We start from the raw sequence: 128,539 nt of genomic DNA, 5'->3' as shown, positions 1-128,539 counted from the left end.
GTTTAAAGAAAAAAATACAAGAGTTGATGCAAAATGGTTTGGTTTCAGAAGTTCAAACGTCTCTTGATGGGTACATTGATTTGTGTGTTGAAATAAGATGCATGCATGATTCATTAATGAATTTATTGCCGGTGGAGGAGAAAGAAAAACATGAAATATGGTTTAAAGCAAAAATGTTGTTCACTGATTAATTTGCTGAAAATGTGAAAATTGGGTTAAATCAAAAGAAAACGATGAGCGTAAAAATGAAAATGCTGGTCATTTAATTAATGGTGCTGATATTAATCATGATGGGTGGGATAACGATAATATTAAGCCTAATGATAGTGTTTCCAATGTGAGTAAACATTACAACAAAAGTGTTACCAGCAATCGGTCAAGTACAACTTCCTCTGCACAAATAAAAGCTGCAGCAGAGCGAGCTGCACTGATTGCCAGGATGGCTGTTCTGAAGGAACGTCAAGCACTGGAGGAACAAGAGCAACTGATAAAAAGGAAAAGGGAACAGCTTGAGTTAGAAACTGAGCTAGCTGCATCTACTGCAAAGTTGGCAGTTCTGCAGGCTTCTGATGAACAGTGTTTTTCCCGTGCACTAACTGACGGAATGAACTCTTATTTTGAAAGGGAAAAAAGGAAACTGACATCAGATAAAACTCTTAATGTCATGGCAAAGGATTATTATCCTGCAGCATGTAAAGTAATGCAGCAAAGAAATGCAGTACCAACACAAACCAAACTGCAAGCAATGGACGTGCGATCAAAACAGACTGAAATGAAAGGTTCTATGAGCAAGCAATATTTTGATGAACATGATCAAATGGACTTAGAAAATTCATATGTTTTGCAACATGATGTAACAACTGCTTGTGGAAATCAAACCAGACAAAGGATAAATCATCAAACTGATCAAGTTCAAAATGGAGATGTTGTCACTATTATGTGTAAGCAAAATGAAATAACTGCTGCACTTGTGCATCAACAGCATCTGTTGTCTTTACCACCACGAGACATTCCTGTGTTTGAAGGAGATCCATTTCAATATAAAGCTTTCATTAAAGCGTTTGAACAAGGAGTGGAAAAGAAAGCCAGTAAAGTGGACTGTCTGTATTATTTGGAGCAGTTCACTGCAGGACAGCCTAAGGAACTGGTCCGCAGCTGCCAGCATATGGATATTGAACGTGGCTACATTGTAGCAAAGGGTCTTCTGCAGGAACATTTTGGAAATGAATACAAAATAGGAACTGCTTATATAAACAAAGCTCTGAACTGGCCATCAATAAAATCAGAGGATGTTAAAGCTCTACAAGCTTATGCTTTGTTTCTACGAGGATGTTGCAATGTGATGGAAGAACTTCAATATATGCAGGAGTTGGATATGCCAAGTAATATGAAAATGGTCATTTCTAAGCTGCCATACAAACTCAGAGAGAGATGGAGGGCTGTTGCTCATGATATTTGGGAGTCATACGACCACAGAGCTCATTTTATTGATCTGGTTGTATTTCTGGAGAAACATGTGAGGATCTTGTCTGATCCAATTTTTGGTGACATTGAAGTGTATGCACCTCAACATACAGCTGGCCAGAGGTCTTCCAGCAGCTTCAAGCTACAGTCAAGAATCAGAAGTAAAGGGAGTAGTTTTGCTACCACAGCAACATCAGTGGATTACTCTGAAGATGGATCAAAGACACAAAAGCCATACTGTCATTGTTGTTCAGGTGCTCACCTTATCGATAAATGCCAACAGTTTAAAAACAAGAAACACAGAGAGAAAATCTGTCTTTTGAAGGACAAAGGGATTTGTTTTGGATGCTTGTGTACTGGTCATATCAGCAGAGATTGTAATAAACGTTTAATCTGTGAAATTTGTGATCAACGACACCCAACTGTGTTGCATATTCCAAAGGCAAATTCTGAGCCTGAACCAATAAAAGAGCCAACGGGAGTTAAACCATTAACTCTTCCTCAGACATGTGGACATACAGGGGCCGGAAAGAGTCGCTGTATTCTGTCCATTATTCCAGTACAAGTAAAATCTACCAAAGGAGTGGATGTCATACAGACATATGCTTTTTTAGATCCTGGTAGTACGGCTACATTTTGTTCAGAACATCTTATGCAAAGATTAAACATCACAGGGAAAAGGACTAAATTTCTCTTAAAAACAATGGGGCAGGAAAAGGTTGTTACTGCTTATTCATTGTCTGGCATTGAGGTATCAGGGTTGAATGGAAACAACTTTCATCCTCTGCCAGAAGTTCTTACGCAGAAGCAAATGCCAGTTACTTCAGATAATATTGTTACTGCTGCAGAAATAGAAAGATGGCCTTATTTGTCAAAGGTTCAAATCCCCACCATAAAAGCCAATGTTGACTTGTTGATAGGAACCAACGCTCCCAAGATGCTAGAGCCTTGGGAAGTGGTCAACAGCTGTGGAGATGGCCCATATGCTACAAGGACAGTGTTGGGCTGGGTGATTAATGGTCTATTGAATGAAGATGGAAATAACAGCAGTACTGAAGTGAAGCCATGTTCTGCTCTAGTAAACAAGATTTCTGTATCTAACTTGGAGTTCCTGCTCAACAAACAGTATGACCATGACTTCAATGAGAAAACCTTAGAGAAAACTGAAATGTCAAGAGAAGACATTCGTTTTATGGAAATCATGGAATCCTCTTTAACTTTACAGGATAAGAGATATTGTCTGAAACTGCCCTTTAAGAACACAGATGCTATGCTACCAAATAGCTATTCTGTAGCCAAGCAGAGGATACTTGGATTAAGAAGGAGGTTTGTAAATGACCCTCGATTTCATAAGGAATATTCAAGTTGCCTCCAGGATGTTATTGAAAAGGGTTATGCCGAACAAGTACTAGATCACCAGTTGAAAGGTACGGTGGGGAAAGTATGGTATATTCCTCACCATGGTGTTTTTCACCCAAAAAAAGATTCATTACGAGTGGTGTTTGATTGTGGAGCCACTTATCAAGGAACCTCATTAAATAAAGAACTACTGCAAGGTCCAAACCTTACCAGTTCCTTGCTTGGAGTACTCCTTCGCTTCAGACAGGAGCCTGTAGCATTCATGGGTGACATTCAGGCCATGTTCCATCAGGTGAAGGTTGCAGAACAAGATAGAGACTTTCTGCGCTTTCTTTGGTGGCCAGAAGGAGACATCAGCAGAGAACTGAAAGTATACAGAATGACTGTGCACTTGTTCGGAGCCGTTTCATCTCCAAGCTGTGCTAGTTATGCGCTAAAGAAAACTGCAGATGACAACAAAGAGGATTTTTCTGATCTAGCTGTTCTTGCTGTCAAGCGAAACTTTTATGTTGATGACTGCCTGATGAGTTTGGGGTCAGAGGAAGAGGCCATAAAAATGGTGAATGAATTAAATGCTCTCTGTAAAAGAGGTGGATTTCAGTTGGAAAAATGGATCAGTAACAGTCGAGCCGTGTTGCAGTATATCCCAGAAGAACACTGGGCAAAGGATTTAAAAGAGCTCAACTTGGATCAACATGACCTCCCAGCTGAAAGAGTTTTGGGTCTATTGTGGTGTGTTGAGTCAGACTCCTTCAAATTTAAGATGAAGATGAAACATCAGTCTCCAACCAGACGTGGGATGCTGTCCATCACCAGTTCAATATATGATCCTTTGGGTTTTCTGTCACCGGCCATCCTACCTGCTAAGATGATGCAGCAAGAGCTCTGTAGGAGGAGCTGTGGATGGGATGATGTCATACCACTGGATATTTTGAAATGGTGGGAACAGTGGTTGGAGGAGGTCAAGTTACTTGCTTCATTCAAAGTAGCAAGATGTATGAAAGCAAAGGATTTTGGAGACCTCACATACTGCCAATTACATCATTTTGCTGATGCCAGTAAAGATGGCTATGGGACTGTGACATATATCCGGTTGAAAGACAACAAAGATCATATTAACGTAGCTTTCTTATTAGGGAAGGCCAGAGTGGCGCCTTTAAAAACTGTGACGATCCCAAGATTGGAACTTACAGCTGCAGTTTTGGCTGCCAGAGTGGACGTAATGCTAAAAGCAGAGCTTCAAATGCAGCTGGATGAATCTGTGTTTTGGACGGACAGTACATCAGTTTTGAAATACATCAACAATGAGGATAAACGTTTCCAAACCTTTGTGGCAAATCGGATCTCAATAATAAGAGAGATTTCAAGCCCTTCCCAATGGAGGCATGTTGGTTCCAACGATAACCCAGCCGATGCTGCATCAAGGGGAATGAAAGTGACCTGTTTTCTGACTAATTGTTGTTGAATTGAGGGCCCCAGCTTTCTTTGGAAGCCTGAAGGATTCTGGCCAAAGAATCCTGTTGGTGATAAGATGGACTCCAATGATCCAGAGCTCAAAAGGGATGCTCTTGTGAACTGTGCTGTCGCTTGTTCAATTAAACCCACTGATTTTCTCATTAACTACTTTTCCGAATGGAGGAAACTCACGATTTCTGTTGCCTGGTTTCTCAGACTGAAAACCCATTTACTGCTACTAAAAGGAAAACCTGCCTTACCACCTGGGCTGTTTGAACCCTCAGATATGTACATGAAGCGTCGTTGGAGACAAGTTCAATACATCTCGGATTTATTTTGGAAACGCTGGATTAAGGAGTATTTGCCTTTATTGCAAGAAAAACAGAAGTGGAATCAACAGAAACAAAATTTGAAATCTGGAGATGTCGTTGTCATCATGGATTCATCTGCCCCACGTGGCTCCTGGCCTCTTGCTAAAGTAATATCGGTTTTCTCTGATAAAAAGGGCATGGTGCGATCTGTAAAACTGCAGACAAAGAACAATATTATTGAAAGACCTATTACCAAACTTTGTTTGATACAGGGGGTGTAAATCAATGGATATGTATTCATTTGCTCCTGTTGTGGTTGTATAATTGTTGTGTCTGCCTGCCATAACAATTAGGGGCCGGTGTGTAGGAGCAGATTATGAATTTCTGTATTCCAAATGTTCGGGTCACATGATCCGTCAGCTGTCTATTTAGGTAGTACCTGGTGTTAATGAGGGCAGGTGTGTTCCACCCGAAAGGGGGAAACAGTTTTGACCGCAACACAATAAACGACGTGATGCAATGATACCGCGAGGGAATTAAATGCTGTGTGGATCACTGAGAAAATGTATGCAACATGTTAGAGGAATGACTTGTACAAAGGAAATAAGTCTATGATTGCTAAGTCAAGATAATAAATGGATTACCTGCAAAAGAAAAAGTGATTGGCGTGTCAACTTTACCCCGGTGTACCACCTCAGGGGCTTCAAGCTTTGGCTTAGCCTCTATAGCTATAAATAATGTACATTTTTCCACAAACATGATGAGCAACTCCTACTGCTTCTTTCTGCTGTTTATCTGCAGTGGGAAAACAACAGCTTGGTTTACCACTGCATACAGCTGGACTACATTGTCATAGAAGTGCCTTATATTTAAGTTATTGAAATTTTGTCTGACAATAATTTTAATCTCTCAAATGATTTATGACTGAATTAATTAAAGCTACTTTTGTCTAGTTTCTGTTCAGGTTTTGAATCCATTATTTAATTTTTTCCTCATACTTCTATCAGTCTAATTGTTCTGTATTGTATCTTTACAAATGTGTGTCTTTCCTTAAAATGAACAGAGTCCTGTTTAGCTCAGTGTGTCCAGATCCTGGATGTGAAATGATCTTTTGCTCTCTCTCTGTTTTAATGGATATTTTATTTCTGTTTTCCCTAATGTAAGAATTATCTCACATTTGTCATTTAAATTCCCTTAAATTGATAGTCTTGTATTTCTGCCTGTGAACAACTGACAGATCAATTGTTCAAGGACAACTGATCAGTTGTTTATTCCATACTTTGCTCCTCCCATTATTTACACAGGAAAATTTTTTATTAATCTATTACTGTTTAATTGTGATTAATATTAGCATCCCATAATGAGTTGTGTTTATTAAACTTACACACCAAAATATTTTCCAATTAAGTCGATTCCAAGTCTATCTTTTGATTCATATAAAAGCATTTTGCATGGATTATAGTAATTAATAATTCAGATGATTTCCTCCCTATGCGACAGACTGGCGACCTGTCCAGGGTGACCCCGCCTCTCGCCCGGAACGTAGCTGGAGATAGACACCAGCAACCCTCCCGACCCCATTAGGGACCAGGGTGAACAGAAAATGGATGGATGGATGGATTTCCTCCCTACTTCAACAACTTTCCTAAAAGCCTAAACTGAATTTGTCTTTTTAAAATTGTTACACATCCTCCTACTCCATGTCTGTGACTTTTAGAGCTGACTCAGGGCTGATTGTCTAATTCAACCTCAACAGCAACAATTAACACCTTGGAACATCGAATTACACACATTAAACAGAAAACATAGTTTATTTTACTTTTATAATAATTCCTATGGAACATCACTTCAACTGGTTTTCTCATGTCCCAGTTGTAAAGTGAACTTGAAGAAGGCTTTTCTTCCTGAACAATCAGAAGAACTTCTCATCAACCAACTAGAAACTCTAACCTCAGAGCAGGCTGGAGAAGATTAGACTCATAAACAGTCTGGGTTTAATTAAATCAAAAGACAGCATTCAACACGAGGCTACACTTTTAGAGGACAAGACTCTGTTGACCACGCTGGTCCACTGACTCTTCACATCCTAATTCCAAATGGAAAAACACAAACAGCAAGTTGTCACATTTGGAACAGAGGATAGAAAGTTTGTAGTTCTAAAAGCAGAGCACAGGTATGTCTTACAGGACATGACAATAAGAGCAAATATTTAGGAGTCAAGTTAATGGTTTGTGATGCTACAACCTGAGCATCTTCACTCACTTTAAGCAGAAATCTATTTTATTTTTGTGCATGGGAAACAGTAACTAAAGACTGAAATTCAACTGACTGAATTTCACACAGAAAACTACAGTGCAGCTTTATTAAAGAACAAGACATAAGGAAAAATGCTTCTCCTTGTTTATTTCAGCATTATCAAGTTTTTTTAATCAGTGTACAAAACCATTATTAGAAAATATTCTTACATACATATGTTGAGACATATTTAAAATTGTTCTCTGGTTAAAAAAAAAGTACTTCATAATCTGTTTAGATTATGATGGAAGAAATTGTTCACAAATCAAAATTTTTATGAAGGACTAAACTGTAAAATGGGTTAAAGTGAGCTTTGCTCTGTGCAAAGTACAATACCAGTACAAAAATATATATTACTGTTAAAAACTGATCCCTTTATGTGAAGCAGAAACATCTTTATTGGCATTAATCATGTAGTTAGTCTGAACACTCCTGAGCTATATAGGTGCATTTAATTCCACTATCAAACAGTAAAACATATGCTGCAGAAAAATGACCAAGTATATACATCATACACTCCCTCAAAAAATTGTGTATGTATCTGAAAGAAAAGCTAAGGTTCCCAGAGGAAATCATAACATTTTTCTTAATTTGCTGTTAAAAGAAATCTTCTTTCCTTTCAGGTTATGATTTAACAAAACAAACTGAAGCAGTAAATGTGCAAAGAATTGTACTGTGTTGATTATAAGAAGCTGCATGTGATGCTCTGTCTGTTAAAAGTGAGATAGATTTGCCCACTAAAGGACTACTTCCTCCAACCTGACCTATGCTAGTTTACCAAACTGCATTCGGTAAAATACTAACACATCCAGTAAAAACCATCTTTAACTTGTTTTTTCCATAAGGGCATATTTATTTCATATCTAAGTAGACTGAATGAGTTTAACCCAACTTCAGAAGACTGTCAACCAATATTTGGCAGCAAAATAAACAGGTCAACCTCAGTTCCATAGAAAGACCAGTTTTATGCTCCCAAACCAACTTAATCCTTTTTAAATGCTTTGGGTGCGTTTGGGTTTACATGCTTTGACCAGAGAATAACTGTCCAACCAGTTAATTCCTAGTTGATTGTTACTTATTTACCAGCTCATCCTCTTCTTTGTAAGTTTCAATTTCTTGACCTCTCTGAGGACGCAGTCAGCCCTCTGGAGCTTCTCCAGAGCTTTAGCAAGCAGATCCTCTGGCATTACCTCAGCGTAACTTCTCTCCTGAGCCTGACTGAGGAGCTCACTCGTATTTTTCATCTCCAGAGCCACTTCGGTCTCAAGCTTTGTTACAGAACTTTGAAAGGGTAATATGCTCCCTTCATTTTCAGCTTTGCAGCTGGTTTTCAGCTGACCGGAGCCCAGGGAGTCGGACAATAGATCTCCGATTGATGCAGACTTGGCCTTGATTGATGATTTGAGAGGTTTCTGGAAAGGCTCTGAGCGCCGACAGGTAGTGTCATCTGGTTTAACCTGAAGACTGGCTGAAGGCCTTAAGTTAACAGAGATTTCTCTTTCATCTTCAGTGCCTTCCAACACATCCAGGCCAGCATGGCTTCCATGGAGAGCAGCTGTGGAAGCTGCCAGCGTATCTTCACTTACCGAGCCTTCACTCTCATCATCAGAGTGCTGACCACTGTCTACAGATTTCTCCTCTGCCTTCTTTTTCTTTTCTCCTGGCAGGTGGTGGAGAAGTGGACTCAGGTTGAGGGATTCAGTGAGTGGGTCATCTGTGCAGACAACTACTGAGGGGACTCTCTGCAGTGAAGCCTCCTCTTCTTGAAGAGAACGTGCTGAGGTATCAGAAGCAGTGGAGTGTGATCCCTTAGGCTGAGTGACAGTTGACAGGTCTTCTGCCAAAACTTTGGGTTTGTTAGAGGTCATTTTGGGTTCACCATTTTGGACAGTTTCCTCAGACTGGTCTAGCTCATCATTGATCATTGCTGTTTCGTCCTCACTTTGATCAGTAGCTGTATCTTGTGTCTGGTGTTTGGGCTCCATAATCATTTGCGAAGGCTTCATGTCCTTGGACGGTGGTGTTGGGGGGTGGTGGTTTGGTGATGTTGGTAACACTTCTACAGGGTTGTTCAATGACCCACCAGAGCTGGGCTTATTGGGAGGTGTTGGTGGTGGGTTTGTGCTTTTCTTATTATCTGTATTTTCATCTTGTAAAATTATCTCCCCAGCTGTAACACTGGGTTTAGATTCTTTTGATGGAGGCATTGGCGGTTTCACAACCTTGAAAAACATGAAATAGGCTTTATAGACCATTATATTCATTAAATTTACTTTGAGACAATTGTATGTAGTAGTATTATATGTATACATAGTATATAGTATTTCTGCATGAAAAGATGAACAAACCTTTTCTTCTTCATCTTGTTTATTAGACTCATTCTCAGGTACAACACTGGATTTAGCCTCTTTGATGGGAGGCATGGGAGGTTTGATGGCTTTCTTCTCCTCATTTGTCCACAACACTGATTGTTTCTCTGCAACAGCTGTTTCAGGACTTCCAGTACTGTCTGTTTGAGCAGTATTTGTCCCGTTAGGCATCACAGCATCCTCAAGATTAAGATCCAAACGCAGGAGACCATCGGAGGACACCTCTGCCACCTAGAGCAAAACACAATACAGGCTTTAAGAACACTGCAGATTCTAAACTATGTGCTATAAATATTTCCTATAAAGAGTGAAATATCAGGAGAAAATATCACATGGACAGGCAAATGAATACCTCAATGGATTCAGGAGCAGAGATAAATTTTTTTTATGGATTTAGTGTCCTTGTGAATTCAAAACATATAGTGGGCTGCACAGTGGCGCAGTTGGTAGTACTGTTGCCATACAGCAAGGAGGTCCTGGGTTCAATTACTGGCCTATTCTTTCTGCATGGAGTTTGCATGTTCTCCCTGTGCATGCATGGGTTCTCTCCAGGTACTCTGGCTTCCTCCCAGTCCAAAAACATGACTGTATAAATTCTCCTTAGGTGTGAGTGTGTGCATCCATGGTTGTTTGTCCTGTCTGCCTCTGTGTTGCCCTGCAATAGACTGGCAACCTGTCCAGGGTGTCCCTGCCTCTCACCAATTGACAGCTAAAGATAGGTACCAGCACTCCTCCCCATCCTATTGGGATTAGGGTGTAAGAAAATGCATGGGTGGATGGCATTTATGTCTTTGGTATATTCTCAGTATGTTAAATATCTATGTGCAGAATCAGGACCAAATCTTTTGGCAGAGACAGAATAATACACCTATGTGGTCCAAACAATCTTTTATTTATGTCTTATGATTCTAGAAAATACTGGAGAACAAGAACTTTTTTTTGCACTTTGATGAAAGAGTTAATCTTTACAATGCGAGTCCAAGATTCATACCTCTTTCATGTGGATCCTGGTTGGTGGGCGCCGGTTGCGGTTTCCTTGAGGTCTTGTTCGGGTAATATGCTCTAAATTACTGCTTTCATCAACTTTCACCTATGATAAACATACCAAATTCAAAATTTTTGAGGACAAATAGAAGGTAAATAAAAAGATATGTGAATAAGAGCAACAGAGAAGTGGAATAGTGAAGCAACAAGTTTATGGTGGATGAATTTAAGCAGCAGGGGTCAACGGAGCGGAAGAATATCGGGTAGTTAGGGTGGAGTGGATGGAGACAAAAGATTTGTGGCCGAAGAACTGGTGCAAGAACATTTTACTATAACAAAGCAAAAAACAAACAAACAAAAATCAACTAATAATGAAGTAATAACAATGTTAGCTTTTCTTTAGTAGTAGTAATGCTATATTATTTGATCAGTAATTTTAACATTATCTTCCTTTTTTATTTATCATATCAACAACACTAAAAGTATCTAAGTACCATAATGGACTCTTCTATTTCTCTTTTTTCTTTTCTCTATTATTGTTGTACACCCATTGGAAATGGGTGTACAACATGTGATTTTATATATCACAATATATAAAATCACATGTTGTAAAAAAGAACATTTTTCTATGTAGTTATGATTAGGAGAGTGTAGTCTTCTTTCTGTTTCTAACCAACAGAAAGAAGGCAGAAGTGGAGATGCTTTGGTGACAAAATGAACAGGATTAGAAATGATGTGAGCGACCGCTCAGTTGGAGCAGCTTGATAGGCAAGTTAGAGATGACTGGGCAACAGATGAAGAAGATAGTTTTTATGGAGTAGTTGAGAAGGATATGCATCCATCACCTGTGATTGTGGATAAGTGGAGATGGTGACAGATTGTTAAGAGGTGAAGCTAAAAGATAAAGATGGAAGTAAATAAGCATCCCTCACAAGAGATTTCTGTTTACCTCATCAAAGACTTTGTTTTTAGCTCGGCTGATGCAATCACTGAGTGCTTTGATCCAGGCCTCCTTCTCCTCTACAGTCTGAGTCTGGAACTTCACATCATGGATCTGCCAGTGGCATAAAGCAGGCACCTCTTTACATTTAATTCCAAAGCTATTCCACTGTTTCTTAGAAGGGGAATTGGAACTGCATAGCAGCATGGTGCAAGGAACACACTGCTGCAGCTGGGACGCTTCCAGGAGGGTTTCTACTGCCACCATTCAGCCCCACAGCACAGAAGGGTTACCCTGGAGAAAGGTACAGGCAGCCAAGTAGCTCTTCACATCCTGATCATTCAGAAGAAACAACAGCAACCTTGGTTGCATTCACTCACTTTCAGTATTCTAGCAAGAACACAAATGAGACAACCAGCTGTATTAAGTTTGATATTTGCCAATTTTGCGTCTTCATCTGGCGAGCAGGTAACCTAGCAGTCATTAGGAACTACATACTGGCATCATTAATTTGTGAAAAATGCATTTTCAGCAGCCTCTATCCACAACAACTGTTTTTTATTGATCATAAGCTAATTCAGGTTGATACAATTTACATTTATTTGAGGTAACAGACAATATGGAGCTGCCCATTGGGTCAGACTAGCAGCAACACACACTCTGATTGTGTCAATCAGATATTCAGCTAAGTTTGGATTGTGGGGTCCAGCCATGGGATGAAATATGGACTGAACTACACAGAAAACAAACAAGACTGATAAAAACAAACCAACTCTGGATCCTAGAATGGTCAGTATATAAACCCCTTTTCATGAAGGAGGAATCACATGAAGGATGATGTCATATGTGATGTCTTTCTCTTTGCCTGCAGCTCTCCACCGGCTGCACTGGGAGGACACACCCAGAATATCTTGATCTTGCTGGCTGAGTAAAAACACTGCAGTTTCAAAGGAAAAACACTGGCTGTGTAAAACCAGATGAATCTTGGCAGAAAATATTTTCTGAGAAAAGACAGGTTGTCTCTAATCCCAAAAGACTTTTCCTTCCACTGCCTGAAGAAAATGCCATGTGAAGAGTTCATGAGAAGCTACTGATCTCAATGTGCTCCTATTTGTCACAAGGGTTCACTGTAAGACGTTGTGTCTGGGCAGAGAATATTAGTTTAGGATAAAATGGGTTATTGTTTCATTGTGTTTTGCTATGTTTTGATATTGAAGCTGTATCTCCAGGTGTAGCTCAGGCTGCCGGTGTTTCTAGCTTTAGCTCAGCGATTGGCTTGGCAACAGATAATTCAGTAATGTCAGATTGTTCCATTTTATCTGTGCTTTCCCTTCCTCTCTTCTCAACCTGCATTAACAAACAGTTAATAGATCAATTAAATGTTGATTTGTTAAACGTTTTCTCAAACTTCTTAAAACGTCAGTGAGGAGGAAAATACTCTCCAAACCATATGTAGTGCAATATACAATAAAGAAGAGAACAATCTGACAACAGGGATGAACAATGGTTATCGTAAAGACAAAAGGAAATTAATTAATTAATTCAAAATGAAACATTCATAGGTTTGAACATCTTTCTAGATTTATTTTGCCTATTTCCAATAGGGTGAAAATAAAATTTGGTGAATTTTCAAAATAATAAAATTTGGTGAATTTTCAAAATAATATAATTAAATGACTTTTAAACACAGAGACACAGAGTTAGAGGTGACCTAGATGTTGTTGATTAGATGAGAATAAATGTATTTTCTTTAAAGACTAAACTCTACCTTGGGGCAAAAGAACTGACTTAGACTTGGAAGAAATGACGCGTCATATTGTATACAGCCAGTAATAATTGAACATTTGAATATGTTGAATGATTCAGATGTTCAATAATTTATTGTAACACTATATCTTTAAGTTATAAATCATTTATAACTTAAATGATTTATAGAACTGCGACAGACTGGCGACCTGTCCAGGCTGTACCCCGCCTCTCACCTGGAACTTTAGCTGGGGATAGGCACCAGCAACCCTCCCGACCCCATTAGGGACAAAGCGTGTATAGAAAATGGATGGATGGATGGATGATTTATAGAAAATATTCTCTGTTTATATCTTTTTTAAGACATTAATACTTTACATCTTTAATTTAATTAAATAAAATGTTGAACAATGTCATAATTTATAAACTGTTGCAGTTATTACAATTGTCTCATCCATTTTAAATCTCAATACGTCATTGTTGTTTCTGTCTGGTAGTTGACTGTTATTGTTCCAACAGTCAACAATCAGCTGACTGATGATGCTTCAGTTCGTCACCATTCTAGATACAGTAAATACCGTGAACCAATGCAGATCGTTATCAACTATTGGTGAAGAGGCCTACACAACATTGAAGCAACACTGAAGCAGTTGCAGAAATTTGACAACAATTCTATGTGTTCTTAATATGTCTGGTCTGAGGACAAGTTGCTTGATAGAATCAGTTTCTTTAAAAGTAAATATGGAGGCACCACCAAGATCTCCTCACCTACATTTTTGGAACAGAATTCAAACTGGATGCTTTAAATATGCCACACCCAATGAAAATGGCCTACACAACTTGCTACACACTGCAAGAACTTATTACCATGGTAACTGGTGCTCTGAATAAGTAAATGAATCGTTCTTTCTTCCATTGACATCCTTTTAAAGTGTGTCTTAGCTCACCTTGTTTCCAGACTTTGGAGACCGTATCAGAACCAGTCTCTGCTTCTTCTTGAAGGGACTCTTCAATTCATGACATGTTTCATAGTTTTCCAAGTCCAGCCGCTCCAGGCAATTCTGCAGATCCTGGAACACACAGTAAAGTTCTGTATGGCCCAATCTGGAGCAGGGTCACTCAAAGCATAATAAAATCTTCGGGGTCATGTGACAACATTGAAGCAGGCCACTGCTGTATTGTACCTCATTTTCATACACCACAACCTCGGTCTTCTCCACATGGAGGTAGCGGTCCTTGTAGCTCGTCAGCAGGCGGCCATGGGCCTTCTTCACCCAACCAGCCTTACTCAGGAACTTAGGCTTATTTTGCTGGGCAGTGTCCTCCTTTGTACCCTGCAATGATACAGAGGAAGGAAGTCACACTTACACGTCAGATGACTAGCAGAGTGCAAATGCAGCTAAACATAGAGGCAGATCACACTCTATTCCACACTGTGACTAAAGAGCTGAATATTTCACGATTAAATCAACCTCTTACAACTGCATTTTTAGTTTGCTCCAGATCTTAAGCAAGAACCTCTTGGATTTCCTGGACCCATCCTGAAGGATCTGCATGTTGGAAAATGGAAACTATTATTTAAAACCATTGTTGATACACCTGGGACATTGAGTTACAGTTAAACTCAGATTAATGCCAAAAATGTATTAGCAAAACTGTTTAAGACTGTTTATGTCAATTATGACTGCAGATGCAAACAACAAAGTTATGGAGTAAATGACTTCAGATCTGGACATGTGACGTGATTTATATGAACATATATAATATATGAACACTGTAATGAACAGTGTCTTTTTGAAATGATAAATAGATAAATGCACAGTGCATTTATGTTTTAAATCATTCACCTTCCAGTGAATTCATCGTAAATTCACTGGAATTTCACTGGAATCTGCAGTTCGCACTGAAGCTGTTGCGAACTTTTAATGGAGCCACGGTAAAAATTCACAGCAATTCCAGTAAAATTCCACTGCAATTCCAGTGGAATTTCACTGTCGATTCCACTGAACTTCTACTATTCTACTCCAGTAAAAGTTCACTGCAGATTCCGGTGAAATTCCAGTGAACTTTTACTGGAATTGCAGTGAAATTCCAGTGAACTTTTACTGGAATTGCAGTGAAATTCCAGTGACTTTTCACTGGAATTGCAGTGAAATTTTCCTTTGGCTCTAGTAAAAGTTCACTGTAATTCCAGTGGAATTTTACTGGAATTATGGTGATTTTTTACTGGAATTGCAGTGAAGTCACCAAAAGTGTTTCACTGTACAGATTGTTTGTAGTATGTTTTGTTGCCATCTGATGTGTGAAATACACTTCAGTAGAGTTTGAAAACAACTCCACTGTAGCTTTAGCTTTATATCTCCATCTATGTTTACACCACTATCTAAGTCTTCCGGTCAAATGAGCTATGGTGTAGATTAGATATTACAGTGAGTTATGAGATGGGCTTGAAATTTTGAAAGGTTCTGGGAACCATATTTAAACAGTTTAGGACTCACCCTGATCCTGGGACTTTCATGCTGAAGCACAAAGGAGAAACAGAACAGACAGAATGTAGACTGGTGAACTGAGCCTCTGAGCTGGCTGACCAACAGCGACCCTCAATGCTGGAAGTATGAGGAAGCAAAGAGCTCTCTGACCAGAGCATTGGGTCATATAACAGGTAGATAAAGATTTTCTGCATTTCTAATTCAATTTAATTTAGTGCAGTTATTTTATATCTGTAATTCCTATTCTAGTCACACACTCCTTCTCTTTGATGACTACACCACCAGTAGGTGCAGATGTCTGCGAATCTTCAGACTTTGCTTCTCCTTTAGGAGCTTCCAAAGGGTATATATCTTTTTGGCATTAGGTGATAGGTCGTCTTATAATTTTCCACTTTTACTGTAAGTGTGAGTGTTCCTCAGCGTGGTGAACAGCAGTGAAGCCGCTGCAGAGAGAGACACCAAGCAGGGAGGAGAGGCATCCCAAAATCAGAGCTGGAGGATCCAGAAGAGCCTCCGGTCAGTAAGGAAGGACACTGCATCAGTCCTGGGCATGCTGACAATGCATCGTACTGAGTCAACATAGCAAACACAGTGGTGCAGAACAGCAACCATTAGTCAAACTCTGATTGATTACCAAAACTCTTCAGAGTGATATCACACATCACATTTCTGGTCGAACACAGGAAGTCCATTCTGCGCTCAAGCATTAACCAACCTCTAGATATACAGCCAGCCACAGATATTTTTCTGTTTTTCCTGTGGTGTTGTGGTGAGCAATAAAATGAGCGCTGAAGCAGTTGTGCAGTGAAACTGTGAAGCAAATCCAACTGGTGTAATCCGTTCTAGGGTTCAGCAGAAGACGTGTTTCTAATGAAGGTTTAGGTCAGCGAACATCTGGAGCGCATTGATCCTCTGCTGACCTGCCCAGCTCACTGCAGCAGACTCTCCTCCAGAATGCCTTGAAGTGTTGAGAAGCCTCACCAGTAATACTGGTAAAATATTAACATCATGTGGAACACAAGCTGCTGGTCATCCAGAAGTTTTGACAATTTCTGCCAGACAAAAGCTTCAGATGCAGTAAAAACTGAAAATAAATAATGTCAACAAAGCGTTTTAAATTTATGGGTATGTAGGTTACATCAAGAACCAGATTTTACAACAATCTACTATTTTAGATACACAAAAACATGGCAAAATGAGATTGCAGTTAATGGCAAATAACCAGAAATAGAGTGTCTATCCATTCATAATTTTCTATAAACTAACCCTACACTTAAAAATGTGTTGGTTTTCAACCCATTTTCTGTTATTATCAAGTTCACACATCTGGTGTTGTTTTATTTCAATAAGTGGACACAGAATGTCTTAAACCATTGACCAATCACTTCTTGGATGTCTGTTTGTAGATGAGGATCTGCAGAATAATACAAAGCTGGTGGATGTATTACACTTGCCACTCGGTGTCCATCATGACATAGATTGGACCTCCAGCAGGAACAGAGGGAGGGTACCACCTGGACCAGCCTATTACAGCTCAACATAGAAATAAACGGCAGAAATCTGACCAATTAACCCAAAATGACAGTAACAGAACCCATGCATGAACAAAAAAAACATGCAAACCCTGAGAGAGTCAGGTAGGATTTAAACACTAGACCTATATGTTACAGCACTGTTCCAGTGACTGCATATTTTAGTAGAAAGACAATAGAAAATGTATAAAGTGGAAATATGCTAAACTTAATCTTTTATATTGACTTCCTGTTTTGTAGAGATGTTACTGTTCATCTTTCAGCTCAACTTCCTGCTTTGTGTCAGTGATGTGTATTGTGTATCAATGTAGCCAAATGTTCAGCAATAAAAACTAAACAATCCAGAGAGAAATAACATGGCTCCCAATCAGAGAAAAGACACTGAGGTCACCAGAAATGATGCTCGACCCACACACAATCTAAAAAATAGAATGCATCATAAAAAATTTCCCTTTCATTCGCAATGAAACTGTGTGCGTGTGTGTGTGTGGGGGCGTGTGTGTGAGATATGGCCTCAGCCTCTTCCTGACCAGTAAAATTGTGTGACGTGGTTAAATATTCAAAGCAAAAGCACTAACCTCATCAGATGGTTGGTGTTGTGGTTTGTCATAGATCAACTAGTCAGGAAGGAAATCTATTTTCGGAACAGTGCAACATCAGTGAAGAAACATTTACGAAGCGCAACGGTGCACTGTGGGCCCTGATCCTCCCTCCAAACATCCCGGTAAAGGCTGCAGTTCTTTAGTCACCTGACTGAGATGTGAAGTGAATGTAATGATGGGATGAATGAGGCTAGATGATGGCCTGGTTGTGTTGGTGACAGATAGAGACCCTTTCAGTCAGCTAATGGGAACCAGCACAAACTGTCTAAATGACAAACAGTAGCATGTCCAGTCAACAGTTGCAAATTAAATAATTACATTTACATTATATTTACTCAGTTACACTTTTGTGAGTAAGTTTTGGGGAAAAATTAACTTTTAGGAGTATTGTTACTATGATGTACTTATCATTTCTACTTAAGTTAAATTATTATGAAGTGTCGCTACTTTTACTTGAGTAAAATTATCCAACTGTGAGTAACTTCACTGAATAAAAAACAAGCTTGTTCTAACCAAAGGTTCACCTGACAGATACACACCTGCAGGTTTTGTTAGTTTTTCTTCTTTCTTTTTTTTTAAAGAAATGGATTTGGAAAAATATTTCTTTTGCATAATTTTATTATTTTGTAATTATTTAAATTAATTATTTGTATTTCTGTCTTTAAAACACCAAATTTCCCACATAATTTTGCTCTATCTGAGGATGTATTTTTTTAAACATTAAATAAATGATGTGTTGATCATTTACTCAGTACTTGAGTTGACTATTTGCCAAATATGTTTTTTTTTACTCTTACATCAGTAATTACTTAAAGTAAAAATATGCTGAAGTAGTGCCACTCTTACTTGAGTATAATCTTTGGGTCTTTTACTCTCCTATGCCAGTCAGAGTAAGTCTGACAACATAGGTAACTTTTTAACCATATTTAGCTGTTTTTCTGATGCCATAACCATTTTGAAGGTACATGGAAGCACCAGGCGGTGGGAGACAGCATGCACGGCCGAGTCTTCGTGAGCACATCAGATATTCTGTAACTCATCCAAGGTGGTTTAGCGGTGGTGAAGGGGTGTGGGAAGGTTGGTGAAGTGACTGTCAAACGACCTTGAGGTTATCAATGCAGGAATCCAACAAAGCAACAACAAGCTCACAGAAACCCTCCACTGAGCTTCTTTTCAGACTCAAACTTCATGACAGACAAACAGGAAAGAGAACAGAGGTGTCAAAGGTCAGCACAATGCTGAGTTCATCAGGAACATGAAAACCAGTGGATGACATCATAACCACTGGCTTCAGTTACTGTAGCAGAAAGAGAACCACCAGAAGCTGACTGGATCAAATTCAATCATATTCCAAAACATTGTCTTAATAATCCCTGAGGTTCTTCAGAGAGGTTCTGGGTTCGGTTCTGTCCTCAGAGCACTAGGTTTTCAGCTGAGACTGCACTGAAAAAAGCACAAAAACACACCAAATACTTTTGGTCTAGAATCTGGTGCAAATATCATAGTGCACGTAAAATAAGAAAAATTTACTTACAAGTAACTTTTCTGCAAAAAGAAAAAAAAAAGAGTTGTAGTTCTGCTAGCAGATTCCACATTTTTACTTAAAATATGTTCCTATGTTATAACTGTATTAATCTGCCAGTGGAACTAGAACAATTTCCTTTTAGAAATTTTAAGGAATTGTTGACTTAAACCAGCAAGAGTTGTTTTTAGTCAACAGCAAGGAACTTTTAGAAGTAACGGTCTTGCTGGAACATTACTTGTAAGTTATTTCAGTCTTATTTCAGATATTTACTCAAAAATTTCAACAAAAATACTTGGATCTCCAGTAGCAGTCAGCCTTCCAACGAATATGAAGAGCGTCTAATTGAAGACTGTTGCAGTATGACAGTCTAGTGACCTTCATGTCATGCAAGCAGCTAGGTTCCCTGCCAACAGAGGCAATATATTCCACAGTAACATCTCCTGGATGACATCATCAGTTGTTGACAGCTCTGGATGGAAGAGTCCTGCTCTGCTTCCATGAAGCCTCCTTTTCAGTTCCTCTGAGATTTGGGATTAGCGTTCAGGAAAGATTTAAGATTGTGAAAGGCTAATAAGCTTCTCCAGTTGAAAAAAAAACATGCTCTGTTGCCATGGTTATGCATCATAAAATTCACCAAGAATAAAAAAAACGGAAAAGCAAAAATCCTTCCAGCTGTACAGGACCCAGAAGGAATAAGTGTCCTAACAACAACTCCTCAGCCAAAACCTATGAACTAAAGTCTTGAAGAAGAACAAATCCAAGTGAACGGTAACAAAGACTAACATGCTGCCCATATGAGCAATGCCATTCAAAATCTAGAAAATGTTTTATAAACTCCTTTCAACATGACATCACACATGCAAGATCCCGCCACCATCACACTGCTGGAGGGCAAAAGTTGATAGCTGACAATGATTAGTTGGTTTTAGCTGTTAAGTTGTCAATATGCATAATATATAAAAGAGAATGAGACTCAGTGCTAATAATTAAAGACAACTAGATAACTAGGTCAGAAAAAACTTTTTCTTTTAAGAAAGCAATTAGCGAGGGAGACAGTGGGCCAGTCCTTTGACTTTGACAACTGTAACATGTAGATGTGATGTGGAATTCGGTGTGTTTTGGTACAGTTAAAAAATAAAAAAAACACACATATCAACTCTGACAGATCATCAGTAGAGCAGATGTTTAAATTAGCTAATCCACTACCGCTGTGTTAATTAGCTAATAGCACCAATCACTTATTAATAATCACAAAATAAACATTAAGTCTAAAAACATATTACTGCAATGGACTGAATGGTCCATTCTTTGTGTGGGAAATGTTTGTGTGTTTTGTGGTGTTTAGTTGCTATAGCAACAAGACGGCGTGTAACGTAGCCAACACAGAAAGCAAGAAAAAAGAAGAATACGAATGATTTTGGATAATTCTTCAACAGTTGAAATGTTGACGAACTTCTGGTGAAGAACCTTTTGATGTGACGCACTGCCTGAATTAATAATAGCTACATCTCCAGGTTTTATTTAGTTAACTGAATTGTTCCACCACAGCAGAGCGGCTATGGATGGCATGTAAAAGCACAGTCTTTTGCCCTCCATTGTTGTGTACACACGCAAAATTTCCAGATTTAAACATTAACATGCAAGTGGTCAGTATTATTCAGTCAAAACGCAAGTATTTATTTTTAATGAGTGACTTAGCAAAATGTGTTATAAAATATTGTGAGGCTCCTTTTGGTTCTAAATCAACTATTACAACATATTGCTTTTACAAACAATAATATAAGCACAAATAAATAAAAACAGAACTTTCCATTGTCAGAGTTTAATAATAAATATTTTTGTTGACTTGGCCAAATATTTATAGATAAGTAAGCACTGGGGCAGAAAGCAACATGTTGGTTTCACCAATGCTCCGTAAAAACACATCTAAGAAACACTTCTTAAAAAGATCTTGTCTCTGTGTGCTTCAACTTTTGGAGGTTGGAAAAGGTATTATGTGCAGGACTAGCATTAACTGTCTCACTGGTGATTTTATTTAAAGGTGTTTTTCATAATGTATTTTCCCCCACTGGATGAGAGCATTGTAATTAAAGGTTTAGATGACACGTTTTTCAGTGTCTGATTATTCGACAGCAATCCAAAACCTATTTCTTTTAGTATTTTGTACTTTCTAACAAATCTTTACCAGGAGATCTGCGTTTTCAGCATTTGAGCTGCTGATCACTGTTCAGAAATTATCAAGGGACATTTGTATCACTAATTAACTAGTGTATTCATACACCAGTTTAACTCTCCATTAACTAAACATTACGGGAACTAAAGCATTCCTCGTCTGCACCATTCAACCCAGGACTAGAATCAGAGACTCTGACACAGATCTTTCATGTTGCTCATCCTCTTGTTTTTCCCAGAAACTGGAAGCAGAGTCTCAGTCAGACCTCTTGCACACACACTTCCATTGTGCGGTAGAGGCTGATCCCAAGAGAGGGTTAATTGTTTTCTGGCCAACACATAGAGTGGCAGTCTGTTGGCTCTTTTCTAACGAGTGAGGCAGACACGTCACACCATGCACTGCAGGTCAGCGCGCTGCAGAGACGAGACAAAGAGCAGCCTGGAAGGGTCGCATCGCCTTTGGTGGGAAAAGATAAAGTAGAGTTGGGGGAAAGAGAATCACCACAGTGATCACTTAGAACTTGCCACATTCCAAAGATCAATTAACTGTTATGGAGACATGCACTGAATGAATAGTCCAACATTCAAACCGTAACAATCTCAAAGTGAGAAGCCAAGATATATTAATAAATGTGTGAGAACTTCTGGGTAAAACACACTTCCAACTCAATGTTCCTCTTCTTCAGAACCAACATACCTGTCACTAGTTCCTTTTCACACAGTTTCAATTCAGGCTCATTGTGAGTAGTCAAATATCAAATCAAGCGAAGGTTTGGACTTTGAATTGCTAATTTTAGTTTCATTCTGTTTGGAATGCGTTGTGGATTTTTGATTATTATCCAGCTGTCAACCCAGTTTGGGCTGAATTTCAGCTGTTAGGTTCTGTTTCTGCACAAACAGGCCCAGATAATCAGCCCTCCACCTCTATGCTTCACACAGTGTTTTTACTGATGTGCATTGTCTGCCTACTCTGGTACCGTCTGTCCAACAGTTATTGTGTTCAGCATGCCATGTGTCTCAGTGCTGCTGTCATGTTCTTTTTAAAGAGACCGGACCAGAAATATGGGTTCAGGCTTTTTCTGATCCTATCTTGAACTTTGTTAAGTTCAAGATACATGTAATGTTAATTATGTAATGTAATTAACTCTCAGGTTCCCTCTGGCTGTGGGAACCTCTCAGAGGGAACCTCAAGGTTTTTTTAAAATCATTTCTTTAACTTTTCTAGAACAGCTGCTCCTGGGAAGATTTGTAGCTGTCTTGAATGTTTCCAACTTGTAAGTAATCTTCCTGATATTAGAATATAAAACTCAAAAATGTTTGGAAATGGCTTTATAGTTTTTCTCAGAATGAAGGGCAGCCTTTCAAAATGTTGTGTCTACTCCTCTGTGCTCAAGCTGTTCAAACGTTTTACCACAGAGACCAAAGCTGTGAAGCAAAAGGGCTTTTTTTTTTTGCATTTTTTATGTATTAAAGGACAAAACCAATTTTACTCTAATATTTTTTTATTTTCTTACCTGCTCAACAATAAGCTAAATAAGCAATATTTAAGAATATATGTCAAGTCTTAAGATTTACAGAATCAGAAAGTTTTAGAAAAAGACAAACATTTATTTTCTTTATTTACCTGTTTTTTCTCAGGGAAATAAACTTGCTTTATTTTTGCCAAGTTTATTAGTTGCTTGAGCCCAAGTAACTGAATGTTTGTGGTTTTATTTAATATATTAAACTGAAAGTAAAAGCTAGGGTTAATAGATGAATAGCTTTTGTTTTTATTTTAGGAACGTCTTAATTACAAGTATTTTGGTTTCAAAATACCGGGCCTTATTTAAAATTTCACCCCAATTAAAAATAAAGGTATGTCTGTCACCTCGCTGTAGAGCACCAAATCTTAGCTATTCTTGAATTGTTCTCAATAGAACTGTCATTCTGAGGACCACAAATAACCCCTTAAGCACACTTTGGACACACCTGCTCTAAATAGAACATCTCCTCTTATAGAGGTCTACTACTGATCATTTGATCAGTTCATCAGAACAAAATGCTGGTGTCACATTAGGGTGGGGCTAGTTTTCCCAGTTTTCTTCCTGGTATTTTTTATTTCTGTTAAATGGCTTTTAAGCTACAAGATAAAATGCTACTGTCACCATTCAGTCCTTGTTAGCACAGCAGTGTGAATTACAGAGATAGTTGCTCAATAAAAAATGTGCCTGGGTTTGAATGTGGGAGCTCCATGCTATTGGAGTTGATTTCTGTCTGTACTTTTCATCTCAGGGTGTGGTTCTGCACATGAAAGTGGATGAAATCAGCCCCCTGCGTATGCTAAATGAATCTAGTACGTCTCTGCGCGACTTCCCGTTTTTAATAAATTGCTTCCTCAAAATGTCATGTTACTGTGTGGCCTGCAGCTCATCAGTTTCTATTCAACAGAACAAACCCATAAGTTATCTGCTCTTCTGCAGATATCGTCCAAAAACACTTTAAATCTCAGTTTTAATAAAACACGGAACATAATTTAAAAACTTGTCCAACTCTTCCGGCTATATGTGCTTATCATCACGGTGTCTGATGAAAGGTAGTCTAGGAAGTATTTGGCACCAACTTTAACCGAGTTTCCCCATCTTGTGCAGGAACAGAACTTCCCCAAAGTTCACCTGATGAAATAAATATTTGGGCTTTGAAAATGGCAGTTTGCATGCCAACTCGCTCGGAGTTTAACTCAAGCCGAAAGTGCTACAGTCCTCTGAGTTAAAAAAGATTGTAGTTTCTGATCCAGGTGTTCAGTTTTCCCATTCTCACACGGCGACACAGTAAAAATGCTCCCTTTTTAAAAGGACAATCCTCCGATCCTGCTGCCTGTCTGGACGTTTACCAGCGAACTGATGCAACAGGTTGACAGGTGGGCAGCTCCCTCTGTGGCACAAAGTGAGTCTGTTTAAATAAAGGAAACAGCCAACTGCAAACAACACTGGGATATATGGTACCTATTAGAATTCACTTCTCTGGGCCCCAACTTTACAGCTATAAGTTGGTCGCGCCCTGATGTGTGTGGGTGTGCGTGCATGTGCGTGTGTATGCGTGCATTTAACTTTTGAGGTGTCTATCATCCCAACACAAATTCGTTCAAATCTCTCCAAAGTACGTCAAAGTCTCAGTCCGGATGATTACACGCAAAAGCAGCGAAAACAATACATGGCAGAGGAGGCGAGTACTCACATCTTCCATGATAAAGCAGCAGGGTCCGTTATGTGGCTGTAGACTAGCCCAAAAATCACACGACGTCGCTCTCAGTGTCCTCTTCAGAAACGCTGTGAAAAGGTTGCCTGCTGGTGAGCAGCTGACACATTTCCAGCAGTAGTCGTAAATGCTGAAAAGAGGGAACTGTGCAGTCTATGACACCAATGGTCGCTTCGTTTTCCTCTTTTGCCTCGGAGAAAAAAAGTTTCAAGAAAGAAGTTTGGTTTCCGGTTCAAGTCCCGTTTTTACGCTCGTGAATCTGTGAGGAGGGGCAACATGGCCAGCAGCCTGTATCTGGTTGCTAGGGCACCCCGTTCCATCGCAGCACGACTTTCTCATCTACATGAACGACGGCTTGATTGTTTTTAATAACAGCCATAACAACAGCACCAACCACCAGGAACTTTCTAGAAAACACTCCTCTCAAAAATAGCCTACTAGAAGTGAGCATTCTAGCTAAAGGTTTTATTTATTTATTTATTTATTTACTTATTTACTTATTTATTTATAGAAGTTTGTATTTTAATAGTATCTATAAGATGAAGATAATATAGAAGATAATAATATAAGATGAGATGCCATTGGCTCTGGTTTAATTAACTTCCTGATAGGAGTGACTGGCATTGACATAAAAAAAAATGATAGTTACTTAACCGATCAGTTATTCCGTTTAAACACATGCAGCTTTTACATATGACAGAAACCAGCATGTGCTAACCAGGTGTTTTTGTCCTTTTCATAAATGGAACAAAATGCAGATTAAAAAAACAAAGCTTGAAAGCAACCAAGTAATGTGAGCTAAAATTATTTGATTACTTCATGGACTGTAAAAATAAGATTAATGAAAAATGCTTTTTGTGTCTTCTGATCTGTTGGTTAAAAAGCGTCCGATTTATTTTATAACTCCTAGGACAAATATGAACAAATCCATCCTAGTTGAATTTAACAGCTTATGGATTTGTCTTAATATACCGTGTTTGGTTTTCAGCTCCAAAAATGGGTTAAAGTGAATAATATGCAAAAGTGTATGTGAGATGAGTAGAATAACCATTAACCTGGAATTACATATTTATTTTTAATTTAACAGATAAATGGGCCACAACTTTTGTCAGTTGATCAGAAACAAAACTGAACTTATTATGTTTGGAATTAAAGAGGAACAATGTACAGTTAATGCACAACTTCAGTTATTACCACTTTAATGTTCCTTAACAATCTGATTAAATGATTAGCTTCAAAAACTACTCTACAATGGCTGTGACTCATCCTGAGAAAAAAAAACATCACTCTCTCCAACATGTTTGTTTTTCACTCTATGAAGATATTCCAGAAATCTTATTTAAGCAACAGTAGCAACTCTTCATAATAATATTACTCAAGTAAAACAAACAAACCAACATAAAAGAAAAAACATGATGCAGAAAACCTAAACCAAAAAAACGTTTTTTCCCCAACATGTTACTCAAGTATGTTACTATCCTAGCCTACAGAGGTCATCTCAAATCAGTCATGGATGGGCACCTGAAGAGACACACCTGGGACAAATTTCTGCTTCTGCTTATAAGCACTTTATAAATCACACTGAGTATATCCAAGATAGCAGCACAGAAACACTCTAAAGGTTTGGAAATGCATATATAGGCCTAAATGTAAGAAAGTTTTTGAAAAGTGCTCTATAAAAAGTCTTATTCATAGTCACGGGAATTGTATTGCAAGATATAATCAAATGTTCTGGACTGAATTTATGTGTTTGTGAGTCAATGCTGAAACAACAGACAAGGCAATTTCCCATTGGATGCAAGGCTATGTTTCATGTAGCAAAGGTGTGATGTAAGGATAATGGGTTAGGGCTAGGGTAGGGCTACCAACACAGAATGTAAAACTTTCTATATTCCAGGTGTTTAGTCAACACAGATAAGCTCTGATTCAATTAGACACCCCAATTTACTTTACATTTGCATTGATGAAAGTATCAAATATTTTAGACCCTGAATATATATGCGGGGTTCCTTACTTTGTAATTTAAGAACAACAAAAAAAACATAGCCTATGGTTAATTTTGTCAAATGATATTTAGCATTTAAAACACAACCAAGCTGGTGGGTTGTCTTTTATTTCCTTCAATGAATATATTAAATCAATATATTAAATCAATAAGTAAGATATTTTTACCACACAATATTACAATTGCCCATTCTGTAACGTTACGTTTACAGTAAGGCGTCACCGAGGACAGCTAATCGGGGTCCTTTGGTTCTGCAACGTCAGGGATAAGCATAACCAGCATCAGCCACCAAAGTTAAAGGAAGCTGGTTACCAGTAAACACCAAAACAACTCAGTTCATTAAACCGGACAGTAATGAGAAACGAACGTGAGCAAAAAAACAACAACAAAAAACCCCCAAACTAAATAACCAATCGAATGTAGTGCTTTAAAATTTGGGGTATTTTATGAAGCTGCTGAGGGCGACAGAGCGTGTGAATGTTGATCATGTCGGACGCAGCTATTGAGGAAGTTTCAGTTTTATCGTCCATTTACTGCAGAGACGGAGAGTTTCAAATTGTTCAACAGTCTGGTACGTTGGTTGTTCTTGCTCTGATAATATGGCAGGCTGGTTTAACATAAATTCAGTTTTGTCTGATTATCCCTATTTACATTCTAGATATCTAAAAATATATTTTGACTACACAAAACTATATTTTGACTAACTAGAATAGAAATTTAAGATTTCTGCATTTGCATTCTGAGTAGTAAGAATAATAACTCAAAATGTCTTCAAATACAAAATTCCTATCAAGATATCTCAATTACTTCACCGGATCTGACGGAAACATACGTAATTACAATTTAAGTCATCAAGGTAATTATGACTAGATAAATGTACACTTTTAGATATCTGAATTAAGAATTCTGTATAAACCCTTTTGTGCTGTCACTGAGCTGCCCTAACAGTTGCCTGCATAATTTTATGTATGCACAATGCAGAAAGGGCAATGTTGGATATGAGGAAATAGTAAACTTCATGAACTTTAAGACTATTTTGGTTTAGCCAAGTAGGAGGGACGGCCTGCCGTATCTCCTATCTAAAAATACATTTAAGATATCTATAAGGTGTCATTCAAGATATCCTTAATAAGAATCATGATTACTAGTCAAAACTACTATCGATATATCTTGTATTTACTTGGACTAAAACCGTAAGTTATGTTATAACGGCCTGCCATACCGTCGATGGTTGCTTCGATCGGGTTGACGTTGCTACTGCAAACTCGGGTGTGCCTTTCACTTCACGCCCGAGAAAGGCCGCACCAGCACTAGCCACGAGTTGAAATGCTAATTTTCAACTTGAGAACGTCGTAGAAGTGGGAAAAATGTGGGTTGGCAAACGGCTATTTCCAAAAGAAGCTGACGATATAATTTTTAAATAATATCTGTTGAAGTACAAGAAATGAAAGGGACATACAGTTCCACGTTTGACAATAAGCCAAACTGCCAACTTCCATTTACCTCCTATGAGTGACTTCCGTTCCAACATTATATTCTTTTAAAAATATAAAAATGTCAACAAAATTTATACTCCATGATTCCGTAACCTTAAATTATTATCTGACTTAAAGATTGCATACTAATAGTACTCTCCCATATGACCATTTATTATAATCTAAAAGTATCTGCTTTTCCTGTTTGTCTACAATAAGTGCAATAAATTGTTGCATATATGTTAATTTTTGAGCTATTTTCAATTGCTCTTTTCATTTTCTCTTCAAAGCTGTTATATTGAAAAGCAAAGCTGATATTCTGTGTATTTTTTGTGTTGTATTTGTTTCCTCTTTTACTCTGTAAAAAGAAGTTTTTAACCTCATTGGGTTTTTATTCTGGTAAAATAAAGGTTAAATAAAAAAAATAGAATCCAAGTCTGACAGCCTTGTCTTTTTGTAGCACAGGATGGGCTGGTGGTCCAGCTCAACTGCACTGGTGGGAGAGGCGGGAAGCTGAATGTGAGCGCAGTGTTCCATCTAGACCCCAGCTATCCTTCCTGTCCTCCTCATATTTCGATCTCCACCACCAGCCTGTCTAAGATTCAGTGTCACAACATCAGGCAGAAGCTGATGACTCGAGCTGCAGAACTTCCCCCAGAACCAATGCTGCTCCAGCTGGTGGAATACTTGCAGGTAAAGGGTCATAAAAGTAAATAATACCTGAATGTTTTTAGCGATAGCATCCAGATGTATTGTGGTCACAACAGGAATGTGTGGAACAGACAGAGGACCAGACAGGAGAACAGGACGGAACAGAGGAAGAGAAAGTCAACCAGCAGGAATGGACAACGGTTCTGCTGCTTGACCACATCAGATCTCAAAACCGATATATCAAACTCCTGGAGCGCTGGAGCCAGCAGCTGCATCTCACCTGTAGACTTTTACTAGGACGCAATCCATTGATTATTCTGCTGGGGGAAAGACTCAAGATCAAGGTACATGGTTTTTTTTTCCTGAATTGACTTTAAATGTAGACTGACACCACACCATATTATATTATTTATTCAACAAATTAAAGATAAACTGAGAAACAGTGGGAGAAAATTAAACTTATGCTTTGAATTTCTGAAGGAATTCTAGATCATTTAAGTAGCCAGGTGCTGATTTTCAGCATTTTGAAGTGTAAGATTCTTTCTAAAAGAGCCAAAGTGTTGCGAGATTGCAGACCTGGAGCCTCATGTATAAAGGGTGCCTCATGCACATTTTTTGTACATTTTTTATACATGCACAAGTCAGCATGTATAAAAATGAACTTTGCATCAAAGTTTGAGTAAATATATGCACACTTTTTTGCTGGCGTGAAAATGTGCGGCAGCGCTAAAAGTTCAAAGTTTTCTGTGGACAGTATCAAACTACAAAGCGTCAAAATTCACCTAAATACACTGAAATCTGACAACAATTCTCACTAAAAAAGGAAAACAAGGTTGGATCAGCAGAGTAACTCCAAACAGGTTTGATTATTTTAAGGTGATCAAGGTGTGTATACAATCACACGTACATAAGTAGCTGCACAAGGGGCAGATCTTTGTGCTGTCTCACAATTATGCAGCACAATATAATTGTGGCACAGCGCTTTGGCTCTGATGGGGAACATTGTCAATGGAAGGATCCAGATGGAGCCATTGATCAGAGATCATATTGAGCTTAACTTAAAGATGGAGCCGTGTAGTATCGGCACCGGTCCAGCTGCAGTCATCCTTCAGTTGAAAAAAAAAAAATGTTTTACTTGTCTCAAAGCGACATCTTTTCCCACATGTCAATATCCACTCTGACTGTAAAATCTTTCTTCAGGAGTTTTGTCACCGTTTAAAGACTGTTAAGGTAGATGTGGACTCTTCAGGGAAGAAATGCAAAGAGAGGATGATGAAGGTTCTTGCTGAGACCCCATATTCCTCCCTCTGTCAACATAGGTATGCATCATAAACCTGCAACAAAGAAATTCAGATATTTTGGGACTCTATGTTGGATGTCTCAGTAGTATTTAGACTTCTCTCATGGACTTCCTTTCTCTCAGTTTCCAGAGATTTGTAGTGAAGGACTACAAGTCATTATCAGAGCTGACTGCTGTCTTTGAGGAGCTGAACCTGGCTGAGCTTTACCAACAGATGCTGCCTACGTTAAGCGGCTAGGAAAAGAACTGTTATATCTGCTCCTTATGTCCATTTATATTGGATTCATAGACCTACATCTAATATTTGCTTTTTATTTGAGCTGTTCCTTTTATATCAATAAGTTTGTATTGCTTTAAACTTTTGTCCTGCTAATCTAGTCTCTGTTACATTCAAAGACATTATCATTAAACGGGAATTAGAACATCACTACTCTTCAAACCTCTATCATTTTGAATGTGTCCTGTCTGATACTGTAGAAGTCAGAATTGGTGTCTGAGTGTTACTGAGAGGCCCAATAGATTTACCTTAACAAGTGGAGTTTTATATAATTATAAAAAAGTTCATTAGAAATAGCTTTGAGCTCATTTCAAATGCAAATGGACATGAAAAGAAAGAACTGGTCCTTGGTGGCAGCGACGTTCCCATCTGGTTCTAAGTGTGGTTCCCTTTAAACCTCCAGGCCTGGTCCTTTGCTGGGGTTAAAGTCTGGGGCCAGAGCCTGCTTCCAGGCCTCATTTCCAGGCTTTTTATTAAGTGTGGCTCTCTTTAAACCTTCCAGCCTTAATTTCTACTAAATCTGAGAACCAGAGAATCAAACCCCAAATATTAGAATATTACACTAAAACAATAAAAAAGGAGCTCTTAAATAGAAATGTCAGGTCACTGAGACATCGGTTGGGGCTCCTTTTGCATTCTTTCTGCATTAATGCAGTGTGACACGGGCAGCAGCCTGGGGTTCTGGTCGGGCAGGTTGCTTTCCCAGCAGCCTTCAGGTCGTCTGGATCGGCGGTTCTGGTGTTTCTCATCTTCCTCTTATTTTTTTCCCTCATGGATCAATCCATGAGGGAAAAAAATCTGGATTCTGTTAGGAAGTCCAGCCACCTGCAGTTGGACTTCCTAACAAGTCACTCCCAGAGGGTCAGACTGGGCCCCCACACCTCCACTGCTCTGAGCCTGAACACCAGATCGCCACAGGGTTGCATGCTCAGCCCACTTCTCTACACCCTCTACACTCATGACTGTGTCTCCAATCACCTCAGCAACAAGATCATAAAGTTTGCAGATGACATGACTGTTGGTCTCATCTCAGACGGGAAGGGGGAGCTGGAGTACAGGGATGAAGCGGCTGTCAGAGTGGTGCAAAGTCAATAACCTGCTCCTCTACATCTCCAAAACAAAGGAGCTGGTGATCGACTTCAGGAAGAACAAAACGGACATCCAGCCTCTCACCATCAGTGGGACCTGTGTGGAGAGGGTCCCAGTGTTCAGGTTTCTGGACATGGAGTTGGAGGACAAGCTAACCTGGAGCACCAACACCAAGGAGCTGCTGAAGAAGGCACAGCAGAGACTGTACTTTCTGAGAGCAAAATATGTCAACGTCTGTGGTCTCCTTCACTCTCTCTTTGGGCGCGGACTTGGCTGTCTTGCCTCTTCAATGTTAGACCCACTTTCCACAGCCCCTGAGACTATGATGTCCACAACCTCTAGGTCGGCAATGCCGGAACCCTCCTCAGGAGTCTCTGCACAATCACCCTGACCATCCACTGCTCTGTGCAGGGGTTTGTTGGCACAACTGTCCATTTGTGGCACAAATTCTGCAGCCATGGGGTCCAGTATAGGTGAACTGCTAGGCTCTGGAAGAGGCTATCTGAAAACCACATCAGAGCCTCCTCCTCACTTCCCGTTTGTTGTGTCTGTTCCACATGTGTTCACCTCTGTTTGTTGTCATATCTCTTCTTTGTTTTTGTACGGGTTACAGTCATGTTCTCATCTGAACACAGAGGGAGGAAATCATAGGGCAACAACATATTTCTGTGCAAAACTCTTGTTCTGCCTTTCCCATTTTCTGCCTTCAGTTCGAATACAGGACTTTCCTCCCCCCGGGGGAGGAATACAGGAGGAAAGTCCTGTATTCCCCTTAGTTCCAACCCAAGTTGGCCCCTTAGTTCCAGTGACAGGAACTCTGAATGCCTCAGCAATACATTTTGGACAATTCCATGCTCCAACATGACTGTGCACCACAGCACAAAGCAAGATCCATAAAGACATGGATGGAGAGTCTGGTGTGGATGAACTTGATTGGCCTGCACAGAGTCCTGACCTCATCCCAATAGAACACCTTTGGAATGAATTACAGTGGAGGCTAAGAGCCAGGCCTCCTCGTCCAACATCAGTATGTGACCTTACAAATGCACTTCTGGAAGAATGGTCAAAAATCCCAATAAACTCCTAAACCTTATTCACAGCCTTCCCCGAAGAGTTGAAGCTGTTCTAGCTGGAAAGGGTGGACCAACGTCATGTTGAACCATATGGATTAGGAATGGGATGCGAGTCAAGGCAGGTGAGCGAATACTTTTGGCAATATATTGTATCTGTCCCTATCTGTCCCATATAGATATTATATCTTAAGGTAGCCATATTATTAAGATCTAATGTGAAAACTGTTATGTGGTGCAGGGTGGCTGTTGGTGAACCATGTGCACTGTATGAAAAGGCTATACTCCTGAACTCAACTGTATGTCTTAAGAAGAGTTCTGTCATATTTCATATATTCCTTTTGTCTTTGTCTTTTTTTTTTGCTTGAATTGTTTTCCTTTTATTACTTTTTTTTTCAAAACTTTCTTGTTAAAGCTGCTTTTATGTTGATGCACTGCTGGTGGAAATATAATTTTCCAGTTGAAACTTCCTTAGGGATTAACTGAGTTCTATCTAATCTAATCTAAATTGTTCTGCCCAAGATTGATTAGGGAAAGTTGAGCCAGTGATGGAGTCATTTTATGTGTCTGGTGTTATTGCAATATGTCAGCAGCAGAGGGAGTAGTAATACTATTTGTCATTGTCTCCAGATTCACCTAATCTTGGTTCAGTTCTGTGAAGGGGAAACAAAAAACAGTTTTTGAACTGTTTATATATATATATATATATATATATATATATATTCTCTTCTGACTGGAGTTGAAGAGAAGTGAGTGGAAAACCACAGAAGTGCAGAAAGCTAACAAGATGGGAGCAGAAAATCTGCAAGAAAAAAGACTAAAGGGCCTCTAAGTGGATGCAGCAAGATATGCCAAAATAGCCCATATGTTTGCCGCCATAAGTCCTACTGCGACATCTGGACTGTCTGGAGCTTAACCCACTCAAATCTGGGGAGACAATGATGTGCTTCTGGAGAACAACCCCAGAGGATAGTGAAGAATGGTCCTTTACCATCCTCAACAATACTTTGAGGATTCTTTACGGGTCCTTAGAACCTGCCACAGGAGCTGCTGCTCATCTTCTGCACAGTCATCATTCAGTCGGTCCGGTGTTTGTCCAGAAGCTCACCAGGACTAAGCTTCCCTCCACCCAGGACTTGTTCAGGTCAAGGGTCAGGAAATGTGCAGCTATTATCTTTGCAGACCCCACACATCCTGGATCCTATAGGACATGCCAGGCAGAACAGACCCAACAAAGCAGGCAGGACAGTATTAATAAAAAGAAAACTCCTAGTTTAATCTGCCAGTGGAATTTTGAAATTAATAACTGCATTGCTGGTCTTTTTTGGGGGACTGTGTGTCACTGTAAGAATAGAAATAAAAACTATTATGCTAGTATTGGGAAAGACCTGTAAATAAAATGAACATTTCCAATATTTGAAAAACTAATGGTTAATGCATCCAACAAAAATAGTCTCACATTTCATCCTGTGATTAGTAAGTTTATTTCTGCAATATGTAAAAAGCTTTTCTCAGTTTCTACAAGTGAGTAAAGAGGTTCCTTTTAATCCAGATACAAATGCAGCTGTGAGGAGGACGTGAGTGCTCCACCTTTAGAGATCATGTTGCTTCTCTGTTGAATAATGTCGCCTACATACAGCGAACCAGAGGGACTGAAATAATACATGGTGCTGTCTCTGAGTGGTACTAGATTTCTGCCACTTGTCAGAACGGGGTTTTTTCTGTTCTAAAGTGATAAAGAACAGCTTTGCGGTTATACTAATGTACAGTAAATGTGCTAGGTAGGTTGAATTGTTGAGTTATGCAAGGCTTTCAGCTCTCTATAATGGTACAATACTTAGGAATGTTGTGTAACAGATTTGTCCCCCCCCCCCCCGCCTTTTAATATGGACCCATAGATACTTTCTCTGTCACTGGTCCATTTGCATCCATGCACTTTAACCTTCCCTTGCAGTATTGCAGTGATTAATTCACCTCTTCAGTAAAGAGAGGTAGTGAGAGTTTTTGTCTCTTTTTTTCAAACTTTTTGAAAAGTGTGCCGTTTTTCAGCGGTTCAAATTTGAAACTGGGAATTCTGTTTTAGCCTTTGCTTGTTTTTGGCCTAATAAAAAGATTCCAGTCCATACCCAATTGATGTTCTAGTTCTGGAAAATAAAATAAACAACAAAGTCTTGTTGCTGCATAAGTTAGTTGTGTGTGAGCAATAAGATGATTTTACATCTGCCTTCCTGCGCTGCTGGTGAAGCTCAGAAGGTGTCGGTCATAATGAACACCACAACCTCCTCTTGTTCTTGTCAGTCAGACCTGACAGAAAGCTGTAAAAATGTCCTGAGCTGCCCTGTTCTCTGGTTTATAATTTAATATTCAATTATAGAAACAAAAAAAAAAAAAATTGTAGATTTTTTTTAAGGGTAAAAAAAACATTTTATGAGCAGCAGTGCAAATTTCAAAGTGATGTTAAAAATATGGGGCCCTGAATGGTGTAACAGCAGGACGGTGTCTGTTTATCTGGGGTTTCAGTCAGTTGTTATTTTTCCCATTCTGTCTGCTTGTTTTCTAATTGCTGTCAATAATAGCACCTAATGCCACACATTTTAATATCTTGATTTCAAACAGACAGGAAAATATATTTGTTTACCAGCATTTTGTTAGTACAATATCTAGACGCAGGACAAGGACGTTGAAATGTTTCTTTTCACCTGAAGTTCTATTGAAACTTTAGGGTAAATTTTTCATGTAATAGCCAAATAAATGTGACTGGACTGCTGACTGGCTGTTGTTTGGCGTCTTAAGACATCATGCTACTGCTTTTCTAGTTCAAACGATTGTGGAAAGGCTTAACAGAAACAAAAGTGATATGAAACTATTAAAAGGCTCCCAAAGAGCAGCACTTTTAATTTTGTCGAACAGCATGTTTTAAGTGTGTGTGTTTGACGTGTGTGAATGCATGCCTGTCAGCAGATAGGCAGTGGTGTGTATTTGATTTAGGATCTTGTGAATAAAAAAAAATAAACTGAGTCCTCCAAACATATGGCTCTTTATTTAACTGCAAACAAATATTATGACAATAAACCAAAAGAAATATCTATTAAAAATGAACAGTTTTTGCTCTCTCATTTTTTAAACAAATCAATGTAAAGAAAAGAATGGTTTCTCAATCTAACCTGTTGAATTTAAATACAAAATACAAACATTTGTGATACAGAGCAAACCTGCTGACCTACCAGAACAATACATGTTCTTGTTCATGAAATGTTCCTATTTAATACAGTAAATGTTTAACTTCTTTGAGAGAGTTTACTCTATTCACAGAATATCCAGTTCAATAACAATTTTGTTCAACAGTTGTTATTTATAGTGTAAGTGGGGTCAATAATGACTGCTATTTTCCCCATATTTATTATCAGTGTTTGACTCATTCACAGTACATGCTTCCAGGCTCCAGACCAGCGCCTGGCTGTGGGTTTTACACTCAGTCAGCTTCCTCCAAAACACAAACAATATGAGAGCAACAGCTCTGCTAACAACAGCCCCAAGATCACATTTCTTTACAAGCAAGCCACAGAAGCTGAGAAGGTTTTAAAGTCTTCGGCCATTTTTCTAGATTTTTTTTCTCACTTTTATTGTTCCACAGTCACACTTTACCGCTGTTCATCATAAAGTAAATAAACTTTTGCATTTCATCAAGCCCTTTGTGCTCAGGCTTAATTAGTGACCGTGGTGAGCCCCTTTAATACTGCATATCCGTCAGAAAACAGAAACGGGACGTTGCACACATCTAGGAAGGGAGGAAAATCTTTGGTCAATATTGGCAGCATAAAACACAGAACTGGAAAGATCAATCAGAGAATAGTAAATATGGTCACACACACAACACTAGAACTTTTAAATAACAGTGTTTACTGAAGTATTTTTCTGATAAATTAAGCGGCATATGTAGGATCTATCTGATGTCAGTATTCAGTAAATCCATAATATTCAGCTTCCTGATTCCGACATCACAGGGAGAACAAAAGGGAAAATGTCTCTGTGGTCTGAACTGGAACATCGGGGTTAAAGAAAACAGAACAAGATCAGTTCCACTTTACAACAGGACGACTTACATTAATGTAGACGATTCTTTACACACACACTGATTGTACTTTAATGAGTAAACACTGACAGGAATGTCGTTTCATTATACACAACACATGAATTTCTAACTGTATATTCTTTTTGCTTGATTTTTCCTTTTTTTCCCCAATCATACAGTATTTTGGTGGATTGTGTTCATATTTAAAAAGTGCTAATTAGTAAGTCTTCACTCTGCCCTCCCCCCATGACCTGCTTGCTGCCATTTGAACCCAGATCTTTATTCGTGTTCAGCCGTGGCCCCTGAGGTAACACAAAGGTTCTTGTGCAGGTTTGGGTTCTGACTGTGTCTGTTTCTGCTCCGTACAGAGGAGAAGGATGTGTCGCATCCTGGGACCTTGCACTTGTGAAGCAGTCGCAGATGGACTGTCTTGTAATGAGCGCGGAATGTTCCTTTGTTGCTGTACACCTTTTGGCAGACGTGGCATGTGATGGGAGACCCCCCCCCTTGATGTCTGCTTTGCCCGCTCCTGCTACAGCCTGTGTTCCTGTGTCTCCCTGCTGCCCCCTCCTCACCCTCTGGCCTCCTCACACCCAGCCCATCATAGCTCTCATCGCTGTCCTCTATGGGGAGGACCTCCTCATCCTCTTCCCCTGCCTCTTCATCACTCTCAGCTTCATCTGAGTCCCAGGAAGACTGAGCGCTGCCGCTGCCACAAGGTAGGAGAGAGGTTGAGGTGCTCAGGTCAAGGATCGTCCCATCATTCCCATTTCCACCTCCGTCTGCTTCTCCTAATCCCTCCAACTCTTGTAGGGGGAATGTCTCAACACTGCTAAGTGCAGCAGGTGCCTTGCTCATAGGAAACACCAGACCCATGCGGTTGTGTCCTCGGAAGATGACTGAGGTCTGGCTGGTTGGGTCTTGGTGCAGCGCGTCTTTGTCCTGCTGGTTTTGTCCAGGCTCCAGGCCTTGAGAGTCTCTGTCTCTGCAGTGTGATGGGGAATAAGGAGAGGCGGCTGGGCTGAGGGAGTCTTTGGTCAGCAGCTTATGGTGTAGATTCAGATTTGCACTGTGTCTGTAGAAGAAGAAATAAACGTCATTATGGTGTTTTTGTATCACCTGGAGAATATTTCCTTACTAAACCATGTGCAGATGAAACAGAACTGTAGTTTACATTAGTTTGGTCTTTTCACTGCCTATCTGCAGCAATGGGTAAGAAGCAGAATACACCCTGGATGTATCACATTTTATAGATGTAGATTAATAACGGTTTCACATATTATATAACATATTTAAATTGACCAACTAGATGGAAAAAACAATTCAATATATGTAATATCAATATGGCATAACGCTTTTCTTTTATTTGCACATATATAGTCATTCAATATACTAGAATATGTATTTTAATGGAGTCTGCACAGTGGTGTAGTTGGTAGCACTGCTGCTTTGGAGGAAGAAGGTCCTGGGTTCAATTTCCAGCCTCGGGTATTTCTGCATGAAGTTTATATGTTCTCCCAGTGCATGGTGGGTTCTCTCCGGGTACTCTGGCTTCCTCCCACAGTCCAAAACATGACTCTCATATTTACTGATCTACCTAAACTTTCTTTAGATGTGCGTGTGTGCACGATTTTTTGTCCTATCAGTCTCTGTGTTGCCCTCTGATGGACAGGTGACTTGTCCAGGTGACCTTGCCTCTCGCCCTTTAACCTCCAGAGATAGGCACCAGCACCCCTGGCAGCTCCATTGGGGATAATCATGTAATATAATGGTTGGTTGGTTGGTTGGATGGATGGATGGATGGATGGATGGATGGATGTGTTCTAATGAGGCCTGTCTGTCAGATTAACCGTACCTTTTAAAACAACAACCTTTTAGCAGATATTAGACATACATTTTCTTAAGCCCAAATAAGTTTTAAAAATGGTTTTTATTGGTCTATTACTCTAATCTTAATGTGGTGTTTTACTAGGCTAAAAGCATCAAATAAATATACATCCATATGTGAGAAATTAATATTTATTATTTTTTCTATTGTTCATTTAATAAATTGAGTGGCTGAAATAAATGAACTTTTCGGTCATTTTTTGGTTTACAGACCTGGGGTTAAGGTTAGAGCCATGACCTCCAAGTACATCCAGTCATGTGCAAGGCAATATATTTAGAGTGTACAGTTTTCTTAGGCCCCTTCAGATTGCACTTTCAATCTACAATCAACTCGTTCTTCATGGTTCATGAGCAGGTTAAAAGTATTAACATAAAACAGTAGGTGGGGTGAAGCTAACTTACCACAGTTACCCCTCTAATGCAGTTTGGAAGATAATCTCAGAGTCTTAATGTCCAGAAGAGGAACTGTCTCTGGTTCTTAGTGAACATGAAGAAAAGAGTTGTGTTTTGTGGAACATTTGGTCAGTCATTTGTTTGAAATATGTGTGTCCCCTTTGGTGTGCCTAAATGCTTTATTGTTCTTGTGCATTGAGTGAGGGCAGTTTGCTAGTGCTATGACATCACTTTCTATTTAAAATTGTAATTTTCAATGATCTGTTGACCTTCTGGATTAACTGATCATTGGTCTCAGTTCAGTTGATGATTAGCTTTATGTATCAGAAACTAGAATTTGCTTCAACTGTTCAGCTTACGCAGATGAGCTAATTTTTAATAAATATGCATATATTGTATAAAATGAACTTCTGTCATTATTATGTAATTTTGAAAATATTTCTGTAGCACTTAACCTTTTCACCTACTGTTAGGAATTGGAAGGAAACTGTAGACCAAAGAGCCAAACAATATAATGTAATGCAATACATTAAAAATAAACAAATCCTATGCCTACCAGCCAGGAATACTGTGTTTTGTGCACAAGAACAGGGAAAAAACTAAATGAGGACCCCGAAACTGTACCCATTTGAATTGAAGGCTAAGAAAAACAGAACTACTTCACCTGTCTCGGCTTCTTCGGGACGGGAAGGCAGCGTTGCAGCCATCCACTGTGCACATGTGCATCTCCTTCAAGTGGATGTTTTGGTAGTGGATCTTGACACTATAAGGGTTTTTAAAGGTCTTACTGCAGATCTCACAGTGGTGTGGAAGGTTAGCATCAGGTTCAAGGTGAGACAGTCCTGAGATCCCATAATCTTCTTCACATTTATCAAGCCCTTCCATTTCATCCAACAGGAGACCACCCCCATTGGTCAGTCTGTGCCCAGATTCATCCCATTTATGCTCTGGGATCTTGTCGGCTATTTGCAATGAATCTGAATTTTCTATGTCAGTTCTATCTTCAGTGCAAGTGGATTCTTTACTAGCTGAGATTTTGTAGCTAGCCACAGGCCTCTTTTCCAATGGGGATGGTGAAATAGTGATGACCCTCGTTTCTTTTTGCTCTGGTCTGTCATGTTCGTCATTCCTTTCAATTGAGTTTCCAGCAAAGGTTTGGTCTAGCAGATGCTTGCGACCATCCCTTTCCTTTTCTTTATCCATGTAATCTTCTCTTGCCTCTTCAGATTTTTCATTGCACATATGCTCTCCTTCATGGTTGCCCTCAAAGTCATCCTTTTCCCTACATTGCAGAGGAACCTCCTCCTCAGAGAGGCTTCCCTTATCCATCTTCTCATCCTGCTCTATCATCTCCTTCTCTATTTTTATTGGCATACTTGACTTCCGTGATTTTTTCTTTGGTATAGGATCTGTCATACAAGGTTCCGGTGCTGTGATGGGTTTGACAGTTACAGAAGATGATAAAATTGGAAGAGAAGGTAGTGTCCCTGGGGTGTTAGCAAGTTCTGCTGGGGTTACCAGGCTTCGGTAGAAAGGCAAGACTGGCTGTACTGTTTTCAAGTTAGGGAAGAGGATGCCAGTTTGGCCCATGCTGGAGAAAGAACTACTGTGGAGCTTAGGAGCAGTGTCCACGTGACTCACCATGTAGCTGGGAGCAGACTTATGGCTTTCTGAGGAAGAGATGGAAATTGTATTGCTATATTCAGCTCTCTTTTCTCCTTGTGAACTTTCATCAGCAGACAAGCTTCCTCGTAAATCTTTGTCTCTGTTGTTCCGGTTCATGGGCATGTGTAGCCGGGGGTTTGGGTTAGCACTGTGCCGATTGCGACTGCGCAGCGAGCTGAAGACCATGTTGCAGCCCTCAATGGTACACTTGTGTTTAATCTTCAGATGAACTGCATTGTAATGAATTTTCAGTGTACCTTTGTCATAAAATGTTTTCTCACAAGCGTTGCAAAACACACGACCTTTCTTCAGAGAGCCTCCACCCCCTGATACCCCTCCAGTCCCACTTCCATTCCTGTCCAGAGAGCGCAGCTTCCCCTCAGGAGACATCTGTGGGACATCAGAGGTCATAGATGGCGTGCATGGCGTGGATGAGCCATCTGAGTAGTTGTCACTGGTGGAGAAGTCTTCTGCTTCAATCTTTGCTGTTGTTGAGAGTGTGTCCATTGTTCTTTCACCGGTTTGGTCCAAATCAGAAGCATATGAGATGGAGCTTGAACCTAGCAGGCTGCTCTCTGAAGGATGTGAGAGATGGAGGGGGTTGTCCCTGCCAATATTGTCTCTTACATCATCTTTTCTCTGAAGCTGCTGCTCAACTGAAGCACCACATGGCTGCTGCTGGTGCTGTTGATGCTGTTGGTGCTGCTGGTGGTGATGTTGCGTTGCCCCTGGTGATGAGCCTAAGAATGGTGCAGGCACAGAGCCTAACAGCTGGAATGGAAGCATGAAGGCCATGCTATTGATGAAGTTCTCAAAGTGGTGCATGCTGTTGCTGCTAATCTTTTCAACCTTAGTTGCGGAGAGACTGACAGTGGAGCGAGGAGTGTTCCGCTCAATGAAGGTGCGGATGTCTGAGTTTGTGCGGGTACTGGGAACCAACACCGCCTGCCCCTCCTTGTCCTGTAAAGCCATAAGCTCCACTATAGACTTGGTTTCACCAAAACGCAGAAACTGCTGCAGAGTAGCAATCTCCTCCTCAAAGGTCATGATGGCCCACCGGTCCAACACTTTACCAGCAACATCCTGCAGACAGAGCAGAAAAACAAGGTACATGAAATGTGTGAGGATGTTATCATGACATAGATTGAATGAGAAAGTAAAAGGGAAGAGAGCAATTTCATCATCAGCATTAAAGCTGTATGTTGAGTTGCTCATACATATTCACAGAGCAGCTTGTATGACACACCTTATAAAATAGATTGGCAGAAAGGCTGATGGAAGGAATCAGAACAAGTGTGAATAGAAGTGAGTGGTGCAGAACCCTGAAAGCACTCATCACACAGCCTTCTTCAGGTCCGTGTTCTTCATTTAATTCTTCACTTTTACCTGCTCTGAATCTGCAAGAAGTGCAAACCACCTCACTGGCACACTGCTCCATGTCTGTGCACATACACACTCCAAAATCCATGCAACACTAAAACTGTGCATACACATTCTACTGCATGGAGTGTCACACACAGTCTCAGTGATCTAGCAGGTCAGGCCAGCATTAATCACATGTGACTCTGAGAGGCTTTGAAAGTGAAGAGCAGCTTCATGCCGTAACCAGGATTAATATTTTATCACACAGCATTCGTTGGGTGTCTGTTGAGGATTCGGACTCTACATTTGCTATTAAATAAGCGAACATAAATGAAATGCAGCCCAGCTTGAATTCTTGATGATGCACAAATTGAAGTGAGATCTTGTGCTGTCACAGAGCCTGCAGGCTGGCTCTCGGTCAGCTTGGCATCAGCTTCACTCAAATTCTGGAGCAAAAGACATAATATTTACAAATCTATCTACTCAGTATGGAGACTTGTCTGAAGTGAGCGTAGCATAGCAATAAATAGGCAGTGCCATATTTCAGGGGTCGAGGGAGTTGTTGCAACCAGTGGCTACATTTCATCTCCAAAGGCTTTCTACCCCTCCCCCCCCCCATTTATCAGGAAGATTTCACTCTCATTTGCTATCTGGCCTCACGCTGCTCATTGATGCTTCTCAGGTGTCAGAAAAACCATATTATCTATCCAGTCCATCTGAAAATTATTTGTACTTTAAGCAGAAAATGTGTTTTCTTAATTTCTCCCTCATTAAATACTCTAGACTGCATGAACTGCATGAGTGTTATTGTTTTTCCTAGGTGAACTTAAACTTTGCTCTACCGGACAACACAGAAGAAGAAATAAAGAAAAACAATAAAGAAGAAATTAGTTGTGATGGTTCTGCTCAAAATATTGCAGTATGCTCTTATAATGATAATTTGGCCATTTAAGAAGTTTTAGCTTTGAAAGGAGATCTGCAGACTAGTTTCTGGAAATGTGGATGACACAATACACAAGCCAGAATTCTTGTGTATTATTTATTTATTAATGTACTATTTATATTTTTTATTAATATTTTTATTGGAGTTAACTGGAGTATATATATATATATATATATATATATATATATATATATATATATATATATATATATATATATATATATATATATATATATATATATATGTGTGTGTGTGTGTGTGTGTGTGTGTGTGTGTGTGTGTGTGTGTATATTATACAGTATATATATTTTTTAAACAGAATTTGAAACAAGTGAAACGGAAGCTTGTTTATCATAGTTATCATTTCAAATTCTGTTTAAAAGGTCCAAAATGATACTGACCAGATCAGCCATACACTGTAATGACATTAAGCAGGAAGATTTGAGCTTTTCATGTTGATGTCAGAAGAAATTTTAGCTGCAGATGCATCCTATGCAAAAACTGATCAAATCTTCACTAAAAGAATACTGTCATTTCCTTTTATGCTATAAAAATATTTATCTTCTCATTTAGAAAAATAGTGGAAATGTTTCTTTATTTGTGTTTTAATAGAATAGAATAGAATAGAATAGAATAGAATAGAATAGAATAGAATAGAATAGAAGATACTTTATTGATCCCCAAGGGGAAATTACATATTTCGTTGACAATGTACTCCATCCAAGGTGTTAAATATTAATAATACAAATATGAACATACAAGAGAAAGTTTATTAAAAGATACATATACCTAAGAGTGATGTAAGCAATTTAATAAATAACAAGCATGCACATGCAAATATGTTAATCTATGAATAAATATTTCTAATATTGAACAAAGAAGTGGTTAAATGAAAAATCTGCAGAGTGTGTCATTTTTAAAAATCTGATTTTTAACAGAAACAAATAGCAGCAAGTTGGTCCAGCTAATCAGCGCAAACCTCACTGGGAACATGACAACTGTCTGTCTGAATTCATCTGGGAATAATCCATTCATATATTCCCAGTGGTGTCACTTTAACTGATTTTTCATCTTAAATGAAAAAGATCAGTGTCTCAGAACCTCTTCAGCTCCACACATCCGTCTCAGTCTGCAGACCCTCCAGAGACAACCTGAGGCTGAGAGCTGCTCCCATCCTTTCTGGTTGCTAACCTGAATACAGCTAACACCTTCAGGACTGCAAAATGTTAACAACCCGTATCTGTTTCAGGTTAAACAGTCTTCAGAATGGAACGTAATAATTATCCTGATAACATTTTCAGCTTTCTAAAAGTTTCTCTTCACCAGCAGCCTGGTCTGGTACAGACATTAAAAAAAATTTAATAAAAAAAAGAAAATGCGCTCCATCAAATACACAGAGTTATATTACAGTTACAATTGTATTACAGTTAGTAGCCAAATATTTAATAAATAAGGATAATTGATTAATTGATTTTTTTAGGGGAAAACTCAGGGTCACCTGTGAGTTGCTGCCATGTCCAGTGCAGTCATTCAGCCCAGTTTTAACCAGTTGAAATTATTTTAATGAAGAAGAAACCAAAAGTAATCCACACCAATTAAAGGCTGTGAAAAAGTAATTTTTAACATGTGAACAGTCGCAGCTAAAATCCATCAGGCCTTGTTAGAACTGAAACATTATTGGACAGACAGATAGAATGAATCAAGGTCCAGATTCCATGAACAGGTTGTCTCACCTGGAGCACGTATCCTCTGATGTAGTCCTGGAGTGTCCAGTCCAATGCGTTGAGGATCTGGATGACCTCCTCCTGTTTGAGGACAGAGAAAAGGCGGTCCAGGAGGATTTTGAGCCGGATCGGGATGGCTTGGGTGCCGTACAGCATCAAGCTGCAGATATCAAACACTACGTTGGAATGCACAATCTCCACCTGGCTACTCTGGAACATATGGTGCACCTTCAGCTTGCTCAACGCTGGAAAAAATGGACCAGATTTTATTAGATTAGACTGGATGAAATGGTTCTGCAATAAATACTGTCATCAAATAAAAGTAAAGAGAAATAGAGAGTACATTTTAAGGTTGGAAATCCGTTCTTACTAAAACATAAACTGTTGAAGCAAAAATAAATTAACTCAATTAAAGGGAGGGACTAAAGGTACACATTAAATTTCTGCTTTTCCACAGAATAACTAAGGATGTTTTTTGCATAATTTCCAGACCCCAGTGAAAGACAAACATTGCTAACAAGACGATGTTAAAGAAATGATAATACAGTTTGTTAACATGAAAACTGCAGTTTTTAAATTTAGTGATTTGCATCACTGTACAAATCAACAAAGCTTCAACATCCACTACAGTCTACTATGTGAATCAAGACAGATAAATGGTCTCAGATATGGGGCTGACCCCTTACAACTCAGGGGCCACTCTGGGGATTTGGAACTGATTTTTCATTTTTGTAGTAATGATTTTTTTTATATTAACAAAAACACACAATTTTGTTATAAAATTGTGATTTATTTTTACAATAATATATATTTGATAATGTATGTAGAAATCATTCTTTATATGGACAAAAAGCAAAAATAAAATAGAAATTGCTCTGGACGAAGCAAAGTGTAGCACAAGGGGCTGGTTTTTTGCCAGGCTACTGTCTATATAGTAAGTAGGAACAATGAATGAGTGAGTGGATCTCCCTACAAGGAGGTCTTAATTTTCTGAAAATAACAACCACTTCTAAACGGACCTTATTTAATTGTGTCCACAAAATGAAAGAATGTTATACCAGCATGAAAAACATTTTTTTCGTTTTTTGATTTATTGTTTATTTGAATGCCTGATCAGGCCGTCTCCTGCTTTAAGTCCTTTTGACTGCATGTGATTCTGAACAGCAACCCAGCAGGTTCAGGAAAAGAAGACAAGGAATGACACGGAACTGTACTTAGACTGCTGGTCATTTTATTTATTTATATTTATATGCACTAAATCAAACTATAACTAACCCCTCATAACAAACCATTCTAACTGATTCCATCATCACATTATGTTTATGACAGTTCAGAAATACTACAGAAGTCCATCTAACATTTAGGTTGATTGAAAGCTGATACTTGGATGCTCTCATCAAGACAAAAGATCTTAGTAGAAAAATTATCCATCCATGTCCACCGTTTCTCTGCACACTGCCCTGCTCTGAGCTCACTGTAAATGCTAAACAACACATCTCTTCCATTCTCATCAACAAGCTTGATAGATTTTACTTTTTCATAATTTTTTTTATATTCAGGCTGTTTGAACCTTAAACAGCCTGAATAATAAATCTTAAACCTCATTATACTTTATGGTTGGTGAGTTCTGTAGAGTAATTTTTTAAAATACAACATTCATATGGTTCTATCCAGCATCTAATGAGATCACTTCACATATAATATTAGCACAGTAGATGTTTGGGTTGTCACATATTACAAGTAAAATCCCATAAATACTTATCATAAGTGCCAAACATGAAGCCCAAAAATGATCAGTTCTGATGTAGTGGAAACTGTGGCTGAACAGTCAAAACAGCAAAGGATTTAAAAAGAAAAATGCATTAACAGAAACAAACCCATGCTTCCACCAACTTTTACTGTCACTTTTGTTTACTTTCCAACTCTTACTCAGAGTCATTAACTTAATTATCAACAGTTCTACATCAGCATTATATTAAATGTTAAATTGTATTCTCAAAGAGTTTGTCCTCTCATTCATGTTGGGTTTATGGTGAATGTTTCTACCTGCTGGTGTGTTAAGGAAGTCATTAAAGCTGATGGCACTTTAAAAAAAATTATAGATTTGAAAACAAAACCAAACTATAAATTAGAAGTGTGTTGAATGTGTTCTGGTGAGAGAATGTGCTCCAGCTCTTACCGTGTGCTACCCAGCCATGTTTGCAGTTTTCACACTGCCTCCTCTTCAGCTTCCCAGGCTTGAAGCTGTCACAGTTACAGTTTACCAACGTGCAGCAGATCGCCTGTAAATTATAACAAGGACAACAACTTAAAAAGGGTGATATACAAAATCAGTATGTTTTTGTCCTTGTCTAAAAACATAATCATTGCTTTTTTTGTTGATTGATTTAAAATGAATCCAGAAGGCATACAAATAAAAATGGAGGAATAAAATATGACAGCAGTCCTTCCCTACTTTTCCTATAAAATATGTGTGTATGCGTGTGTGCAACAGTAGCGGTTCTCACTCTGCAAAGTGATACATAAGTGACTAACAGAATGACTAACAGAAGAACATAAATACTTCAGGTCATTTGTTTTCCTGTCGTGGGTCGCTCATTTCTTAGTTTTCTGAGAACGGAAGAAGACTTGTTTCAGGATCAATGCAGGACCTGCCGTCTCTGCAGCAACAAGCAGACACCAGACCCCTGGACACGCAAACATACATGCACAGCATTCTGACTTTCAACTTTTCTGCCAACCTGTTTTATGGTTAATGCTGAAATTTCAGGACGTTATGTCAGAAAAGCTATGCAGACAGAACTGAAACAAACAGAAATAAAAGTGATGTAACAACAATGAGGCCATTGTGTACCTGGACCAATGCAAGCAACTTTTCCAGATTGAATTCTAATAAAATAATAATAATAATAAAAATAAAACATGCTTTATTTTTTGCATTAGAAAAATATTCCAGACCAGGAACAGAGATAGCATCATCATACTTGTGATCAAAGCTGCTTGTCTTAGTGGTTCATGCTGCAAACCTTGGGATGGCTATACTCCAGCACCTCTCTCCCTCTGCATCTATAATAGATGATCAGTTGAGTTTTAGTATACATGAGCAGAATGCTTAGCTCCTTGCTGGATCTCTCTTGCCAGGCAGAGAAGGAGTAAAGTGTGGGTGATGGGTTGCGAGCCACCCCCTCCTCATTTAGTCAGTCACTTGGTTGTGTGATTGAAGCCGGGCTTGTCTTTGTAATCTGGAAGCACATGATTTCACCTTGCACCAACCTCTCATCATTAGTGCGAATAAAACTGACCAGGGATGAAGTTGGTGGCAGCTGCCTGGCCTTGATACACCACCAGTAACCTTCGGTCGTCAGATGTCCACTGGCGTTGCTGTTTTCACCATCACTTTCTGCGTCGGGCCTGGAAAGCCGAGGTTCCTCAGCCCAACTGCTGAGGTGTAAAAACACCTTTTCTCATCTCACAGAGCCTTAATCCCATCATTACAGAGCGGCCAGACCTAACACAGCCCAATTAGACTAATCCTGTCCCTCTGTGGCTGCACACACACCCTGCTGCTGCTCCCCCCAATGTACATCTTAATCAGGTGCTCTGCACTCCCACACACACACACATACACACCTGCACACACCCACCCACATACACATATACATTATAATTCAGTGTGCTTGCAGTTGTTTTGTCTTAATTAGTGATTCATTTCATGAGTTCCTTTGCAAAGGAAGACAAAGAAGGAGAAAGAGAAGATGAAGACAGGGATGATGTATGGCAGCCAGTGCCCTGCCCCGTCTCTTTCTTTTTGCCATTGTCACAACAAAGCCGTAGCTGTTCGTATGCATCAATGAAGCCAATGACAAGAAGACTAATTGCACAAAATGATGCAGGTCCTTCAGCACTCTCAAAGCCAAAGCTACCATGGTGCAGTGTTCTTTACATCACTGATGTACATCAGAAATTCCCCTCTTTTCGCCCCCGCACTCCCATTCACCTTGATCACTTTAAACATGTCTGATTAACAGTACTACCAATCACTGGCATGTCTACAGGTTGTTTAACAAACGATAATCAGCGATGGCAATAAATTTGTGATGAATGAGGGAAAACTCGCAACAGTGCAGAACTAGAACGGTTCTAGAATATCACTGTTACGCACAAGTAGAGATGATAATTCATAGTCCATGCGATATACCATTGTGTGTACCACCTATTTCTGCCTACAAAGAGTGTGTGTGCGCATGGGGGCGTGGGCGTGTGGGGGTGTGTGTGTGTGTGTGAGCGTGTAGACGCTGAGAGATGTTCAGACTGAAATCCTGTTGTGGAGAAATAAAATGCTATTTTGTCAGTACTTGTTCTGTGTTTCATGCTATGTGGAGTCATAATGTGTAGGACGGCCGGCCGGAGAACATGGTTGATTAAAAACTAGTGTCGAAGGTGGAAAAGGCAGGGATGGCATAAAAAGTCCCGGTGTATTCATGACCCACCCCTAGCTGTATGTGTCTATTAAAGCCACTGTAAGCAGCTTTAGAGAGCAAAGCGAGGTAAACAGAGAGCGCTGGTGAATGGACAGGAACTTGTTGGCCTAATGTGGTGGAACGCTAATCAATTAGCAGCAGCTTCACACCTTTGTCTCTGTGGGGAAATAGAGGTGATGAGGCCAAAGAAAAAATGGCCCCAGAGCAACTGGCAGTTGAGAGGATCAGGAATACTGACACAACCACACACATTTACTGCCAACCTATTGGCAATTAAACATGCAACAGATTTTTAAATTACATTTTAAAAATAGGTTTTGATATTTTGTACAGCTGCAGATTTAGGTACAAAACATGGAACTTAATTTAAAGTTCTAGAAATTTTTACATATTTCTACCATACATAACAAGTTGTTATAATTGCAATATAACTGATAAAACTGATTGTGAAGGAGACGGCAACCCGACAAAATATAAAACCAAACTGTTTTGAGTGATGATATAAAATGTTCATTTCTAAAGCATTTTGAGGCTGTTATGTGTTAGAAAACTCATCCACGTCCTGTTAAAAAGGCTGTATCAAATATCAATAATATAAAATATATCAATTATTTAAATTTAAATAATAATCTGTTTAAATTTTTACATTTTAGTCAGACTTAAAATGTCATTTAAAGCACATACAAATCATCATGTTATGATCTTGTGGAGAAAATTTCTATTTTTTCTGCATAAAAAATAATTCTATGATTTAAAAAAAAATAGAAACAATACTTTCAGAAACATTATAATCATCCTTTAAATGAGAAGTGGAACTTGCCGCCAGAAATTTACTGTACTGAAACGTAAAGTGCAGCTGAAGTCAAGTTGTATTTCGTTCCACTTTTGTCACAGTTAGGACGCCGTAATAAAAACCCTCTGCTTCACTGCAACCGTTTTAATTTATATACATAAAAAGTCATTAAGCCTTTCTGTCTCTGACCTGCATAACAACTACATAAAAAATAGGGGGGGGGGAAAGCCGTCTAATACTGTAATGGTAGGCAAAAAGATAAAAAAGAAAAACAAAGAGAAGAAGACAAAACCAGTGAAAGCATTGGCAGCAGCAAGTAGAGACATGCTTCATTTATGTCTGTTAAGAGTCCATACAGCCTAAAGACAGCGTGAAAAACTCATTATTTCAAACTCATCCTGCAGTCAGTCACAAGCCAGCACACACAAATCAATCTCTACATGATCCACTACCAAAACAGACAAAACACAGCACAGGTTTACCTGAAGATCCATGAGAAAAACGCTGACCTCTGCACAGAAACAAGTTTGAAGGAGACAAAAATGTGAGCGTGAGGATGGAGGAAGAAGCCAAAGTTTGGATGGCTCTCTGGTGTTAGTTGCTTGCCGTTAGGAACGCGGAGGGAGTGTTTGGCTCAGAGAGAGAGTAAATGAGGGGAACATGTTAGTACACTGAGTCTGATAGAGTTTGGCTTCCAGCTATTCTCTGATTAATATCAGATCTCCCCCTCTCCACGCCTGCCTCTTGACAATCTTGTCACATCTGGCTGACAAATCCTTACAAGCCTTTTGGTGGCAGGGTAGAGCATATGCAACGATTGGACACACACACACACACACACACACACACATGTGGAGCTTAGTGTGTGGGTTTTGGGGGTGTTACAAAGTTAGTCTGGGGCCAGCAGGGGCAGATCACAGCTCAAGGAGACGCTCAAGGGGGTAAAAGGCTGGCGCAAATGTGCGCCCAGCCCCCTACTACCCTCCTCAGACGAAACATCACAAAGCTAATGTAGCTGATGAAGTTCACACTGACATCGGCCACTTCGCTCATCCACACCAACAGAACAAGGATCATCTCCATCTGAATGAACAAGGGCCACAAGTTTGAGTCCTTCTATAGTTATCTCTCTTTTATGGCTTGTGTGTGTGTCTGCGTTTGTGTGTGTGAGTACAGCAGAAGAGAAGACTCATTTTCATAAAAGAGTGATATTAAAAATAGTACATTAAAGTTGGAAAGAGTGTGATCACAGCAGGAATAAAAGATGGGAGGCAGCTGTGGCAACATTTCACACACATATAAAGACTGTGCGAACTGGAGCAAAATTAAACTTTCACTCATCAAAGAGGAAAATGCATTTTTTTTCCTTGTGTTTTTATGATTTTGGAGGTCAAAGGAATATCACAGAAATTCTGTAAAATGATAAGTATTCCTTTACTTTAATCTGGCATGTTGAAAATAAAGTAAAGAAAAAATATCATATCTTTCTGACATTTCTAAACAAAATGCTTTAAAAATGAAGCATATCTGGAATTTAAATTATAATAATTTTAAATTTGTAATTGAAGAATTAAAAGTGTTTTGGGAGAAATCAAAGAAAGAATATCTTATTTTCAGTGATCATTCCAACCTTTTCTTCTAAAATCTTTGTTCTGATATGCACTAATCTGTCAGCAAACATACATGTATATAAGCAGTGTCTCACTACAACACAGGTAACTCAGAGATGTTGTATTATGTCTGCATTCAAACATTTTAAACACATTCCAATAAGCTGTGCTCAGAGGCCAGGAGGCAACAGGAGGTCAAGTGGCTCTGCTTCCCCAACTGCAGGCCGACTGAGAGACGATCCGGAGGATAACGACCAGACACAGGTAACAAGTCTGTGTGTTACACTATCTTACAAAAAAAGATTCCTTTTCAGCAGTAAGTCTGTAAACACTGACCTGAACTGGTGCTAACCATAGAACATTGCCATAGTCCTCTACTAAAGAAATACACAACTACAAAATTATGTATTACACATTTAGTGAATGAATGTGAATGAATGTGTAATACAGAGCAGAGAGAGTAGATTAAATTTAGTCAGAGACAAAAAAGAACATTATTGTCCTGCTTCTTTCTGTCATCTTTGGTTATTTGATAGTTTTTTCAGCAAAATGTCGGCGAGCTGAACGCAATCTGCACAGAACTACTCATCTTATTTTTTTTTGTCTCTTTCTGCTATCTAATATTTTACAAGAGTAAGAGCATCTAACACAGAAAGAATTGAACATTTTTAAAGACTTTAAAAATAAAGTCCTCAAAGTGAGCTGCATCAATTAGATACTTCCTTCTTTTTATTCTCTTCTAGTTAGAGAAGTCCCTACTAAGGTGATCCTTTTAAGGAAGCATTTGATATTTGATAAGTTGGCATAAGAATAGGTTTTTAATAAATAATGTTCTTTGTAAAGAACCAAAACTGAGTTCAACACTGGTGTCAAAATAATGTGCAGTAGTACACCACCTCAGGATCGCTGATAGATATAAAATCATCTGATGCAAAATGTCTAGATTTCTCCTGAAACCTGTCCAGACTACACCATTCCAGTTTATAACTCAAGCAAATCCTGATCATGTGTGCAGGCATATTGAGAGGTGCCAAAACTAACAGAAAGTGGAAATGAAAAGCAGTTAGTCTCTTACCTCGGCCATTGTCATTTAGTGGGAGGTTTCCAAGGATACGGAGGAGTTTGCCATTCTCTGAGAGTTCCACAAAACAACTACCTCCAACTCCTCTGTCCGCACAAGTACGAAAGCAAAAAAGCTATCACTTCCAACAGCTTCTCCTTCAGCAATAGACACACTCGCTCCCTTCTTCTCTCATAAGAACATACACACCCTCATGCACGCACACATACACACACTCATACACAGCCATATGCGCTTGCCCAAAAGAAAAAAAAAAGTCACTATGCTTTATTCTGGAAGCACATGTGCCTTCTCTGCGTTTCGCCCCTACTGTTGCAGTGGACTCCCACTAAACTACTCGAGATGTTTAGTGTGTGCATGCGTGTGTGTGTGTTGAAACTGGGCACAGGGGATTGGAATGAGATCCTCCCACTCAGCATTCTCACCTCAGGAGCTGCCTGCTCCCTCCCTAGCCTACACAGAATACACACACAACTGTACACGCACAGAGGTGTGTGTGTCTTTTCACGCACGCAGACTCAGACATGTCTACCCCCTCCGAGTCACAGGGCAGTCCCCTCACAGCTGGCTGGAAGAGGGCATGACACTCATCTTTCACAGAGATTTGATCAAAAGGAATCACAAAGGCTAGAGGCTCTCCTAATGCAGCCAGGGGAGGCCCCCCCATTCCCCCTCCCTTGCCCCCTCTCTCTGAGTAATGCCCTAAATCAACGCTGCCCCTCTCGATGCACACAGCCCAGTGTGTGTGTCTGCGTTCACCTTAACACAGCTCTGTGAAGAGCCTCCGTAACAAGTTATGCCTTGTGCCGTCAGGAATGTGTAGGTGTCTGTGCTGAGCATTTTTAAGCAAGAGGGGGACTTCACACATTACACACACTCCATCTCTTATCTTTAAGAAAATGTGTACATAGCTCGGGAGCGGCCCGGTCTGTTTTTGGAACCGAGAAAATGATGTTGTCATATATTGTCAAGTGTAACCAAAAGATGTCAGCAACTGTTAGCAAATCAAAAAACAGTTTAACAATAAAAACCAACAGACAAAAAAACAACTGATAAAAAAATCTTACTACATCTTTCATATATATAAAAAACTACAGTATCCATGGCAACAATTAGATTTTCTGTTTGGTGAGCTATAGTGAATGATTATGGAACATGTTACAGAGTACATTCATAAATGATGACATTTTAGCTGCATGTTTATGTCACATAAACCAAACTGTAATCATAGTATAATTATCTGAATTAATATATGATTCAATACTGAATCATTATTCCTCCTCAAATAAAAAAGTGAGCAATTAAAAGTGGAAAGTGACTGTGGATGACGGGGTTGTGGTGTGGAGAATGGATCTTAGTTCACCTGAGCAGCAGGAAGCATTGTTGGACAAATACACATGTTGAGTGAAACTGAGAATTTTGAACTGAATCAAACTATTTTATATTACAAACCAGAATGAGTGCAGCTCATCCTGACACCAACAAAAAGCAGTCTTTTGGGTGAATGACAAAGGTATACTGCACTTCTTAGTGTAAACATTGGGGAGAAGGGGTCTGCATGTACTCATTTATGTTATCTATTCAGGACCTTTTTGCTATCTTCTCTAATCTTCTACAGACCGATGGGCCTTATGGAGGCCAGAACCCGATCCTAATGTGGTGGACCCTTTGATAAATTTAAGTGTTCATGGTCAACCATGAACACTAAAGGATTAAGACAGTTTCTTTTTGGTTCACTTTTGTTCTTATTGAATGCTCTGTAGTGACCAGCACAAGAAAATGCACCTCAATGCAGACGTGTAGTCAACTTAAACAAAATCAGGATTTAATTTAACAGGAACACCAACCCAAACTAACCAATGTTTTATCATAAAGAAAATTTGGAAAGTCGGTTTCTGCTTCCTGAACAGAACCCTAACTGATTCCACCATAAATTATCTTGAATATTTGATGTTTTACTTCCTCTAAATTCTGAAGTAAAACTAAAGTAAGATAATATGTAGAGTCTGATTCCTTATTCCTTAATATAATTGTATAATAGTTTTACTTTCTTATTTAAAGAAGGAGTAAAATAAGCTTCCTGAAAAGTTCCCAACGTTAAAGATAATAAGTTCATCTCCTGTAACGTCCTCCCCTCTTATTGATGGGTTTTCAGGTCAGTTTTCTCATCCTTTCTGTCTTTATCTCCCTGAGTAGCAGAGGGAAAGCTCAGATGATTTCAACCATTAGAAGCAACTGCTAATCCACAAATTACGCAGCAAGTTTGTACAAGTATGTCTCATGTGCTATACTTGTGGAGGCAAAAAAAGGGAGTGAGGGCTGGGGGATTCCACCATAGCTGAAAATCTTAGAAAAAAATGTTTGACACAAAAACAGAAAAAATTATTTTAAAGGACTTTTCCTCATTTAGAATAAACACACCCCATTTAAAGGGAGGTATTTGCTTTGAAAAGTCTAATATCTTTCTTTGCCAACTGGGGGAGGCTTAGTGCCTTGCTCAGAGGTACATAAATCAGCTGAAGTGCTGTGAGGTAGAAAAGAGACTTACTTATCCACTTTCTCCACCCACCTTCTACCTCAGAGCAAAATTCTCCAATCAGAAGCCTGCTTTTCCCACCTTAAGGGTAGCTACACCCCTTGAATTCACATTCAAAAATTTGCCAAGTAGCCTTGCTACCAGATAAACATGCAGCTAATGGCCCTTAAAGTCTGACATTAAAACTACATTACTTTCCACAGGAGATCAAAGCTGTTCTTATTTGTGAAAAGCTCTAAATGTTATGAGGTTACATATGAGGATAAGAGATATCCCGTTAAGGCGTGTATCTTAAGTTTGGAAAGCCCTTCACTCCCTGCGGTTGTTCATGCAAGCAGATCTACTTACTGGCCTTGTATTTATTCCATACCTAGGGGATGCATACCAAACACAGCCCCAGACCTGGCCTGGATTAGGTCTGTGCTGCTTGTCAGATTGCTGCTCTCTGGGAGGGAGTACCACAGACGTATTTGTGCCTTGGGGGCTGAGGGTGAAAGCTACAACTAAAACCACAGCAAATCAACTCCATGTGCAGCAGAACAGGTCACGCTGCCTACTTACATATCTATCATTAGCCTTCCTGAAGGGCACCGGAGAAGTGGACGGAGTACTTGTAGAGATGAACAGAAAGCGATACACACACACACACACGCACTCCCCCCCCCCCCCCCCCCACACACACACACACACACACACACACACACAGCTTCATACTTTGTTTTGGGGATGAAGCCTTGTAAGGTCTTCTCTAGGTTAGGCTTCCTGGCCTTTATTTTACAGATCTGTCATAACTGTAAAATATTTTATTTTACTGGTTTACCTTCAAAATGCTATAACAACCACTGAAAAGACAGAATTAAACTGCACTTCTTGAAATTTTCCTACATTTCCAAAGATAGAGGAACGCAGGGGATGTCTGTAAAATGCATTATGGTTTACAAATGATGAGGAGAAATATGCATTTAGTTAGATTTTAGTTTTGTATTTATAATATTAAGAGAAAAAAATTACTAGGCAAGTGCCTAATTCTGGTGTTATTATTTATGGTGTGTGTGTGTGCGTGGGTGTGTGTGTGTGTATTATTTAGTTATTTGAATGTTTTCATGACAACTCAAACATGTCATAAAAATTGAAATGTGAGCCAGCCTTTGCTCTGGTAAAAAATGATGGAGAGATTCAGTTTTATTTAATTTTCTTAGTTAAAATATTAAAGAACACGCAAACAGCCATTAGAATATGCTTCATGGCTTCATGCAAGTAGTACATAGGTTGGATAAAAGAATTAGCCATAATCCTCAATAACACACATGACAGCAGTGTTACTGTCTTATATATATTTATATAGGAGATGGAAATACAGTGCAGACCAAAAGTTTGGACACACCTTCTCATTGAATTCAATTAGAAAGTGTGTCCAAACTTTTGGACTACCAAACACAATTAGAAAATCAGTCATAAGTGAACATATAAAAGGTAGTTGAAGCTGAACTCATCTTATGATAGTTCATATACTGTGGTACAGAAACCAACCAATGCCTCCCATGGTTACAGATAATCTGAACACATGATTTCCTCCTGGCTCTGCTCCTGACAGGTGTTTTGTCCCCTTCAGGCCATGTCTCCAAAGGTTCTCTGACCAGATCGACTTGCTTCATCGCCATGCTCGCTATGCAATCTTACCTGGCCATTTTGAGACTGCTCCCTTGTCTCACTTCATAGAACTCTGGCTGATTGAATAGTGCTTGTTGGTATTGCACCAACAACCACTATTCTGTCTAAACCAGTGGATCCCAGACATGGTGCTCAAGTATCCCCACTCTGCATGTTTTAGATGTTACTCTGTTCCAGAGCACCTGGTTCAAACATTTGCATGACCTCTTCTGCAGCCCCCAAATGATGCAGAAGTTTGTTAGTCACCCAGTCATTTAAGATAGGTGTTTGGAAACAAGGAGACACTTAAAACATGTAGTGTAGGGTTGAGGACCATGTTTGGGAATCACTGATTTAAATGCTGCTTATCATTGGTTTACATCACTGTTCTATCTCTCTTACATATGAAAAGGTAGAAGAGAGATCATTGGCTGTAAGAGTCCAACAGCAGCAGCTCAGTCTGCCTCCTCTCTTTTCACCCAGTCCCTCATTTAAATTTTCACTGACCCTCATGGTCCAAACACTAGGGCCTCTCCCAGAGAGATTTTACTCATAGTTTCCTCTTTTTGATCCCTGATGCGATGTTCTTCATGGTTTACCAATCTTACTGCAAACAAATAGGATGTCTGGTGAACAAGTCAATATTGAGTGAAAATGTACAGGGAAATATTGGATTCTGGTGCTTTAACATATGGACACAAACACCATTTGCACCAAGCTGTTTTCTCCTCATATACTGAAGAAAACGGATTGTGTTCTTTCAAACAAAGTTGAACTTAGATTTCTTTTTGAAGGCCTGTCAAGGTGTACAGAAGAAACTGCACCTCCTAGAGACACAATTTGGATGTTTTTCATCATCCAAATTAGGATGGTTAAAATCAGTCAAATTTGCAGTTTGACCCACATGCATTAAGCTCATGGGAATATGGAGAGAAGGTTTTCTCACCAGCTAAATGATGACTCTGGGAACCAGGTCAGAAATGTAGCAGATCTGAAAAGATGTAGAAGACAGGGAACTTGAAACTTAAAAAGAAGAATCAAACATTAGCCTTGATTCTACAGGGAAAGGCTGACTGTCATGTAGCTCCTGAAATACTCAGAAGGAGATGAGAAGATTGCTTTCAGGTATGACTGCACCCCCGAGCCACGGCCACACGCCCAGGTGGAAACCTGCCACTGAAAGACAGAAGGAGACAGGCACACCAAGTGCACTCACAAGCCAAAAGCATAAATTTATTCATTTTGAAAATTATCTAAATTAAAGTTTTTCCTCATTTGTTTTAGGCCACATAAAAAGAATAGTGGCTTGTGTTTTCTTTTCATATTTCGAAATTTAAAGAATCCAGGGACCATTTTCTTTTCTTTTGGTTTGTCATCTTGGGATTCTAATCAGAAATTCCAATAACCAGAGTATATTGTCTCACTTCATATTTCTTTGAAGTGAAACAAGGCAGAAGGGCTCACCCAGCAGCAGATCCAAAATGGCCAGGTAAGATTGCTTAGCGAGCATGGTGATGAAACAAGTCGATCTGGTCAGAGAACCTTTGGAGACATGGCCTGAAGGGGACAAAGAACCCAGTTTTTCCATCAGGAGGAGAGCCAAGAGAAAATCCTGTGTTATAACCCAGAGTACAAATGTTGGAGGTAAATTTGGTTGACTGGCTGTGCTTATAGGCTGTTTAGGTGTTGGAGTGCCTTTCCTCACTTTAACTGATGCTACATGGAGGGAAAAGGATCAGAGATTACCTCACCATTCTTTGTAAACTATATTTACCAGGTTCGGGCCAACACAGAACATGACTTGAAATTTCCTTGGCATTCCATGCAGTTTTTCAGTGCAGACCCTCTCCCTCTGCTCCTATAAATCACAAAGAGCAGATGTTGTACACCAAGAAGCAACCATTAGGTTTTAACCTCGTAAAAAATGTTGGGTACGGTTTTAGAAAGCCAGAATATAACGAGATTCATCTATTTGATTCTGTAAATAATATGTGATGTATAAGATGCAGATGTATGTTTGTGAGATGGTAACAGAAAACCTTGTTACAAGAAAAAGTGAGTCCACTTCCACCATGCAGCGTGAGGGGAGGTCAGAGGTGTGTGTGTGTGGGTGGTGCAGTGCTTTCAAACAGATTGGTTTTCAACAAATCCCAGCACTAGTGAAAGCAGTGCTAGCCTCTGAGTGCACTTCACATGTTAGCAGACCACACGATGCTCACACTTCATCATAGTAAGCTCTTTGCTTTTCAGATACTGAGTAAAATGAACAGTGTATACATTAAGGAAACACAAATGGCTCTAAAAGTGGCTAAACTAAGCTCTGAAAACTCCTAGTAAATAACATTTTGCTGCCAAATGATATGATCAGCGTATAACAGCATTCCACCCAGTACCCCTGGAATGACTGAACAAATAACTTAACAGGAAATTAGGGAGAAGTTTGAGTTTCAGGCCAGGCTTATTGCTTCTTGGGAGGCTTAAGATGCTGTAGTAGAAGGTGTTCGGCAGGTGTACCATGGTTTGATGGTGTCTGTTCTATGTTTCCAGGATGCTCCTCCTCCCCCCTCAAACACATAAAATTTAAAATAACAAAAAAAATAAAAGGAATTTGTTGATAATACTTAAAATTTTACAAATTCTTTTTAGAGCACTAGTAAATAAATTAGCACACTGCTTAAGCTCTTAGATAAAACAGTGTTAGAACCCAGAGTACAGATGTTGGAGGTAAACGTTGGTAGTAAATGCTGAACCTGATTACCACTCTGCATCAGGAAACAATCTGGTGTGTTTTGACCGCTATTAAGGCTCCACTCGTCATGTCTTATTTGTCAGGAATTTTCAAATAAAGTCAAATTTGACCTACTTTCTTTAAACGTTTAAAACTTTTAAGACACAATCAGTAAGGAAATGTTTCACATTTGGACTTCCAGTTGATCAGATGAGCTTCAGGATCAAATCTTGGTAATTTCGTCATATGTTTAAAAAGTTTGTGTAACTACACGTGAAAGCTAAAAAATGAACAAAGGTATTGTCAGATATAAACCTGATATATTATAAAGCTTCTTTGGAATCAGTTTGTGATAGAATATTGTAATATGCACCGATTCAGTGACAATTGGACTCTGTTTTAGTCCTGTCTACACTGCCCTCACAAAAGTCTTGTGGAGAACAAGGGGCACTCCTGAAGACCTTCTTTGAATATGCAGTAGCATCAACTACCATCTGTTACTGGACTCACTGCAGGTGGTGGGTGCAGACAGACTTTGGTCAAAATAACTTCACTTCTTTACAATGTCTCCCACCCCATCCATGAAGAGGGGAGCTTCTTCAGGGACAGACTGCTGCATCCTAGGTGCACAAAGCAGCATTACTGCAAATCCTTCCTCCAGTGAGTACATTTGCAGCAGTGGCCTGGGCCTGGTCACTGCTGTTGTTGGTCATAAGAGCAGATGGCACAAAATTACAGCCTCTCTTATGCCAGCCTGCCCCAAGCCACTGGATTTTAGCTACAATCCAGTAGCCTGCCACCATCTTTACGTGAATGTGCCTGTTGAAATTTTAATTGGGGATTTATTTATAAGGGATTATAAATAAAATGTATTTTTATTATTATTATTATTATTTTATTTTTATTTTTTTTCACTCCTTGTGGACAACCATCTAGTTAGTGCCCGTTGACAGTCACTTGCTTTGCGTTGTCCATACCATGTGGTGACAGTGGAGAGGATAAATCCCCATTAACAGGAAGAAACTGACAACATGTTTGGCTCATCCTGCATTTGTTTGCAGGATGAGTCTGTTTGAAGAGTCTTGTTCATTTGCTTTTGTTAAAAAATTAAAAACTTTATTAAAATATACAAAAGTACAAATGCCTGCTTTTATATAACAAATGTTTAAAATTAAGGAAGTATAAGGCTTTTTATATAGAGAACATTGAATGCAAAAGGATTTATCATATAAAACATTCCTATTTGCTAAGCTATGTTGATCTATGGGACTGCAGATGATAATAGATTAATTACTTGGGAGCAAAAAGAACCAGCTCTTCTTTGGGAGCCGAGCCGGAATAGCTGGCTCGCTGAAAAGAGACGAAATTCCCATCACTATAATAAGTTCATATTTCAACCATATAGTTTTAAGTGCTATAAAATGCATATTCTACCTAACTATAGCAGTCATCAAGTATCTACTAAAGATCTGCTAAAGCACTGACCATCATGGAAAAAGGATTTGTTGAAAATGGTTGGCTCCTGGAAGAAAAATCGATCAAGTTAAGAAACAAGATAAGTTAATTGACAAATAAAATTGATGCTGAAATTGTGCAATTATGTTTATAAAAAATGTGTTTGGAATATAGGTGCTATAAAGGTGGAACTGCAAAATAAAAAAACTAGGACACTGTGTAAACTTTCTCCAACCAGAAGCATTTCTTACACCTCACCCAATTTATAACAATTAGAGTTTCTATTAGTCGTAATAATGAATTTTATTCTCATAATGCTAGGTAATAATAAAGAATGCTAACCTAAAACCTAACTTACACTCACATAAGCAAAAAACAACATTTGTATTGAACCGGGACTCAAAATAAATGGCTTGGCTGTTAATAGCATTTCTGATCCAAAATGTCATACGAGCTAAATGCTCCATTGCCACCTCTCATGTTTTTGTTCCCTGTTTTCACCCATCGAGGCCTTGCCGCCTGTAGCGACAAAGCGCTTGGCTAATAAGTAAAGCTGCCCCCCTTCCTCGCATACTTTATCCATCCACTTCTCCATCCTCTCCCAGGAGTCTAGTATTGATCAGGCATGTTCACATTAGAGGGAGGGGAGATGCTTTTATGATAATCCACCCACCCTACCAGCCACTCATAATGGCTGCATTAGACGCTCAGCCCATACGCACCCGACACCTGGCCAGCGCTCTCTTCAGTCCTACTTTTTGCATTACAACACTGTTTAATGGGCTTTTTAAGGGGGAAGGGCCAGTGGAGGAGAGGGTGGGGGGGCGTCCAAGAGTTTCCAGTAGACGAGGATCCAGCAAGGAGCCACAGTGGAGGTCTAGCACGATAGTGATAGATGGCACTATGTTCAAGTGGAGGATGGAGGAAGCTGAAAGTGGGGGCCATTATCTGTTACTGTATGCCCACTATGTCTAGCCAGGACACTCAGCTGGATGTCTGATTGCTAACAGACTGGGAAGTGGAGCTTAGCATGAATGTGTTCTTACCAGACCCAGACAAGGAGTCAATAGCTTTCTCTGCTACTAGATATCAGTCAAAACAGTGGAGATTTCTTCTAGCAAATGAATGAGGCCAGGGTCATTTTGAAGATTTATGTATTTTGCAAGCGGGGTATTTTGACTGAAAAGTGAAAAACCTAAACACTACGCTAGGAAATACTCCATCCCTTTTCACCAAACACAGGAGGGAGAAGCAAGGCTCACCAAAAAGAAGGGGGTAAAAAAGAGACAAAAAGCCACCTGGACACCATCAGTCTCACCGAAGGTAAACATCTTCGACATTCCTCTTGGAACGCTGAACTACAAGGGTCAAAGGTTGCAATGACAAACGAGTGACCCAGAGGTCCAGAGAGGCCAAGAGAAAGCCTCTGGAACCTCTCAGCAGGGCAGAGACAAATTCTCTAGTGCAGGAACAATGAATAAAAAGTTAACAGACTACAAGCTCTTGTAGCAGATTTTCAAGATGGAACCTGTGTGTAAGAGACTAGACTCAAACAAGGCCAAAAGGTGTTCAAAAATGAGCAAAACATTCTATTTAATAATGCCAAAATGAGTTAAAACATCAAATGTCAATGCAAAATAAATGACAAATAACAGATTTGGGAAATATGAGATCAACTGAACAGTAACTGAAAGTAAACTGACCTGCAAACAAAAAATAGGGTAATTTGTAACTAATAATGATTTAAATTAAGGAAAAGAAACAACACTAAAACTATGTGGTGGTGGTAGGATCATCCACCACACTGCTTTGTATTGTGATAGCGTTGGATTAAAACTGTCACAGTGACTGATAGGATCTAAAGATGGACTACCAAGATGGCAGCTTAAAATGGATGTAGACTTACAATTTAGCTGGTCAACAGCAGACATTACAGAATTAGTAGTTCAAAATGAAATAGCACGTGTGGCACTATTTATCAATCCCATTAAGTCCCCCATGGGCCTTTAAGTATCATTATTACAAATAGTAACACATCTTGAGTGCTGGTAGTCTGCAGCCTGTTTGTGGCATGAACAGACATGGCATGTGTTTACAACACAGTAGAAACTGACTATTGTTTCTGTCTTTGCGTCAGCAGAGCTTTCAGCAATCGTCTGCTGCATTTTAACAGTAATATTCAAACATTATGTTCTCCCAAATTCAGCACTTGATCTGCAGTAAAAGATTGGAATCCTGCTCCGAGTACTCAGCATGCTGAATGTTGGGTTTGTTTTAAATTGTACGATGTCTTCTTTCCGCAATAATTACAGTTCCTTTTGCTGTTTTTTTAAAAACAAAATTCAAACAAATCTTTATTGGCACTTGTTCAGGTGGTATTTCAATTCAGGACTATAGTGATAAACTTAATGTTTGTGCACAGAATAAAAAAAACCCCACAATTTCCAATTTTTATTTCTAATTTTTGGTTTTCACTTGATTTTGAACCCTCCAGTGCTGCAGGTCTGGTGGGGGGTGGGATTCTGCCAACAGGTTAATAAAGATGCCTTTGCTGCTGTGACACATTATGCTCTCCCTTGGGCTTTTGGGCTCCACAAGAACTTAAAGCAGAGGTGAGAAGCACAGAAAGACAGCAGAGTCTGAGAGGAAGATAAGAAAAGTGGGTCTGTGCGTGTCTTCACGGTGTTTAGTTGTGATTAGTTATAGCAGCATCTCTGTGGTGGCTGTGTATCCATGTGTCACTCAGGGCATAGTGGTGTGTTCCTTTTGCTATCCTCATGACCTCGAACCTAAACACACCAATTAACCACAGCTAGACTCTCTACTTTTCTTGAAACTTTGCTCCAAACAAACTGCGTCTGAACCCCCTGGCAATGTTCATCTTTGATCTGCTGCTTTTCTCTCTGATCTACGAGATCCACCAAATGATTCTAGTTGTGAGTAACAAAATAAATAAATCAGCATGTTAAAAAGAATTTCAGTATTCTTGAATAAAATATACACAAATGTATAGCCTTTTATGATATGACATTGGTGCCTGCAGTATTTTAACTCACTGACTTTGTTTGAAGTTTACATTATTTCACTTTCAGCACATTATGGATGAACTGGACATATATCTAAACATGAGAGATAATTAATGTGTTAAGTATGAGTTAAATGAAATTCTATGATTATAATAATAATAATAATAATAATAATAATAATAATAATAATAATAAGAAGAAGAATAAGAATAAGAATAAGAATAAGAAGATTTTTTTTTTTATTTTTAACAATACATTTATTGTACAATAATTCAACAATATAAACATTACATAAATCAGGTCAAAGATACTAAAACAAAATAAATTATTACATTAACACTTTGTTATATTTTAGTTCTCCCTGATCGGAAATGATGCACAAAATATTATTAAAGCCCCACAATTTTAAAAACCCCGACAAATTCCCGGTGACTCTGTAGAAGCAAAACTCTAACCTCAACCTTGCCCTGATGTTCACCTTCCACAGAGTCACCGCGTCTAATTGAGGTCCACCCTGCATTTTGTCCCGTCGAGTTATATAAATAGCCATCTTGGCCTCGGCTAATAAATAATTTAAAATCCGGGATTTAAAACTAGTGGATCGACTATAATGTACACCATTTATAAAAACAGAATTAGTAAAAACCACGCCAAAGAGGCTAAAAATGCTCGCTAACAAATTTAAAAAACTAGTTAAACGTACACAATCCATAAAAACATGAAAAACACTCTCGGACAAACTGCAAAAAGGACACTCGTTTAAAACCCCAGGACTGATGACCGATAAAAACGAGTTCGTGGCGATGGCGCCGTGCAGGATCCGCCACTGCAGATCACCAGTCCTTTTCTTTATTGGAGGCTTGTATAAAGTCCTCCACTGAGGTTTTTGCCCTCCCAGTTTGTCAGTCCATACGCTGACGGATCTTTTGCAAAGAGTTCTCTTGTTCAGGATCTTTACGTAGTATTTATACAGTATTTTTGGCCCCGTTTTGCAGAGCTCCAGCCCTAATCCTGGGCTGTGCAGCAGGGGGCCACTTTCCTCCCCAAAATTGGGATCCAGGGACACGTCAGGGAACGGGTCATTCTGATCGGGCAGACACTCTTTTGTGGCGTGTAAATGCAGAAGCCGCCTCTCCCCAGCCGTCATTCGCTCCTTCACCCTCTCCAGGAAGCGTTGTGTCAGCCTGGCGGACCGGATCTTCAACAGTGTGCTGACCTCCTGGACGTTGGCAAAGTCCGGTCCAGCCACCTCCACCAGACGCCGCAGGGTCACCGTCCCGGACCTGGACAGCGCTTCAGAAAGGCCCGGCACGGTGCTGTCGCAGACGTCTAATCTCGCTCCACAGATCAACGGTTCTTCTAAAAGCCAATGCAGAGAATTATGCGATTTTGTCCTGTGCGATTTAAAAAAGGCACAAGATTTTAAAACGCTTTGATAAAATTGAGGCAACCCCTTTAACTTTAAAAAACTAAAATCAGTTAAGAACAGAGCAGCATCCAGCCCCAGAAAATTAACACGTCTGAGAATGCAACTGGCCACGTCCTTCCATACAGGGGAACCTGTCAAATACTTTTGGAGGAACTGTAATCTAAAAGTAGCCGTTCTACTGGCCAGGTGGACGAGGCCCTGGCCCCCCTCCTCTCTCGGTAAAAACAAAACAGACTGTGGCACCCAGTGTAGACCGTTCCAAAAGAAGTTGACCATCTCCGATTGGATTTTTACAAGCAACTCTGATGGTGGGTCTAACACAGCAAGTTTGTGCCACAGCTGTGAAGCAACTAGATTGTTTAAAACTAGCACTCTGCCTCGGTAGGACATTTGTGAGTGTAGCCATTTCCATTTTGATAACTTGTTTTTAATTTTTTCTTCAATATTTTCCCAGTTCTTTTTTACAACATGTTTATCGCCTAAAAACACACCGAGATATTTAAAACCATCCTTTTTCCATAAAAGACCCTGAGGGAGAACTGGGAGCCCGTCGGACCACTCGCCGACTGCCAGGGCTTCGCTCTTTCCCCAGTTCACCCTCGCAGCGGACAGAGTTGAAAACTTTTTCGTGATCTCGGTTAAAACAGTGACATCCCGCTGATCTTTAATAAAAACAACGACATCGTCAGCATAGGCAGATAAAACCATATTGTTCCTAAAACCGGGTAAAACCAGACCATGGACAGTCGTATTTTCTGGAGGAGGGGTTCCAGGGAGAGTGCGTAGAGCATCCCCGAGAGCGCGCAGCCCTGTCGAACGCCTCTACACACCCTAAAAGGAGCACACAGGCTGCCGTTGATCTTCAGCACACTCTCAATGTCACTGTACAAAACCTGGATCTTGGCGATAAGACCCTCGCCGAACCCAAACCTCCTCATGGTTTCCCAGAGGAAGCCGTGTTCGACGCGGTCGAATGCCTTTTCTTGATCTAGTGAAATCAAGCCCGTTTGTAAACCCAATGAACCGGAGACCTCCAAAACGTCCCGAATTAGGTAGATGTTATCTACCATGGACCTGCTGGGGACACAATAGGTCTGATCCCGGTGGATGACCTGCTCCATAGCCCTTCCCAGCCTAGTGGCCAGGGCCTTGGAGAGGATTTTGTAGTCGGTGCAGAGGAGGGACACGGGGCGCCAGTTCTTGATGTCCTGCAGGTTCCCCTTTTTGGGCAGCAGGGTGATCACTGCCCTGCGGCAGGACAAGGGGAGTGAACCAGTAAGCAGGCTCTCGTTGTAAACGTCCAGCAAGTCTTGGGCCAGAAGATCCCAGTAGGCCTTGTAGAACTCCACCGTGAGCCCGTCAACGCCTGGGGACTTCTGGCCCTGCATGCTGAGGAGGGCTGTGTGGAGCTCCTGGAGCCCCAGAGGGCGCTCCAGCTCGGTGTTTGTCTCCTCGGAGACCTGAGGCAGTTCGTCACAGAACTCCTTCAGCAGTTCCTCGTTCTCTTTATATTCACTGTGGAACAGAGAACGGTAAAACTCCACAGCCCTCCTCCTGATCTGCCCTGGTTCACTCAGTTGCTGCCCCGTGTCCGACAGCAAAGAGTGGATCTGCTTCCTCTGCCCGTGCTTCCTCTCCAAGCTGAAGAAGAAGCTAGAGGGAGCATCCATCTCCGTGATGTTCTGGATCCGGGACCTGACCAATGTGCCTTGGACTTTATTCTCCAGCAGGTTTGCTAAAACTAGCCTTTTAGATTTGAGAGCTTCAATGTGCTCTCGATTTCCTGTGGATTCACTAAGTCGTTCTAACTCCACAATGTTCATCTCCAGATCTCTAATAGATCCGGTGATGTCACGAGTAACATTAAGAGTGTGCTGCTGACTCAGCAGTTTTATTTGCACTTTACCATGGTCCCACCACTGTCTCAGGCTGGTAAAATCAGACTTTCTCTGTCTAAAACCCATCCAAAAATAACCTAAAATCTCTTTAAAACCCAGATCATAAGTTAAAGCCGAGTTAAAATGCCAGTAAGCGCTTCTAGGTAAAATGTTTCTGATAAAAACACTACCTAAAAGCAAAGAGTGATCGGTAAAAGCCACCGGTAAAATCTGGCATGTTTTAAACACGTTAAAATGGTGTTTAAAACAATAAAAGCGATCAAGTCGAGCTAAAGAGATTCGGTTTTCTTTGATGTGGGACCATGTGTACTGCCTGGAGCCTGCATGCATCCTCCTCCATACGTCCACCAGGCCGTGAGACGAGACCAGCTGCCGCAGAGCATGTTGGGCCGCTGGATGCGGCTCTGCATGATTACGATCTAAAAACTCGTTTTCCGTACAATTAAAATCCCCACCTATAAAAACATAATCTTCCGACCCACAATCACCCAGCCTTTCCCCAATTTTTTCAAAAAAACGCTTTTTCTCTGCATTGGTGATGGGAGCATAAATATTGATAAAAACCAGGCTAAAATGATCAAATTTTGTTTTGACTAAAAGACACCTCCCTTGAACGACGTGCTCAACTTCTGTGGAGTTTGGGGTGAAAGCTCTGGAGAACAGGAAGCCCACCCCTGCACTCTGGGAGGTGCCGTGACTTAAAATGACCTCCCCCCTCCACTCTCTGCCCCAGTCTGTTTCTATTAAGGAATCACTATGAGTTTCTTGTAAAAAAATGACGTCAATTTTCTTTTGGTTTAATGTTTGGTATATTAAAGCACGTTTCTCTGCTTCCCTCGCCCCGTTAAGATTCAAAGATGCAATTTTAAAAGAATCCATATTGGGTAAGAAGCTAAAACCAAAACATAAAAACCTTATAAAAAATAATAAAATACTACTGTACATCATTTTTACTCAAAATTGTTTCCTAGCTTTTGACATTATTTTCTTTAATCTAAAAACTTCTGTATCTGTAAAACCTGATACCTCTTTGTTTCTGATGTGATATCTCGCGGAGAAGTAAAATAATCTCAAGTTTGGAAAATAGCTTTCTATTTTTACTCCCCTCAATCCCTTGGTTTGTTGTAAAAAGGTTCTGTATGATTCTACCGGGTACCTTGGTTCTTTACTGCTACTTTGTGATACGGACACCTCACTGGTGTCAGAGAACCAGTCTTCATTGTCACTGCTATCTGACACCTCCTTCCTGTCTGCAACCAGCTTGCTGGCCTGTTTACTGGCTTGCACAGCAGCCACCACATTCTTTCTTTTGCTGCGCCTTTTTACGGGGGTAGAAGCCTCCAGCTCCATCCCCTCCTCTGTTTCACCTGTCTCTCCCTCCGCTCCTGCTCCAACAATCGACTCCACACTGTTCCTTCTTTCATTCTGTCCACCCACCTCCACCTCTACTCTCTCTCCCTGACCTCCACACACTAAGTGCTCCTCATCACCCTTCACCTCCTCCTGCTCTCCCTGCACACCGTCTCTCTCCCCCTCACCACCATTCACCCCATCACCACACACCACCGTGCTCTCATCCATACCCACACACACACTCATTCCCAAAGCTCTCTCACTCACGACTGTACCTCTCTCCAGCTCTCCTGCAGCGGGCTCCTCCACCACCACCGCGGGTTCTTCCGCCGCCTCCACGGCCTCCTCCGCAGCAGCCGAGGGTCCTCCCGCAACAACCCATGGAGTTCTTCCATAGCGTGACAGCGGGTTCCTCCTGGCAACAGCATGGGTTCCTCCCTCGGTGGGGCCAGGTTTCCCCGCAGCAACCCCTGGTTCTTCCAGCGGCAGCGGGTTTCCCACTGCAGCCTGCCCTACCCTCACTAGGCGGGTTTCCAGTCTGCTCAGCAGCCGCCTGCTGCTTCGCCGAACCCGGCGGGGCCGGTCCGGCCCTGTCTGGGCACATTTTTATAATGTGGCCCTCCTGACCACAACCAAAACATTTCATACTTGACGATGTAGCAAAAAGCACATAATCAAAATCATCTATCCGTACGTGAAAACGTAAGTTGAGCTCCTCATCCTTACGATTAAGAATCATAAACAGTTGTCTCCTGTGGGAGACAACATGTTTCAACAACGGTGATTTGCAACCTGTCGGAACTTTTTTAAGCGGCGACACCACCTTACCGTGCCTCGACAACTCTTTTATCAAAAATTCATCGCTAATGAATGGTGGCACGTTTGACAAAGTTACCTTAGTTGCCGGTAATGTTAGCGGCGAGACTTGCAAAAACAACTCACCCACAGAAACGCCCACCTCCACCAGCTGTTGTGCTTGCTCAACTTTTTCCACAAACAATACCACCGCTCCATTCATCCGTGCTGCCGACCTTATGCTCCCGTGCCCAATCACCTCACCCACAGCCAAACAAACTTCCTCCACGCTGCACGGAGAACCAGCACCCACCTTGATGCCGTTCTTCCGTGTCAGCGTGGAGAAAGACCCACCACCAACCACCATGGCGTCCTAAGACGCCGCCGACCTGACCACACCGAACCCACAAAAACCCCCTTAAAACGTGACAAACTAACACAAAATTACAATTAAACAAGTAACACAAACACCCAGTGAATAAACAGTAAGAAAAAAACAAAGATAGAAAAATACACAATCGTTCGCTCTTTCACTCTTCTTCCGCTCTTCCGCACACACCCTCCTCTCACACGAAGAAGAAGAAGAAGAAGAAGAAGATTTTTTTTTTTTGATTTTTAACAATACATTTATTGTACAATAATTCAACAATAAAAACATTACATAAATCAGGTCAAAGATACTAAAACAAAATAAATTATTACATTAACACTTTGTTATATTTTAGTTCTCCCTGATCGGAAATGATGCACAAAATATTATTAAAGCCCCACAATTTTAAAAACCCCGACAAATTCCCGGTGACTCTGTAGAAGCAAAACTCTAACCTTGCCCTGATGTTCACCTTCCACAGAGTCACCGCGTCTAATTGAGGTCCACCCTGCATTTTGTCCCGTCGAGTTATATAAATAGCCATCTTGGCCTCGGCTAATAAATAATTTAAAATCCGGGATTTAAAACTAGTGGATCGACTATAATGTACACCATTTATAAAAACAGAATTAGTAAAAACCACGCCAAAGAGGCTAAAAATGCTCGCTAACAAATTTAAAAAACTAGTTAAACGTACACAATCCATAAAAACATGAAAAACACTCTCGGACAAACTGCAAAAAGGACACTCGTTTAAAACCCCAGGACTGATGACCGATAAAAACGAGTTTGTGGCGATGGCGCCGTGCAGGATCCGCCACTGCAGATCACCAGTCCTTTTCTTTATTGGAGGCTTGTATAAAGTCCTCCACTGAGGTTTTTGCCCTCCCAGTTTGTCAGTCCATACGCTGACGGATCTTTTGCAAAGAGTTCTCTTGTTCAGGATCTTTACGTAGTATTTATACAGTATTTTTGGCCCCGTTTTGCAGAGCTCCAGCCCTAATCCTGGGCTGTGCAGCAGGGGGCTACTTTCCTCCCCAAAATTGGGATCCAGGGACACGTCAGGGAACAGGTCATTCGGATCTGGCAGGCACTCTTTTGTGGCGTGTAATTGTAGCAGCCGCCTCTCCCCAGCCGTCATTCGCTCCTTCACCTTCTCCAGGAAGCGCTGCGTCAGCCTGGCGGACCGGATCTTCAACAGTGTGCTGACCTCCTGGACGTTGGCAAAGTCCGGTCCAGCCACCTCTATCAGCCGCCGCAGGGTCACCGTCCCGGACCTGGACAGCGCTTCAGAAAGGCCCGGCACGGTGCTGTCGCAGACGTCTAATCTCGCTCCACAGATCAACGGTTCTTCTAAAAGCCAATGCAGAGAATTATGCGATTTTTTCCTGTGCAGTTTAAAAAAGGCACAAGATTTTAAAACGCTTTGATAAAATTGAGGCAACCCCTTTAACTTTAAAAAACTAAAATCAGTTAAAAACAGAGCAGCATCCAGCCCCAGAAAATTAACACGTCTGAGAATGCAACTGGCCACGTCTCTCCATACGGGTGAACCTGTCAAATACTTTTGGAGGAACTGTAATCTAAAAGTAGCCGTTCTACTGGCCAGGTGGACGAGGCCCTGGCCCCCCTCCTCTCTCGGTAAAAACAAAACAGACTGTGGCACCCAGTGTAGACCGTTCCAAAAGAAGTTGACCATCTCCGATTGGATTTTTACAAGCAACTCTGATGGTGGGTCTAACACTGCAAGTTTGTGCCACAGCTGTGAAGCAACTAGATTGTTTAAAACCAGCACTCTACCTCGGTAAGACATTTGCGAGTGTAGCCATTTCCATTTTGATAACTTGTTTTTTATTTTTTCTTCAATATTTTCCCAGTTCTTTTTTACAACATGTTTATCGCCTAAAAACACACCGAGATATTTAAAACCATCCTTTTTCCATAAAAGACCCTGAGGGAGAACTGGGAGCCCGTCGGACCACTCGCCGACTGCCAGGGCTTCGCTCTTTCCCCAGTTCACCCTCGCAGCGGACAGAGTTGAAAACTTTTTCGTGATCTCGGTTAAAACAGTGACATCCCGCTGATCTTTAATAAAAACAACGACATCGTCAGCGTAGGCAGATAAAACCATATTGTTCTTAAAACCGGGTAAAACCAGACCATGAACAGTCGAGCGTATTTTCTGGAGGAGGGGTTCCAGGGAGAGTGCATAGAGCATCCCCGAGAGCGCGCAGCCCTGTCGAACGCCTCTACACACCCTAAAAGGAGCACACAGGCTGCCGTTGATCTTCAGCACACTCTCAATATCACTGTACAAAACCTGGATCTTGGCGATAAGACCCTCGCCGAACCCAAACCTCCTCATGGTTTCCCAGAGGAAGCCGTGTTCGACGCGGTCGAATGCCTTTTCTTGATCTAGTGAAATCAAGCCCGTTTGCAAACCCAATGAACCGGAGACCTCCAAAACGTCCCGAATTAGGTAGATGTTATCTACCATGGACCTGCTGGGGACACAATAGGTCTGATCCCGGTGGATGACCTGCTCCATAGCCCTTCCCAGCCTAGTGGCCAGGGCCTTGGAGAGGATTTTGTAGTCGGTGCAGAGGAGGGACACGGGGCGCCAGTTCTTGATGTCCTGCAGGTTCCCCTTTTTGGGCAGCAGGGTGATCACTGCCCTGCGGCAGGACAAGGGGAGTGAACCAGTAAGCAGGCTCTCGTTGTAGACGTCTAGCAAGTCTTGGGCCAGAAGATCCCAGTAGGCCTTGTAGAACTCCACAGTGAGCCCGTCAACGCCTGGGGACTTCTGGCCCTGCATGCTGAGGAGGGCTGTGCGGAGCTCCTGGAGCCCCAGAGGGCGCTCCAGCTCGGTGTTGGTCTCCTCGGAGACCTGAGGCAGTTCGTCACAGAACTCCTTCAGCAGTTCCTCGTTCTCTTTATATTCACTATGGAACAGAGAACGGTAAAACTCCACAGCCCTCCTCCTGATCTGCCCTGGTTCACTCAGTTGCTGCCCCGTGTCCGACAGCAAAGAATGGATCTGCTTCCTCTGCCCGTGCTTCCTCTCCAAGCTAAAGAAGAAGCTAGAGGGAGCATCCATCTCTGTGATGTTCTGGATCCGGGACCTGACCAATGTGCCTTGGACTTTATTCTCCAGCAGGTTTGCTAAAACTAGCCTTTTAGATTTGAGAGCTTCAATGTGCTCTCGATTTCCTGTGGATTCACTAAGTCGTTCTAACTCCACGATGTTCATCTCCAGATCTCTAATAGATCCGGTGATGTCACGAGTAACATTAAGAGTGTGCTGCTGACTCAGCAGTTTTATTTGCACTTTACCATGGTCCCACCACTGTCTCAGGCTGGTAAAATCAGACTTTCTCTGTCTAAAACCCGTCCAAAAATAACCTAAAATCTCTTTAAAACCCTGATCATAAGTTAAAGCCGAGTTAAAATGCCAGTAAGCGCTTCTAGGTAAAATGTTTCTGATAAAAACACTACCTAAAAGCAAAGAGTGATCAGTAAAAGCCACCGGTAAAATCTGGCATGTTTTAAACACGTTAAAATGGTGTTTAAAACAATAAAAACGATCAAGTCGAGCTAAAGAGATTCGGTTTTCCTTAATGTGGGACCATGTGTACTGCCTGGAGCCTGCATGCATCCTCCTCCATACGTCCACCAGGCCGTGAGACGAGACCAGCTGCCGCAGAGCATGTTGGGCCGCTGGATGCGGCTCTGTATGATTACGATCTAAAAACTCGTTTTCTGTACAATTAAAATCCCCACCTATAAAAACATAATCTTCCGACCCACAATCACCCAGCCTTTCCCCAATTTTTTCAAAAAAACGCTTTTTCTCTGCATTGGTGATGGGAGCATAAATATTGATAAAAACCAGGCTAAAATGATCAAATTTTGTTTTGACTAAAAGACACCTCCCTTGAACGACATGTTCAACTTCTGTGGAGTTTGGGGTGAAAGCTCTGGAGAACAGAAAGCCCACCCCTGCACTCTGGGAGGTGCCGTGACTTAAAATGACCTCCCCCCTCCACTCTCTGCCCCAGTCTGTTTCTATTAAGGAATCACTATGAGTTTCTTGTAAAAAAATGATGTCAATTTTCTTTTGATTTAATGTTTGGTATATTAATGCACGTTTCTCAGCTTCCCTCGCCCCGTTAAGATTCAAAGATGCAATTTTAAAAGAATCCATATTGGGTAAGAAGCTAAAACCAAAACATAAAAACCTTATAAAAAATAATAAAATACTACTGTACATCATTTTCACTCAAAATTGTTTCCTAGCTTTGGACATTATTTTCTTTAATCTAAAAACTTCTGTATCTGTAAAACCTGATACCTCTTTGTTTCTTATATGATATCTTGCAGAAAAGTAAAACAGTCTCAAATTTGGAAAGTAACTTTCTATTTTTACTCCCCTCAATCCCTTGGTTTGTTGCAAAAATGTTCTGTAAGATTCTACTGGGTACCTTGGTTCTTTACTGCTACTTTGGGTTATGGACACCTCACTCGTGTCAGAGAACCAGTCCTCATTGTCGCTGCTGTCCGACACCTCCTTTCTGTCTGCAACCAGCTTGCTGGCCTGTTTACTGGCTTGCACAGCAGCCACCACATTTTTCCTTTTGCTGCGCCTTTTTATAGGGGTAGAAGCCTCCAGCTCCATCCCCTCCTCTGTTTCACCTGTCTCTCCCTCCGCTCCTACTCCAACAACCGACTCTACACTGTTCCTTCTTTCATTCTGTCCACCCACCTCCACCTCTACTCTCTCTCCCTGACCTCCACACACTAAGTGCTCCTCATCACCCTTCACTTCCTCCTGCTCTCCCTGAACACCGTCTTTCCCCCCCTCAACACTTCCACCCTCAACACCATTCACCCCATCACCACACACCACCGTGCTCTCATCCATACCCACACTCACACTCATTCCCAACGCTCCCTCACTCACGACTGTACCTCTCTCCAGCTCTCTTGCAGCGGGCTCTTCCACCACCACCGCGGGTTCTCCCGCCGCCTCCACGGCCTCCTCCGCAGCAGCCGCGGGTTCCTCCACAGCGGAAGCGGGTTTCCCCGCAGCAGCCTCGGATTCCTCCGCAGCGGCAGCGGGTTTCCCCGCAGCGGCAGCGGGCTCCTCCGCTGCCCTACCCTCACTAGGCGGGTTTCCTGTTTTCTCACCAGCCGCCTGCTGCTTCGCCGGACCCGCGGGCCGTCCGCCTTGTCTGGGCACATTTTTATGATGTGGCCCTCTTGACCACAACCAAAACATTTCATGCTTGAAGACGTAGCAAACAAAACATAGTCAAAATCATCAATCCGTACATGAAAACGTAAGTTGAGCTCCTCGTCTTTACGATTAAGAATCATAAACAGTTGCCTCCTGTGGGAGACAACATGTTTCAGCAAAGGTGATTTGCACCCTGTTGGAACCTTTTTTAGCGGCGACACCACCTTACCGTGCCTCGACAACTCTTTAATCAAGAACTCGTCACTTATAAACGGAGGGACGTTTGACAGCGTTACCTTCGTTGCAGGTAAGGTAAGTGGCGAGACTTGTAAAAACAAATCGCCGACAGAAACGCCCACCTCCACTAGCTGTTGAGCCTGCTCAACTTTTTCCACAAAACACACCACCGCTCCATTCATACGTGCTGCTGACCTTATATTCCCGTGCCCGATCACCTCACCCACAGCCAAACAAACTTCCTCCACGCTGCACGGAGAACCAGCACCCACCTTGATGCCGTTCTTCCGCGTCAGCGTGGAGAAAGACCCACCACCAACCACCATGGCGTCCTCAGACGCTGGCCTGACACCACACCGAACCCACAAAAACCCCCTTAAAACGTGACAAACTAACACAAAATTACAATTAAACAAGTAACACAAACACCCAGTGAATAAACAGTAAGAAAAAACCAAAGATAGAAAAATACACAATCGCTCGCTCTTTCACTCTTCTTCCGCTCTTCCGCACACACCCTCCTCTCACACGAAGAAGATTTTTTGATTTTTAACAATACATTTATTGTACAATAATTCAACAATAAAAACATTACATAAATCAGGTCAAAGATACTAAAACAAAATAAATTATTACATTAACACTTTGTTATATTTTAGTTCTCCCTGATCGGAAATGATGCACAAAATATTATTAAAGCCCCACAATTTTAAAAACCCCGACAAATTCCCGGTGACTCTGTAGAAGCAAAACTCTAACCTCAACCTTGCCCTGATGTTCACCTTCCACAGAGTCACCGCGTCTAATTGAGGTCCACCCTGCATTTTGTCCCGTCGAGTTATATAAATAGCCATCTTGGCCTCGGCTAATAAATAATTTAAAATCCGGGATTTAAAACTAGTGGATCGACTATAATGTACACCATTTATAAAAACAGAATTAGTAAAAACCACGCCAAAGAGGCTAAAAATGCTTGCTAACAAATTAAAAAAACTAGTTAAACGTACACAATCCATAAAAACATGAAAAACACTCTCGGACAAACTGCAAAAAGGACACTCGTTTAAAACCCCAGGACTGATGACCGATAAAAACGAGTTCGTGGCGATGGCGCCGTGCAGGATCCGCCACTGCAGATCACCAGTCCTTTTCTTTATTGGAGGCTTGTATAAAGTCCTCCACTGAGGTTTTTGCCCTCCCAGTTTGTCAGTCCATACACTGACGGATCTTTTGCAAAGAGTTCTCTTGTTCAGGATCTTTACGTAGTATTTATACAGTATTTTTGGCCCCGTTTTGCTTAAGTCCATCTCTAATCCTGGGCTTTGCAGCAGGGGGCCACTTTCCTCCCCAAAATTGGGATCTAGGGACACGGCAGGGAACAGGTCATTCGGATCTGGCAGGCACTCTCTTGTGGCGTGTAATTGTAGCAGCCGCCTCTCCCCAGCCGTCATTCGCTCCTTCACCTTCTCCAGGAAGCGCTGCGTCAGCCTGGCGGAACGGATCCCCAACAGCGAGCCGACCTCCTGGACGTTGGCAAAGTCCGGTCCAGCCACCTCCACCAGCCGTCGCAGGGTTACCGTCCCGGATCTGGACAGCGCCTCAGAAAGGCCCGGCACGGTGCTGTCGCAGACGTCTAATCTTGCTCCACAGACCAACGGTTCTTCTAAAAGCCAATGCAGAGAATTATGCGATTTTGTCCTGTGCAGTTTAAAAAAAGCACAGGATCTTAAAACACTTTGATAAAATTGAGGCAACCCCTTTAATTTTAAAAAACTAAAATCAGTTAAAAACAGAGCAGCATCCAGTCCCAGAAAATTAACACGTCTGAGAATGCAACTGGCCACGTCTCTCCATACAGGGGAATCTGTCAAATACTTCTGGATGAACTGTAATCTAAAAGTAGCCGTTCTACTGGCCAGGTGGACGAGGCCCTGACCCCCCTCCTCTCTCGGTAAAAACAAAACAGACTGTGGCACCCAGTGTAGACCGTTCCAAAAGAAGTTAACCATCTCTGTTTGGATTTTTACAAGTAGCCCAGATGGTGGGTCTAACACAGCAAGTTTGTGCCACAGCTGTGAAGCAACTAGATTGTTTAAAACCAGCACTCTACCTCGGTAGGACATTTGTGAATGTAGCCATTTCCATTTTAATAACTTGTTTTTAATTTTTTCTTCAATATTTTCCCAGTTCTTTTTTACAACATGTTTATCGCCTAAAAACACACCGAGATATTTAAAACCATCCTTTTTCCATAAAAGACCCTGAGGGAGAACTGGGAGCCCGTCGGACCACTCGCCGACTGCCAGGGCTTCGCTCTTTCCCCAGTTCACCCTCGCAGCGGACAGAGTTGAAAACTTTTTCGTGATCTCGGTTAAAACAGTGACATCCGCTGATCTTTAATAAAAACAACGACATCGTCAGCGAGGCAGATAAAACCATATTGTTCTAAAACCGGGTAAAATCAGACCATGAACAGTCGGCGTATTTTCTGGAGGAGGGTTCCAGGAGAGTCGTAGAGCATCCCCGAGAGCGCGCAGCCCTGTCGAACGCCTCTACACACCCTAAAAGGAGCACACAGGCTGCCGTTGATCTTCAGCACACTCTCAATGTCACTGTACAAAACCTGGATCTTGGCGATAAGACCCTCGCCGAACCCAAACCTCCTCATGGTTTCCCAGAGGAAGCCGTGTTCGACGCGGTCGAATGCCTTTTCTTGATCTAGTGAAATCAAGCCCGTTTGCAAACCCAATGAACCGGAGACCTCCAAAACGTCCCGAATTAGGTAGATGTTATCTACCATGGACCTGCTGGGGACACAATAGGTCTGATCCTGGTGGATGACCTGCTCCATAGCCCTTCCCAGCCTAGTGGCCAGGGCCTTGGAGAGGATCTTGTAGTCGGTGCAGAGGAGGGACACGGGGCGCCAGTTCTTAATGTCCTGCAGGTTCCCCTTTTTGGGCAGTAGAGTGATCACTGCCCTGCGGCAGGACAAGGGGAGTGAACCAGTAAGCATGCTCTCGTTGTAGACGTCCAGCAAGTCTTGGGCCAGAAGATCCCAGTAGGCCTTGTAGAACTCCACCGTGAGCCCATCAACACCTGGGGACTTCTGGCCCTGCATGCTGAGGAGGGCTGTGTGGAGCTCCTGGAGCCCCAGGGGGCGCTCCAGCTCGGTGTTGGTCTCCTCGGAGACCTGAGGCAGTTCGTCACAGAACTCCTTCAGCAGTTCCTCGTTCTCTTTATATTCACTGTGGAACAGAGAACGGTAAAACTCCACAGCCCTCCTCCTGATCTGCCCTGGTTCACTCAGTTGCTGCCCCGTGTCCGACAGCAAAGAGTGGATCTGCTTCCTCTGCCCGTGCTTCCTCTCCAAGCTAAAGAAGAAGCTAGAGGGAGCATCCATCTCCGTGATGTTCTGGATCCGGGACCTGACCAATGTGCCTTGGACTTTATTCTCCAGCAGGTTTGCTAAAACTAGCCTTTTAGATTTGAGAGCTTCAATGTGCTCTCGATTTCCTGTGGATTCACTAAGTCGTTCTAACTCCACGATGTTCATCTCCAGATCTCTAATAGATCCGGTGATGTCACGAGTGACATTGAGAGTATGCTGCTGACTCAGCAGTTTTATTTGCACTTTACCATGGTCCCACCACTGTCTCAGGCTGGTAAAATCAGACTTTCTCTGTCTAAAACCCGTCCAAAAATAACCTAAAATCTCTTTAAAACCCAGATCATAAGTTAAAGCCGAGTTAAAATGCCAGTAAGCGCTTCTAGGTAAAATGTTTCTTATAAAAACACTACCTAAAAGCAAAGAGTGATCGGTAAAAGCCACCGGTAAAATCTGGCATGTTTTAAACACGTTAAAATGGTGTTTAAAACAATAAAAACGATCAAGTCGAGCTAAAGAGATTCGGTTTTCTTTGATGTGGGACCATGTGTACTGCCTGGAGCCTGCATGCATCCTCCTCCATACGTCCACCAGGCCGTGAGACGAGACCAGCTGCCGCAGAGCATGTTGGGCCGCTGGATGTGGCTCTGCATGATTACGATCTAAAAACTCGTTCTCCGTACAATTAAAATCCCCACCTATAAAAACATAATCTTCCGACCCACAATCACCCAGCCTTTCCCCAATTTTTTCAAAAAAACGCTTTTTCTCCGCATTGGTGATGGGAGCATAAATATTGATAAAAATCAGGCTAAAATGATCAAATTTTGTTTTGACTAAAAGACACCTCCCTTGAACGACGTGCTCAACTTCTGTGGAGTTTGGGGTGAAAGCTCTGGAGAACAGAAAGCCCACCCCTGCACTCTGGGAGGTGCCGTGACTTAAAATGACCTCCCCCCTCCACTCTCTGCCCCAGTCTGTTTCTGTTAAAGAATCACTGTGAGTTTCTTGTAAAAAAATAATGTCAATTTTCTTTTGGTTTAATGTTTGGTATATTAATGCACGTTTCTCAGCTTCCCTCGCCCCGTTAAGATTCAAAGATGCAATTTTAAAAGAATCCATATTGGGTAAGAAGCTAAAACCAAAACATAAAAACCTTATAAAAAATAATAAAATACTACTGTACATCATTTTCACTCAAAATTGTTTCCTAGCTTTGGACATTATTTTCTTTAATCTAAAAACTTCTGTATCTGTAAAACCTGATACCTCTTTGTTTCTTATATGATATCTTGCAGAAAAGTAAAACAGTCTCAAATTTGGAAAGTAACTTTCTATTTTTACTCCCCTCAATCCCTTGGTTTGTTGCAAAAAGGTTCTGTAAGATTCTACTGGGTACCTTGGTTCTTTACTGCTACTTTGTGATACGGACACCTCACTCGTGTCAGAGAACCAGTCCTCATTGTCGCTGCTGTCCGACACCTCCTTTCTGTCTGCAACCAGCTTGCTGGCCTGTTTACTGGCTTGCACAGCAGCCACCACATTTTTCCTTTTGCTGCGCCTTTTTATGGGGGTAGAAACCTCCAGCTCCATCCCCTCCTCTGTTTCACCTGTCTCTCCCTCCGCTCCTGCTCCAACAACCGACTCTACACTGTTCCTCCTTTCATTCTGTCCACCCACCTCCTCCTCTACTCTCTCTCCCTGACCTCCACACACTAAATGCTCCTCATCGCCCTTCACCTCCTCCTGCTCTCCCTGCACACCGTCTTTCTCCCCCTCAACACTTCCACCCTCACCACCATTCACCCCATCATCACACACCACCGTGCTCTCATCCATACCCACACACACACTCATTCCCAACGCTCCCTCACTCACTACTGTACCTCTCTCCAGCTCTCCTGCAGCGGGCTCCTCCACCACCACCGCGGGTTCTTCCGCCGCCTCCACGGCCTCCTCCGCAGCAGCCACGGGTTCCTCCACGGCGGGAGCGGGTTTCCCCGCAGCGGCCGCGGGTTCTTCCGCAGCGGCAGCGGGTTTCTCCGCAGCGGCAGCGGGCTCCTCCGCCGCCCTACTCTCACCAGGCGGGTCTCCTACCTGCTCAGCAGCCGCCTGCTGCTTCGAACCCGGGGCCGCCCGGCCTGTCTGGGCACATTTTTATGATGTGGCCCTCCTGACCACAACCAAAACATTTCATACCTGGACGATGTAGCAAAAAGCACATAGTCAAAATCATCTATCCGTGCATTGAAAACGTAAGTTGAGCTCTTCATCTTTACGATTTAGAATCATAAAGAGTTGCCTCCTATGGGATACAACATGTTTTAGCAAAGGTGATTTGCACCCTGTTGGAACCTTTTTTAGCGGCGACACCTTACCTTACCGACAACTCTTTAATCAAGAACTCGTCACTTATAAACGGAGGGACGTTTGACAGCGTTACCTTCGTTGCAGGTAAGGTAAGTGGCGAGACTTGCAAAAACAACTCACCCACAGAAACGCCCACCTCCACCAGCTGTTGAGCTTGCTCAACCTTTTCAACAAACAATACAACCGCTCCATTCATACGTGCTGCTGACCTTATGCTCCCGTGCCCAATCACATCACCCACAGCCAAACAAACTTCCTCCACGCTGCACGGAGAACCAGCACCCACCTTGATGCCGTTCTTCCGTGTCAGCGTGGAGAAAGACCCACCACCAACCACCATGGCGTCCTAAGACGCCGGCCTGACGGCCACACCCGAACCCACAAAAACCCCCTTAAAACGTGACAAACTAACACAAAATTACAATTAAACAAGTAACACAAACACCCAGTGAATAAACAGTAAGAAAAAACCAAAGATAGAAAAATACACAATCGCTCGCTCTTTCACTCTTCTTCCGCTCTTCCGCACACACCCTCCTCTCACACGAAGAAGAAGAAGAAGAAGAAGATTTTTTGATTTTTAACAATACATTTATTGTACAATAATTCAACAATAAAAACATTACATAAGTCAGGTCAAAGATACTAAAACAAAATAAATTATTACATTAACACTTTGTTATATTTTAGTTCTCCCTGATCGGAAATGATGCACAAAATATTATTAAAGCCCCACAATTTTAAAAACCCCGACAAATTCCCGGTGACTCTGTAGAAGCAAAACTCTAACCTCAACCTAGCCCTGATGTTCACCTTCCACAGAGTCACCGCGTCTAATTGAGGTCCACCCTGCATTTTGTCCCGTCGAGTTATATAAATAGCCATCTTGGCCTCGGCTAATAAATAATTTAAAATCCGGGATTTAAAACTAGTGGATCGACTATAATGTACACCATTTATAAAAACAGAATTAGTAAAAACCACGCCAAAGAGGCTAAAAATGCTTGCTAACAAATTAAAAAAACTAGTTAAACGTACACAATCCATAAAAACATGAAAAACACTCTCGGACAAACTGCAAAAAGGACACTCGTTTAAAACCCCAGGACTGATGACCGATAAAAACGAGTTCGTGGCGATGGCGCCGTGCAGGATCCGCCACTGCAGATCACCAGTCCTTTTCTTTATTGGAGGCTTGTATAAAGTCCTCCACTGAGGTTTTTGCCCTCCCAGTTTGTCAGTCCATACACTGACGGATCTTTTGCAAAGAGTTCTCTTGTTCAGGATCTTTACGTAGTATTTATATAGTATTTTTGGCCCCGTTTTGCTTAAGTCCATCTCTAATCCTGGGCTTTGCAGCAGGGGGCCACTCTCCTCCCCAAAATTGGGATCCAGGGACACGGCAGGGAACAGGTCATTCGGATCTGGCAGGCACTCTTTTGTGGCGTGTAGTTGTAGAAGACACCTCTCCCCAGCCGTCATTCGCTCCTTCACCTTCTCCAGGAAGCGCTGCGTCAGCCTGGCGGACCGGATCTTCAACAGTGTGCTGACCTCCTGGACGTTGACAAAGTCCGGTCCAGCCACCTCCACCAGCCGCCGCAGGGTCACCGTCCCGGACCTGGACAGCGCTTCAGAAAGGCCCGGCACGGTGCTGTCGCAGACGTCTAATCTCGCTCCACAGATCAACGGTTCTTCTAAAAGCCAATGCAGAGAATTATGCGATTTTGTCCTGTGCAGTTTAAAAAAGGCACAAGATTTTAAAACGCTTTGATAAAATTGAGGCAACCCCTTTAACTTTAAAAAACTAAAATCAGTTAAAAACAGAGCAGCATCCAGCCCTAGAAAATTAACACGTCTGAGAATGCAACTGGCCACGTCTCTCCATACAGGGGAACCTGTCAAATACTTTTGGAGGAACTGTAATCTAAAAGTAGCCGTTCTACTGGCCAGGTGGACGAGGCCCTGGCCCCCCTCCTCTCTCGGTAAAACAAAACAGACTGTGGCACCCAGTGTAGACCGTTCCAAAAGAAGTTGACCATCTCTGTTTGGATTTTTACAAGTAGCCCAGATGGCGGGTCTAACACAGCAAGTTTGTGCCACAGCTGTGAAGCAACTAGATTGTTTAAAACCAGCACTCTACCTCGGTAGGACATTTGTGAATGTAGCCATTTCCACTTTGATAACTTGTTTTTAATTTTTTCTTCAATATTTTCCCAGTTCTTTTTTACAACATGTTTATCGCCTAAAAACACACCGAGATATTTAAAACCATCCTTTTTCCATAAAAGACCCTGAGGGAGAACTGGGAGCCCGTCGGACCACTCGCCGACTGCCAGGGCTTCGCTTTTTCCCCAGTTCACCCTACTTGGCGGACAGAGTTGAAAACTTTTTCGTGATCTCGGTTAAAACAGTGACATCCCGCTGATCTTTAATAAAAACAACGACATCGTCAGCGTAGGCAGATAAAACCATATTGTTCTTAAAACCGGGTAAAACCAGACCATAAACAGTCGAGCGTATTTTCTGGAGGAGGGTTCCAGGAGAGTCGTGAGCATCCCGAGCGCAGCCCTGTCGACGCCTCTACACACCCTAAAAGGAGCACACAGGCTGCCGTTGATCTTCAGCACACTCTCAATATCACTGTACAGAACCTGGATCTTGGCGATAAGACCCTCGCCGAACCCAAACCTCCTCATGGTTTCCCAGAGGAAGCCGTGTTCGACGCGGTCGAATGCCTTTTCTTGATCTAGTGAAATCAAGCCCGTTTGCAAACCCAATGAACCGGAGACCTCCAAAACGTCCCGAATTAGGTAGATGTTATCTACCATGGACCTGCTGGGGACACAATAGGTCTGATCCGGTGGATGACCTGCTCCATAGCCCTTCCCAGCCTAGTGGCCAGGGCCTTGGAGAGGATTTTGTAGTCGGTGCAGAGGAGGGACACGGGCGCCAGTTCTTGATGTCCTGCAGGTTCCCCTTTGGGCAGTAGGGTGATCACTGCCCTGCGGCAGGACAAGGGAGTGAACCAGTAAGCAGGCTCGTTGTAGACGTCCAGCAAGTCTTGGGCCAGAAGATCCCAGTAGGCCTTGTAGAACTCCACAGTGAGCCCGTCAACGCCTGGGGACTTCTGGCCCTGCATGCTGAGGAGGGCTGTGTGGAGCTCCTGGAGCCCCAGAGGGCGCTCCAGCTCGGTGTTGTCTCCTCGGAAGACCTGAGGCAGTTCGTCACAGAACTCCTTCAGCAGTTCCTCGTTCTCTTTATATTCGCTGTGGAACAGAGAACGGTAAAACTCCACAGCCCTCCTCCTGATCTGCCCTGGTTCACTCAGTTGCTGCCCCGTGTCCGACAGCAAAGAATGGATCTGCTTCCTCTGCCCGTGCTTCCTCTCCAAGCTAAAGAAGAAGCTAGAGGGAGCATCCATCTCCGTGATGTTCTGGATCCGGGACCTGACCAATGTGCCTTGGACTTTATTCTCCAGCAGGTTTGCTAAAACTAGCCTTTTAGATTTGAGAGCTTCAATGTGCTCTCGATTTCCTGTGGATTCACTAAGTCGTTCTAACTCCACGATGTTCATCTCCAGATCTCTAATAGATCCGGTGATGTCACGAGTGACATTGAGAGTATGCTGCTGACTCAGCAGTTTTATTTGCACTTTACCATGGTCCCACCACTGTCTCAGGCTGGTAAAATCAGACTTTCTCTGTCTAAAACCCGTCCAAAAATAACCTAAAATCTCTTTAAAACCCAGATCATAAGTTAAAGCCGAGTTAAAATGCCAGTAAGCGCTTCTAGGTAAAATGTTTCTGATAAAAACACTACCTAAAAGCAAAGAGTGATCAGTAAAAGCCACCGGTAAAATCTGGCATGTTTTAAACACGTTAAAATGGTGTTTAAAACAATAAAAACGATCAAGTCGAGCTAAAGAGATTCGGTTTTCCTTAATGTGGGACCATGTGTACTGCCTGGAGCCTGCATGCATCCTCCTCCATACGTCCACCAGGCCGTGAGACGAGACCAGCTGCCGCAGAGCATGTTGGGCCGCTGGATGCGGCTCTGCATGATTACGATCTAAAAACTCGTTTTCCGTACAATTAAAATCCCCACCTATAAAAACATAATCTTCCGACCCACAATCACCCAGCCTTTCCCCAATTTTTTCAAAAAAACGCTTTTTCTCTGCATTGGTGATGGGAGCATAAATATTGATAAAAACCAGGCTAAAATGATCAAATTTTGTTTTGACTAAAAGACACCTCCCTTGAACGACGTGCTCAACTTCTGTGGAGTTTGGGGTGAAAGCTCTGGAGAACAGAAAGCCCACCCCTGCACTCTGGGAGGTGCCGTGACTTAAAATGACCTCCCCCCTCCACTCTCTGCCCCAGTCTGTTTCTATTAAGGAATCACTATGAGTTTCTTGTAAAAAAATGATGTCAATTTTCTTTTGGTTTAATGTTTGGTATATTAAAGCACGTTTCTCAGCTTCCCTCGCCCCGTTAAGATTCAAAGATGCAATTTTAAAAGAATCCATATTGGGTAAGAAGCTAAAACCAAAACATAAAAACCTTATAAAAAATAATAAAATACTACTGTACATCATTTTTACTCAAAATTGTTTTCTAGCTTTTGACATTATTTTCTTTAATCTAAAAACTTCTGTATCTGTAAAACCTGATACCTCTTTGTTTCTGATATGATATCTTGCAGAGAAGTAAAATAATCTCAAATTTGGAAAGTAACTTTCTATTTTTACTCCCCTCAATCCCTTGGTTTGTTGCAAAAATGTTCTGTAAGATTCTACCGGGTATCTTGGTTCTTTACTGCTACTTTGGTTTACGGACACCTCACTGGTGTCAGAGAACCATTCTTCATTATCACTGCTATCTGACACCTCCTTCCTGTCTGCAACCAGCTTGCTGGCCTGTTTACTGGCTTGCACAGCAGCCACCACATTTTTCCTTTTGCTGCGCCTTTTTATTGGGGTAGAAGCCTCCAGCTCCATCCCCTCCTCTGTTTCACCTGTCTCTCCCTCCGCTCCTGCTCCAACAACCGACTCTACACTGTTCCTCCTTTCATTCTGTCCACCCACCTCCACCTCTACTCTCTCTCCCTGACCTCCACCCACTAAATGCTCCTCATCGCCCTTCACCTCCTCCTGCTCTCCCTGCACACCGTCTTTCTCCCCCTCAACACTTCCACCCTCACCACCATTCACCCCATCACCACACACCACCGTGCTCTCATCCATACCCACACACACTCATTTCCAAAGATCTCTCACTCACGACCGTACCTCTCTCCAGCTCTTCTGCAGCGGGCTCCTCCGCCACCACCGCAGGTTCTTCCGCCGCCTCCACGGCCTCCTCCGCAGCAGCCGCGGGTTCCTCCACGCGGGGCGGGTTTCCCCCGCAGCAGCTGGTTCTTCCGCAGCGGCAGCGGGTTCCTCCGCAGCGGCAGCGGGCTCCTCCGCCACCCTACTCTCACCAGGCGGGTCTCCTACCTGCTCAGCAGCCGCCTGCTGCTTCGCCGAACCCGGCGAGGCCGGCCTGGCCCTGTCTGGGCACATTTTTATGATGTGGCCCTCTTGACCACAACCAAAACATTTCATGCTTGAAGATGTAGCAAACAAAACATAGTCAAAATCATCTATCCTTACATGAAAACGTAAGTTGAGCTCCTCATCTTTACGATTTAGAATCATAAAGAGTTGCCTCCTATGGGATACAACATGTTTTAGAAAGGTGATTTGCACCCTGTTGGAACCTTTTTAGCGGCGACACCACCTTACCGTGCCTCGACAACTCTTTAATCAAGAACTCGTCACTTATAAACGGAGGGGCGTTTGACAGCGTTACCTTCGTTGCAGGTAAGGTAAGTGGCGAGACTTGCAAAACAAATCACCCAGAAACGCCCACCTCCACCAGCTGTTGAGCTTGCTCAACCTTTTCCAACAAACAATACAACCGCTCCATTCATCCGTGCTGCTGACCTTATGCTCCCGTGCCCAATCACATCACCCACAGCCAAACAAACTTCCTCCACGCTGCACGGAGAACCAGCACCCACCTTGATGCCGTTCTTCCGTGTCAGCGTGAGAAAGACCCACCACTAACACCATGGCGTCCTAAGACGCCCGCCTGACGCCACACCCGAACCCACAAAAACCCCTTAAAACGTGACAAACTAACACAAAATTACAATTAAACAAGTAACACAAACACCCAGTGAATAAACAGTAAGAAAAACCAGAGATAGAAAAATACACAATCGCTCTTTCACTCTTCTTCCGCTCTTCCGCACTTTTACACCCTCCTCTCACACGAAGAAGAAGAAGAAGAAGAAGAAGAAGATTTTTGATTTTTAACAATACATTTATTGTACAATAATTCAACAATAAAAAAACATTACATAAATCAGGTCAAAGATACTAAAACAAAATAAATTATTACATTAACACTTTGTTATATTTTAGTTCTCCCTGATCGGAAATGATGCACAAAATATTATTAAAGCCCACAATTTAAAAACCCGACAAATTACCGGTGACTCTGTAGAAGCAAAACTCTAACCTCAACCTTGCCCTGATGTTCACCTTCCACAGAGTCACCGCGTCTAATTGAGGTCCACCCTGCATTTTGTCCCGTCGAGTTATATAAATAGCCATCTTGGCCTCGGCTAATAAATAATTTAAAATCCGGGATTTAAAACTAGTGGATCGACTATAATGTACACCATTTATAAAAACAGAATTGGTAAAAACCACGCCAAAGAGGCTAAAAATGCTCGCTAAAAAATTTAAAAAACTAGTTAACCGTACACAATCCATAAAAACATGAAAAACACTCTCGGACAAACTGCAAAAAGGACACTCGTTTAAAGCCCCAGGACTGATGACCGATAAAAACGAGTTTGTGGCGATGGCGCCGTGCAGGATCCGCCACTGCAGATCACCAGTCCTTTTCTTTATTGGAGGCTTGTATAAAGTCCTCCACTGAGGTTTTTGCCCTCCCAGTTTGTCAGTCCATACACTGACGGATCTTTTGCAAAGAGTTCTCTTGTTCAGGATCTTTACGCAGTATTTATATAATATTTTTGGCCCCGTTTTGCTTAAGTCCATCTCTAATCCTGGGCTTTGCAGCAGGGGGCCACTTTCCTCCCCAAAATTGGGATCCAGGGACACGTCAGGGAACGGGTCATTCTGATCGGGCAGACACTCTTTTGTGGCGTGTAAATGCAGAAGCCGCCTCTCCCCAGCCGTCATTCGCTCCTTCACCCTCTCCAGGAAGCGTTGTGTCAGCCTGGCGGACCGGATCTTCAACAGTGTGCTGACCTCCTGGACGTTGGCAAAGTCCGGTCCAGCCACCTCCACCAGACGCCGCAGGGTCACCGTCCCGGACCTGGACAGCGCTTCAGAAAGGCCCGGCACGGTGCTGTCGCAGACGTCTAATCTCGCTCCACAGATCAACGGTTCTTCTAAAAGCCAATGCAGAGAATTATGCGATTTTGTCCTGTGCAGTTTAAAAAAGGCACAAGATTTTAAAACGCTTTGATAAAATTGAGGCAACCCCTTTAACTTTAAAAAACTAAAATCAGTTAAAAACAGAGCAGCATCCAGCCCCAGAAAATTAACACGTCTGAGAATGCAGCTGGCCACGTCCTTCCATACAGGGGAACCTGTCAAATACTTTTGGAGGAACTGTAATCTAAAAGTAGCCGTTCTACTGGCCAGGTGGACGAGGCCCTGGCCCCCCTCCTCTCTCGGTAAAAACAAAACAGACTGTGGCACCCAGTGTAGACCGTTCCAAAAGAAGTTAACCATCTCTGTTTGGAATTTTGCAAGTAGCCCAGATGGCGGGTCTAACACGGCAAGTTTGTGCCACAGCTGTGAAGCAACTAGATTGTTTAAAACCAGCACTCTGCCTCGGTAGGACATTTGTGAATGTAACCATTTCCATTTTGATAACTTGTTTTTAATTTTTTCTTCAATATTTTCCCAGTTCTTTTTTACAACATGTTTATCGCCTAAAAACACACCGAGATATTTAAAACCATCCTTTTTCCATAAAAGACCCTGAGGGAGAACTGGGAGCCCGTCGGACCACTCGCCGACTGCCAGGGCTTCGCTCTTTCCCCAGTTCACCCTCGCAGCGGACAGAGTTGAAAACTTTTTTGTGATCTCGGTTAAAACAGTGACATCCCGCTGATCTTTAATAAAAACAACGACATCATCAGCATAGGCAGATAAAACCATATTGTTCTTAAAACCGGGTAAAACCAGACCATGAACAGTCGAGCGTATTTTCTGGAGGAGGGGTTCCAGGGAGAGTGCGTAGAGCATCCCCGAGAGCGCGCAGCCCTGTCGAACGCCTCTACACACCCTAAAAGGAGCACACAGGCTGCCGTTGATCTTCAGCACACTCTCAATGTCACTGTACAGAACCTGGATCTTGGCGATAAGACCCTCGCCGAACCCAAACCTCCTCATGGTTTCCCAGAGGAAGCCGTGTTCGACGCGGTCGAATGCCTTTTCTTGATCTAGTGAAATCAAGCCCGTTTGCAAACCCAATGAACCGGAGACCTCCAAAACGTCCCGAATTAGGTAGATGTTATCTACCATGGACCTGCTGGGGACACAATAGGTCTGATCCCGGTGGATGACCTGCTCCATAGCCCTTCCCAGCCTAGTGGCCAGGGCCTTGGAGAGGATTTTGTAGTCGGTGCAGAGGAGGGACACGGGGCGCCAGTTCTTGATGTCCTGCAGGTTCCCCTTTTTGGGCAGCAGGGTGATCACTGCCCTGCGGCAGGACAAGGGGAGTGAACCAGTAAGCAGGCTCTCGTTGTAGACGTCCAGCAAGTCTTGGGCCAGAAGATCCCAGTAGGCCTTGTAGAACTCCACCGTGAGCCCGTCAACGCCTGGGGACTTCTGGCCCTGCATGCTGAGGAGGGCTGTGTGGAGCTCCTGGAGCCCCAGAGGGCGCTCCAGCTCGGTGTTTGTCTCCTCGGAGACCTGAGGCAGTTCGTCACAGAACTCCTCCAACAGTTCCTCGTTCTCCTTATATTCACTGTGGAACAGAGAACGGTAAAACTCCACAGCCCTCCTCCTGATCTGCCCTGGTTCACTCAGTTGCTGCCCCGTGTCCGACAGCAAAGAGTGGATCTGCTTCCTCTGCCCGTGCTTCCTCTCCAAGCTGAAAAAGAAGCTAGAGGGAGCATCCATCTCCGTGATGTTCTGGATCCGGGACCTGACCAATGTGCCTTGGACTTTATTCTCCAGCAGGTTTGCTAAAACTAGCCTTTTAGATTTGAGAGCTTCAATGTGCTCTCGATTTCCTGTGGATTCACTAAGTCGTTCTAACTCCACGATGTTCATCTCCAGATCTCTAATAGATCCGGTCATGTCACGAGTGACATTGAGAGAATGCTGCTGACTCAGCAGTTTTATTTGCACTTTACCATGGTCCCACCACTGTCTCAGGCTGGTAAAATCAGACTTTCTCTGTCTAAAACCCATCCAAAAATAACCTAAAATCTCTTTAAAACCCAGATCATAAGTTAAAGCCGAGTTAAAATGCCAGTAAGCGCTTCTAGGTAAAATGTTTCGTATAAAAACACTACCTAAAAGCAAAGAGTGATCAGTAAAAGCCACCGGTAAAATCTGGCATGTTTTAAACACGTTAAAATGGTGTTTAAAACAATAAAACGATCAAGTCGAGCTAAAGAGATTCGGTTTTCTTTAATGTGGGACCATGTGTACTGCCTGGAGCCTGCATGCATCCTCCTCCATTCCACCAGGCCGTGAGAGAGACCAGCTGCCAGAGCATGTTGGGCAGCTGGATGCTGGCTCTGCATGATTACGATCTAAAAACTCGTTTTCCGTACAATTAAAATCCCCACCTATAAAAACATAATCTTCCGACCCACAATCACCCAGCCTTTCCCCAATTTTTTCAAAAACGCTTTTCTCTGCATTGGTGATGGGAGCATAAATATTGATAAAAACCAGGCTAAAATGATCAAATTTTGTTTTGACTAAAAGACACCTCCCTTGAACGACAGCGTGTTCAACTTCTGTGGAGTTTGGGGTGAAAGCTCTGGAGAACAGAAAGCCCACCCCTGCACTCTGGGAGGTGCCGTGACTTAAAATGACCTCCCCCCTCCACTCTCTGCCCCAGTCTGTTTCTATTAAGGAATCACTGTGAGTTTCTTGTAAAAAAATGATGTCAATTTTCTTTTGGTTTAATGTTTGGTATATTAAAGCACGTTTCTCAGCTTCCCTCGCCCCGTTAAGATTCAAAGATGCAATTTTAAAAGAATCCATATTGGGTAAGAAGCTAAAACCAAAACATAAAAACCTTATAAAAAATAATAAAATACTACTGTACATCATTTTCACTCAAAATTGTTTCCTAGCTTTTGACATTATTTTCTTTAATCTAAAAACTTCTGTATCTGTAAAACCTGATACCTCTTTGTTTCTGATATGATATCTCGCGGAGAAGTAAAATAATCTCAAATTTGGAAAGTAACTTTCTATTTTTACTCCCCTCAATCCTTTGGTTTGTTGCAAAAATGTTCTGTAAGATTCTACTGGGTATCTTGGTTCTTTACTGCTACTTTGGGTTATGGACACCTCACTGGTGTCAGAGAACCAGTCTTCATTGTCACTGCTATCTGACACCTCCTTCCTGTCTGCAACCAGCTTGCTGGCCTGTTTACTGGCTTGCACAGCAGCCACCACATTTTTCCTTTTGCTGCGCCTTTTTATGGGGGTAGAAACCTCCAGCTCCATCCCCTCCTCTGTTTCACCTGTCTCTCCCTCCGCTCCTGCTCCAACAACCGACTCCTCACTGTTCCTCCTTTCATTCTGTCCACCCACCTCCTCCTCTACTCTCTCTCCCTGACCTCCACACACTAAGTGCTCCTTATCGCCCTTCACCTCCTCCTGCTCTCCCTGCACACCGTCTTTTTCCCCCTCAACACATCCACCCTCACCACCATTCACCCCATCACCACACACCACCGTGCTCTCATCCATACCCACACACACACTCATTCCCAAAGCTCCCTCACTCACGACTTTACCTCTCTCTAGCTCTCCTGCAACGGGCTCCTCCACCACCACCGCGGGTTCCTCCGCCGCCTCCACGGCCTCCTCCGCAGCAGCCGCTGGTTCCTCCTCGGCGGAGCGGGTTTCCCAGCAGCCGCGGGTTCTTCCTGCAGCGGCAGCGGGTTTCCTCCGCCCTACCCTCACTAGGCGGGTTTCCTGTTGCTCACCAGCCGCCTGCTCGCCCGGACCAGCGGGGCCAGTCCGGCCTGTCTGGGCACATTTTTATGATGTGGCCCTCTTGACCTAACCAAAACATTTCATGCTTGAAGGCGTAGCAAACAAAACATAGTCAAAATCATCAATCCGTACATGAAAACGTAAGTTGAGCTCCTCATCTTTACGATTAGAATCATAAACAGTTGCCTCCTGTGGGAGACAACATGTTTCAGCAAAGGTGATTTGCACCCTGTTGGAACCTTTTTTAGCGGCGACACCACCTTGCCGTGCCTCGACAATTCTTTAATTAAAAACTCGTCACTTATAAACGGGGGGACATTTGACAGTGTTACCTTCGTTGCAGGTAAAGTTAGCGGCGAGACTTGTAAAAACAAATCGCCGACAGAAACGCCCACCTCCACCAGCTGTTGAGCTTGCTCAACCTTTTCAACAAACAATACCACCGCTCCATTCATCCGTGCTGCCGACCTTATGCTCCGTTCACATCACCCACAGCCAAACAAACTTCCTCCACGCTGCACGGAGAACCAGCACCCACCTTGATGCCGTTCTTCCGTGTCAGCGTGGAGAAAGACCCACCACCAACCACCATGGCGTCCTCAGACGCCGGCCTGACGGCCACACCCGAACCCACAAAACCCCCTTAAAACGTGACAAACTAACACAAAATTACAATTAAACAAGTAACACAAACACCCAGTGAATAAACAGTAAGAAAAAAAACAAAGATAGAAAAGATACAAAACACTCGCTCTTTCACTCTTCTTCCGCTCTTCCGCACACACCCTCCTCTCACACGAAGAAGAAGAAGAAGAAGAAGAAGAAGAAGAAGAAGAAGAAGAAGAAGAAGAAGAAGAAGAAGAAGAAGAAGAAGAAGAAGAAGAAGAAGAAGAAGAAGAAGAAGAAGAAGAAGAAGAAGAAGAAGAATACTGCCCTGTGACAGACTGGCGACCTGTCCAGGGGGACCCCGCCTCTCGCCCGGAACGTAGCTGGAGATAGGCACCAGCAACCCTCCCGACCCCATTAGGGACAAGGGTGAACAGAACATGGATGGATGGATGTATAATAATACACAGCTCTGATTGAAAAAAGACTGCGTCAATTTTTGAATGTTTATACTTTTGCAAACTAGGTACAAACAAATAAATGGATGGTATCAGTTGGTCCAGTCGGTTCCCCGGGAAATTAATGATGTGAAGTTCAGTTCTTTTCAGAGAGCCGGTTATTTTGGCTTAATTTATTATTGACTATAGCCCCATATTTTATCCAAATTTGGTAAATGTGAATGATTTCTATGTTGATTAATCCTTTTTGGATTCAGTGTTTTTCATAAGTACTTTTCTTGCCTAATTTTACGTATTTCTTCTGTTACTAGAGCAGGCAGACTTTATCCTTTATCCTTTTTCACAAAATGATATGATCCGAACTGCACATGTGACTGGAAACAAAGCAACCAAAGCTACTAATAACAAAACATATTCTGCTGTGAGCAGGGCAGAGCCACCGAGAGTGAGAGCTGAGTGGCTGTTGGTACTCAGCTTCAATTTAAGGAGTTTAGATGTAGCATAAAGCTACAATTCTAAGTGAGATAAAATACATTTTTCTAAATATGTGACAGATTTTTCATCCGTCCACCTCTTGCTAAACTTTGCATGTAGAAACACAGTCAGGCACAAACTACAGACTCACCATGGTGCCCGTGTTGTGACATGAATGTGTTGAGGCTGTCTGGATTTGTTGCAGCACTGAGAACAGAAGTGCCTGAGGACCCTAAAGCATGCGATGGCAGCCTGGGTCGGGAAACAATTAGACAACAAGCCATTCATCTTGGGTCAAGGACTGATATCCAAGTTATTTTAGGGGTTTAGGCCAGGACCTTTTTTTGTGTATTGCCATTTTCTAACAAAATTATTTTCAGATGAAATGACTTATCAAATTATACTATAATGCTGTAAAACAGATCCTTAGCAGTACAGGGCCGCCGGGTTTCAGGTTGCCATTCTGGTCAGGCTGAAGGACTGGAAGGGGACAGCTCAGAAAAGAACTTTCTACTGATCATTAACTTAAAATTATGTTCCTTTGAAAACATAAAGAGGGAAAAAAAGACCAAACAACTTTCTCTTAAAATTGATATATTCAAGTGTTAATTTGCTAAACTATCTCAATGCTGCTTTACATGTATTACACCTTGCATTTTGTCCTTGAACAGATAACTTAGGGCAGGTATAAGTCCATAAAATCCTACAGACCTCAAAATCAAGAAATATGAACACAGCTCACATAATGGAGATATGTATGTGTTATAGACTGTAAATAAAATTTTTCATTGTGTATGCCACTTAAATTATAATTAAAGCATTGTACATGCTTAATTAACCTGAGCTTGTTTGTTTTAAAAGATTGAATATTTGACAGTATTGTTCAGGAATTATACTTTTTATGCTGTGCATTATTTAAAAAAAAACACTTGGCTTGAGCTTTAGTGAGGCAGTATGAAATTAATACTCCAAGGTAGCGAACTGGATCGTGAAAGCTGTTTTACAAGTCTCAACTGATCAATGCTTAGATGGCTCATAACATCTTCTCTTAGGCTATCATTTCTACATAAGAGCAAGGCGGTGCCTCATTAGGAAGGCTGGTGTTGCAGAACAGAAGACCTCAGAGTTCTCAGAAAACAAGACAGATTTCAGGGAGGGCTTGCAGGACCCATCACAGCCAGTTTTTGACTTTGTTTACCTTACTAAAAGCAAGGGTAAATATGTTCCAGAGCCTACAAGCTTAAAAGGGAAAAAATAATGGTGATCCCAGGAGTGTATAATAAATTGTTCATTCTTTTGTTATACTCACACTGTCTTGTGAAGCCTAGAAGCTGTGAAGCTGTGAGGCATTTATTCCAGATCTAAGAACAAGCATCCAAGCATCCGAATCTGACACGTGTAGTAAATGAAAGAGGAACATGTTAGACTTCTTCTGTTTTCTAAATTCTTGGGGATAAATGTCCTTTATAAAGAAACCAATTAGGGCTTCAGTTATGAATTTATAAAAGCAGCACTGAACAACACATTTTTAGTTGTAGGTGTCTTACTCTGCTTTAGAATCTACTAAAACGTGATGCAATAATGTTCTCTTTAAAACAGACTAGGTGTGTGATGATGTGGTGGGTGTGCAAAACAAAGAGATAAGAGGCAGAGAAATGCTTTATGTGTGTTACTCCCTCCCCTAAGAAATCTGTTATTTACTCTGGATCTTCATTCAAATAAAAATTCAACTCTGTGTTCTAATAGGAGTCATAACAGCTGTAACACCACTCACCAGTTGTTTCATAGGACCACATTTATGTAAATCAAAAATCTGTACCCACATATGTAAGATGTCTGCATGACTCGTTGAGGTGGGGATGACAAGTCCACTGGGATGGCCATTTTTAATCAGAGCAAGATGTTTATTTTTTTTATCTCGTTAATGATCCTGACAGACCTGTTTTACATGAACCCTGGCATGCTTTTCAGCAACATACATCTGTTTGTGTCATGATCAATCCTGTTATTCTCTACTTCTTCTTTTTCACAGCTGAGCCTCTGCAGATAGAAGGATATAATTAACAATTTTTTTCTGAGGTTCAAAAGTCAAAGCTGTTCCATTTTCATCTTATGATATGTTAGTCACAAGTCATGATTTTATCTAAATGTATTTACTTTCAGAATCAAAGGAACTTCACTAAGAACAAAACAATATGACGTCTTAACACTGTACCCTGAATGAGTGTGTTTAAGTCCAAAATTATTAAAAAATTCCTCTAAATGGAAGCAATATCAGTGTCATACCTCTGAAGCATATAGTCAACTGGTTGAAGCACAGCTTGGCTTTAAAGAAAAGAGGAATTACAAAGTTAGGAAAGTGTAGAGAGTGCTCAAATAACAAATATAGATACACATACTGGTATATAAATATTTATACGTGTATGTATAAAATGTATATATATATATATATATATATATATATATATATATATATATATATATATATATATGATGTGTCTACCAATTTATTTTGTATATGCACTGATCTTTGTTAGTAAAATCTTGGTTTACCTTGGTTTCTAACTATGAAGCAAGCAAACAGAATAACAAAAGATAAAATGAGAGAACAGAGAGCAGCTGAAATTTGAGTCAGAGAAAGTGGAAGAAATTGTAACGAGGTGATAAAAATACAACAAATTGTAAAATAAGATGTTTTAGAAATAACTGGTGACCTTCATTTCATAGCTCAATATAAGTTTGGGCATATAAAGATTCCTCAGAAAAAAGATGGAGTCAAAGACAGAGAAACTAAACAAAGAAATACAAGGACTGAACATGAAGAGAAAGATTTGTTCTGTTCCATCAGCTTATAGCTGCAAATAAAAATAGTTGTCTTTGTTAAAGATAACATTTTTGGCATTTCATCAGCTGAGGAAACTTGTCAATAAATTTAAAAAACTTTGGTGATTCCAGTTTCTCACCTGAAAAAAATTCTAAACGAAAACAGAAACAATAAGGTCCATCCATCCATCCATTTTACCCCATTGTGGACGGTAGGGGTGCTGGTGCCTTACTCCAGCGAACATTTTGGGGGAGAAGCAGGGTACAGCATGTTAATTAATAAATTGTAAATTATGTTGGACATCCTAATGCTTTTGGAGGGAATTGTGATTACACTATGTCTCTGTCTTGGTGAAGTACAAAAGGGAGAAGAGATGGGCGGAAATTAAAAGACTGTGAGAGGAGTTGTGAGGAGGAAAACAGAATGATGGAAAGAAGAATGAAGCAAGGAGGAAAACAACAAAAGAATGTTCGAAAGAAAACTGCGTTAATTTACCACACTTCCTCTTCTTTTGGAGTGCCTGTATCCTCAGTCATTGGTGTCATAGATGGTTCGAGTTCAGTAGCTGCGACAGATTGGCGACCTGTCCAGGGTGACCCCGCCTCTCGCCTGGAACGTAGCTGGACATAGACACCAGCAATCCTCCCGACCCCATTAGGGACAAGGGTGACCAGAAAATGGATGGAGTTCAGTAGCCTGATGGCCTATGGTTAGAAGCTCTTCATGGTCTCTTTGTAGTGAACCTGAGGTTCACATCACTTCCCAACTTTGGCAGCTTTGTGGATGACAATATAAAATAAATTGAAGAGCAAATTTAAAAAAAATAGGTATATTGGCATATTGCTAAAATGTGTCTTATTTCTTGCTGTTTAAGTCTTTCAATTTACTGTTTGCAACCATCTCTGCTCTTATTTTGTCCAGATCTCCATGACAACCAGGCCTGATCACTATGGCTGATGACTCTTCTGACAGAGGAGGCCTTGTAGAACCATAGATGAGCTGATGCTAGCAGACTCCCTGACCACAGTTGACTTACCTCATACACATAATATCCTTACATCACCTGTACAATATATATATATATATGTATATATATATATATATACACAGTATACAAATGCATGTTCACTTACATAATATACACCCTTGAGCTACTGTGTCTGCTACTATTGCTTTCTTAGCTCACATGCCAGTCTCCTCTCACTCTCATTACATGAGATAAAAACTTAAGGACTATCTTTGTGAGTCTCCTGGCACATGAGAGACATATTTTGATGGGTCTGATGAGGAGGTGTCTTTGATAACCAACCTTCTGCACACAGTGACCTTGTAACACATAAACTACGTGAACCCGCTTATACTCAAGTATGGGGCTAGCCAGGGGCTGGTGAGGGTCTCTGCTCTCTCCTGATGTTTCTCTCCCTGAAGCAGTCTGAAATATGAGAAAGTCCATCAGTCTATGGCAGGTTTCAGAGCCCAAGCTGTCCCCATAGTTGGAGGTGAGCACAACTATAACTATGGGAGAATTTTACTGACATAAGTCAAGAGCACACATTTTCAGTTTGAAAGCAGAATTTAATTTCTTTTATCCAAAACCTGTAATACTTGCACTCAAAACGTCTGCTCTCTTTCAAATATTCCCTGTGCTCTCAAATCTCTGTGCTCATGCTCAGATTTTCTTCTCGTGAGCAAATCTTCCGCTCCCTAACCTCTCTGCTTGCTTGCAAATTCTTTTCTGCTCTCTCTCAACTAAAAAAATACGTAGTCTTACCTGGGGACATTCTAGTCAACAGAATGAAAGTGTTATAATGGGCAGTGGGAGCCTCCCTACGGTGTGTTGGCTTCCTTCTGGTGGGTGACTTCATTTTACTAGGATACAAATAAATCTTGTGACATTACAGAAGCACAGCGAATGCATCCCATGATAAAAGCTGAAATATTACAGATGATGTGTGAGCTTTTTTTTGGTAGTGATGATTTTTTTTTGGCCAAGCAGTGAAAATGCCCTGTCTGTGGCATTCTTTTCTGTGTACTACTTTAGAGATTAGGGTTGTCTTTTTAACTGTTTAACTCTTTTCAGGTTTTACAAAGCCTTGTCCCCTGGACTGAGGAGCTGGGGGTAATCGGTACACAGCAGGAGTCAGAGATTTGCTCAGGGCAATGAAGGAGGAGAAAGAGGTAGTGACTGTAGTGGGGGTGGTGAAATTGGAAAAGCATGTGGAGAAAGATGTGACTATGGGAAGTATCCAGATATTTCCAGATGCCCATGCACAGTGGGTCTGAGGGCCACAGCAGAGCCACCCTCCCATGGGACGTGACTCACCTGGAAGGAGGGCCAAGCACTGCCAGATGTGGAGGAAGCCGTCTGGGTCCCTCACACTAAGCCTGTCTAACACTGTCTTGATTGTGCTTCAGCATATGCTTCCAGTCAAGGGTGAAAAATGCAGGCACCAGCACATGCCAGAAGTCTTTCAAGCATAGCCTAGCAGTCAGCCTGCAGCCGTGCACCACTCTGATCTACACACACGCATGCACACGCTCACACAGGCCCCCACACAAGGATATAAGAACCTGATTCACACGCACACACGCATGCACACGTACACACACACACGGAGCAGAGTTCCTCCCAGTTATCCAGTCAGCGTAGTGCAGACATGTCACCACACAGCAAGTCAAGGCTGGTTAAGCTGTGAAGCGGCTAAGAGGGACCCAGTCCAGACACCCAACCCTGGGGATAGCAATGCACAACACACCCATCCAGACACACATATGGCCCACCTCACCTACTAAAACTGGAAACCAAACATGGAAAGGTGAAAACGAGGAAGAAAAGAAGTGACTTGATGGTCTCTCAGTATTCAGAGGTTGGAGTGTCAAATAGGATCTGAAAAAACACAGAAAACACTAAATCAGTTGCCTGAGTCAGAAGAGGTAGCTTAATTTACCTTTTAAAAATTTGCATTACTTCAGATGATTAAATTATGGCACTGCAGGTTTTATAAAACTATATTTTAGAACAACCTTCATGAGAAAAGACAAGAATTCCTCCTCACCAAGCATGACTCAGCAATTCAAATAAATCAGGAAAGCAACGTGTTCAGAGAAAAATCTTCCAGCTCCACTTAACCCGACAACTATCATCCCCTGAAAGAATTTATCTGATTTAGCAGCGATGAAGAGTCACCACTGCCATGTTTGTAACTGTGTATAAGCCTTGGACGTTCCTCCGAGAGTGTAGAGACTTGCAGCTGGTGAGCAAACATCTCTTTCATACTGAAGAATCCCATCCAAATCCCCCCCACCTGCAGCTACACACACACACACACACACCTACACGCGCACACACACGCACACACACACACACACACACACACGCACACACACACACACACAGATGGCTACCTGCAGCCTGTAAAAGTCCAAGAGCCCTGTGTAGGAATGTGCATGTTGCACAATGACCTCATTGTGCCATGATATGGCTTGTCTGAGCTTCACTCTGTGGCAAAGTCACACCTGTTCCACCTATGCCAAAGGGCTGACAAAGCCAAAGATACATCAATCAGCATTCAGAGCACACAGAAATGAATAGCGCAGAATGAGAGACGCATGCATATACATGCAAAAACCCACTCACACTCAATGTGTCCCTGTTTCTGTCTACAGCAGAGTGTCTCTCAGACTATTGGTGTCTAAATAAGCTGGGACATAATGTTGTTTCACAGGTTTTGAACACAATCATAAACACAACACAGCAAGGAAAACAGATAATTTGCCTCCTATGAAAACTGTTTTGCAAACATACAGTATAAAGTTGTATCTTTTCATTTTAATGTATACAATGTACACTATGCTAAGCACAGGGACAAGATTTATATTCATAAATAGTTAATATTTGCCATCTGGGTGAAATCTCAGAGAAACTTCAATAAAATGCACTATAGCCATTACAGATAAATACAATGTGACCTTCTATCAGCCTCTGAATGCACATATCTTACTGTTCAGTATTTCAGTAGTTTATGCTCAACTTATGTTTGAGCCATGAATCGATCAAAAATATTTTCTGGTTTAATCAGAATTAGTATTCAAACAGTCCTCTTCTTTATGATATTCACATTCTGATATCATGAGGCAAAGATGACATCAACAGCAGCTTGCCATTTAGAGATTTCAAAGAGAACATTCTCAGATGGAAGTGGCTGCTGTGCTTAGAGTGTCACAGAGCATCATCAATAGGATGCAACAGAGATACAGTGAGACTAAAAGACTCATAGAGAGGTATGGAAGTCCTCTGGACACATCCCACACTGATGACCGCTTCATTGCACACAGTGTCCTACAGAACCAGATGATGAATGCCACTCAACTCCTGGCACAACTAAAAAAAGTTAGTGTAACATCAGACCATTCAAAGCTGTTCACGTCAGTATGGTCTATGGTGGGATTATCTGTATTTATTGATAGGCTGCTTAATTCTGTTAATATATTAATAGCCATAATATTTACTATGGTTATTAATATTAAACGCTAGCCAGCAAATGAAAGAGGCTGATAATGACCTGATCATGGTTATAAGAGGAGCCTGTTGCCAGCCCTCCAGTGTCTGAGTATTTGCCTTCAATGGTATTTCAACCTGCCTTTCTGTGCTCTGACACTCTTTGTGTTTTTCTTTGGCGACCATATACTTGACTATTATGGTTTTTCTTAAAGGTTTTTTTCGCCACGGCGATATTGACGGGAAAATACTAATATAGGAGCATGACTGGAAAGGGGAGTAAAAGACAGTAGTGTCCAGGCTAAAACTGTATACTTCACAAGTATGGTTTTGCCTGGTTTTTGGAGCCACAGATTCGAACCATGCGCATGAGCCAGAACAGACTGTTGGATCAGAGTTGGAGCAGTTTTATCAGTGGTCAGATAAGTAACCGATTCCTCGTGGTTGATGATGCTATTCTAGCCATCATCATTCCCGATGATGGCGGGAATAGCAGACTGCTATTTTGTGGACATATGTTAACTAAGCTAACAGACTGCTTTGTGCCTGTAAGAAACTGAATATGTGAAGTTGGTAAATTAATTTGCCAGCCCTGCTTGTAACATATATATCTATCTATCTATCTATATATATATATATATATATATATATATATATATATATATATATATATATATATATATATATATATATATATAGATAGATAGATAGATAGATAGATAGATAGATAGATAGATAGATAGATAGATAGATAGATAGATAGATAGATAGATAGATAGATAGATAGATAGATAGATAGATAGATAGATAGATAGATAGATAGATATAGATAGATAGATATATATATATAGATATATATAGATATATATATATACACAGTACAGACCAAATGTTTGGACATACCTAATTGAATCCAATTAGAAGGTGTGTCCAAACTTTTGGAATATTCTTTGGAATGTACTTCAGCCTACAAATTATCAGGTGCTGACTCTTGAATATAAAATTGTGATAGAGTAGAAAATGTTCTTCTAAACATCTACACTGCATTGGTCTTACACTTGCCCACTGTCTCATTTTTTCTGTTGCTAAGACATGTCACAGTCATTTTCTGGAGCCACCACAAAGTCATTAAGACAGTTCCAGAGTGTTATATGATCCAGTAGTTCATTGGTCTGGCAGGTCTCTAGTGCCGGAAGAGCATTTCCAGTAAGCCTCATATACTCTTGTGATAAAGGCTTCACTGGAGGGCCAAAGTGATATTTCAGTTGGAAATGACCGCTGCTTGTCACATTATCACAACCACTTTAGGAAGAATCAATCAATATCCATTTTGTGAAGCTCCATCAGGGAAAGCTGGTGATGCTGATGCTGCTTCAGATCATTAAACAATGAAATGAGAAACAAAAAAGCTCTTCAATTTGATTCATTTTGTGTGAATACTGAATTCAATACATTTTAAAGGTTAACTTTTGTTAATGCTAACAATTTCAGAGAACTAATTAAATACTACTTATAGCTGACTTTAAATAGTTGTCCCACCATGTCAGTTGGCTTAAGCTCTCATTTTAATAAAAATAGTGAAATATAATGAAGTATAGTTTTTGGGGAGATGGACGGACGGACGGACAGATGGATATTAGTGAAATTTAGAGAGTTAGTGAGTCAAAATTTGAAAACCGGTTGGAGGGACCAAGTCAATAAACTTCCCCCTGGTATCCTGTATCATGTTGTAACATTCGCATGTTCCACATTGACATTTTGTTTGGGTCCTAAGCCATATTCTCTGTGTGGCTCTGGAGTCTTTCTTGTGCATTTAGGAAGACCAAATACATAGATAAACTTATTTTTCAAACGCAAACTCTTTTGTGCTGTGATCCATTTCTCAGATTATTCCCAAAAAACCCTTTTGTGTGTCCAGACACTACATTACTCATAGCACGAAGGCCTCAGCTTAGATGTGTTATTGAGACATAAAGATATAACCTGTTTTCAGACACTACAGTAATGCATCAGTTTATCCAATCTCATAGTGAAATTCTGTTTTCAATACATGAACCAAAAAAGTTAGAATGTTCTGTGATAGCTTTTGCAAAATAGTATGTTCTTTGATGTCAAACCTCAAAGCTTAAGATAATTTTCTGTCTAACTAGATCAATTTCCAGTTGCAAGACAAAAAACTACTTGGATTTGCTAACTATGGTGTATATAAGCCAGATAGTTACTATGACAAATTTAATAAGTAAGTACATTTTATATAACACCTTTCACAAAGTGCTCCAAGAGGACAGGGCAAAAAAAATTAAGCAAACAATAATTAAAAAAAAACAAAACAATATTCTTATATGAATCAAATGCATGTTAAAATAAGAATGTCTTTGGTTGTTTGTTTGCTTTTTTGTTTTTTTGAAGGAGTCCAGCATTTAAAGACTGGAAGCTCATTTCCACAGCTGTGGTATACCGTAGTAGTGCAGAAGGAGCAATTTCCTCAAGCTTTCTGTCTGATCATTACATTTTGGTGTGAGTACCTGAATGCTTGAGTCGGAGTACGTGGCTTTACCAGATAAGTAAAATTAGAAGGATTTTGACCTTGAAGGGCCCTGAAAGTTAAAGTTAGGATTATGAAACAAATTCAATGGTGGAGACAGCAGCTAAAAAAAGATAAAGTAGGTGTGGACCACTGGGATCCAGATTGTCATTGTGGCACATTGCTAAAAAAGCTAGGGTTTGAGGGCCATGTTTATTTGGATAAAATCTATCTGGAATTGAGTGAGCATGGATCACTTACTGTTGGAATCAGACCAGAGATAAAAACAAATATTCCACTGCCTCTGGAAAATCAAAAATCGGACTAAAGGGGCTATGTGTGATGAAAGACTCCCACATAACCCAACAGCCCAAGAGATCACTCCAAATTTGGGACAGCAAACCTGGAAGAATTTCCAGAATAACAGGAAAGGCAGCTGCTTGTTAAGAAAAAAAGGAAGACAATTTAGACAAAAAGAGTATTTATGTTGCCCATAATTGAGAGTGAGTGTCCTCCATTTTCTAGCCTCCTTCCTGAACTTCATCACTTTTTCTAAAAAGTTCATTTTGAAAATTTGCTTGAGTTTGTTGACAGGAAGACTCCAAGATATTTCAGTTTATCAGTTATCTTAAATGAGAAAAATAAAGCTCACACATCTTCACCAATGAATATTACAACCTGAAGTTGTATAAAATACGATCTAGGAGGACTGGACTTTTTTGCACATATTTAACACATATTTTATTTCTTATAACAATCTTCACAGTACATCTCCATGTTTTCAGTCAGAGCCAGTCCACATTTTTATGTGGTCCAAAAGCAGACAAGATTTTCAGAGACCTTAGTCATGTCAGACTAGACAAATCTTTGCACAAATACATATAGAAGATTCATAAGCAATGGATGAAGCAATCCTGTCAGATGTGATTACTGTTTACTAATTGCACACTAATCCCATTGTTATGCCTAGTGGGGTCAAATCTCTTCTTCTCTTTTCCAAGCAGAAAAACCCACTGTACATTCACAACATACATTCTGTTACTAGAAATCTAAATCGGATTTAAATCTGAAGAACCTGGTGTGAGACTGTACTATGTGAGGGCAAAAAACAGCAATCTATTCAAAAAGATACATGTACACAGACTGATGGAAACAATGCAGACAACTACAAGGTCATACATGCAGGGAAGGACAACCAAGAATTTCAAAGTTGAAAAATTGACTGAAAATCCTAGGAGCAGAAACTAAAAATACCTAATAGAAAATCAGACATAGATCAAATAAAAGGTCACATACAGTTTTTGTAAAACTAACACAACTATCTGAAATTTTTTATTTTGATTTATAAGTATGCTACACTGAGAAAAATAAATCTTTGGATGAACATAAAAAAATTATGGAAAGGTTTTCCACCTGATTACTATGGTTTATTTGAGCACCATGTAATTCTGTTATTCCTATTTAAAGCAAATGTGTTAGGACAACTTAATTTATTAAGGTTATTCTATGGTTGATTCTAAATCAAACGTGTTGGCTGAACTTAATATATTATGATTATTCTAATTTAAATAAAATGAGTTGGCTCAACTTATGTTATTACGGTTATTCTATTAAATGTTAGCTCAACTTAATATATTATGGTTATTCCGATTTAAAGCAAATGTGTTGGCTCAATTTAATTTATTAAGGTTGATTCAACTCATTTACTACAGTTGGACCCAAAGTAATTTAAAAGAGCCAGCCCAACTAATTTGCAATGCTTTGGACCAAATAATTTACTTTACTAAGATTAATGGCAATTTAGTTGAAACTAACTTTTTTTTTTCTGGAGTGTTTTTGCAGCGCTAATGGCTCGTATTTTTTTGAGACAGTAGGCAGACAGGGTGAAGACATGGCAAAGGTTGCCAGGACTGGGAGTCGAACCAGCAACATCTGCGTGAGGACTAAGGTCTCCAAATGTGTAGTGTGTCACAGTGCAGTTCTTAATGTGATGTGGGGTTATCACATTAACTCTTTTGTTAATGTGATAACCCCTTAAGTTAATTTTTTTTCAGTGTACAGACATATTCACCTCCTTAGAAAGTACACTTAGTCATTTATACTAGTTTAGTTTTTAGATTTTAAATTTAACCTATTTCTTAGGTTGATCAAATATTGCTGCAGAAGCAGAAAGAGAAGTTAAAAAAAATAGTTGTGTTTGGTGACGAGCTGGAGTGTGACTCATCAGACCTTCAGGGTAAAACATAAGGCAACCATCACTCACTCTACCTTGCCAGTGTCTCTGTGACGAGATACTGGCTTTTGTTTCTTGTACGTCTGACCAACAACTCTACCACTCACTCTCTCTTTCTCTCCCTTCCCCCCCACACACACAGACACACATCATGACCTGGAACTGGATTCTCTTCATCCCATCCTCCCTTGCTGTTTTCCCTTGTGTGCCATCTCAGCACATCATCAATACCCCTCGACTCCCCTGTGCCCCTCTACATACCCTACGCATATACATACACACACACACACACACACACACACACACACACACACACACACACACACACACAAACCGCCCTTTAACCCCAACAGCACCAGTCTGGAACCCCTCACATCAAAAGTCTGCTAGCTTAACATGTCATTGATTACAGCCGAAGGACTCTACTGCTAGAGGTACAACAGTGGGGGCAGAGAGGTTGTGTGGTGGGGGTGAAGCTTCACCACGGCTATGTATCACAACTAGGGAATGACAGATCCTATCATGAAATAAAAATATATATTTTCACACAAACATACAGAAACACACACTGACAAAAAGAAATGTGGCAGGATACCCAAAGGTTCTGTGTCCTTTCGATCAGAACATATGTGATGGTGCCATTGGAAAAGTTCAGGAGCTGCTTGAACTTGAATAAAAGTTTTATTATATTGTAGTAAAACTTTTTAATAGCTGTTTTCTTGTTTTCTGATTACCTTTCATACCTCTGTGACTCCATTAAAAAGTATTACAAAGCATCAGATTAGTTGAAAAGCTGAATCAGGAAACAAACATATATAGCACATTTAGACTTAAGCAGAAAAAGTTAGATAGAGAATCTAACTCTGGAAAACCTAAACTCCTTCTGAAATAGTAGAAGACCATTGTAGCCATTGTAAGCAAACCTCCTCCTGCACCATGCTCTTCTGAAGAGGAGCTCCTTCTTCTGGTGGTGATAATAGTAACTGCTCATGGCTGCTGCCCCACAGTCAGTCTGGGAGCTAGTAATTGATTGGCTCTGTGTATTTCAGTGATGGCAAAATTTCCTTCCTGTGTACCTCTTGAAGTAGCCAAGAGTAGAACTCAGCTTCAACCAGTCCCAAAATGCATATATTTTGACTGTAGCTGGCAGTCCTCATCCAGGAGGCTGGAGCATACATTCTTAAGACACGCTAGCTTAGATCTTTTCCAGTGAAATTATTGTGCAAATGACACTGTGTTTTGCAGAAAGAACCAGTGCTACATATATTATATTCAGTGGTGGGTTCATCTGGCAGATGATGTCACAGCTGGTGGAGATGTCCCAGGTGGATCCTTTTCACCTGATCAGAGTTTGGTGCACAGATAATCCATGAGGCAGAAGGGTCCAATCCACTAGACCAGAGTATGGTTAGCCAACAGACAAGGGTCAGAATCCTAGAGGCAGATGACTGAACAATCTCTAAAGGAGCAGTCAAAAGTAATCACATCCAGAGTCCAAAATCAGTAAGCAAAGGATGACATCAAAAGGCGAGAAACGAGATGAAGAAATTTGTGAAGCAAAAACAAGGTTGAGAATAGAAGATCAAGAACAGACATGGAGTGAAAGTCGGACATATAGTGACACAACTTTAGATTAACTGGAGGATCATCTGTGGCTGGAAAGAGCTTAAACTGCAGATGGCACAGATGAGAGGCATGAGTGAGTCTGGCAGGGACATGTGGGCTGCAAATGCTGCATTGCTTGGTAAGTATATAAGTGTAGATGAATGACAAGAACAGGGAAGCAGAGGCAGAATGAAAAGAACATTTTTAGAATATCTCCATTTATTGACAAGTGGATTATCTATTTGGATTTTTAAAAAACCTGTTGATCAAGGACATTGATGCTTTTGTATAAGTTTCAATGGCTGTCTTCCTTTCTGTCCTTCAATCCCTCCTTAATGTGACACAGACACATTTATTTCTGATCTGAATCTTGATCAGTAATTTTTTGTATTAATTCCTATGTAGAAATACTTGCTGAAGAGGTCAGGATATAATGGTTATGTAAAGGTTAGAGCCTTTAGAATTTGCATAGCATTCTAGAGAAAAGTAGTAGCTAGTTTAACACACATACACAGTCTGATTATATGTGAGACAATTGCAACAATGGAGCTATCTTCAGTCTCACATTAAGCTATCAAACCTGAGCTTAATAAGAAGTCTTTCCATATGCTACAGAGGCATGCTAGTTAAAACAGTCTCCAGCTTGATTTTGATGCCATGTCTTCAAAGAAATATTACTTACTTAAATTACAACTTGATTATTTTATTTTAGTAATAATGAAAAGTCCATAGATCGTTCTTCATGTTTTTGATTCTACTAGAATTTGTGTTCTGAATTCACAAGTTTAGAAAATATTGCTAATTAAATATACATTGAGAAGTCTGAGGTAAACATTTCTGTGTATTTAACACAAAACATGTTAAGAATGATCACATTGAAAATGAACTCTTTGTATATTGGCTGGATGATTTTCATTGAATATATGAGATGAGGAAACAAGATAATTGATCTGCTCAGTGAAGCAACCTTTCTGCACTGAATGCTCCTAAAGCACATTCACTCTATGAACAAATGCATGAATGAATTCCACATGAGCAGCAGGGTCAGTGCTGGCATTAATGAATAACAAAATCAGTGACTCAAGCATCAGACTTTTAATAATGTGCAACACATGAGTGTGTGGGTGTTGTTCTAAATTTCATTTAAAATATCTTTTCTGTTCAATTAGAATTCAAATATCTTTTAATATTAAGAACTACTAATATTAATATGAAGTAAGACCGTAACATCAAAAACAAAAGTAAACACTGATTAATAGATCTGAATTTGGATTCCACAGGGCTTAATAAGCCCATCCCAGAAACAAATGGAAGTTTTTATAATTTTTATTTTGTTACAAATAAAAGTAACATATTGTAACACATCTGGTCCATGAGCTGTGTTTTTAAATTATGAGTATGGAGCATAAGAAATGTACTGATCAGTTATTGGTCAATATCCAAAAAGTGTGAGGAGAGTAGAGAGGAAATAGGCTGGCTGAATGATTGGGTTGGCTTAATGATTTGGGGTGGGAGGGAATGTGGCAAAGTTTGTAAAAAGCAAAATTGTGTTGTTGAAACTTTAAAGTCATCATGTTTACTCTATATTGTTGTTTTGAACTACTGTGGCTATTTCAAAGTGGAATTTGCAGTACAGTTTGTTTTACAGTGAGTTTGGTTTACATGTGCACCACACATAAAACCTAAAATTCAGAATTCAGTTTTCGAAGAATGTAAAAATTGTTAAGAAGTTTAATGATATAATTTCATGGTGTCACACCCTGATCAGCGAATTAATGAAGAACACCTGCAAACGTTCTCTGAGCCTTTAAATGGTCTCAGTCTGGATCAGTAGGAACAAAGCTGGGGAAGACTGCTGACTGGACAGATGTCCAGAAGACACTACGTATGCCATTTCAATCTGGAGAGACTCAGACAGAGAAAATGAACAGCGATTAAAAAAGGTTTATTGACAGACATGAATTTTGGCGCTCGGGCCCCGGCTGTGGTCATCAAGCTGTGAATTGCAATAAACTCGGATGAGCATTCCCGATGTAGGATAGGAATGTCATCCCCCCGGGACCCGACCCTGGTGGTGGAGGTCGGAGAAGGATGCGAGCTTGAGGATCCGGGCGAGGGAAGGTGGAGAAGGGGTGGAGGAGGGTTGAGCGCGGTTGGGATGCGGAAGACGCCATGGATGGAGGTTCTTTTCAGCTGGGCCTTGGAAGGCGATTGGACGTGACATGGCTTGGTCCAGCGTTGATAGGACAGCGGTGATGGGCGGGATGCTCCGATAGGACGAGCCAGGTGGGGCTAAAGAGTCTTCCAGTTTGAATTTGCGCCCAGGCTTCATATTAAGCAAAATCTGAAAAATTCCAGGCTTGATATATTTCACTTTACATGTGTAACAAATCTATATAAATATGAGTTTCACTTTATAAGAAAAAAAACCTTTTTCATATTTTTTTTTTTAATTAAACCGTTCAATTTTTTATATGCATCTGTAACTGGTTATCGTCAAATATTTTGAGGGCGCAAATGAAAACCAATAAGTCATTCTATTTCTTCAGATTAGCTGCCACCACCTATGCTGCTCTGAAAATGTTTTCCAAATGAACAGAAGGCCAAGTAATGTTATATAATAAATAGGAGCAATTTTGAAAATTTCAGCTCTGGAATGCAGAGGGGAAGCAAATTTGTATTTTATTTTTGTTTTTATTTGTTTTTTTTTTATTATTTCTGTTAAGCTAAACACAAGGTTACTTTTATGCTAAACAAAAATTTGTTTCAGTCTGTGGCTTCTTTTTCCAGAAAAACAGATTCTGTGGCATCATAGATTGAATTCAGTGTGGGGTTGTTTTTGTTGCTTTTTGCCAAGCAACATCAGCAGAGCTCCCTGATCAGCAGTGTAGAGGTAGACATACGCATGGATGGACCATGTCCCTGGGCTAAGCCATGAGAGATGCTCATTTCTCCCTTTAGTCAAAGTGCTTCAGGTCAGTGAAACCAGAGAGGAGAGGAAGAGTCAAGCTGACCAGACCCTGAACAACTTTTGCCTCTGATTACATAGCTTTGCTCTCCGGAGTGTACACTTCTCCACTCTGGCATACTGATTAGGCCGATTCAGGCTTCTATGATCGCTGCAGCTTGTAGGCCTGACTTGTGCCTTGCCTCCCCCCACTAGTTCTATACTCCATCTCCCAGTCCATTCCTACAGAACCTTGGGTTATCGTCAGAAGTCTATTGCCCCTGCGAAGTCTCAGAAGAAATCAGTAAGGCTGGAATGGTGAGAAGGCCTGGGCTGAAGGAGGCCTTGGAGAGAGGAGAGGTGCTCGAGCTCTGCAGAAACTCCCCTCTTGGCTTTTTTTAGGGGGAGGGGAGCGGAAAGAAAATCAATAGGCAAGAACCAAGAGGCCTGTGATGGCATGGATAATCACATTTCTGCATTAATGTTTTAGATGCTGAGAGAACTCATCTGTCTAGCTGGTCTCTAGTCCTTGGTGCAGAGCTGCACAATAAGCAGCTAACATTTAGAAACAAAGGATTCATTAATATGTTGCAGGCTCACACACATTAAGCAAAAAAGAACATATAGTAAGACCCTCCACACACCTTGCATATGTTGCACAATGTAAGAAAAACTAAACATACAAACAGCGCAAGTTCAAAATACTACAAAGCATAATGTAATCTATCCATAATTTATGGATCGCCAAAGGTCTGTGACAATTACTTTGGCAAAAAGATTAAAAAGAACTTTAAGGAAAATTGGGCTGAAATAAATGCAAGCTGGCACTTTTTGTCCCAGCTTCTATGTTGCTTTTCTATGATATTATCACACAGAAATCTGGCTCTGGCAGACGAGAACATCCTTTCTTGGGACCTCAATCATGGGGTCACCACCACCTCCCCTCCTCAAACTACAGAATCTGATGCATCACACACACAAAACAACTACTCCTTTAATGCACCACACTGGTGATCCAATGTAATCCAATGATGTAACAACATGGCGTAGCTGCACTCATACACTATGTCTGCTCTCTATGGCACTCTAAACAGCCATAATACCCGAGGACAAGCGCCTCCTCACCGGAGACTTTAACTTTACAGTATATGACATAAGCCTTTTATAAATCATGAAGATGGAACACACATACAAGCAAGTGTGAAAGTGTAATGTTTGATCATCATCCATCCATCCATTTTCTATACACCCTTCGTCTCTAATGTTTGTAACTGTGGCCACCATACACTTTCTATCTAAAACTCACATTTGCCAAATGCCTGTGAAATGTCATGTTTCTCACGTATGAAAAAAGAAAAATGTCAGTTTTATCTGGGCAAAACTGACAAAGAATCGCCATGAACTGGAAACTATACAAATTATTTGCAGAGTTTGGGTTTACTCACACACGCTCATGACATCATCCAAGTACTGGGTCTTGATCTTTCACACTTATGCTTTGGTACCTATGCGGCACATTGCCATTTCTAAACAATCACATTTAAATATGTGTGGTCTACTTATATTATTTCATTTATTACAATAGTTGAATCCTTTATGAAGTGAGATGGGATCAGCTGGTAAGGGTCAGTGAAAAGGGCAGTGTTAGATGAGTGGTGGGCAAAGGGAGGGGGTCAGCAGCTCTGTGCATGTGCTTGGTGTCATCTGACTTTCTGGCTGGCTTGCTGATCTCCTCTGATTTACAGTACATGACATGCGCCTTGAAGGCCAACCCCTGACAGAGGCAACATCAATTACCTCAACCCCCCCAACCCTTGCTGACACATAGCCAAGGCCCTTAGCATGTAGATAAAAAAATGGATAAGCTTCTCTCTTTTCCCTCCTTCACTCAGGTGGAATGAGTGGATTGAAGAACACTGGAAGTGAAACAGAAAACTGTTGGGCTAAAGAAACATTTTCCTGCCTTCCCAAGCTTAATCAGTACTTCACATCCTGTTGCTGACAACGGGACCAGCTGTTGCTGTGTTATTGAATGCATTCCAGGGCTTGGCAAGGAATGCATTGATGTTGGCACATTAAGCTTAATGTGCCAATGCTTAATGCAAAACGTAAAATCTTACCAAGCATTTTTTGTCTAGTTTGTCTAAAATTCTAAAATTAACTGTAAAGTAACTGTTCTACAAGAACTAGAAGATTGTTTTAAGTCAATAATTCCTTAATATTGATGAAAAAGTACTTGTTGTATTGGTAGATTATTTCACCTAAGATATTTTCCCATGTACAGCTTAAGAACTTTATGTAACAAGTAAGTAAGCAAGACATGGAAATGTTTCCCATATGAAGTATTTATGTTAAGTTTTCCTAAGACTACCCAGTACTGAGATTACATTGTAGAGCTTTTGAACAACATACAATGTTCCCAGGACCAGAATTAAACAGGGTGATGTGGCATTTAATTCACACACTCCTGAGATCTGGAATAAACTACCTGAAAATCTGAGGTGTGAAGAAACGGTTTACTCCTTAAAATCAGGACTGAAAACATTGGTGTTTTATACAGATTTTGATCAAACTATCTGAGTAATGACCTTTTTGGAACATTTTGTTTTTTATGGATTTAATTTATTTTTTGCATTACTCTTGTGCTTCTGCTTTCTTGTTTTGTTCTGTCTTTCCTTTGGTTTCAATAAAGCACATCTGTCTCAATGGTGGAATATAAATAAACTTACATTGCGTTGCCTTTATTTATACTCGATTTTATTCCTAATTTATTACTTCCTAATGCTAGACAAAAGTAATAAATAGAAGCAAGTGGGATTAACAAGAGGTGGGCAACTGAATGTAGTTGCAATAAATAAACTGCATGGTTGCTGTTCTCTCCTCTATACATTAGGACAGCAATTGGCATAGCTCAGCCATATGTTTTGTTCTTAGTTGCTGCAAAAGCACAAGCTGCACAGCCTGCCCTGTTTGAGCTCATAAGTCACATTTTGGTTCTGACCCAAAGGTGCCAGAAATGACATGCTCAGGAAGGGGGGAACTTCCTCTGAGATTTAGGGAGAGCACAGGGATTCTATGGAAGTTTGACTCTGGCAGGAACTGCGTGTGAGTTCTGTTAAGGTGTAGTGTTCAACACTTGTCTCTCTTAGTGTACATGAACATTTGCTGTTGGAGGAATAACTCAAGGGAAACAGATGAGAAACATATTTTGTAGCCACTAACATGGCAAATAAAGCTGATTCTGATAAAACCAGAAGACCCAAAATACAGCCAGGTGTAGACAGGATAGTCACTACTATTTATGTACTAAAGTGTCTCTCCACATTGTTTTGCTTTACTAATAAAGACCACTCCTAATAATTAAAACATGATGGAAAAAGAAAAGGGGAAGAACTCTGGAGTTAAGGGCAGCTTTCCAGGTAAGCAGGACAAAGCCTCAAAGCAGAAGGATTATCTTAAAAGTGAAACATGGATTAAAAAGTAAAGGAAATTAGACACCAAGAAGTAAAAAAAATACTTGATTGACATGGAAGAGTATAGAAAATAATAGAATAGAATAGAATAGTCATGGCCTGGAGGATGTATATTACATAATAATCAAAAAAATTAGAAAAAGCTTTTTTTTTTTTCAGAATTTGCAAAAGATTACAATTAGTTTGATTTCAAAGATGAGATGTAGAGTAGATAACCAGTGATGCATGACTTTCCAACCTCAAATATCAATAAACGCAAACCTGACACTGTCATGTAAGAAGCAGCTTAATGACATTGGACAGATTGTCTGGTTACTCACCTGTGCCTGTAATGTCAGTCAAATATAAATCTACCACCTGTAGCCATCTAGGTCAATATGTAACCCCAAGCCCCAGCGAGGCATGCTGTGACAAAAGCTACAAACATATTTAAAGGTTACAGAGGTAGAAGACTAACACTTCTGAATGTTTTTCCCAACTTTATAATGCCAGTGTAACCACTTCTTAACTGAATGAGCAGTGAGCTCAGTAATAATGTTACTTGTGCTCTAGGAACACACAGGAGAATGATAAGCAAATATGTTTTAGCGATTCCAATTACCAACCAATAAATGGCAAAAAATGTAATTGTCCACTATTATAAAAATAAAATTTCTATAGTTTTCTATCCTTTTACCTTAAAAACTCATTTAATTTTGTTTTTCAAGAAAAATACATATTCCAGTTAGTCCTTCAGTACGACAGTTCAGTCAGCTCAGTCAATATGCACATAATTTGTCAGTTTTGAAAACATTCATGACATTCAACATTCAAGTTTGTGGGATAAAAGAATTTAAGAATTCAGTAGGGACGGATTTTGCAGTGCTGTTTTTCAGAAATGGAGTGGAAAGCCTTGAGCTGCAGTAAACCATGTTGCAATTAGAAGAGCTTCATTTTACTGATTTCTTCTGCCAGAGAAGACCAGCCATTCAAGGCTGGTTTCTCCAGCCACCAGACAGAAATACATCTGTGAAGCCTGCAGAGGAGAGATAAACTGATAAGAACAAGAGGTGGAGGAAAGAGGAGACGGAGAAGTACAACATAAACACTGAGGTGGTGCTTGTCTGATGTAGTAACAGTTGGTAATGGCTCTGGCCACATTCATGTTGCAATATCATATAGTGATGGGGGAGAGGGGCTAGTTGGAGAGTTATTTGAAGAAAATCATGTTGAGGAGGGGCACCTGTAGGTTGCACCCTAACAGAATGACCCCTGACCTTTCTCACTGCCAGAGCTGCTTGGGGTCCACCAAACAACCAAGGGGACCATGAGCTTAACTAGTGTCTGTCAGGGCCCTCAGCAGTGTCAGATAGCTTAGGGCTTTTTCAGATGTATTTTTCAAAAGGGGAAAATCAATAAGTAAGGCTGGAGAGAGGCAGAAGCAGAAACATGAGCTTGTGATATTTACTTTGCTGTTAGGCATAACATGTTCAGAGAACGTAACGAAAATGCTTCAAAAATATGTTTGGATGCAAGACATAAATAAGTCAATAAGTGCACCTTAAGTCACCTTTTCTGCAACAATAAGGGACTCACTATTTTTTTAACACTATTGAAACCCATATTTAGAACTCTGCATGTCTTAATCTCCAAAATGTCTTTTAACTTGTCCCAACAGAATGCTTTCTGGAATGTATGGATCTAGTCTGTAACTGAATAAAATCTACATGTATTAACTGAGGCTGGATTTATGCTGACCCTGTTTATGATCAACCAATCATATGAAATGAGGAATTAAATTTCTGTCTTTGTGCTGCATGCTGGAACATATTGTTAACTGCAAACGTTCAGACCTGACCTGGTGGGCCGGTCTGTCAGTCAAACCTCTCACCATAGAGCAGAAGAGGACAGAGTCTGATTTTTAAACCTTTGCTGACTGATAAGATTAGGGGATAAAATGGGTTTCACATGTAAGTATCGGCCAATCACGATCTTCCAAAATTAAGGAAATCGGTGCCTAGAAATCAACTGGTTGATAAATCACTTGGCCAATAAATGTATGCTATAGTATACATATGTGGCAGTATGCCATGTGGGCTCTGAACGCACCACACAAGTGCCTGACTTTAATTGGTTGCGGCGCTGTCTGTATATAAAGGGTCCTCCCTCACCTGGAAGACAACACGTTTTCCTTCTGGTTCAGACTTCACTGTTTGCTGGCGCTATACGACTGACGCGCTTAAACACTAATTGCTGATCAAGCCTTCTTGTGGTAAGAAGCTTCTTACATCCTTAATATTTGTTAGCCTGACTTTAGCTCAGATTTACCTGTAACTAGTGATGGTGAGATGAAGCCTCATGAGGCATTGAACCACTTGAGCCAACTGGTTCGAGAAAGGGTTCATTTCTTGAGGCTTCATGTGCACACGACACCACCTACTGGCCAGGTGTATAATCACAACCAGCTGTATCTTAACACGTGTGATGAATTTAATTTTTGTCTATTATGGCTCTTGGGAATGACTTCACAAAAGGTGAAGAGACAAAGAGAGAGAGAAAGAGATGTATAGAGATAGAGATAGAGATAGAGAGAAATATATATACAAAACAATCCTTTCCTGTCCCACAGCTATCTTAAAAATCCTAATATAAAAATTAAGAACTTTAAAACTAACTAACCAATCCTATTTATAATAGTGAGATTATTAGTAAAAAGCTCAAATTAAATAAATAACCCAATTATAAGTCCTGAAATAATAAAGTCTAAAAACATTAAATATTAATCCCAGAAAAATAAATAAAGGGGGAAGGGGGGGAAAAATCATTTAGATCAATACCTTGCTTATTCCAGAGCAAATCTGCTTATGATTTGTGTGATGATGGTATTGGAGTTCAAGGTAACTCAAGTTAAATCAAGTGGTGAAAACTCACGTATCCTTAATATTAGAATTAAAATTAAAATTAAAAATAGGATAGCTGTGGGACAGGATAGGATTTTCTCTTTTTTCCTTTCTCTGTGTCTCCCTCTCTCTCTGTATATATATTTTTTTTTCTCTCTATCTCTATATATCTTTCTCTCTCTCTTTTTCTGTCTGTATGTATCTATCTCTTTCTCTCTGTAAATATCTATTTTTTATTTTTCTGTTTCTCTCTATCTCTAGATCTATATATCTTTCTCTCTCTCTTTGCCTGTGTCTTTTTTCTCTCCCTCTTTCTGTATCTGTGTCTCTCTGTCTGTTTCTGTCTCTCTCTCTCTCAGAGGACGAGGAGTTGTGGACGACGTGCGGCGGCCCGTGCTTTCCTATGACTTCCTAGTGAAACTGCCCTATTGGGTGGGGGAAGTTGTAGTGTTTATTTATTTATTCTCCCTACCTGTCTCAAACTAAATAACCACAATCCAAACTATCAAAACTCTGTCCACTCTCTCAACTGACCGCAACTCGACTACAACAACCCACATTTTGAATGGAGCCTGTGGGGTTTATAAACCCCGCGCCAAAATCTGAAACATTTCCCGAAGCAGTCACGTGGTACAGCGGGGCAGCGAGGCTTCGGACGTCATCGTTTTCGGCTCCTCCCCTAAATGAAGCAAGCCTCGATACGCGCTTTACGGAAACGCCCCCTCCATTACTCGACACACGCCTCGAAGCCTCGGCTCATCACGTAACATCACTACCTGTAACACCTAGGTGACTTGTACAAGCTGCCTGCTTCTTCTCCCTGCCAGAGGCATAACGCATCAAGCTCAGTGGTAAGCGAAAGCTCATTTTACGTATGCTTCCAGAATCTATTTTTGACATGTATGTTTGATAGACGCTGCTGTTTGTCCTTGGCCGGCTGCTTGCCCATACTCTGTTGTTCCTGGTTGACGGTCCGTCCGCCTGTGACCTGGTTATTCGTCGTCGGCTGACGGCTGCCTACCCGTCGCCCTGGTTGTCGGCTTCATGCCCGCTGTCCTGGTCGGCGTAAGCTGGCTCTTGTCCTTCGTCCAGTGTGGCTGGTTTGTGACCAGCTCGTCCTGATCCTTCTAGTGCCCCTCCGGGCGGCGTTTGCTGTGGCGCGGCTGTTCTCAGGACGGACTCCTAACTTGGACTGCTACTGCTTGATTCGTGTGGACTGAACAGTATAACCGTGAAATATATGTAATTTGAATGTCTCTTTTATGTTGACAGGAACGGCCAGCCCGTAGTGTTGGTGGTGGACTTTCTGGGTGGTGGTACTTTCTTTGGTTTGGTGCACGATTTTATTTTATTTGGTTTGCTGTGTTTCCTTTGTAGGTCACTGCCAGCTTCGAGTTGAGCCATAAATGTAATTTTAATGTGTGAGTGATTTTAAATTAATATATTTCTGACTAGAAAACTGAAATAAATAAACTGATTGGATTGAGTGGCATTGTCTCGCGCCTCATATGTAGCGGGCCTGTGTGCCTTAAAGGTAACTTTACAGTATTATTAAATTAGTGATCTTAAAATTCAAGTTGCCAATCGGGAAAGCATAGGTACCGTCACACATATATATAATGTAAACAGCACTGCAATAAGGTAATAGCAGGTGTGTGAATGCTCTAATGATCGGACTGCTGATTGCAGCCAGTTCACGGTGTTAGCAGAACTAGAGGCCCCCAAAACCAAATTTTCCTTAGGGCCCCAGGATGTTTGGGCCAGCCCTGGTCCTTCCCCTCAGTTAGATCTCTATGCAGCCAGAGGTTCAACTTTGTTCTTATTCTGTTAATAGCAAGAGATAGGTTTTTAACACATCTACTTTTATCATTTTTGGTTATGGCGATTCCTAAGTACAACATTTTGCTTATTTGGTATATTGCTCATCGAGGATACAACGCAATCTTTAGTAGGAAAAACTTCTTTACATTTAGATATAAACAAGAGGCTCTGGAAAAGGTCTGATTAATATCAAAGACTATAGAAACTTGTTTGGTTATGCAGAAAATAAGTGTAGTATCATCTGCTATTTCTGTTTGCTGTGTTGATGCCTTGTATGGAGCTCACCCTAAGATAGGTTGAACAGAGTTGACCAGCTCAGAGGAAGAAATATAGAGAAACAGGACAGCTTGGCCTGATGCCTCAAAGGAACTGAAATTTAGGGGGCGTTTTGGATTTTAACTTTATAGCACTGTTGCCATTTGCATAAAGAGTTTGAAAAGCTTTCATGAAGAAGAGACCAAGTCCAAATTTTTCTAAAGCTAAAAATAAGAAGTTTCATTCTGGAGAAAGCTGAAATATACTCACGATCATTCTGACTTAAAGTATGCACAAGTATACTAAAATTTGACATACTTAGTATATTTATTTTTCACCAGGGTAGGAAGATATCAAATATTGCATTATGGCAAAGGTCTGTATATAACCGTCAGTAACCAATGGAAACAATGCCACTCTGTAATGTAGGCTAGTATGTATGGAAAACCTGTGTAGAGACTCTACATTTTCAAGGCTGTTCCAGTGTAAGGGGAAACGTTGTTTATGACATAGATGAGGACACATCAGGAGGATGGAAGTATGGGTCAGTTTCTAAGCTAGCTATTTCCAAATTTTGTAAATATGACCGTCTATGAGCCCCAACCAGGTGTTTTACTTTCAAAGACAAATTAGTTCAACTTGAACAAGTGGAAGCCATGAATAAACCCGTCAAAAACAATTTGGAAAACAATTTCCGTCGGTCTGTTAAATACCATCTCTCACTTCTGACATCCATCATGGCACTTCGAATGATTAAGTGACATATTGGCAAAGGGTCAATACATAGCCAGAGAGGCACACCCACTAGAAGGAAACAAACACACCCAGTATAAAACTTTAATTCTACTGGCTGAGAGGTTGCCAGGTGATGATATGTTTTGCTTAGAGAGAGAGTAAAAAAGAATTCAAAAGCAATCAAAGAGGTTTGCATACCTAGATTTGATCCAAGCAGAAATGTTTTGAGTGAAAGTTAGGAGAAAGGTTTGAGAGAACTCAGTGAATATTTGAAAGGGAGCAGAAGCTTGGAGTACAGAAATTGCAAGATTTGAGGACAGCACATGAAATCCTTCTTTCAGACTGAAAATGTGTGTTCTTGATTTATGGTGGAAAAAAATCCCCCATACTGGAGACAGACATCCTGAACCCTCTTCAGGAGTTGTCTTTCTGCTTAAAGGAAACAGATCCTCTCTGCTGTCCTCTGCTGTTAACTCAGGAGATGAATTGCTGCAAAAGTCCTTTTCATTGCATTTTGATGACTTCTTTTAAAAACTGATTGATATTATTTAAGTTTATTTTTAAGAAAGTATTAAATTCGACTTACCTTTTAGTCTTTGTGTGGAACATGAGCCTGAAGTAAATAACTTAGACCTACAGACAGCTTTGAGATGACTTGTTGGGATTTGTGACTGCATAAATAAAAGAATCAACTAAGCTCAGTTGAATATATTAACAAATAAAAGGATAAGATTGTAGTTGATTTAAATTTACGTGCAGTAATGTAAACAATGGAAAATGTCAATGTTACATGGCTGCAATTGAGTTAAATTAAATTAAAATGATGAAAAATTTTGCTCTCCATCTCTGAAGATAATTTTGTGATTGGCCTGGAAGCAGACTTGTTTAGCCGTGGTTTTCCTATCCTGCCTGTAGGATTGCATTCTAGCCAGAGACAAAGCAGATAATTGGATTCACATTGTGTCTGTGGGGTGTGAGGAACAAACCCCACCTCGCCCCAGGATGGTCCACAGCAGCCGGTGTGACGGTGATGTTGTTGTGACCCTGCCTCTCAGAGGTCACAATGAGGAATTACAGAGTTGGCTGTCAAGCTGAGACCAATACTCTTCCCAGAGGTAAGCTACCTTCAGAGCTGCTGAACCCACCCAGCAAACCAACACACTAACTCTTTTTTTCTTTGTTTCTCCTGTTTAGCACAGCACTCAGTCTCTCCCACTGCATAGTTCTGCTGCCATTGGGTTTACAGACCTGTTGTTGTCCTCCAGGGCTGAGAGAAGGGAGAACAAAATACAGACTACAGCAGAGCTTTGCCAGTAAGCAAGAATGCCAGATGCTGTAGGCCAATGGTTGCTTATACAGCATTACACAACTTATAAAAAATAAATATACAAATAAAAAATAACAATCCCACTTGTGGTGGATGCTCTTGCCATCACATTGTGTTACTATTTTTTCTCGTAATTTATATTATTATTAGTTACAGATTACATTATCCATGAATATTTTTTCATCATGATCAAAAACACCTTGAATTCCAAGGAGTTTCCCATTCAAGTACTGGCCAAGCCTGGCTCTGCTTGGCTTCTATGACAAGTCAAAAATAGACTTAACTGGAGGAACTTTTCTGCCATAATTCAACAGCAGCAAAATTCCCCCATACACAAGTAATAAAAGTTTTGAGAACAAACGACATCAAATCCTGCTTTCAGTCTGAAAATGTATGTTCTCGAATTATGGCACAAAAATTCCCCCCATAGTTTGACTCTTCCTACATCAACTGTAAGGGACCAGACATAACCAAGGACAAACGGTCTTCAAAAAAAAAATTAGGTCAGTTTTATAACTGACATAATTTATGATAAATAACCACTAAAGCAAAACTAACATTAACCCTCCTGTTATGTTCGTTTCTGAGGTACAGCAATAATGTTCGTGGGGCTATTTGACTCGGGTGTGTTTAATCATGCAGCGTCAGAAACCAAAAAATTCCTCCAAAACATTTTTGTATCTGATTATTAACCCCAATAATAATCGTTTCAATCAATATTTGTGAAATTATGTTTTTTTAATTTCTCAGAAATTAAGGATCAATGACAACAACCTACTCATTTAAACATAAAAATGGGATTTACATCCTAGACACAAAAAACCCCAATAATTTCTTTGAAACTGATCTTTGGTAAAAAAAAAAATTATATTACACTTTTTTTTTCAATGGGTGATCTTTGTAATTGAACTTGAGACATGTATACTGTTCAGGGTCAAATTGACCTGCTGATTAAAATTAAGATAAATGAGTCATGCAGAGAGTATTTATATTTTCCTCCACTTCTGTTGAGTGTCCATTCGGTGTTGGTGGAGTTTGTTCACGGGAACAGAAAAGGTTTCTGTCAAAAGTTGTATGAGCTCCTGCTTTCTCGCAGTTCTCTAGTCTAGTGAAATAAAGGAAGTAGTGAGAAAGTGGGCTTGTGGGCGTACACGTGTGCATGTATGTGTGTGGTGTGTTTGTGTTTGTGTTTGTGGGGTGAAATATGGTTCATAGTTGCAAGGAAACATATAGAATAGGACATTTTTTAAATCTCTTTTTGCACTTTAACATGACTGCCGGGCCAAATTGACCCGAACAGTATCTATGTAAAAAGTAGACTCAGGGGGAGTTGCAAATGTGTAAAATGAATACATTTTCAATTTCTAAGAAGAGTGCACCTATTAAGACAAATAGAAAAAGTTTCATGCAAAAAAATACTTCCAACTATTTTTAAAAAATCTTTAAACTTTAAAACAAGTCAATTTGACCCAAAACATAACTGGAGGGTTAATTAAGCAAGTAAGTGAATATTATTAAAGTGACAAAATTAAATGACCAAGGTCAACTTTGTTTTGAATGTTCCAAGCTTCCTCCTCCGGCTTCTGTGTTTGCAGGACCTCAAAACAAAAATATTAAGTCTAAGTAAACCATTCAGACAAATAGTAATAAAGGGTGCAGCCATTAGAAAATATATCTCTAAATAAAATAACTTTGAAAAGTTGAAAAGTCACTCGTCCTCACTTTAATCCCGCTGGGCCTAAAACAGGGGTGTCAAAGTCAAATGGACGGAGGGCCAAATAAAAAATTTAGCTACAAGCCGAGGGCCGGACTGATCGAATGTTCATTGAGATTTTTTTAAATGACGCATTTGGTCTAGTGCAGCGGACCGGCCCAAGCCTTCGTAAATTTCCTGCGGACCGGGGGGGGGGGGGGGGTGCGCGCGTTGTGAGGATCGAACGGGGGGGGGGGGGGGGGTGCATCTCGCATTTTTTCAGACGGGGTGCCGGCTTGCTGCGGGCCGGTTCTAATAATAAATCAAGATCATCCCAGGGGCCGTAGAAAATCTTCTCGCGGGCCTTGACTCTGACATATGTGGCCTAAAAGAAACAGAAGGCAGAAGTGAAGCACAGGAACGTAAAGTGGCTGAACTGTGTCTCTTCAACCTGTCCCGTCCCACCATCCCCCATCCGCATGGTTTTTCTTAATGTTAGGTCAAGACCTCTATGTTACATGACTTCTTCACCTCTAGAGATCTAGATTTCATATTCAGCAGTTTGTTCTCCTTATTGTTTCTCTCATGAGAGCTCTAGAATTTCGTACATGATTGGACTTCTCTCAGGTAAAGCTTTGGAGTTGGTAGAGGCTTGCTTTCAGGCCTCTGCCCATTACAATTTTGGTTGTTCCTTGGAAGATTTTATTTCTTGCTCGAATTTAAACAAGCATTCAGTCAAGAATCAAATCACCAGTGTCTCTCCAGAAATTTCTGAACATTAAAACAAGGTCAAAGATTAGTTGCTGACTTCCGAATTGATTTTAGAATCAAAGCTGGGATTCTACCGCACTTAAAAATGCATTTTTCATGCTTTAAGCAGCCCTTTAAAAGATGAATTGGTTACAGTAGATGAATCCAAGACTCAACAAAATCATTTCCACAGTCATTTGTCTAAGTAGCAGTTCAGAGTGCTACCATTTTCTCCAAACTGGAACTCCTCAACACTTACCACCTTGTCTATATCTGCCAAGGGGACAAATGGAAAACCACCTTTAAGATTCCCATTGGCCATTTTGAATGCTTAGTCATACATTTTGGTGTCAATAACACTCCAGCAGTCTACCAAGCCATAGTCAATGATGTTCTTTGTTTTGTTTTTTGATTTTTTTTTAGCATATTCATGTTTGCATGATTCAGTGACATCATCATCTATTCCAAATTTGTATCTGTTCATGGCTGTCAGGTTTTCCAATGTCTTCTTGAGAATTGTCTGTACATCAAAGCAGAAAAATGTGAGATCCACAAATTATCCATCACCTTTTTGGGCTACATCCTTGAGGGCAGACAGGTTCATGCAGCTTCTGAAAAAGTTAAGGCTTTGCTCTATTGGTCCATTCCTCAGACCCTCAAACAGCTTAAAAATTTTCTAGGATTTGTCATTTCTACTATCACTTTATCTGTAATTACAGGCAAACTGCAATCTCTTTGACTGCCCTCACCTCTGCTAAATCTCTGTTCTCCTGGACCCCTGAAACCAACTATGCCTTCCTCTAGTTCATGAACCAGTTCTCCCAAGCACTCATCCTCATTCAGCCTGATCCCAACAAACAACTTATTGTTGAAATTGATACTTCTGAGACTGGGGTCGGTGCTGTCCTCTTTCAGTGTTCCAGTGCTGACAAGAAACTTCATCCTTGTGCTGCCTTGTCCCATAGACTTTCACCTAGTGAGCACAATTGTGATGTGCGGGACAAGGAATTTTTGGCAAAACTTCTTGTGGAGGAGGGTTGTTGTTGGTTGACAATTGGTACAGACCCGAGTTGGTCTGGACCAATAAAAATATCTCCTACTGTCAATCAGTCATAATACTCAACTCTCAACAGTCTTGCTGGTCCTTGTTCTTGTTTTATTTGAATCTATCCATCTCTTATTGTCTAGGCTCCAAGAATCTCAAACCTGATGCTCTTTCCAGATTCTACTCATACAATAACTCATCATTCCATCAAGTTGCACCGTTGCCACAGTCACATGCGACTGTAATGTCCAATGTAGGCATTGGAAACCACATAGGCCAAGCTCTATCGACAGGACCTGATACTGGCACGAGTCCCCCCAATAAATACCATCCTCAGTCAGAGCCTGTCTCATCCATTGGATCCACTCTTAGCTGTTGTGGTTTCCTTTAAAGATTCTCTCAGCGGCTTCCTGAATGAAGCTCCTTGTGCTGACCTGATTTCTCCTCTTGATTCAAGATTATCTGACAATTTCTGGTTTAATTTCCATGACTGGCAACTCTTCGGTCCTCTCGTACCTCAGCGGCTCTGTGTAACCTGTCCGCCCTCCAACATTTTCATCATCCAGCAGGTCCCCTCTGACTGCTCCAGAAAACTCTCAACTTCCAGCTTCAGGATTCCTCCATACAAAGACCCAAACCAAAGACTCATCTCACCACCCCTTGGCAGACCCATCATCATCAGTCATAATGTAGATCTACATTCATAATGATATTCAACTTTCGTACTCAAGTTATTCATTATATTCAAGCTCTGTTTCCAGTGTTCCCATTTGCTCCTGCTTCCAGAACCCTGGAAAAAGATGCACTATGCATTATTCATTGTTGTTCAATAAACTTCATAAATTTTTTCCAGAGAGAGCGTTCTGCATGTGGGCCAAAAGTATACCCAAAACCATGACACCAGGCAGTTACAATGTTGTGATCTTAATTATTAGCACAAATCCTCTCAATCGTAAACTTTGCTGAGATTTGCAATTTAGCCCCGTTCTAATTTAACTTTCTGTTTTATGGAGTATCTTAAAAGCTAAACCTGCAGGACAAAAGCATATGTGATGTTAACAGTTCCTATTTCTCTTCTGCAAAAGCTATTTTGAGAGTTTCTGAGTTTATGTTAACTTGAATGACCAACGTGGCATTTTCTTGTTCTTATTGCACTTAATTTTATTTGTACTGAAGGTGGTTTTTCAATAAGTTGCTGTTATTTGCACTTTAAATATGTACTGTTAAAATATTGCCTTTTTTGGGAAGGTTATGTGCAGTAATTTTTAGTGTTTTTTAAGATTTAAAAAAATTCTTTTTTTTTTCATTATTGAAAACATTCTGCAAAATTAGTACTTTTTGGCATGATTCACCAAAAAACATTGCAATGACCTAGAGAGACTAATACAGGGTTTAAATAAGTATTTTGGTCATAGAAAATACTAAGGGTTTTTGAAGGTACATTTTTTTTTTACCAGAGGCCACTTAGTGCCACCTAGGATGTGTCAATCACAAAGTAACTTGTTTTTCAAATACAATTTTGTTCAAAATACATCCAGCTTAAACTACTATTGGACATGTGACCTCTTCTAGCAGCCATCCATGAGCTTATGAAGAACATGTATCATGTCCAGTTTCCTCTATCAGCTCTATCATTACATGCTGACACCAAAGCATCACTTCAAAGAGGCTTGCTTTGATGCTATCCATCAATATGCATTTTAACCTGGAATGCCGTTTTCCCAGCAATCCTTCCACTAAGTCTACTTTCTGCAATAATTGGCTTCAAAGCTAATAATTACAAACTATTTGCTATGGCACTGGTGGTAAAAATTCAAAACTTTACATTGGAAGTGTTCATGAGTTCACAGGCATTAGATCAGTGGATCTCATTTTCTACAAGTGCTTTCCAGTTTGTTCTTGTGCAAATAGGTTATCAGCATAAACCCGCTTACATTAATCCAAATGCGGGACCTGGGGGGCTTATAAAATGCATTATTAGAAGAGCAGCAACAATTTTTTATGCCTCACAGGGCATTCTGCCCTGAACATATGAAACTAGTAAGTATGTTAGTTAATTTGTGAAGCTCTTTGCATTTGCAACCTAAGTTGAGATTTGGCTAAAGCTGCCAGGGCCATTTCACTGTGGTGCCTGGCTGAATTCCCCCTTCGGAAAATACATGTTTTACTCTGTGAGCCAGATCAAAGCAAAGACGCTTGGATCAAAGGCCGGCATCACGCTGCTTTGGTCACATCTGCGTTGTTTACACGAATGCTAAAGGCACTTATATCAAATATTACAAACTTTGAAAGATATATGTTTGAATTAAAGTATTTTGATGTCACTTTTGAAGTACATCAGTGCATTTGGGGATAATTTTGAAAATCTCTCCACAATTTCACAACAATTTTGCAAGCTTTAAACAAGATGAGGACATTTCTGTTGCAGAGTATACATCAGTTTGCATCTCTGCTCCCTTTTAAAATTCTGCCACAACTTTAGTATCAACAATAAATCCTATAAACACATATCTCAATAGTGAGCCAGGCTTTTGGTGTCCGTGCAACAGACTCAATTTTCCTGGATTAAATACAGCTGTTTTCCAACTCTTTTAAAATAATGAACCAGAGAGGGTAAACACTGATACATTTTCTTCAATTGTTGTTTATCTGTCAATGTCTGATGTCTCTGGAAAAAGATGAGACAATATGGGGGGTGAAAGGCAAGCAGAGGGTGGGGTGTAAGGGTAAGGGAGTGAAGAGGAGAATAAGGGTATTTCAATGACCTGTGAGCAGGCCTGCTGTTGAGCTGGGGGCTAAATAACCCACCACCACCACTCCTACTTTTGGTGGGGGAGGGGAACAGGGGCTAACTGAGTTAAAGACAGTACCTTAGCACTTGTAGAGGAGAAGACCATCTCTGACAGACTACCAGATCCCAAATATGGTTTATCTTTACAACTGTATCCAACCTCTTCCACTGTCTGTCAGTGTTGTTCAACTCTTCCTCCATCTTGTTAACATAGATTAAAACAGCATATGTGTGACAACCTGGGGTGGATTTTCTTTATTATGAAACCCAAATGCAAGATGTTAAAGTTAATATGAGAAACCAACAATGTCACTCATCAACATAATGAAATAGTGTGCAAAATAAACCCTGTAATACAAGATAACTCAAAAGTTACTTTAAAGAAAAACAAATGTGGCAGTATGCCCTGTGGGCTCTGAACGCACCACACAAGTGCCTGACTTTAATTGGTTGTGGGGCTGTCTGTATATAAAGGGTCCTCCCTCACCTGGAAGACAACACGTTTTCCTTCTGGTTCAGACTTCACTGTTTGCTGGCGCTATATGACTGACGCGCTTAATACATTAATTGCTGTTCAAGCCTTCTTGTGGTAAGAAGCTTCTTACATCCTTAATATTTGTTAGCCTGACTTTAGCTCAGCTTCTCGCACCTTTAATATCTGTAAGTCTAGCTTTAGCTCAGCTGTAACATCTAGGTGACTTGTACCAGCTGACTGTTTCTTCTCCCTGCCAGAGGCATAACGCATCAAGCTCAGTGGTAAGCGAAAGCTCATTTTACGTATGCTTCCAGAATCTATTTTTGACATGTATGTTTGATAGACGCTGCTGTTTGTCCTTGGCCGGCTGCTTGCCCATACTCTGTTGTTCCTGGTTGACGGTCCGTCCGCCTGTGACCTGGTTATTTGTCGTCGGCTGACGGCTGCCTACCCGTCGCCCTGGTTGTCTGCTTCATGCCCGCTGTCCTGGTCGACGTAAGCTGGCTTTTGACTCTCGTCCAGTGTGGCTGATTCAGGCTGGTTTATGACCAGCTCGTCCTGATCCTTCTGGTGCCGCTCTGGCTGGCGTTTGCTGTGGCGCGGCGGTTCGTCTCAGGACGGACTCCTAACTTGGACTGCCATTGCTTGATTTGTGAGGACTGAACTGTATAACCAAGAAATGTATGTAATTTGAATGTCTCTTTTATTTTGACAGGAACGGCCAGCTCGTGGTGTTGGTGGTGGACTTTCCGGGTGGTGGTATTTTCTTTGGTTTGGTGCACGATTTTCTTTATTTTGTTTGCTGTGTTTCTGTTTTTTAGGTCACTACCCTGATTTGCACTGCCAGCTTCGAGTTGAGCCATAAATGTCATTTTAATGTGTGAGTGATTTTAAATTAATATATTTCTGACTAGAAAACTGAAATAAACTGATTGGATTGAGTGGAATTGTCTCACGCCTCATATGTAGCGGGCCTGTGTGCCTTAAAGGTAACTTTACAGTATTATCAAATTAGCGACCTT

The 128,539-nt window shown here is 40.9% G+C and overlaps 3 protein-coding genes across 5 annotated transcripts; 1 reads left to right on the top strand and 2 right to left on the bottom strand.

The window, feature by feature from the left end:
* Positions 1–6,959: 6,959 nt before the first annotated feature.
* plekho2 (pleckstrin homology domain containing, family O member 2) lies at positions 6,960–24,785 on the bottom strand. Its single transcript, XM_044139553.1, has 7 exons — positions 24,457–24,785; positions 14,108–14,257; positions 13,871–13,993; positions 11,187–11,291; positions 10,245–10,343; positions 9,233–9,484; positions 6,960–9,106 (listed from the first exon to the last, which is right to left on the bottom strand). The coding sequence occupies exons 1-7, from the start codon at positions 24,463–24,465 to the stop codon at positions 7,964–7,966; spliced, it is 1,881 nt and encodes a 626-aa protein (XP_043995488.1). The 5' UTR covers positions 24,466–24,785; the 3' UTR covers positions 6,960–7,963.
* A 1,944-nt stretch (positions 24,786–26,729) lies between these two features.
* rwdd3 (RWD domain containing 3) lies at positions 26,730–35,365 on the top strand. 2 transcript variants are annotated; one of them, XM_044139565.1, is made up of 5 exons: positions 26,730–27,053; positions 28,418–28,650; positions 28,725–28,952; positions 29,809–29,927; positions 30,032–35,365. In XM_044139565.1, exons 1-5 carry the CDS (start codon positions 26,960–26,962, stop codon positions 30,144–30,146), a joined length of 789 nt encoding a protein of 262 aa, XP_043995500.1. In that variant the 5' UTR covers positions 26,730–26,959; the 3' UTR covers positions 30,147–35,365. The 2 variants fall into 2 exon arrangements, with proteins under 2 accessions (XP_043995500.1, XP_043995506.1); XM_044139571.1 differs by having other exon boundaries at positions 26,742–27,053; positions 28,740–28,952.
* Positions 35,366–35,373: 8 nt separating this feature from the next.
* Positions 35,374–52,726, bottom strand: bnc1 (basonuclin 1). 2 transcript variants are annotated; one of them, XM_044139539.1, is made up of 5 exons: positions 52,350–52,726; positions 46,570–46,672; positions 44,400–44,635; positions 39,361–41,444; positions 35,374–37,491 (listed from the first exon to the last, which is right to left on the bottom strand). In XM_044139539.1, the coding sequence occupies exons 1-5, from the start codon at positions 52,362–52,364 to the stop codon at positions 36,696–36,698; spliced, it is 3,234 nt and encodes a 1,077-aa protein (XP_043995474.1). In that variant the 5' UTR covers positions 52,365–52,726; the 3' UTR covers positions 35,374–36,695. The 2 variants fall into 2 exon arrangements, with proteins under 2 accessions (XP_043995474.1, XP_043995464.1); XM_044139529.1 differs by lacking the exon at positions 52,350–52,726 and adding an exon at positions 50,147–50,356.
* Positions 52,727–128,539: the final 75,813 nt, after the last annotated feature.

Source organism: Gambusia affinis, linkage group LG02 (assembly GCF_019740435.1).
Source record: "Gambusia affinis linkage group LG02, SWU_Gaff_1.0, whole genome shotgun sequence".
Lineage (NCBI taxonomy): Eukaryota > Metazoa > Chordata > Actinopteri > Cyprinodontiformes > Poeciliidae > Gambusia > Gambusia affinis.
Note: the sequence above shows the minus strand (reverse complement) of the source record. Positions and strands in the feature narration are given on the sequence as shown.

Bases quoted from the DNA above. Each gene is read 5' to 3' on its own strand.
- rwdd3 (XM_044139565.1), top strand. From the start codon at position 26,960: ATGTTGATCATGTCGGACGCAGCTATTGAGGAAGTTTCAGTTTTATCG. The intron at 27,054-28,417 runs GTACGTTGGTTG...GTCTTTTTGTAG, and splicing joins TCAAATTGTTCAACAGTCTG to CACAGGATGGGCTGGTGGTC. The intron at 28,953-29,808 runs GTACATGGTTTT...ATCTTTCTTCAG, and splicing joins GGGAAAGACTCAAGATCAAG to GAGTTTTGTCACCGTTTAAA.
- bnc1 (XM_044139539.1), bottom strand. The intron at 44,636-46,569 runs GTAAGAGCTGGA...CATTTTTTCCAG, and splicing joins ACATGGCTGGGTAGCACACG to CGTTGAGCAAGCTGAAGGTG. The intron at 41,445-44,399 runs GTGAGACAACCT...CTCTGTCTGCAG, and splicing joins TCAGAGGATACGTGCTCCAG to GATGTTGCTGGTAAAGTGTT.
- plekho2 (XM_044139553.1), bottom strand. The intron at 13,994-14,107 runs GTACAATACAGC...TGTGTGTTCCAG, and splicing joins TTGTGGTGTATGAAAATGAG to GATCTGCAGAATTGCCTGGA. The intron at 10,344-11,186 runs GTAAACAGAAAT...TGTTTATCATAG, and splicing joins AAAACAAAGTCTTTGATGAG to GTGAAAGTTGATGAAAGCAG.